This window comes from Vigna umbellata, chromosome 1 (assembly GCF_029865625.1).
Source record: "Vigna umbellata cultivar VRB3 chromosome 1, Vumbellata_1.0, whole genome shotgun sequence".
Classification (NCBI taxonomy): domain Eukaryota; kingdom Viridiplantae; phylum Streptophyta; class Magnoliopsida; order Fabales; family Fabaceae; genus Vigna; species Vigna umbellata.
The window spans coordinates 108,050,626-108,172,521 of NC_142165.1; the positions used below are offsets into that span (position 1 = coordinate 108,050,626).

Here is a 121,896-nt window from a genome sequence, read left to right on the forward strand (position 1 = left end):
GAGAGAGAAAGATGGAAAACTAAATGTGGACAGAACTCTTTATTAACGAGTCTTCTAAGATAAACCGATCGGTCATCAACTGATTCTTCCCAAAGGAAGGATCCAGTCCAAACCGAACGCTCAAAGGGAACCGATCGGTCAATGATGACCTTCAGTGACAAACATCAATTTTTACAGAGAACTACAGACCTCAAATTTATCCTTAAATCAATCCATTCCTCAGCATTTCTTTTCATACATTCATACAGTAAAAAACGTGTAGTAAACATACTTCATAATCATCCAATAAGCAACCAAACATGCCAGTATCCAAAGCAAGAAAAAAATCAAATTATATAAGCTTCCCTTACCTCTTAACGTGACCGAACGCTCAACAATGCAGGATACTGGTTCACCGGTTCACCACTACACTTTCGTCTACCCTTAGAGTTTACTGATCACAAATTCTAGACAAAATAAAAGACCAGAACACTATAAAAAATCACATATAGAAAGGTGATCAACCTTGCAACAAGAACTTGGTTTGCATGCTCCAGAAACCACACGACTGAGGGAGAGAAGAACTTACCAGCTCAGAATCAAAAACTGATCGGTTCAAACGGAAGCCGTCGACGCCGGTAGAGTTCAGACGGTGCCTGAGTGGTGATCGGAAGAAGGAAAAATGAGAATTTCTTAGAGAGAAGATGAAAGAGATTTAGAGATAAGGAGGACAGAATGGAAGCTTCAGAAATATGGGAAGAAGGGTGCATGCAGAAAATGGCGCAGAGTTTGAAATTTGGCATTAAATACTACCGTCACTACAACCGAACGACCACTCTCCTGCAGCCACCTGTTTTCCACTATCTGAAACTCTGACTCTCTCTCCTTGACACTTGACTTCCACTACTTGGGGTTTTTAGTGGATTTTTAATGGTTCTGACAAATTTTACTTTGTAAAAACTATATTTCATTAATGTTTTGTTCACATTAGATGATTTGTGGGAGATGATTTGGGGAGAGTGATTGAATGGATTTGAGGGTAAAATTTTTGTTGTTTTTTTGAGTGGATTTGGAGGTAATTGAGAGTTGTGATAATTAGTGTAGGATTTGGTTGATGTGATATATTTAAAAAATTTGTTTAATTAGTAGAAATTAAAGATTATCAAAATGTCCCTAGTTATTAAAGTAATATAAAATAATATTTGTTAATGTTATATTTAATTGTAAAAATGTTTATAAGGAGTAAAAAATTTAAAATAATTATTAAAATAAATTTTTAAAAAGTAAAAAAATTATATATATACTGTAATTATTAAATAAAAAGTAAAAAAAAATATGTACTGTAATTATATATTAAAATAATTATTAAAATAAATTTTTAAAAAGTAAAAAGAAAACCACAAATGGCCTTCTCTTCCTGTCTCTCGTCCTCGCCCTCTTTCTCAGCCGCCGCAACCCTTACTCTCTACTCTCTCCCCCACCCACCCACCTTCTCATGGCCTGAAGCTGAAGCCCTTGCAGAACCCAACCCGAATGATGCTCTCACCCTTAACCTGCACCACTTAGATGCACTCTCCTCTGATAAAACCCCAGAGCAGCTCTTCCACAGTGAAGTGCAAAATGGCAGAGTTAAAATCATTCCACCATCAGAAGCCACTACCCACCCTGCTCCGAAGCATGCTGGAACTGAATAAAGCAGCGCTTGGAACCGAATACACGCGTTGAACCAACGCTTGGAACCGAATACACGCGTTGAACCAACGCTTGGAACCGAATACATTCAAGCGGAATTGAATACAACACCCACCTTTTCTTTCATTCTGCAACGTATCCGAATACGCACACCCCATAACCAAATACACCTTCCACATCTCAACTTCTGGAACGGAGTACGCAACCCTTCATGATTTGCTTCTCTATCTTTAACACTTCACGCAAATAGATTCTCCATTAATATTTATTAATCATTTCAAGAATCGATTATCCAATTACGAAATCGAATTGGTTGCATGCTGTCATCTGGTATTATCATATGTGTTAAGTATAAAAAACCATTTACCTTCAATCCATCGCAAATCTTCTCGGTACAAGTGATAAAAAAAAAGGTATATTGCAAATCTCCACAATTTCATGGTCGCAGATATGCAAACACTGTGATTTAGATTCATCTTTGGGAAACCCGCATAAACATTAAAATATGCGAACACTGCGTAATGTATAAGTGCAAAATTTATAAAAGAGTGTACTAGGTCATATAAAATTGTACTAGGTCATATAAAATTCTGAAATAAAAAATTAAAATAATATGGTATGATAGTATATCCTTATATTCGAGATTAACCAAAGAGTAAAACCAGATAAAAAAATGTTTTACTGACTGAGTCTAAACCTTTTTGTCTGCAACTGGTCTTAATACTGCCAATGTCGTACACTGCACTTTTTACTCTCTCTCTTATTTATTTATTTTTCCAATTTTGCTTTGATGGGATATGTAGTTGTTGGACCAAGTCTTCACAGCATAGAGCCAAGTAGACTCACCCATATTGGGATATTTACAAATAAATTTGACATTATATATATCATATCTTTATGATAATTCATTTAAATGTTTTAACATGTGTGGTTACTTTTAGTATTATGATTATTTTAATTTAAATAAAATAATATAATATTAACATATACTATAATAAATCCCGTACTGCACGAATAAAAAAAATAGCATAAAGACAAAATTAGAGTTGGTGGCTTTGTTTAACGCATGCCGGAAAGTCTATAAGATATAGTTGCTAGTCCAATAAATTTATGACAAATATGAATGTTTTTAAAGAAAAATTTGTATACAAAACATCAATATTTGTATTTTAAAATACTGGAAATTTAAAATATCATACATAACTGAATATAGATTTTGACTTTCTTTCAACCATTAATTTCTATAATAAATATCTCGAGTTTAGATTAATTAACAATTAAATAAATGCTCGAATTAATCAAAACATTAATTAAAGTAATAAGTGGAGAAGCATATTGTGAATAGCGAAACAGTTGAAATAATTTTGTTTAACTGTTACAATAAAGTTTGTTGATTTGAGATTATTGTGAAAATCCGTGTTAAGATTGAAATAATACATGGGTGAGTGAGTAGACTGCACGTAACATGTTTGAATAAAAAAAGGACTATTGAGGTAATGTGACATCGGTCTGAAATTTGAAGGGCTACCTTTTGGTGTGTGCAGTAAAAGTTGAAGTACCAACAAACACGTGGAAGTATAGTTATTTCTCAAATCTGATACTCTCTGTCAAATCCCGTCTCATTTAAACGTGCCAGCTGAGTGTTCATTCCTGAGATATTCAGCTATCTGTTCAGTAACTCCGCTTCTTCAAATTCAAGAATTACAGTTATAGTGTTTGTTTGAAGGATGGTGAGAGTGTGGTTAGCAGTAGCAGTGGTGTTACTGATTGTAGGAAGCTTTGTGGAGGGAAAACCTCGTCGGATTCTGGTGGATACAGATGTAGACACCGACGATTTCTTTGCTCTTCTCTACCTTTTGAAACTCAACACATCACAGTTTAAATTGGAGGTAAGTCTTCTGTCAAATCAATGCAACACATCTCTTTCTTCTTCTGATTTTCTTCTTCTTCGTCACTCATTTTGGAGATCATTCATCTGTTACTTCCTAACCTAAATTCTTCTGTACCAAATCATTGAAGAGCTTTTTCTTACTGATGAGTTTATTTATTTATTTAATTTTAAATAAAAGAGGCATGCCTTCCCTGTTGTCAACAGCCGTATGCTGCTCGAATGTCTCCACTGTAATTTGGAATTTTAATTTATTCTTAGAAGAGAATTCAGATTTTTGGATATTAATTTTTTTCCACGTCACATCGTATGACTTTTCCGCCTTTCTTATTTGTCTGTCACTTTCCGGGATTCACATTACTCCTTTGAAAAACATGGAGGATTGATTTGTAATAGTTTGAAGAAAAAGCGTACGGGAAATTAGGTTTTTTATTTAATGAAAAAGATAATGAATTTGAGTAGGAAGTTTATAGGTACTTGTGATTAATTTAATTGAATTAATCAATGTTAGCACGTTATTTTTAGTATAGGGTTAACGTTAGCATTAGGTGAACTTTTTTAATTATAAATGTTTTTCTGTTTATAAAAAGATAGTTGAGAAAATTGTTTTAAAAAAATTAAAGAAAAACCTAACAAATATAATTATTTTATAAAATAAATATTGAATTAGAATAGTAATTTACTAAATAATTCTCACGATTTTTTCCCATATCTTTCAAAACTTTTATTATAAATAATTATGAATCATTTAGGTCAAATACAAATAAGAAAAATTATACTCCGACACATTTCGAAATACTCACTTGAGAATTTTATTTGATAATATGATAATATATATTAGAATTTATATTAAATATAAAATAAATATAATTGTCAGCATATCACACTCTAGGAATTTTAAATATAATTGTCAGCATATATATTAGAATTTTAAATTATTATATGAATATTTTTTGTTTTTATTGGTGTCAGCATATCACACTCTAGGAATAATTGTCACATGTGATCTCAAAATAATGTCCACGTATCCTCGGAAATTGTAAACCACTCCTAACAAAGAGAACCCGTACCTCGTGAATTCCTTTCCAAACAAAGTAGCGTTTGATCACTCAAACTAATTGACATTTTGGTAAAACTATATTAGCTATTTTGAATATATTGTGAACCTAGTTCATACAAATTCGTATTTATTGCTTGAAAATTATTAAAGAAGTGATATATACTCAAATGTAAAAATTTATAAACTGAAAAGTAAAAGAAATAAAGATTATATCATACCCTCTTGAAGGAAGTATGAAGGTAAAATATGGTTTAATATCGTAATTTGTTTATGAAGGTATTTATTTTTTGTGTGTGTGTGGTGGAAACAATTTTAGGGCATCACCATCAGCGCAAATGCTTGGACGAATGCTGGACATGCTGTTAATCAAATTTACGATCTGCTTTACATGATGGGACGAGATGATGTTGCAGTTGGAGTTGGCGGCGAGGGTGGAATACTATCAGATGGTACCATACTCCCCAACGTTGGTGGATATCTTCCAATCATAGAACAGGTTTCTTACCTTTTCCAAACCTTACTTTTCCCTAAATACGAGGAATATTGTTCACAAGGATAACATAGATAAGTCAGAATCTGCTCAACTCTGTAGTCAGATGATAAATTACTATAGAAAAAGAGAAAAACTGTGTATATAATAGTATTACTATATTTATACTTGTGTATTGTACGGGATATTTGTATCGTGATTGAATTTATGTTTCTATTATATTTAATAATCTTATATTATTTAGAGGGAAGATAAAAACAATTTATATATTTTTTATTTATTTATTGAAGTATTTTTTAAAGATAAAACTGCGATAGAGTTTTACTTTTCAAAATAAATAATATCAGAACTGAGAGATTCATGTCAGTTTTGCTTTTAAAAGGTTAATGAATAAGGTATTAAATAAATTATTTGAGTCTTAAGAAATGTGATTACTGGAGATAGAGGTATATATAAATAATTTTACCTTTTTTTTTAATTAAAAATGGTTAAATTATATTACATTGAAAAAAAAAACATTTAAATGCATGTGTTTTAAGGATGATTGTTGTCTTGAAACAGGGAATGACAACGGCGGGAGATTGCAGGTACAGGCGCGCCATTCCTGTTGGTCTTGGAGGGCGTTTGGACATTGATGCCAATTATGGTATCAGGAAAGCATTCCTACCACAGGTGTGTAAAATTGAAATTGTACTTATTTAAGGATTAATTATGTTTAGAACATGATTAATTGTGTTTAGAGATTGTGGTAAACTAGGGAAGAAGGAAATACAGTCCAATGCAACAAGCAAGCGCACAGGAAGTGTTGATTGAAAAAATATCTTCTGGTCCCATAACAGTGCTTGTGATCGGAGCACACACGAACATTGGAATCTTCCTAATGAATAATCCACAGCTGAAAAAGAACGTGGAGCGTATCTATATAATGGGTGGGGGCGTAAGGTCAAGCAATCCAACAGGTTGTTGCCCTAAGAATGCTTCATCTTCCTGCGTGCCTCGCCAGTGCGGTGATCGAGGGAACATGTTCACAGACTATAATACTAACCCTTTTGCAGAATTCAATATATTTGGAGATCCTTTTGCAGCATACCAGGTCTGATACACATTTCCATATTCATAAAACCACTTCTTCATTCAAACTGCTTAACATTAACACAAATCTTTTTTAGTAATTAATGCATTCTTCAAATTGCCTATATATAAATATACAAACGTTATATAAATTAACATAAAACTTGCTAATTTTGTTTTTAATTTATAAGGACAAATCAAATATGGAGTAGAATAAAATAGGATATAAGCTGGTTCGGTGTTATTTCTAACTTGAGACAGTTGATTAGTGAATTCGAGACGAAAACACAAAAAATAATGACCACGTTATCTCATTGATTTAAAACTTAAAAATCAAATCGCGGGATGCTTAAAATAAAAATATTTTATATACTTTACAGGTTTTTTAATAGAAAATTAAGAAAAAGAAATATTTTATATAGTTCACGTGAGAAATCATTTTTACTATTTGCATAGTTTATTTTCTTTTTTTAATTTTAAAATATAAGTAAAGGAAAAATATAAATATAAAATATGAAAAAAAACTTCTTACATTTATCAAAACAATTAAATTTAGCATATCAGTATATCCTCAATATAATTATATATATTATCAGTTTTTTCATGTTGTTTACTATCCATATATATCAAATCACTGGACGCTCTTTCTTGGATAAAATGATTTTAAATAGGCCTGTTCATTTGTGTATTTCTAAGGATCTGTTTTTCATAATTTAGTACATCTCTTAGAAATTTATAATGTCTTAAAAAGTAAAAATTCAAAAAACTATTTCGACATTTTTTATAAAGAAGTTAGAAGTGGTATCTTTTTGGGGATGTAACCTTTGTTTAGTTGATTGAAGTCATATAAAAAATATGTTGATGACCAGAAAATATGTGGATATTTAGGTGATTCATTCTGGAATTCCTGTCACTCTTGTTCCTCTGGATGCAACAAACACAATCCCTATCACTAAGGAATTCTTTGACGAATTTGAAAAGAGCCAAGACACATACGAGGCACAGTACTGTTTCAAATCCGTGAAAATGTCTCGTGATACTTGGTTTGACGACCAATTCTATTCGGTAATTTCTTAATGAAGCCATGCGTGCCAATTATTAAAGTAAAGTAACTACTCTTCGTCTAATACGAATTCATTGTTGGCAGAGTTATTTCATGTGGGACTCTTTCGCAGCTGGTATAGCAGTCTCAACCATGAGTAAACCCAATAACCATAATGGAGAAAATGAATTTTCTGAAATGAAGTATATGAACATAACTGTTATAACTTCAAACAAACCTTATGGGACATCTGATGGCTCGAACCCTTTCTTTGATGGCCGAAGAGTTCCTAAGTTCAATCTAGAGAAAGCTGGGGTGCATAGTGGTCATGTTCAACAAGGGCTTAGAGATCCACTTTGCTTTGTGAAAAATGGGAAAGGTAGATGTCAGGTAATTCTTGCTTTCCCTTTTGGCTTGCAACTTCAATTTGTTACGTCCAATTTCACACCTACATATAGTAAATCTTAACGTGTTATGTACCAAAACATGTTCTATACACAGGATGGTTACACAAAAGAGGTAAGTGGTCCAGACTCAGTGAGGGTACTTGTTGCCACAAAAGCAAAGCCTAACAAGGACGTTGGGAGCAAACTTGACAGAGAATATATCATAAGCTTCTTGAATGTATAGTACATTTCTTACTATATTGTTCAAACTTCTTTCATGATTTATGAATCACACTGTTTTATCATTCCGTGTTAGGAAAAGTGAATGTTAATTTGTGATCTGACTATATGAACGGATTCTAAAAATGGAAAGTGTATATGAATCTGAATTTTTGTATTCTGTCTAATGAAAGGCTCTGAAGGATCCACAAAATTCAGGGAGGTTTAACTTCACCACACAGTTTCCTTATTACAAAGAAGTAACTTACAAGCCAAATTTTCAAAATAAAACACTGGGGAAACCTGTTGTGTTTGACATGGACATGAGTGCAGGAGATTTTCTTGCTCTATTTTACCTCCTAAAAGTGCCTGTTCAAGTAATCGACCTTAAGGTATTCTTGTTTTTTCATTCTTAATTGTTTATTCGATTTGCACTTAAGTTCTTAAGAATTTCAATATTATGTTGAAGTTTATACACAATTGCACTCAGGCAATCATCGTGAGTCCTACTGGATGGACTAATGCAGCAACAATAGATTCCATCTATGACTTACTGCACATGATGGGTCGTGACGATATCCCAGTTGGTCTTGGAGATGTTTTTGCAATGGATCAATCAGATCCAATATTTGCAGCTGTTGGAGAATGCAAGTATATAAAAGCCATTCCCCATGGAAATGGGGGGTTACTGGACTCTGATACTCTTTTTGGTCTTGCTCGTGATCTGCCACGCAGCCCACGAAGGTGATTTTCAATTACTTTTATGGCTTGGAATGTATTGTTTATCAGCATTAGAATGCATCAGAGGTTAGTGAAATCATCTAGGCCAAGTGGAATGGAAGCTGCTATTGAAAGTAGAGAAATAACGAAATATGTGTCATGCAGAAATGAACCGTGTTATTTGGGTTACACTATGTTGAAAGAATTACTTTTCTTGAATAGAGTATTATTATTATATTTCATTCAATTGTTGCGTAACCTTTCTTAAGTGTGTCGTGCATTTTGTAACTTGGATACCTTGTAACAAGGTTATATATTAGTTTGCTCGCACTTAAATATTTCCAGTTTTTGTTTCGAGCAACTGGCTAACACACGTACCATTTCAGGTATACAGCTGAGAATTCTGTGAAATTTGGAGCTCCCCGGGATACAGATCACCCTGAACTCAGACAACCACTGGCCATGGAAGTTTGGGAGTCTATATTACAAAAAACTAATCCAGGGTCTAAGATTACAGTGCTGACGAATGGACCCTTGACTAACCTGGCAAAGGTTGTATCGATGAAAAACATAAGCTCAAGAATTCAGGCGAGTTATAGTATGTATTAGTTATCATCTATTTGAAATAGCTGCATATATCAACAAGAACAATTACCTACTGTAGAAGTGCCTTGAGAGTAACCCCTAGAAAAAAAGTTCTAGTCATTTTGGTAATATTAGCTAAAAGGAAGCATTTGATTCTGCATTTAACAGTTTTCCTCGAATGATTAAGATATCTGTATTGTACTGATAGCATCATAAAAAGGAATAACAATTCTAAAATGTCGCAGGATGTATATGTCGTTGGTGGACACATTAGCAGCACTGTTAAAGACAAAGGAAATATATTTTCAGTTCCTTCCAACCAATATGCTGAGTTCAACATGTTCTTGGATCCTTTAGCAGCCAGGATAGTGTTTGAATCAGAAGTTAATGTCACACTCATTCCACTCAATACCCAGCGCAAATCAAGTTCGTTTTCAGCCTTTATAGGCGAGTTGCGTAGGACACCAAGAACACCAGAGGCTGTGTTTTCCGAACGTCTGCTGTCACGGCTATACCATTTAAAGCAATCTCATAGCATGTATCAGCATATGGTATAACTTTCAGCCCACAGTTTTTTTCTTTCTAGTTTTTCACATCTTAATCTCAGAATTTATGGTTAACCTCTCTAAATGTGTGACACAAAAAGGAGAATAATCAACTTTAGATTCGTTTTAACAATGCCCCTTAAGAAACAAGATGATTCCCGCTTAGTTCTTATAGGAATATTTGTTTATTCTTGTTTTTATTGCAAGACCGCTAAATACAAGAACTAAACATAAAAAAAAAATTAGTATATAAGACTAAAATATTGAGGATTTAGGTATAAGGATTAAGAAAAATGTTGGTGCTGATGTAGGAACCAAACGATTGATAAAACGTTAAGAAATTGCATTAGAAAAAGTAGATTAGATAGGATTAGTTGTTGTTTCCACTGTTTAAGTCCTTTGTGTTTGCAGGGCACGTTCTTGGGAGAAATTCTAGGCGCAGTTGTCTTGGGTGATAGCTATTCAGGTCTTGATCCAAAATTTGAGGAGAAGCTCATTAAAGTCTTGGCTGATGGTAATGAATGGAGTGATGGAAAAGTTGTGGTGGATGAAAAAGATGGAAAATTAGTGAGAATTTTAACGACTGTGGATGCCAAAGCTTACTATAAATTGTATGCAAACAAGCTTGGCCATGAGGAACAGTCAGCTAAGATAGGGAGTTTTGAGGAACAACGGAGAAGATGGAGTCATCCTCAGTTTAAATTAGAGATCATTACTTCACTGTTTACTAAGTGAAATTTAAACATAACTTCATCTCAATAATTAACGTGAAAACTTAAACAAATTTCAATCTAGTTTTTACATCAATTGTTTCTTGATTGCTACCCTTCAACTTTGAGTAATGAAGAAAAAAGAAAGAAAGGCGTCTTCAAAGAGTAATTTGTCTCTTAATGCTCTAACTCATAAAATATGAATTATAAGATAAATTAATTTTATTTAGTAAAATAACTATATATCCCTTAAGAAAACATGATTTGTTGAAATTTAACTTGTTCATTAATAGCGACTGTCAAACTATGAAGATGAGGCATGCTCATAAATGGTGTGTCTCATGTCTAAGACGTATCAGACACCAACATGCCCATACTAGTAGTAAGACACACATTGAAGAAGTGTCTAATTTGAGAAAAAAAAATTTCTAATATAATTTTGATAATTTTTTCTAACTAGAAATGCAATTATTTCTCAAAAATCTTGTAAACTTGCAAATTTATTACATAAGTTTTTATTATGATTATAAAAATAAAAAATAAATTTTATTATTTTTTAATATTAAACAAATTGATTATATTTATTTTTGTGTTAATGAATAATGTGTTTAGATTATTATATTTGACTAATTTTGTTCGTAGATAATTTTAAGGATTTAAAGACATAATAATCTAATATATAAATCCATGTTCTCGTGATCTGCATTTTGTAGACTACATGGCTCAAAGTATATGTGTCGTGTATAGTGTTTGTCTGTATTCGTGTTACATAACTACCAAATCTTCGTCCTTCAATTTCAGATTAATAAGAATTTAGTAACCTTTAACCTTTGATTTCTGAACAGGTATACCAATTGTGGGATCCTCAGTTTAAATTAGAGATCATTACTTCACTGTTTACTAAGTGAATTTTAAACATAACTTCATCTCAATAATTAACGTGAAAACTTAAACAAATTTCAATCTAGTTTTTACATCAATTGTTTCTTGATTGCTACCGTTCAACTTTGAGTAATGAAGAAAAAAAAGAAAGAGAGGCGTCTTCAAAGAGTAATTTGTCACTCTTAAATCCACCTATAAAAACAAACAAAACATAAGTTTCTTTCTCTCCAAAATATTATCTCTTAAAACATTAATAGTACGATGATAAAATAAATTATTTTCCATGTTAAAAATGTAAGTTTATTGGTAAATTGTTTGTTTAATACAATGACTTAAGATATTTTGTTATTAATACAATAAAAAGAAAATACAGTATTAATATAATAACTTTAATTACCTTAGTTTTATTTGAAGTTTATTAATTAGTAGATTTAGTATATATTTAGTCTTTAATAGTTGTCATATATATTTATTTAAAAAAAATCAAATTTAAGAATTAAAAAAAACAAAATTAATTAAATATTAATATTAACTTTTTCTTTAATAATCAAACACAAATTATTAAATACTAAAATACATATTTAATCCCAACTATTAACACATTAAATAAAAATAATCAAATTAGTTTTTATCTTAAAGTTATAATATTTTATCATTATCTTAACAATAAAATATATTAATACTTATTTTACTTAAAAAGAATTATTTATGATATAATCTTTTACATATAAATAAAGAAGTTTTGTTTTGGTGTTAACATTTATTTTTCAATTTTATAAAAAGTAATTAATTATTTTATTAAATTTTCTCTTTAAGTGACTTATTTTAAATTTAACTTTTCTCTATTTTATCATTTTTTAAACTTAATTATATTTTAATTAAAAAATTGAGTACAAATAAATAAAAACTATTTATAATAAAATCATAAAAAGATGTATATTTAATTTTATAATAATAATAATAATTTTATTATCTTTTATTATAAAAAAAAAATGGACTCACGTCACTTAATGTAACACATGCATTTTTACTAGTAATTATAAATTTAATGATCCTATTATTCTTTTAATTCAACTATTTTAAAGTTTAATAATTTTATTTATGTGATTAAACATTATTTTTCACAATCATAATATTTGGGCCAATTCTGCTGTTAGTTTAAATACAAAACGGTCAATCCAAATTTATAGAGAAGGAGGACCCATAAATGATAGACTTAAATTGGTAGGGTGTGCCAACAATAGTGCAAGACTTGAGCAACACTTGTATCAGATATTAAACTGATAAGAACAGATAGTACACTTGATCTTAGCCAAAAGGCCGAGAAAGGTATAAGAGTTAAAGAGAAGGAAAATTCTTTTTATAATAAGCTTAAGAGGGACTCTTCTATGATCCAGGCGGTATGGGACTTATAAATGCAGTTCAACACTATGCATCAGCCCTATTTAAAGACAAATATGTAAGTTTAATAATTAACATTGTATTCTCTTAATTCAACTATATTAAGTTTAATAATTTTATTTATATGGTTAAACATTATTTTTTACATCTATAATTTTTTAGTCAAGTTCTTATGGATTGTTTTTAGTATCATTCTAAAAACTCTTTATCAATGTATGTTATAATAAATGTAAGTTATGTATACATAAATTTATAATTATCTCTTCTTTTATTTAATGTTGGATTTTGTATTCTAACAAAAATTATATTTCATCATTATTCACTAGTACGGAATTGGCCTTTAACGTCACCTAGTAGACGTCGGACCACAAAATAATCAATGTAAATTATTGACCGGTGGCATGTTCGTAAATAAGTTGGACACATCGACGTCGGTTAGGAGGGGCACCGACGTCCTCTGACAAGTAGATGAAAAGTTCTTTTTTTCTGCCATATAGACATCCGATCCAGCCACCCCGACGTCTATATACGATTATAGACGTCGGTGAACCTCCTAACACACATGTATATGTTTGACAAGTAGATGAAAAGTTCTTTTTTTACGCCATATAGACGTTTGATTCTGTCATCCGACGTCTAAATGGCCTGACAAGGTAGGTGAAAAGTTGTTTTGGACGTCATATTAGTTAGGGCTCCGACGTCTAGGCGAGAATGGATGTCGGTGCCCTCTGTGTCTGATGTCTTGTTTGTTGTTAAATCAGAAATCGAACTTGTGGTTACACGCACTTCATCGTTTTCCTTCTCGCCTTTTCTCTCTTTGACATTGCATTTCCAGTGCGTTTTTGTCTCTTTTGAACTGTTTAAACTTACTTTTACTCCAATTAAATTAGTCTTTGATGGATTATCTTCCATTTGAACCGATTAAAATGAGTTTTCATTGTGTTTTGATGCAGTTTTTCTCGTGTCTTTGGGTAGCGTAGTAGCACATTCTCCCTTTGCTAGTTTCCTCGTAAGAAAAACTTGCGTCTTTTGGATGTCTTATAGCGTTTCAACCCAAAACCGAACCTGGGTCTTTGCCTAACTCTCATGTCACCGTATTTGTTTTCATTGCCGGTTGGAATGGAACCAGGCAAGGACCCAGATCCGGTTTTCGGTTGAAATGTCATAAGATGTCCAAAAGACGCAACCTTTTCTATGAGGAAACTAGCAAAGGAAGAAGGTGCTACTACGCTACCCAAAGACACGAGCTGCAGTAGACGTCGGTTAATGCTAGTGTTTGACGTCTATAGTGTCCTTAGACGTCAGTTAATGCATGTCCGACGTCTATAAAGACATCGGACCTGTGGAGTCCGACATCCCATTAACGTCACCCATAAAGACGTCGGATCGAGATATGACGTTAAAAACCTAAAATAACATACATCTAAAGCTCTTTCTGCACTAGTGGTTCTCGATATAATAGATACATCCAAATTTATGTATATGATTTCTTACTATTTCAATATTAATTAATTTTTATAAAAATTATAAAAATATAATATTATCAAATATTTAATATTAAAATAATATATTTAATGTCAAAATTTAGAAAAAAATTTATAATTGTTTAAAGTTTAAATCAAGGTGCCAAATAAGAATTATGTTGTTATATTGCGGTGGTAAAATTATATTTATATTAAAAACAATTAAAACAATATTTAAAAGAAAACAAAATAAATAAGAATATTAAAAAGAAGTAAAAATGATTATATATGTATCTTATAAATTATTTAAAGATATAATAAAATATAATGAATCTTAAAAATTTCAAAATCATTTTCAAATATCAAACTCGTTAAACTGATAAGATAATTAAAATTGTTTGAGTGAAACAAAAGTTTTTTAAATAAAAAAAGTTGAATAAAAAAAGTAAAGTAAATAATTTTTTATATTATATAGCAAACGAAGGGTTGAAGATTGAGAATTTGAAATTCAGATAAACATATATCCTCGTGTGAAAAAAATAATAAACAAAAGTAAAAAAAAATTAGTAGAAATAATCATATATATAAAATTTAAAAACTATTTCATTAAGAAAATTAATTGAACATAAAAATGTAATTAACACTGAAGAAAATACATGAAATATTCGAATTCTGTGAATAATAAATAAATGAAACAATTATAAGATTTCAAATTCAAAGAGTAAATAAAGTAAATTTTGTGACATCCAAAAAATACAGTACAAAACCATATAATAGAATAATCACGCATTCATAATATTACAGATCAGTTTCACATATAAAAGAGGTACGATTATTGCCGAACGACCTTACATAGTCACCGAACGGTTTTACAATACAAATAAAATAGAAACTACAGTAATAACCGAACGGTTCTCTTATACCGATCGGTCATATACAAGATTCAGTAAACAGATGAGCGAACGATCTAAAGTTCAGTCTTAACTTCTACTTCTAACGATGTTTCTTTCAGCAGCACTCCTCCTTCTGCTCACATCCACACGGATGATCATTGCAACAGGAACAAAGACAGACAAAACAACGAAATAGACAAGACGGAAAAAGGGTAAGCTTATGTAATTTATTTCAATAATCATACATATTCAGATCACATAAGTTCTATACCAATCAATTTCACCAAATGAATCATTCCTTATTACATGCAATAAACCAACATTTGACTCTAACCGTCCGGACTGTATGAATTCTATGTAGCTACGACGTCTATGCACCCGGGTGATGTAGTAACTGGGATACCCTCAACAGCTGTCACCCGAGGTTAGTCTGTTCCGTCCAATTTAACCTTATGGACTAGGACCTCCTGTCATTCTCACACATGAATTACTCCTCTCTACTTGAGAATGAGTAATCACAGAATATCAGGATAAACGCCAGCTAAGCCTTGTCTACATTCATACTTTACCATTCAAATACCAATTCATGAGATATTCCTCCCTGGAATACTTTTACATAACCATACTCATTTTATCCATATCACATTCCATCATATTTCATTATCCAAACATCAAACTGAACCCATTGGAACAAAGATCCTATATGTCACCAAATACTGAAAAATAACCTTCCACATAGAAACGAGACCGAACACTAGGAGTGAGACCGAGAGGTCTTCAGCTCACAAACAGATCAGAACCAAAGGAGTTATTATCAGAGTTATGAAAGAAACCGAAAGGAATAACATTCCATAGTAATTAACCGAACTGAACGTTATTTAATAGGTGAGCCATTTCATTGAACTGGCCCTTGAGAGTTTAAACCGAACGCTACGAAGCCTAAACCGAGTACTAAGACTCTAGGCCGAAAACCATTTAGAGACCGATACTGTTTGACACCAAATACTAGTGACGGACGGGGTACGATGAAGAAACTGAACGCTATTTATACTTAGCTTTTAATATGATACTAACATTAAAGAGGTCGAGTGCTAGTCTAAGACCGAGCACTGTAGAGACCGAACACTCTTATTCCAAACAATTGATAAGAGATTATGTAACACCCAAATATTTTAAAGGGTATTGCTGATAGTAGAGATTAAATTAATTTGATATCTCATATAAACAATCAAACTTTATTTCAATTACTCCAAAGTACAATACCAAACTTACAAACTTTAAACAATATAGTCTTCACCACTGAAATTTCAACTTATAAGTTTTACACAACATAATCTTCCCTAATACAAATTTATTCTTTTTACAAAAATCCCTGAAAGTTTTTCCCCGCATCTCTCTCATCTCTCAGCTTTTTCAACCGCATCTGCAACATTATCTAATCACATATAACATGAGTTATATGATCATAGTACAAACAAATAAGGGTAAGCCAACCTTATCATAAAATCATTAAACTTGTAATAAAATATTATAATCATGTATTTCTGCAATTGATAAAATATCATTATTCCGATGTCCTTAATTCATCATTATCAAAATCATCTTTCTCATTTCCATAAATCTTACAAGTGTACCATGCTTACTCATGAAGCCTTATGGTCAGACCGCTCTCTGCCTGCTTCCTTAAGCCTCACTTATATACTATGTCTTACTTTCTGAAGCCTTATGGTCAGACCCCTCTCTGCCTGCTTCTATAAAACTTACGAATCATATGTTTATGTCAAAGCCTTATGGTCAGACCACTTTCTGCCTGCTTTCATAAACCTCAGGTGTTACTTTGCTCATACCAAACTCTCATGGTATAACTCGAACATACTACTCCCGGTAGTAAACATCATTCCATAAGTAATGATTTCTCATATCCACTCCAACATTTCATAAAACCAACAATTCATACCCTCTTATCCACCTAACTCAATCATATTCATTCTTTAATCATGAATTCATAATAACTCGTTTTGGTATCAATAAATTAAACATATTGTCAGATATCATGCTTCATATTATAAACTCATTTTGCCCACAACGAGTATAACTCAACATATTTTCACCAAACAAAGATCATGGATCAACCAAAATATATCAACATATCTTAAGAACTACATATTAAAGTCTGGGCTCAATGTAATGATAAATAAAATATATATGAAATTTTTACCATGATGATATTATGCATCTACAATCAACTTGTTTTATTTTATTTTCATCCTAGTAGAGATTTTTCTTTACCCCAATTGGTCACCGGAGAGGACCCAGATGTCTGAACGCATCAAACTCACCTTCGACGCCAGCACATATGACTAGTCACAACTGACTGGACCAGGCCAGGGCTGCTCTATGATCAGGGATGTGCCAACTCAGGTTTTTAAGGTTCCTCTATCCTACCAACAACGAAAGGCCCTCAATAATTAACAATTGATTTATTTAATTTATCTACCATGTTCTCTTATGCTCTAAATTTGAAATGCCAAATTTTAATGTGTTCACTTCCTCTCATAGCAACCTCAACAATATCTGTACATCTATTTAATATCCATATATAAACTATTTCAGAACCCTTACTTCAGACCTTCCAACAAGATCAATTTCAGCCAACAAACTCATTCAAAACAGATTAAATTCATCACATCACAACCTGTACAATTTCACAGTTTCAGTTATCATAAAAGTCATAAAATAGTTTCACAAGAGCACACCAGTTCAACATTCATATGCAAATATTTTATAAAATAAATTCATACAAAAATAATTAGCTCCCATTACCATCAAAATAATATTAATATAAAAATTTAGGGGAATCAAGAAGTTGAATCTGGCAGAGCCGATTAGACAACTTCTCATCCTTCCAGAAATACAATATAATTAAATAACAAGAACAATAACATGTCTGGGGAAACAAGAAGTTGAATCTGGCAGAGCCGGTTAGACAACTTCTAATCCTTCCAAAAATGCAATAAAATAAATAAGTAAAGCAATAAATAGTTTGGGGAAACAAGAAGTTGAATCTGGCAGAGCCGGTTAGACAACTTCTAATCCTTCCAAAATACAATAAAAATAAATAAGGAAAGCAATAAAATGTTTGGGGAAACAAGAAATTGAATCTGGCAGAGCCGGTTAGACAATTTCTAATCCTTCCAAAAATAAAAAAATATAGACAAGAAAAAGCAATAAAATGTTTGGGGAAACAAGAAATTGAATCTGGCAGAGCCGGTTAGACAATTTCTAATCCTTCCAAAAATAAAAAAATATAGACAAGAAAAAGCAATAAAATGTTTGGGGAAACAAGAAATTGAATCTGGCAGAGCCGATTAGACAATTTCTAATCCTTCCAAAATACAAAAAAATAAACAACTAATAACATACAAATGGCATAACATAATCAACATCACATTTTACAACTATCACACTTGGATATCATCATAGAAGCATACTCTTATTTAATTTTCAATATCATACAGAAACAAAATACTCCATATTCAGGATTTAAGATCAGACAAAAGCAAAATATAGCATATTCCAGACTCAAGATAATACAAAAGGAAATACTCAAAGTTAGCTCCCCTTACCTCTATTCCAGACTTAGTTTCCTCTTCTCAAACCGTTCTCCGGAACTTCCAGAATTTCCCCTCTTCACTTAGAATTTCCTCCAACTCTCTTCTCTCACAATTTCTCTAGAATTTTGGTGCAAATTTTCAGCCTCCCCCCCTTGGCTATTTATAGCCAAAAAATTTTACTATTCATTTTTACTATTCATTTTTACTATTCACTTTTACTATTCATTTTTACTATTCAAAAATTATTTTTTATTCACCATTCTTATCTCTGAATGATTAATTCTACGTGGAGTATTCTCTTCCACAATTTATTTTAATATATTTTTATATTTTTTTTTTTATTTTTTATTTTTTTTTTTTTTTAACTATTCACTATTCACTATTCACTATTTACTATTCACTATTCACTATTCACTATTAAAAAATCCTAAATAAGTTATCAAAAATTTGAAGCTCTCCCTCTAGAATTACTATAATTTTATATCCAAGAATTTACATTTTTCTATCCATTAAAATTATTATTACTAATAAAATGCTAAAATTTACTATTATAAATATATATATATATATATATATATATATATATATATATATGTGTATATTTTTTTTCATGGGTCTTACATTCTCCCCAACAACAATTATTTTCGCCCTCGAAAATTATCTATTTAACAAAAGACTTTTTAATAAAAGACTACTTACAAAAGAGATATGGATATTCCTTTATCATAAATTCTTCCAATTCCCAAGTCATTTCCTGTGTGTCTTCATCCCAAAGTACCTTTACCGTGCAAATATCCTTTCCTCTTAGCTTTTTCATTTGAACATCTAGTATACGCACTGGTCCAACGTCCATTGTTAAATTTTCCTTAACCTGGATTTCATCAACTTCTAACACATGCTTTGGATCTAGAATATACTTCCTCAGTTGGGATACATGAAAAACGTTATGCAATTTTGCCAATCGAGGTGGTAATGCTATCTCATAAGCCACTGGCCCAATCTTTTTGAGAATTTGATACGGTCCGAGAAATTTTGGTGTCAGTTTCCTCATCTTGATAGCTCTCCCGACTCCTGTAGTTGGTGTTACACGTAAGAATACGTGATCTCCTTCTTCAAATTCTAACGGTCTTCTTCTTTTGTCGGCATATGACCTTTGTCTACTTTGAGTTGCTTTCATCCGATCTTGGATTAATTTTATTTTTTCTGTGGTTCGCTGTAGTAGCTCAGGTCCCACTGTCAGTGCTTCCCCATCTTGAAACCAACACAACGGGGTTCTACATCTTCTTCCATATAAAGCTTCATATGGTGGCATACCAATACTGGAATGATAACTGTTGTTGTAAGTAAATTCTACTAATGGTAGTACCTCATTCCAACTTCCAAGATGATCTAATACACAAGTTCTTAGCAAATCCTCCAAAGACTGAATAGTCCTTTCTGTTTGACCATCAGTCTGAGGGTGATAAGCCGAACTCGTCCTCAACTGTGTTCCTAGAGCCTTCTGTAGCATCTGCCAAAACCTTGAAGTAAACCTTGGATCTCTGTCTGACACAATGCTTGTAGGTATGCCATGCAACCTCACTACTTCCCCGATGTATAACTCCGTCAGCTTTTCTAGTGACATACATTGATTAATGGGCAAAAAGTGAGCGCTCTTGGTTAGTCTATCAACGATAACCCAGATAGAATCGTGACCTTTTGATGATTTTGGTAAATGTGTTACAAAGTCCATCGAGATACTGTCCCACTTCCATTGAGGAATGTCTAACTGTCGTAACATCCCTCCCGGTTTTTTATGCTCCACTTTTGCCTTTTGACACACCAAGCAGGCTACTACAAACTCGGCCACGTCCCTCTTCATTCCATTCCACCAAAATGACTCTTTCAGGTCCTTATACATCTTAGTCATACCGGGATGTATGCTAAGACGACTTTTATGGCCTTCATCCAAAATTAAATGTTTCAATTTACTCTTTGCAGGTATACACACTCTGTTCTTAAATCGAAGAATGCCATCTTTACTTAGAACGAACTCCTTGGCTTGATCGGTGTCCAACAAACTGATCTTTTGCTGAAACTCTTGATCCATTGACTGCTCAACCTTCACTTGTTCTAAGAAGTCACTAGTGATTACTAAATGACCACACCATATATGATCTCGGTTTAACTGCAACCCCAAGTTCATATCACGTAACTTTTCTAACAGTTCTAATTCCTTCACCATCAGTGTTGTTATCTGAGCTTGTCTCCTACTCAATGCATCTGCCACCACATTGGCTTTTCCTGGGTGATATAAAAGTTCGAAGTCATAGTCCTTCATATATTCCATCCATCTTCTTTGTCGCATGTTCAGCTCCTTTTGATCGAACAAATACTTTAGACTCTTATGGTCACTAAAAACTTGGAAACTTGCCCCATAGAGGTAGTGTCTCCATGTCTTTAATGCAAATACTACTGCTGCAAGTTCTATGTCATGCGTTGGGTAGTTCTTCTCATGCACCTTTAGCTGCCTAGATGCATAAGCTACAGGTCTCCTACCTTGCATTAGGACGCACCCCAAACCTTGATATAACGCATCACAGTACACCTCAAAAGATTTGTTGGAGTCTGGAATGATTAATACTGGTGCTGACGTTAGCCGTTGCTTCATATCTTCAAAACTGGCTTCGCACTTGTCAGTCCACAGGAATGGTTGATATTTACGAGTTAACTGAGTTAGAGGGCCTACAATCTTGGAAAACCCTTCGACAAAACGTCGGTAATAACCGGTTAATCCTACAAGACTTCGTACTTCAGTTACAGTTTTCGGCCGCTCCCACTTTAGCACAGCTTCCACTTTTGCTGGATCCACTGAGATTCCTTGAGCAGAAATCACATGACCCAAAAAATTTACTTTCTCTATCCAGAACTCACACTTTGACAGTTTCCCATACAGTTGATGTTTTCTCAAAATTTCCAACGCCATCCTCAAGTGTTCTGCATGCTTTTCCTTATTCTCTGAATAGATAAGAATATCGTCTATAAATACTACCACGAACTTATCTAAACATGACCGAAATATCCTGTTCATGTAGTCCATAAAAATCGCTGGAGCATTCGTCACGCCAAACGGCATTACTACGTACTCAAAGTGTCCGTAGCGAGATCCGAAAGCCGTCTTTTGTACATCTTCCGTCTTGACAAGAATTTGATGGTACCCAGATCTGAGATCGATTTTCGAAAACACCTCTGCTCCCCTCAACTGATCTAATAGATCATCGATTCTTGGCAAAGGATATTTGTTCTTTATTGTAACCTTGTTCAACTGTCGATAATCCACGCACAACCTTGAACTTCCATCCTTCTTCTTCACCAGCAATACAGGAGCTCCCCATGGAGACACACTTGGACGGATAAACTTCTTCTCCAACAGATCTTCGATTTGCTTTTTCAACTCTGCTAGTTCGGCAGGAGCCATTCTGTATGGAGCCATAGAAACCGGGCCAACTCCGGGCACTAGATCTATTGTGAAATCGATCTCTCGACTAGGTGGTAAACCTGGTACTTCTTCTGGAAAAACATCAACATATTCTTCTACCACAGGTATTCCGATGATTTGTTCTTCAGTATTCTCTCTTTTCTCCTGAGCTAACACCACATAGCAGGTAGCTCCATCTTTGATATCTTTCGCAACGACTCGAGTTGAGCTTAGTTCTAAATCGTTCAAATTTAGAAACTCTATCTTTTGTTTCCCGCAGTCAATAAGAACGTGATTGGCAGTCAACCAATCCATTCCCAAAATAATGTCTAGATTTTGAAGGGGTAAGCAGATCAAGTTCACTTTGAACTTGCGTCCTGCAATTTGGATCGGGCATCCGACACAGACTGAACTGGTCGCAACTGGTCCCGATGCTGGTGTAGAGACTACTAATTCACACCCTAGATCGTGCATCGATAATCCGAGTCTTTCTAAACATGCTAGGGATATAAAGGAGTGTGTGGCTCCAGAGTCAAACAAAACATATACGGATTCTCCTAACAACATACAGGTGTGTAAGATTAATGTACCTGGCTTAGTAGCCTCTTCTACAGACATTGCAAATACTCTTCCTGTTGCCCGGGGCTTTACTTCAGCAGAATCTTGTTGTTGTGGTTCACCCACTTTCTTTTTCTTTGGACAGACATTAGCAAAGTGTCCCGGATCATTGCAGATGAAGCATCTCTTCCCTTCAACTCTTTCCCCAATGAGTTTAGGGCAGTCACGTCTGAAATGTGCCCCTCCACACTCAAAACACTTCACTGTTCCTCGATATGATAGTTGTGGTTTTTCATAAGGTTTTTTTGTTGAATTTCATTGAAGATTCTCCCTTTGCAAGTCTGGAAACTCTACTTGGATCAAACTCCAACAATTCTATCATTCTGGCCTTCTCTACCAATGCTGGAAACTCTTGTATTTCCAATGGCATAAGTACCTTCTTCAGTTCATGCCTTAGTCCTCCCTCGAATTTTCGACATCTCCATTCTTCTGTGATATTTTGAGTATAAAACCTCGAGAGATAATTAAATTTTACTACGTACTCTTGTACTAATAACCTTCTTTGTTGTAAGGTCAGAAACTCCGCCTCCCTTGCAAATTTTGCACTGTTTGGAAAATATTTTTCCAAGAACCTTATCTTAAAGTTCTCCCAATTCACAGCCTCACCACGAACCGTCATCAACTGTTGCATACTTTCCCACCAATATTCAGCCTCACCCACCAAAAGAAATGATGCATAAGTTAATTTTTGTTCTTCTGAGCAAGTTATTACCCGAAAAATCTTCTCGTTCTGCCTTAGCCAAGAGTCAGCCTCATCAGGAGTAGCCTCCCCATTAAATTTAGTTGGATCATGCCTTAAGAAGTCATTCAAGCTAGAATGATTTTGAGGTACTTGATCAACTTGTTGTTGCTGCATCTTTGTCGAGTTTAAATGATTTCTTCAAAAAGATAACAATACAATTTAGCATATGATGTCAATTTCCTCCAATAGTCATTTTCATCATAACCATTAATAGTTTTACTAAGAATAATAATTTCACTCCCCATAGTCCCAAAATGCTTTCGAAAACCATTGCTCTGATACCATAATGTAACACCCAAATATTTTAAAGGGTATTGCTGATAGTAGAGATTAAATTAATTTGATATCTCATATAAACAATCAAACTTTATTTCAATTACTCCAAAGTACAATACCAAACTTACAAACTTTAAACAATATAGTCTTCACCACTGAAATTTCAACTTATAAGTTTTACACAACATAATCTTCCCTAATACAAATTTATTCTTTTTACAAAAATCCCTGAAAGTTTTTCCCCGCATCTCTCTCATCTCTCAGCTTTTTCAACCGCATCTGCAACATTATCTAATCACATATAACATGAGTTATATGATCATAGTACAAACAAATAAGGGTAAGCCAACCTTATCATAAAATCATTAAACTTGTAATAAAATATTATAATCATGTATTTCTGCAATTGATAAAATATCATTATTCCGATGTCCTTAATTCATCATTATCAAAATCATCTTTCTCATTTCCATAAATCTTACAAGTGTACCATGCTTACTCATGAAGCCTTATGGTCAGACCGCTCTCTGCCTGCTTCCTTAAGCCTCACTTATATACTATGTCTTACTTTCTGAAGCCTTATGGTCAGACCCCTCTCTGCCTGCTTCTATAAAACTTACGAATCATATGTTTATGTCAAAGCCTTATGGTCAGACCACTTTCTGCCTGCTTTCATAAACCTCAGGTGTTACTTTGCTCATACCAAACTCTCATGGTATAACTCGAACATACTACTCCCGGTAGTAAACATCATTCCATAAGTAATGATTTCTCATATCCACTCCAACATTTCATAAAACCAACAATTCATACCCTCTTATCCACCTAACTCAATCATATTCATTCTTTAATCATGAATTCATAATAACTCGTTTTGGTATCAATAAATTAAACATATTGTCAGATATCATGCTTCATATTATAAACTCATTTTGCCCACAACGAGTATAACTCAACATATTTTCACCAAACAAAGATCATGGATCAACCAAAATATATCAACATATCTTAAGAACTACATATTAAAGTCTGGGCTCAATGTAATGATAAATAAAATATATATGAAATTTTTACCATGATGATATTATGCATCTACAATCAACTTGTTTTATTTTATTTTCATCCTAGTAGAGATTTTTCTTTACCCCAATTGGTCACCGGAGAGGACCCAGATGTCTGAACGCATCAAACTCACCTTCGACGCCAGCACATATGACTAGTCACAACTGACTGGACCAGGCCAGGGCTGCTCTATGATCAGGGATGTGCCAACTCAGGTTTTTAAGGTTCCTCTATCCTACCAACAACGAAAGGCCCTCAATAATTAACAATTGATTTATTTAATTTATCTACCATGTTCTCTTATGCTCTAAATTTGAAATGCCAAATTTTAATGTGTTCACTTCCTCTCATAGCAACCTCAACAATATCTGTACATCTATTTAATATCCATATATAAACTATTTCAGAACCCTTACTTCAGACCTTCCAACAAGATCAATTTCAGCCAACAAACTCATTCAAAACAGATTAAATTCATCACATCACAACCTGTACAATTTCACAGTTTCAGTTATCATAAAAGTCATAAAATAGTTTCACAAGAGCACACCAGTTCAACATTCATATGCAAATATTTTATAAAATAAATTCATACAAAAATAATTAGCTCCCATTACCATCAAAATAATATTAATATAAAAATTTAGGGGAATCAAGAAGTTGAATCTGGCAGAGCCGATTAGACAACTTCTCATCCTTCCAGAAATACAATATAATTAAATAACAAGAACAATAACATGTCTGGGGAAACAAGAAGTTGAATCTGGCAGAGCCGGTTAGACAACTTCTAATCCTTCCAAAAATGCAATAAAATAAATAAGTAAAGCAATAAATAGTTTGGGGAAACAAGAAGTTGAATCTGGCAGAGCCGGTTAGACAACTTCTAATCCTTCCAAAATACAATAAAAATAAATAAGGAAAGCAATAAAATGTTTGGGGAAACAAGAAATTGAATCTGGCAGAGCCGGTTAGACAATTTCTAATCCTTCCAAAAATAAAAAAATATAGACAAGAAAAAGCAATAAAATGTTTGGGGAAACAAGAAATTGAATCTGGCAGAGCCGGTTAGACAATTTCTAATCCTTCCAAAAATAAAAAAATATAGACAAGAAAAAGCAATAAAATGTTTGGGGAAACAAGAAATTGAATCTGGCAGAGCCGATTAGACAATTTCTAATCCTTCCAAAATACAAAAAAATAAACAACTAATAACATACAAATGGCATAACATAATCAACATCACATTTTACAACTATCACACTTGGATATCATCATAGAAGCATACTCTTATTTAATTTTCAATATCATACAGAAACAAAATACTCCATATTCAGGATTTAAGATCAGACAAAAGCAAAATATAGCATATTCCAGACTCAAGATAATACAAAAGGAAATACTCAAAGTTAGCTCCCCTTACCTCTATTCCAGACTTAGTTTCCTCTTCTCAAACCGTTCTCCGGAACTTCCAGAATTTCCCCTCTTCACTTAGAATTTCCTCCAACTCTCTTCTCTCACAATTTCTCTAGAATTTTGGTGCAAATTTTCAGCCTCCCCCCCTTGGCTATTTATAGCCAAAAAATTTTACTATTCATTTTTACTATTCATTTTTACTATTCACTTTTACTATTCATTTTTACTATTCAAAAATTATTTTTTATTCACCATTCTTATCTCTGAATGATTAATTCTACGTGGAGTATTCTCTTCCACAATTTATTTTAATATATTTTTATATTTTTTTTTTTATTTTTTTTTTATTTTTTTTTTTTTAACTATTCACTATTCACTATTCACTATTTACTATTCACTATTCACTATTCACTATTAAAAAATCCTAAATAAGTTATCAAAAATTTGAAGCTCTCCCTCTAGAATTACTATAATTTTATATCCAAGAATTTACATTTTTCTATCCATTAAAATTATTATTACTAATAAAATGCTAAAATTTACTATTATAAATATATATATATATATATATATATATATATATATATATATATATGTGTATATTTTTTTTCATGGGTCTTACAGATTACTGGGATGAGACCGAGCGCTTGGTTTAAGACCGAGCACTGCTGATACAAAGAACCCGGTTTATGACCGAGCACTACTGAGTTTATACAATAGTTAAATATATTCAGAATACAATATCTTATAACTTATTTTCATCAAAGAATGAGTAGATGATTTTAGCATTTTAAGTAGTTATTGACTAACGTAGCCAAACTGATTTGAGAGAGAAAGATGGAAAACTAAACGTGGACAGAACTCTTTATTAACGAGTCTTCTAAGATAAACCGATCGGTCATCAACTGATTCTTCTCAAAGGAAGGATCTAGTCCAAACCGAACGCTCAAAGGGAACCGATCGGTCAATGATGACCTTCAGTGGCAAACATCAATTTTTACAGAGAACTACAGACCTCAAATTTATCCTTAAATCAATCCACTCCTCAGCATTTCTTTTCATACATTCATACAGTAAAAAACGTGTAGTAAACATACTTCATAATCATCCAATAAGCAACCAAACATGCCAGTATTCAAAGCAAGAAAAAAATCAAATTATATAAGCTTCCTTTACCTCTTAACGTGACCGAACGCTCAACAATGCAGGATACTGGTTCACCACTACACTTTCGTCTACCCTTAGGGTTTACTGATCACAAATTCTAGACAAAACAAAAGACCAGAACACTATCAAAAATCATATATAGAAAGGTGATCAACCTATGCAACCAGAACTTGGTTTGCATGCTCCAGAAATCACACGGCTGAGGGAGAGAAGAACTTACCAGCTCAAAATCAAAAACTGATCGATTCAAACGGAAGCCCTCGACGCCGGTAGAGTTCAGACGGTGCCTGAGTGGTGATCGGAAGAAGGAAAAATGAGAATTTCTTAAAGAGAAGATGAAAGAGATTTAGAGAGAAGGAGGAGAGAATGGAAGCTTCAGAAATCTGGAAAGAAGGGTGCATGCAGAAAATGACACAGAGTTTGAAATTTGGCATTAAATACTGTCGTCACTACAACCAAACGACCACTCTCTTGCAGCCACCTGTTTTTCACTATTTGAAACTCTGATTCTCTCTCTTTGACACTTGACTTCCACTACTTGGGGTTTTTAGTGGGTTTTTAATGGTTCTGACAAATTTTACTTTGTAAAAACTATATTTCATTAATGTTTTGTTCACATTAGATGATTTGTGGGAGATGATTTTGGGGAGAGTGATTGAATGAATTTGAGGAGATTTGAGGGTAAAATTTTTGTTGTTTTTTTTAGTGGATTTGGAGGTAATTGAGAGTTGTGATGATTAGTGTAGGATTTGGTTGATGTGATATATTTAAAAAATTTGTTTAATTAGTAGAAATTAAAGATTATCAAAATGCCCATAGTTATTAAAGTAATATAAAATAATATTTGTTAATGTTATATTTAATTGTAAAAATGTTTATAAGGAGTAAAAAATTTAAAATAATTATTAAAATAAATTTTTAAAAAGTAAAAAAATTATATATGTACTGTAATTATTAAAATAAAAAGAAAAAAAAATTAAATATGTACTGTAATTATATATTAAAATAATTATTAAAATAAATTTTTAAAAAGTAAAAAGAAAACCACAAATGGCCTTCTCTTCCTGTCTCTCATCCTCATCCTCTTTCTCACCCGCCGCAACCCTTACTCTTCACTCTCTCCCCCATCCACCCTCTCATGGCCTGAAGCCGAAGCCCTTGCAGAACCCGACCCGGATGATGCTCTCTCCCTTAACCTGCACCACTTAGATGCACTCTCCTCTGATAAAATCCCAGAGCAGCTCTTCCACAGTGAAGTACAAAATGGCAGAGTTGAAATCATTCCACCATCAGAAACCACCACCCACCCTGCTCCGAAGCGTGCTGGAACCGAATAAAGCAGCGCTTGAAACCGAATACACGCGCTGAACCAACGCCTGGAATCGAATACATGCAAGCGGAATTGAATACAGCACCCAACTTTCCTTTCATTCTGCAACGTATCCGAATACGCACACCCCATAACCGAATACACCTTCCACATCTCAACTTCTGGAACCGAATACGCAACCCTTCATGCTTTGCTTCTCTATCTTCAACACTTCACGCAAATAACTTCTTCATTAATATTTATTAACCATTTCTGGAATCGATTATCCAGTTACGGAATCAAATTGATTGCATGTTCTCAACTGATATTATCATATGTGTTAAGGATAAAAAAATCATTTGCCTTTAATTCATCGCAAATTTTCTCAGTACAACAATTGATACAAAAAAGAGATATCTTGCAAATCTCCTCGATTTCATTATCACAAATCTGCAAGCACTGTGATTTAGATTCATCGTTCACAAACCCCGCATATTTGTTTATGCAAACACGGTGTAATGTATAAGTGCAAAATTTATAAAAGTGTACTCGGTCATATAAAATTCTGAAATAAAAAATTAAAATAATATGGTATGATAGTATATCCTTATATTCGAGATTAACCAAAGAGTACAAAAAATGTTTTACTGACTGAGTCTAAACCTTTTTGTCTGCAACTGGTCTTAATACTGCCAATGTCGTACACTGCACTTTTTTCTCTTTCTCTTATTTATTTATTTTTCCAATTTTGCTTTGATGGGATATGTAGTTGTTGGACCAAGTCTTCACATCATAGAGCAAAGTAGACTCACCCATATTACGATGTTAACAAATAAATTTGTCATTATATATATCATACCTTTATGATAATTCATTTAAATGTTTTAATATGTGTGGTTATTTTTAGTATTATGATTATTTTAATTTAAATAAAATAACATAATATTAACATATACTATAATAAATCCCGTACTGCACGAATGAAAAAAAAAATAGCATAAAGACAAACATTAGAGTTGGTGGCTTTGTTTAACGCATGCCGGAAAGTCTATAAGATATAGTTGCTAGTCCAATAAATTTATGACAACTATGAATGTTTTTAAAGAAAAATTGTATACAAAACATCAATATTTGTATTTTAAAATGCTGGAAATTTAAAATATCATACATAACTGAATATAGATTTTGACTTTCTTTCAACCATTAATTGCTATAATAAATATCTCGAGTTTAGATTAATTAACAATTAAATAAATGCTCGAATTAATCAAAACATTAATTAAAGTAATAAGTGGAGAAGCATATTGTGAATAGCGAAACAGTTGAAATAATTTTGTTTAACTGTTACAATAAAGTTTGTTGATTTGAGATTATTGTGAAAATCCGTGTTAAGATTGAAATAATACATGGGTGAGTGAGTAGACTGCACGTAACATGTTTGAATAAAAAAAGGACTATTGAGGTAATGTGACATCGGTCTGAAATTTGAAGGGCTACCTTTTGGTGTGTGCAGTAAAAGTTGAAGTACCAACAAACACGTGGAAGTATAGTTATTTCTCAAATCTGATACTCTCTGTCAAATCCCGTCTCATTTAAACGTGCCAGCTGAGTGTTCATTCCTGAGATATTCAGCTATCTGTTCAGTAACTCCGCTTCTTCAAATTCAAGAATTACAGTTATAGTGTTTGTTTGAAGGATGGTGAGAGTGTGGTTAGCAGTAGCAGTGGTGTTACTGATTGTAGGAAGCTTTGTGGAGGGAAAACCTCGTCGGATTCTGGTGGATACAGATGTAGACACCGACGATTTCTTTGCTCTTCTCTACCTTTTGAAACTCAACACATCACAGTTTAAATTGGAGGTAAGTCTTCTGTCAAATCAATGCAACACATCTCTTTCTTCTTCTGATTTTCTTCTTCTTCGTCACTCATTTTGGAGATCATTCATCTGTTACTTCCTAACCTAAATTCTTCTGTACCAAATCCTTGAAGAGCTTTTTCTTACTGATGAGTTTATTTATTTATTTAATTTTAAATAAAAGAGGCATGCCTTCCCTGTTGTCAACAGCCGTATGCTGCTCGAATGTCTCCACTGTAATTTGGAATTTTCATTTATTCTTAGACGAGAATTCAGATTTTTGGATATTATAATTTTTTTCCACGTCACATCGTATGACTTTTCCGCTTTTCTTATTTGTCTATCACTTTCCGGGATTCATATCACTCCTTTGAAAAACATGGAGGATTGATTTGTAATAGTTTGAAGAAAAAGTGTACGAGAAATGAGGTTTTTTATTTAATGAAAAAGATAATGAATTTGAGTAGGAAGTTTATAGGTACTTGTGATTAATTTAATTGAATTAATCAATGTTAGCACGTTATTTTTAGTATAGGGTTAACGTTAGCATTAGGTGAACTTTTTTAATTATAAATGTTTTTCTGTTTATAAAAAGATAGTTGAGAAAATAAAACAAATTATTTTTTAAATAGATTAATCATTTAAAAAAAATTGTTTACTATTTTTCAATAATATTTTAAAAAAATTAAAGAAAAACCTAACAAATATAATTATTATAAAATATATATTGAATTAGAATGGTAATTTACTAAATAATTCTCACGATTTTTTCCCATATCTTTCAAAACTTTTATTATAAATAATTATGAATCATTTAGGTCAAATACAAATAAGAAAAATTATACTCCGACACATTTCGAAATATTCACTTGAGAATTTTATTTGATAATATGATAATATATATTAGAATTTATATTAAATATAAAATAAATATAATTAAAATATTATAATTTTAAATTATTATATGAATATTTTTTGTTTTTATTGGTGTCAGCATATCACACTCTAGGAATAATTGTCACATGTGATCTCAAAATAATGTCCACGTATCCTCGGAAATTGTAAACCACTCCTAACAAAGAGAACCCGTACCTCGTGAATTCCTTTCCAAACAAATAGCGTTTGATCACTCAAACTAATTGACATTTTGGTAAAACTATATTAGCTATTTTGAATATATTGTGAACCTAGTTCATACAAATTCGTATTTATTGCTTGAAAATTATTAAAGAAGTGATATATATTCAAATGTAAAAATTTATAAACTGAAAAGTAAAAGAAATAAAGATTATATCATACCCTCTTGAAGGAAGTATGAAGGTAAAATATGGTTGGGGAATAATATCGTAATTTGTTTATGAAGGTATTTATTTTTTGTGTGTGTGTGGTGGAAACAATTTTAGGGCATCACCATCAGCGCAAATGCTTGGACGAATGCTGGACATGCTGTTAATCAAATTTACGATCTGCTTTACATGATGGGACGAGATGATGTTGCAGTTGGAGTTGGCGGTGAGGGCGGAATACTAACAGATGGTACCATACTCCCCAACGTTGGTGGATATCTTCCAATCATAGAACAGGTTTCTTACCTTTTGCAAACCTTACTTTTCCCTAAATACGAGGAATATTGTTCACAAGGATAACATAGATAAGTCCGAATCTGCACAACTATCTAGTCGGATGATAAATTACTATAGAAAAAGAGAAAAACTGTGTATATAATAGTATTACTATATTTATATTTGTGTGGTATTGTACGAGATACTTGTATCTTGATTGAGTTTATGTTTCTATTATATTTAATAATCTTATATTATTTAGAGGGGAGATAAAAACAATTTATATATTTTTTATTTATTTATTGAAGTATTTTTTAAAGATAAAACTGCGATAGAGTTTTACTTTTCAAAATAAATAATATCAGAACTGAGAGATTCATGTCAGTTTTGCTTTTAAAAGGTTAATGAATAAGGTATTAAATAAATGATTTGAGTCTTAAGAAATGTGATTACTGGAGATAGAGGTATATATAAATAATTTTAACCTTTTTTTTTAATTTAAAATGGTTAAATTTACATTGAAAAAAAAAACATTTAAATGCATGTGTTTTAAGGATGATTGTTGTCTTGAAACAGGGAATGACAACGGCGGGAGATTGCAGGTACAGGCGCGCCATTCCTGTTGGTCTTGGAGGGCGTTTGGACATTGATGCCAATTATGGTATCAGGAAAGCATTCCTACCACAGGTGTGTAAAATTGAAATTGTACTTATTTAAGGATTAATTATGTTTAGAACATGATTAATTGTGTTTAGAGATTGTGGTAAACTAGGGAAGAAGGAAATACAGTCCAATGCAACAAGCAAGCGCACAGGAAGTGTTGATTGAAAAAATATCTTCTGGTCCCATAACAGTGCTTGTGATCGGAGCACACACGAACATTGGAATCTTCCTAATGAATAATCCACAGCTGAAAAAGAACGTGGAGCGTATCTATATAATGGGTGGGGGCGTAAGGTCAAGCAATCCAACAGGTTGTTGCCCTAAGAATGCTTCATCTTCCTGCGTGCCTCGCCAGTGCGGTGATCGAGGGAACATGTTCACAGACTATAATACTAACCCTTTTGCAGAATTCAATATATTTGGAGATCCTTTTGCAGCATACCAGGTCTGATACACATTTCCATATTCATAAAACCACTTCTTCATTCAAACTGCTTAACATTAACACAAATCTTTTTTAGTAATTAATGCATTCTTCAAATTGCCTATATATAAATATACAAACGTTATATAAATTAACATAAAACTTGCTAATTTTGTTTTTAATTTATAAGGACAAATCAAATATGGAGTAGAATAAAATAGGATATAAGCTGGTTCGGTGTTATTTCTAACTTGAGACAGTTGATTAGTGAATTCGAGACGAAAACACAAAAAATAATGACCACGTTATCTCATTGATTTAAAACTTAAAAATCAAATCGCGGGATGCTTAAAATAAAAATATTTTATATACTTTACAGGTTTTTTAATAGAAAATTAAGAAAAAGAAATATTTTATATAGTTCACGTGAGAAATCATTTTTACTATTTGCATAGTTTATTTTCATTTTTTAATTTTAAAATATAAGTAAAGGAAAAATATAAATATAAAATATGAAAAAAAACTTCTTGCATTTATCAAAACAATTAAATTTAGCATATCAGTATATCCTCAATATAATTATATATATTATCAGTTTTTTCATGTTGTTTACTATCCATATATATCAAATCACTGGACACTCTTTCTTGGATAAAATGATTTTAAATAGGCCTGTTCATTTGTGTATTTCTAAGGATCTGTTTTTCATAATTTAGTACATCTCTTAGAAATTTATAATGTCTTAAAAAGTAAAAATTCAAAAAACTATTTCGACATTTTTTTATAAAGAAGTTAGAAGTGGTATCTTTTTGGGGAGCATTATGTAACCTTTGTTTAGTTGATTGAAGTCATATAAAAAATATGTTGATGACCAGAAAATATGTGGATATTTAGGTGATTCATTCTGGAATTCCTGTCACTCTTGTTCCTCTGGATGCAACAAACACAATCCCTATCACTAAGGAATTCTTTGACGAATTTGAAAAGAGCCAAGACACATACGAGGCACAGTACTGTTTCAAATCCGTGAAAATGTCTCGTGATACTTGGTTTGACGACCAATTCTATTCGGTAATTTCTTAATGAAGCCATGCGTGCCAATTATTAAAGTAAAGTAACTACTCTTCGTCTAATACGAATTCATTGTTGGCAGAGTTATTTCATGTGGGACTCTTTCGCAGCTGGTATAGCAGTCTCAACCATGAGTAAACCCAATAACCATAATGGAGAAAATGAATTTTCTGAAATGAAGTATATGAACATAACTGTTATAACTTCAAACAAACCTTATGGGACATCTGATGGCTCTAACCCTTTCTTTGATGGCCGAAGAGTTCCTAAGTTCAATCTAGAGAAAGCTGGGGTGCATAGTGGCCATGTTCAACAAGGACTTAGAGATCCACTTTGCTTTGTGAAAAATGGGAAAGGTAGATGTCAGGTAATTCTTGCTTTCCCTTTTGGCTTGCAACTTCAATTTGTTACGTCCAATTTCACACGTACATATAGTAAATCTTAACGTGTTATGTACCAAAACATGTTCTATACACAGGATGGTTACACCAAAGAGGTAAGTGGTCCAGACTCAGTGAGGGTACTTGTTGCCACAAAAGCAAAGCCTAACAAGGACGTTGGGAGCAAACTTGACAGAGAATATTTCATAAGCTTCTTGAATGTATAGTACATTTCTTACTATATTGTTCAAACTTCTTTCATGATTTATGAATCACACTGTTTTATCATTCCGTGTTAGGAAAAGTGAATGTTAATTTGTGATCTGACTATATGAACGGATTCTAAAAATGGAAAGTGTATATGAATCTGAATTTTGGTATTCTGTCTAATGAAAGGCTCTGAAGGATCCACAAAATTCAGGGAGGTTTAACTTCACCACACAGTTTCCTTATTACAAAGAAGTAACTTACAAGCCAAATTTTAAAAATAAAACACTGGGGAAACCTGTTGTGTTTGACATGGACATGAGTGCAGGAGATTTTCTTGCTCTATTTTACCTCCTAAAAGTGCCTGTTCAAGTAATCGACCTTAAGGTATTCTTGTTTTTTCATTCTTAATTGTTTATTCGATTTGCACTTAAGTTCTTAAGAATTTCAATATTATGTTGAAATATATACGCAATTGCACTCAGGCAATCATTGTGAGTCCTACTGGATGGACTAATGCAGCAACAATAGATTCCGTCTATGACTTACTGCACATGATGGGTCGTGACGATATCCCAGTTGGTCTTGGAGATGTTTTTGCAATGAATCAATCAGATCCAATATTCGGAGCTGTTGGAGAATGCAAGTATATAAAAGCCATTCCCCATGGAAGTGGGGGGTTACTGGACTCTGACACTCTTTATGGTCTTGCTCGTGATCTACCACGCAGCCCAAGAAGGTGATTTTATGTTACTTTTATGGCTTTGAATGTATTCTATAAACATTAGGCAGAGTGGAATGGACGCTGCTGAAAGTAGAGAAATGATGGAATCTATGTCATGCAAAAATGAACAGTGTTATAATATTTTACTCGAATAGTGTAATATTATGATATTTCATTAAATTCTTGCGTAACCTTTGTTAAGTGTTTCATGCATTTTGTGCCTTTGATAGCTCGTAACAAGGTTATACACTGGCTTGTTCGCACTTAAATATTTTCAGTGTTTGTTACCAGCAACTGGCTAACGCACGAACCATTTCAGGTATACAGCAGAGAACTCGGTGAAGTTTGGAGCTCCTCGAGACACAGATCACCCTGAACTCAGACAACCACTGGCCATGGAAGTTTGGGAGTCTATATTACAAAAAACTAAACCAAAGTCTAAGATTACAGTATTGACTAATGGACCCTTGACTAATCTGGCAAGGGTTGTATCGGTGAAAAACATAAGCTCAAAAATTCAGGTGAGTTATATTATATGTATTTGTTACCATCTATTTGAAATAGTTACGTATATCAGCAAGAACAATTAGCTGCTATGAAAGTGGCTCGAGAGTAACCCCAGAAAAACAAAATTCTAATCATTTTGGAAAAATTACCCAAAAGGAAACATTTGATTCTGCATTTGACATGTTTCCAACGAATGATTAAAATATGCGTATTGTACTAATAGAAGCGGAGCAAGGAATAACAATTCAAAAACGTTGCAGGATGTATATGTAGTTGGGGGACACATTAGCAGCACTGTCAATGGCAAAGGAAATATCTTTTCAGTTCCTTCCAACCAATATGCTGAGTTCAATATGTTCTTGGATCCTTTAGCAGCCAAGACAGTGTTTGAATCAGAAGTTAACATCACACTCATTCCACTCGATACCCAGCGCATAGCAAGTTCGTTTTCAGCCATTATAGGCGAATTGCGTAGAACACCAAGAACACCAGAGGCCGTGTTTTCCGAGCGTCTGCTGTCAAGGCTATACCGTTTAAAGCAATCTCATAGCATATATCGTCATATGGTACAACTTCCTGTCCACAGTCTTTTTCTTTCTAGCTTTGCGCATCTTAACCTCAGAGTTTATGCTTAAACTTGTTTGCAGGGTACGTTCTTGGGAGAAATTCTAGGTGCAGTTGTCTTGGGTGATAGCTATTCAGGTCTTGATCCAAAATTCGAGGAGAAGCCCATTAAAGTCTTGGCTGATGGCAATGAATCAAGTGATGGAAAAGTTGTGGTGAATGAAAGAGGTGGAAAATTAGTGAGAATTTTAAGGAGTGTGGACGCCAAGGCTTACCATAGTTTGTATGCAAACAAGCTTGGTCATAAGGAACAGTCAGCTAAGATAAGTAGCTTTGAGGAACAGCAGAGAAGGTGGAGTCATCCTCACAATTAAAATTAGAGATCATCACTTCACTTTGTTTAGTAAGTGAATTTATTTCTAATTCAATGAGACAATGTATATCATATTCTTAGGCAAATTTCAATCTACTTTTTACTTCTTAATTGCTACTGCGTCCAACTTTGAGCAATGAAGAAAAAAAGAAAGGTGTCTTCGAGGACTACTTTGCATACTTTAAATTATCATACAATATGTATCCCTTAAAGAAAAATGGTTTATTGAAACTTAACTACCTTATCAGAAATAACTATATATATATATATATATATATATATATATATATATATATATATATATATATATTACAGAATACTATTTATTAATTGTCACGTTATAATACTAGGAGTGATTTGAAAGCATCATATCTTTTCAGGATTCCCATTATATTGAATACCAATTTAAGAAAAATTTCAGCTTTTCTTCCCACTTTCATATTCCAAAATAAAGTAACTTTATATCTGCAATAAAGAATGTAACTTTGCTACATTTACCACATAATGATAGCATTGTCACTAATCTAGGATCTTGCCCCACCCAAATACTCCAAACACTTTACCTGGTTTACTTGCATAGAATCAACCTGAGGAAGTCTAACAAAATACAATGTAATGAATACTAACCACCCTTGAAACTGATTTAACTTCTCTGTATCAATTTAAAAGGGGTTTGATAAGGTTTATATTCCATTCCCTTAAAAGAGAAAAAGATATTTGTCACTTACCTTTTTAAATGTTTTTTTTTTCATCAGGTTATGTTAAATATAGATTTACAACCCGTTTTTGAATAGAAATAATTTTAGTTCTCTTAATATCAAAGGGGATTGAAGAATTTAAACATCTAATAATAATATATCGATTGTACAATTTGATGCACAAAATTTGTCTCCCAAGGTAGACAAGAAAAAGTTAAAGAGAAGGTCTTGTTATGAACTAGATAAAAAGGAACATATATCTGTTTATGAAAATCCATACTCCACCAAATAAAAAGAATGCATAGATTACAAATCAGAATTAAACAAAATGTTTTTCAGTTAAAGTTTTTGTTATCATTCCCTTATCAGTGTTTCGAGCTTATTCTTGACACGGCACTACTTTTCTTTTACCTAGTGAGTAGAGAACAACAAAGATAATTTTTTATAATAATAAATATTATTCGTTTTAAGTAAGTCTTTTACAGATTTGCTTTTATATTATTTTAAAAAACTTTTTACTATTGAAAATATTATATATATATATATATATATATATATATATATATATATATATATATATAAATTTATATTTATTTTTTATTTTGTTTAATGTGAAATTCTGTTTGTATTTTAACATTATAAAGATAAATAAGTTTCTGACAGAAATTGAAGAAAGCAATGCAACAATTAGTTATTTGATAAAGTAAAAAAAGAAAATGAGATTGTATAAATTAAAGAAAAGATGGTAAAAAATAAAGAAATTATTTTAAAAAAATTATAGGTTTAATTAATTAAAAAATATTTTAATCATCAAAGTAAAATAATTATCATTTTATCTTATTGATAAAAATAAGTTAAAATAAATATTAATAAATAAAAGTTACATTAAAATGAAATATGAATTATTATTTAAAATAAAAATAATTAAAGTTATAAAATTATATTAAAATAAGGGGGGAAAAGTTGTAAAAGAAAAAAAGCAAACACAAATTTAGTGGGTATGAGGATATTTAAAAAGTTTATTAGGGGAGAGAGAACACTGAGGAAGGTATGATTGTGATCCCTTCTCTCTAATTCTTTCCTCTGCAGTCTTTGACGTTTCCTTTGTAGTTTTCTTTGTGCATCTGGTCTCTGTAATTTTTGCTACCTTGTCAGTAGCCATCACTCCCACTGTAAGAAACTCTTGAGAAACAATGCATATTACAGAGCATACCGTTTATTTATTCTATTTCTGATCTCCCCTGTTTTGAATCCACACCCATTACAGTTGCAAACTCGCATAGCAAAGGTAAGGTCATTGAAAAGCCTCTCGGAATCTTCAAAGAAAAAAAGACACAACTTCAAACACAAAGTTCGGGTTGTTGTCATCTTTTAGCTGCTGTAGTTGTAGAAAACAAGACCCACAAAACAACCCAAGATTTAATCGCCAATTTACTGCATAAGGATTTGGTGTGCAAGCGGTGCTATTTCTTTCCTCAAATTCAACTATCTGTTTGGTAATGGTACTCTGCTTCTTCAAATTGAAAAAATTGCAGGTATAGTGTTTGTTTGAAGGATGGTGAGAATGTTGGTAGCAGTAGCAGTGGTGTTGTTGATTGTAGGAGGCTGTGTGGAGGGAAAGCCTCATCGGATTCTGGTGGATACAGATGTTGGCACTGATGATTTATTTGCTCTTCTCTATCTTATGAAACTCAACACATCACAGTTTAAATTGGAGGTAAGTCTTCTATCAAATTAATATAACACATCTCTTTCTTCTTCTGATTTTTTCCCTCCTTTGTGAATCATTTCATTCATTTTTTCTCAACCTAAATACTAATACTTCTTTTGTACCAAATTATTCAAGAGTCTTTTATTACCAAAATAAAAGCTTATTGATGAGTTTTTGTTTTTTTAATTTAATTTTAGATAGAACAGGCATGCCTTCCCAGTTATCGATAGTCTTAGACGTGGCGTGCGAGAATTTTTATCTATTCTGACCCAATGATTCAGATTGTTGGATATTTAAATATATATTTTTTTTCAGGTCACGTTATATACTATTTTTTACTTTCTTATTTGTCTATATCTTTCCAATGGTTTACTTTACTCCTTTGTTTGGCAGGGAGTATAAAATATGAATGATTGATTTGTAATAATTTGAATAAAAGAGGATGGAAGTATTTTGACGGATTGGTTTTATACCTTTTTTTTTTTGTTATAAAAGTAGTTGAGAAAATAAAAATAAATTATTTCTTAAATATATTAATATTTAAAAATATGATTTAATAACTCTAATAATATTTATAAGAAAAATAAAACTAACAAATATAAATATTTTTTTAAAAATAAATATTGAATATGAGAGTAAATTATTGCACAAAATCACTATTTTCTTCCCACCTTATTGTGCGTGCTCTCTTTCAAAATTTCCTATAAATCAGCACAAATCCTCCCAAAAAACCTAAATCCAATACACACACAACCCTCACAAATAATATGAAATCAATTCCCGGAAAGCCCTCCTATATTGTAAACTAGTACCAAACAGATGATACATTTCTTGAATTCCTTTCCAAATAAAGTAGTATTTTGTCAAGTACTACTTTATTGATCACTGAAATTAATTGACATTTTGGTGATTTATATTTAAGTATAAGTAATAAACTAAAAAGTAAAAGAAAGAAAGATTATATTATATCCTCTTGAAGGAAGTATTAGGGTGAAATATGGTTTGAAAATAATTTCCTAATTTGTTTATGAACTAGTTATGAAGGTATTTTTTGTGTCATTTTCAGGCAATTACCATTAGTGCAAATGCTTGGACCAGTGCTGGACATGGTGTTAATCAAATTTATGATTTGCTATACATGATGGATCGAGATGATGTTGCAGTTGGAGTTGGCGGTGAGGGTGGAATACTCCCAAATGGTACCATACTCCCTAACGTTGGTGGATATCTTCCCATCATAGAACAGGTTTCTTACCTAATATTATATCATTTCTTTACCGTTTGCAAAGCTTAAGTTTTCTTAAATACCTGGAATATTGTTGATAAGGAAAACATAGTTAAGTCAGAATTTTCTCAACTGTCACAGTTATATTTAAGATGACAAATCATATAAAAAAGAAAAATGTGTTTGTAAATCTAATGGCTACACTTCATCTCGGTTGATACAGTAAAATTATATTTGCAGTATTATCTACTTGGAGTTGAGAGTTTCAAGATAGTATATATGAGACTACTAGGTGTAGTTAGAAAAACTTTTGGATTATTTAAAATGGTTCAAATTATATATTATATGGAAAAAGTGAATTTATGTGCATGTGTTTTAAGGATTATTATTCTCTTGAATCAGGGAATGACAACAGTTGGAGATTGCAGGTACAGGCGAGCCATTCCTATTGCTGTTGGAGGGCGTTTGGACAATGATGCCAATTATGGTATCAGGAAAGCTTTCCTACCACAGGTGTGTAAAATTCAAATCGTACTTATTTAAGGATTTATTATGTTTAGAACATGATTAATTGTGTTTAGAGATTTGGTTGATAATTGTATGACGAAATAAGGGAAGAAGGAAATACAGTCCAATGCAACAAGCAAGCGCACAGGAAGTGTTGATTGAAAAAATATCTTCTGGTCCGATAACAGTGCTTGTGATTGGAGCACACACGAACATTGGAATCTTTCTAATGAATAACCCACATCTGAAGAAAAATGTGGAGCGTATCTATATAATGGGTGGGGGCGTAAGGTCAAGCAATCCAACAGGTTGTTGCCCTAAGAATGCTTCATCTTCCTGCGTGCCTCGCCAGTGCGGTGATCGGGGGAACATATTCACAGACTATAATACTAACCCTTTTGCAGAATTCAATATATTTGGAGATCCTTTTGCAGCATACCAGGTCAGATACACATTTCCATATGCATAAAACCACTTCTTCATTCAAACTGTTTAACATTAACACAAACTTTTTTAGTAATTAATGCATTCTTCAAAGTTGCCTATATATAAATATGCAAACATTATATATGCTACTTTTTCTTTTAACTCTTTATACTCATTTTTATTTATTTTTTATAAAAATCAGAATTCTTCATTATTTATATTAAATAGTAATGTAAATAATATTTCATTATTTTTTAAGTTTTTATTGTAATTTTTATTCTTAAAAAGTGTATTTCAAACCTAACTTAATTTTACAATTACAAAATCGACTTTTATAACGAAGTTTACACATATTTACATACAGTATGAAATCATATATGGTGTTTAACTTTGTTTATTATACCTACTTAAGAACATAAACTCACATTAGAAATTTATAACTGTAAAATTTTTTTTATAGATAAGTCTGAAGTGGTATCATTTATGGAGGAGCATTATATAAACTTTATTTAGTTGATTATAAAAAAATATGTGGATATTTAGGTGATTCATTCTGGAATTCCTGTCACTCTTGTTCCTCTGGATGCAACAAACACAATCCCTATCACTAAGGAATTCTTTGACGAATTTGAAAAGAGCCAAGACACATACGAGGCACAGTACTGTTTCAAATCCTTGAAAATGGCTCGTGATACTTGGTTTGACGACCAATTCTATTCGGTAATTTCTTAATGAAGCCATGCGTGCCAATTATTAAAGTAAAGTAACTACTCTTCGTCTAATACGAATTCATTGTTGGCAGAGTTATTTCATGTGGGACTCTTTCGCAGCTGGTATAGCAGTCTCGACCATGAGTAAACCCAATAACCATAATGGAGAAAATGAATTTGCTGAAATGAAGTATATGAACATAACTGTTATAACTTCAAACAAACCTTATGGGGCATCTGATGGCTCTAACCCTTTCTTTGATGGCCGAAGAGTTCCTAAGTTCAATCTAGAGAAAGGTGGGGTGCATAGTGGTCATGTTCAACAAGGGCTTAGAGATCCACTTTGCTTTGTGAAAAATGTGAAAGGTAGATGTCAGGTGATTGTTACTTTCCCTTTTGGATTGCATCTTCAATTTGTTACGTACACTTTCACACGTACATATAGTAAATGTTAACTTGTTATGTACCGAAACATGTTCTATACACAGGATGGTTACACAAAAGAGGTAAGTGGTCCAGACTCAGTGAGGGTACTTGTTGCCACAAAAGCAAAGCCTAACAAGGACGTAAAGAGCAAACTTGACAGAGAATATTTCATAAACTTCTTGAATGTATGGTAAATTTTTTATTATATTCTTCAATCTTCTTTCAAAATTTATGAATCACACTGTTTTATCATGGCGTGTAAGGAAAACTGAATATTAATCATTTGTGCTCTGACCATATGAACGGATTCTTAAAATGGACAAGTGTATATGAATCTGACTTTTGTATTGTGTCGAATGAAAGGTTATGAAGGATCCACAAAATTCAGGGAGGTTCAACTTCACCACACAGTTTCCTTATTACAATGAAGTAACTTACAAGCCAAATTTTCAAAATAAAACACTGGGGAAAACTGTTGTGTTTGACATGGACATGAGTGCAGGAGATTTTCTTGCTCTATTTTACCTCCTAAAAGTGCCTGTTCAAGTAATCGACCTTAAGGTATCCTTATGTTTTCATTGTTAGTTGTTTATCTGATCTACACTTAAATTCTTAAGAAGTTTAATATTATGTTGAAATTTATACACAATTGCACTCAGGCAATCATCGTGAGTCCTACTGGATGGACTAATGCAGCAACAATAGATTCCATCTATGACTTACTGCACATGATGGGTCGTGACGATATCCCAGTTGGTCTTGGAGATGTTTTTGCAATAGATCAACCAGATCCAGTATTTGAAGCTGTTGGAGAATGCAAGTATATAAAAGCCATTCCCCATGGAAATGGGGGATTACTGGACTCTGATACTCTTTATGGTCTTGCTCGTGATCTGCCACGCAGCCCACGAAGGTGATTTTCAATTACTTTTATGGCTTGGAATGTATTGTTTATCAGCATTAGAATGCATCAGAGGTTAGTGAAATCATCTAGGCCAAGTGGAATGGAAGCTGCTATTGAAAGTAGAGAAATAACGAAATATGTGTCATGCAGAAATGAACCGTGTTATTTGGGTTACACTATGTTGAAAGAATTACTTTTCTTGAATAGAGTATTATTATTATATTTCATTCAATTGTTGCGTAACCTTTCTTAAGTGTGTCGTGCATTTTGTAACTTGGATACCTTGTAACAAGGTTATATATTAGTTTGCTCGCACTTAAATATTTCCAGTTTTTGTTTCGAGCAACTGGCTAACACACGTACCATTTCAGGTATACAGCTGAGAATTCTGTGAAATTTGGAGCTCCCCGGGATACAGATCACCCTGAACTCAGACAACCACTGGCCATGGAAGTTTGGGAGTCTATATTACAAAAAACTAATCCAGGGTCTAAGATTACAGTGCTGACGAATGGACCCTTGACTAACCTGGCAAAGGTTGTATCGATGAAAAACATAAGCTCAAGAATTCAGGCGAGTTATAGTATGTATTAGTTATCATCTATTTGAAATAGCTGCATATATCAACAAGAACAATTACCTACTGTAGAAGTGCCTTGAGAGTAACCCCTAGAAAAAAAGTTCTAGTCATTTTGGTAATATTAGCTAAAAGGAAGCATTTGATTCTGCATTTAACAGTTTTCCTCGAATGATTAAGATATCTGTATTGTACTGATAGCATCATAAAAAGGAATAACAATTCTAAAATGTCGCAGGATGTATATGTCGTTGGTGGACACATTAGCAGCACTGTTAAAGACAAAGGAAATATATTTTCAGTTCCTTCCAACCAATATGCTGAGTTCAACATGTTCTTGGATCCTTTAGCAGCCAGGATAGTGTTTGAATCAGAAGTTAATGTCACACTCATTCCACTCAATACCCAGCGCAAATCAAGTTCGTTTTCAGCCTTTATAGGCGAGTTGCGTAGGACACCAAGAACACCAGAGGCTGTGTTTTCCGAACGTCTGCTGTCACGGCTATACCATTTAAAGCAATCTCATAGCATGTATCAGCATATGGTATAACTTTCAGCCCACAGTTTTTTTCTTTCTAGTTTTTCACATCTTAATCTCAGAATTTATGGTTAACCTCTCTAAATGTGTGACACAAAAAGGAGAATAATCAACTTTAGATTCGTTTTAACAATGCCCCTTAAGAAACAAGATGATTCCCGCTTAGTTCTTATAGGAATATTTGTTTATTCTTGTTTTTATTGCAAGACCGCTAAATACAAGAACTAAACATAAAAAAAAAATTAGTATATAAGACTAAAATATTGAGGATTTAGGTATAAGGATTAAGAAAAATGTTGGTGCTGATGTAGGAACCAAACGATTGATAAAACGTTAAGAAATTGCATTAGAAAAAGTAGATTAGATAGGATTAGTTGTTGTTTCCACTGTTTAAGTCCTTTGTGTTTGCAGGGCACGTTCTTGGGAGAAATTCTAGGCGCAGTTGTCTTGGGTGATAGCTATTCAGGTCTTGATCCAAAATTTGAGGAGAAGCTCATTAAAGTCTTGGCTGATGGTAATGAATGGAGTGATGGAAAAGTTGTGGTGGATGAAAAAGATGGAAAATTAGTGAGAATTTTAACGACTGTGGATGCCAAAGCTTACTATAAATTGTATGCAAACAAGCTTGGCCATGAGGAACAGTCAGCTAAGATAGGGAGTTTTGAGGAACAACGGAGAAGATGGAGTCATCCTCAGTTTAAATTAGAGATCATTACTTCACTGTTTACTAAGTGAAATTTAAACATAACTTCATCTCAATAATTAACGTGAAAACTTAAACAAATTTCAATCTAGTTTTTACATCAATTGTTTCTTGATTGCTACCCTTCAACTTTGAGTAATGAAGAAAAAAGAAAGAAAGGCGTCTTCAAAGAGTAATTTGTCTCTTAATGCTCTAACTCATAAAATATGAATTATAAGATAAATTAATTTTATTTAGTAAAATAACTATATATCCCTTAAGAAAACATGATTTGTTGAAATTTAACTTGTTCATTAATAGCGACTGTCAAACTATGAAGATGAGGCATGCTCATAAATGGTGTGTCTCATGTCTAAGACGTATCAGACACCAACATGCCCATACTAGTAGTAAGACACACATTGAAGAAGTGTCTAATTTGAGAAAAAAAAATTTCTAATATAATTTTGATAATTTTTTCTAACTAGAAATGCAATTATTTCTCAAAAATCTTGTAAACTTGCAAATTTATTACATAAGTTTTTATTATGATTATAAAAATAAAAAATAAATTTTATTATTTTTTAATATTAAACAAATTGATTATATTTATTTTTGTGTTAATGAATAATGTGTTTAGATTATTATATTTGACTAATTTTGTTCGTAGATAATTTTAAGGATTTAAAGACATAATAATCTAATATATAAATCCATGTTCTCGTGATCTGCATTTTGTAGACTACATGGCTCAAAGTATATGTGTCGTGTATAGTGTTTGTCTGTATTCGTGTTACATAACTACCAAATCTTCGTCCTTCAATTTCAGATTAATAAGAATTTAGTAACCTTTAACCTTTGATTTCTGAACAGGTATACCAATTGTGGGATAACTTGTAGTATAACTTCAGTAGTTGAAGCAAATGCAGTCTAAAATAGAGATCTAAGTGCAATCAGAAAAGTATACGAAGGATTACAGAACCATCATACTCTATAGTTATATTACTAAAATCATTAAATTTTTCATTTGCTAAAACGTCTGAGATGGGATGTTTTCAATAAACAGTTCTATAACCAAATACACTTCTATAAACCAAAAAGTATACAGTTTTATCCAGTAAAGTTTAATACCTATTCATGCACTATTTTAATTTTTATCCTCAAAGTTCTAATAAAATTATTTATTCTTAATATAAATTATGTATTCCCACATTAGGTTTGAGACACGGATAATACCATATCATTGATCTGACCAGTGAAGCATCATATCTTTTTAGGATTCCCCTTATCTTGAACACCAATTTAAAAGAATTTTCAGCTGTCCCTCCCAAGTTTCATATTCCAAAATAAAGTAACTTTATATCTGCACAATCTTCAACCACTATATTTTTTAACTCACAAGTGAATGTGCCAACTAATAACTTATGCTACATTTTCCAAATAATGACAACATTGTCACTAATCTAGGATCTTGCCCCACCCAAATATTCCAAACACTTTACCTGGTCTTACTTTCATAAAATCAATCAAAGGAAATCTAACAAAAGTCGATGTAACCAATAATTACCACAAAACCACTTGCTACTCCAAAAAAAACCCCACCTTACCTCATTTCCACTCTTGAAACTGGTTTAACTTGTCTATATCAATTCAAGGTGTTTGATAAGGTTTGTATTCTATTCCATTAAAAGAGAAAAGATATCTTTCACTTACATTTTTTAATGCGTTACTTTTTTCATCAGACTAAGTTAAATATAGATTTATAATCCATTTTTTAATAGAAATAATTTTTGTTTTCTTAATACCAATATGGATTCAAGAATTTAAACATCTAATAGCACAATTTGATGCACAAAATGTCTCCCTAGGTAGACAAGAAAAAAAGAAAGAGAAGATCTTATTGTGGAAACAGTCAAACTAGATAGAAAGGAACTTATATCTGTTTATGAAAACCCATACATTCATCAGACACACAACATTAAAGAGAATTTTCACCAAAACAAGTGGATCACAAAATACTCTCCTTTCCCTTCTCTACAATTTCACACATCCTTAGAAACTAAATTCCATCACTGGAATTGATCCACCAGCTGCCACTATCTGTTGCTCAAGCTGCAAAAGAAAAAGAACACAAATTACAAATCTGAATTAGACAGAATGTTCTTCAGCTAGAGTTTTTGTTACCGTTACCCTGATCAATGTTTCAAGCTTATTCTTGACATGACAGTACTCTTGCTTTACTTGTTGCAGACAACTGAGGCACCTGCAGCAATTATAATATATAAAATTGTGACAAGAGATAGAAATTTTGCTTTCTTGATGTTTACTCTTCACGAGTCTAAAAATTTCAGAAATGAAAAAGTTGTACAAAGATAAATAACTTACGCGTCTATGTTCTGTTCCTCACAGAAGTTGCGGAAAGCAATGCAACAATTCTTTACCCTCTGAGCGCCTATGCTGTGGCCAGACAGAAAATTTGTCTCAGCCAAAGTTTATAACAGAAACGAATTGTCACCACCTCTTTTTTCTACTAAGGCTAATATCTAAAATCCATAGTCTGTTAGTATGTTACTCGAATTCTTCATGAATCAACAAGAACACTGATATTGCAAAACAAAGAAGACAATTTAATTGCTCAAACAGTTTTCTTTTTGTTCAGATTCTTACGGTTGGGTCCATGGAAAAGTGATAATACCTTGAGCTGCTACCCTTCAGCTGGTGAACATGAGCATCAACTTTTTTGAAGTCAATAGTTTTCTGTTCTCTGCAAAAGAAGGTGGATGATCATTCAGTTTTCCTAAGGCACTAAGGGGAGGGTTAGAAGGTAGCAAACTTACAGAGAAAAGGTAAGGTCATTGAGAAGCCTCTCAGAATCTTCAAAGAAAAGAGACACAACTTCAACTACAAAGTCCGGGTTGTTCTCATCTTGTAGCTGCTGAAGTTGTAGAAATTGACCATCCAAGAAGCCCTTCTCTCACCACATGTAAGAAAACAAGAGCCACAAAATCAGCTACTGAAAACAACCACAGAATTAATTGTGAATTTATTGCACACACTGTTTATCTGCCTTACCTCCAAGAATAAGGATTTGGTGTAGTCCAAGTACTGCCTCTGCATCTGATCCACCTCCATGTTTTGCCTTTGGCCCTCGCACAACACAAGCTACTACTTTTTGTTATGTTATAAGATACTACTTATTGTTACTGCTCAATATAAGAGAAGTGTACACGAATAAATAATGCAGAAATTGAAAGAGATTTTTGAGAAATAGTGGTGCAAATCTAAGGTCTAGTTGCTGTTAGTGCACGTCTACCATCTCTTTCTGCTTGGCCCGTATAGTCTTTTATTCCTTCCAAGTCTTTTGCTTTCTTGCAGAATCAACGACCCCACCACCTTTTATCTCTGTATATCATTTCTATCCGTAATCTTTCATAGTTCTGATTTCATCATATTCGTATTTTACAATAATTAATAAATCAGACAATTTGGATTTTGATGATTTATCAGAATTAAGACAAATTTCAAGACTTGACAAACACATACAAGGATATAAAGTTCTAACTTCTTGATGGAATAAGTTCATCCAAACTTTATGACTCAAGAAAGATGAAGACTTCCAGATGGATTGGTGGTTAGGGAAGCTTCACGGTGATAAGAATATTGTGCACATAGTGGGTTTGATTTGGTGAGATGGTGGTGTTGAGAATTCAAGTATAAGTATAAGTTTCATATTGGATAAAAATGTGAAAATAGAACCGTGTATAAAGATGAAAACACATTAATATTTTATCTTAAGGTTTTGGAGGAAGAACGGTCTCGATCCTTATGTGATTGGAGTCCATCCTTAACCCAATCTAACCAAAACTTATGCTACTAGATATGGGTTTGGGCTTGGGCCCACCTTTCATATCATAGTCAGTTACTCATGTCTTGGAGGGGCATCTCAAGGTAATGTATCTTTAAAGCGGGAAAGAGTAACTGGTACATTTTTTGCAAACTGTTTATAATTCAGAAATTTGTACAAACTTCATGTTCCTAATTGTGAATTTATAGCAAACTATTTACTCTAAAATACATGAAGTTTTTCTAAAAGTCTTCATTAAAGTAATGGTAAGTTATGCATTAATGCACACAAAAGTACATGGAAATGATTGCCTTCTCATGTAGCTTACACTAAATTGAACATCACCATTATCGGTAACATTGTATCTATGAACTGCGTCAACAATCAACTTATTGTCGGCATTCAAAGCTTGGCCACATATCGTGCCAGCAAAACAAAATAACAGCATGATGAAAAGCTGTTTCACCATTCAGCCTTTTACCTTTTCATGCTTTATTACAGCAGAAGAATTTTGTTCACCATGCACAGAAGAATTTGATTACAGTAGAGACTCTATATACACAGCCACCTGCAATCTATATGGACTGAAACAGGATCGCCTCTGTGACAAGAGTGTAACTAGATTCTCTTTGTAGACAGCCACCTCGGATGTATATGAACTGCTCCAATATCTCTGCTCTTGCACCTTTCCCTTGTCACTACATTTTGCCAATCCAGTACTCCCATCTATCCCAACAATATCATTACATTTTGTAGAGCAAATTGGAGAGAAGTATTTAGTGGGAATGTCATCAACAGACACAACAATAGTCTTAGTCCAAGATGAGTGATCTTTGTATTCTTCCATCACCCATAATTCTGCTGGAGAGCAACACCCTACAACACATAGACTGGGAATTTTTCCAAGTACCACCAAATCAAAAGTGTTATAGTCCCACTCAAAGTCACGTGGAAGAGATATCTCTGAAAAACTCCTTTTTCTTAAATCAAAGACAACAATAACATTCTTTCCTAAATCATAACGATCAACCAGCCAATGAAGAGCACCGTTGAAGAGCAACCCAACTTTGATATCATTAAAGCAGTTCAAATACGAGAAATTAATGCCCTCAATCTCTTTCCACGCATTAGCTCTTACAGAGAAAATTTCGACACGGTTAGCACTAACACATGAGAATGCCATGCGCAACACTTTCACCACCAAGTAGTCATCTGTTGACGGATCATACCCAAAACCGAAGAGAAATGTCAGAAGCATAGGATCCTTGGGCATAATAGGTGAGGAAGATAGTTGTTTGTGGACCCCAGTGGACGGATTCCACATCCAGAGACTTTGACAACACTCCAAAAGTACGAAACCCCTGCAGGAACCTCGGATTCGGACATCATAAGGTTTTGGGGGCAAAAAGTTGAGGTTTAATACAGCAGAAGCAGAGTCATCATAAAGGGGTGCATTGAAGTCTATGGATCGGACTTCCATAGCTGAAGGCTCGAAGAACACAAGTCTCTCTGTTCGTGTGGCAGTTTGTTCAAAATGTGACAGAGAAAAGTGTGAATCAGAGATAAGGGAGAGCCATGACTTACACACACACTTGAAACGAACAAGAGACTTGACCGGCAACCTTAACAAGATTTGAATGATCAATTCTTGTGGCAAATGTCGGGTATTCTTTGTTCTACGACTATGACAGTATGTCTTCATTTTAGGACACTTGATTAGCACAACTCAGCAGATACACACACACACACATATATATATATATAGAGAGAGAGAGAGAGAGAGATGATCATAGTTGTATTCCTTCTCTTGTACTCTTTCTATGCTTCTGCATTCATTGTTGAGTACTCTTTCTGTCTCACCCCTTCATCCTTTGACTTTTGACAGATGCTCTCAACTAAAAACCTTTTTTTTTTCAAAGTCCTGCATCCACTAACGGTTTAATTAATAATTATTGCATTATAAATTTGTTTATTTGTTAATAATTGAATAAGAATATTTTTAAAAATCTTCTTAATTATATTTCAAACACTGATGACTTCTCTTAATCCAACCATATAAGGGATTGACATTACTTTTTACCCAAAATGTGAATGGGTCTTTCACCTTTATACAGTACTCTGCTTTTTCATTTATATTCAATGTAAAACTTGGACTCACACTTATATTCCTAATAAGTATAAGTGACTATCAAGTATTTATTAAAAAATACTAGTTATATTTATAGAAATAACGTGAAAAAATTGACTTATTATTTTATAATACTCACCTAAAATATATAATAATAAAATATTTAATAATAACATGATATCACATCATGAATAATAACCATTTATTGAGATTAGCTAAAACATAATGATACATGAGTATTGTTACAGTAAAAGTAGATTTGAGGTGTTTCAAAATCTAAGAGGCTTAAATATGTCTATTGGATCAAATATAAACAATGTTAAATGCGCATGATAATTTTCTTATGTTGAATGTTTACTTATTCTAGTTTGTGATATTTCATTTCTTGATACATTACATTAAAATTGCTTATTGAAATTTTGTTGCTATTGTTCCTTATTTCCTTCTCTAGTTAAGTTTCCACGCTGCTTCATTGTCAACTACTGTTTAGTGGGAGCATCTCGAACAAATAGATGTTGAAAGATCAACTAAGCAGGCATATTTATGATTTAGTATTTTTTTTTTAAGAAAATTCTCCACTAGTTGTATTTTTAGTTACATTTTTTTATGAGTTTAATAGACATGTAGTATTAAAATCAATTTTTTTACATTATCAATTAATTAAAATAATATAATGTTTACAGTAAATATTATAAAAAGATTAAAAAAATACGGATATAATACAATAATTCTACTATTTTATTATAAATGTGAGTGTTATTTAGTTAAATATCTTTTATGGAAATTTCATTGTGGGAAATCTTTTTATTGTCTTTCTATCTTGTTAAGAAATATGGTTTTTAAGAGACTCGTTCTGGAGTCTGGTTCTAAATCCTCTCTTTTTAGCCTCATTTAGAAGAGATGTCATTCCTCTCACCCTAGCTTGTTTTAATCTTGTGTCTCAAGATGTTTGGTAATGAAAAGTACTGCCCTCATTAGTTTCACAATGTGTAAAGTGATTTACACGTTCTAATTTTATTTTACAAATATTAAAATAGTCATTGCAAAACAATTCTAATTATAAAATCAAGATAATAATAAATTAATTTGAATTTGTCATATCTTCTTATACATACAAAATAAGAAGTGAATTCTTCCATTTGAAGTGAGGAGATTGAGATGGTAGAACAGCATTACGATGATGCAGAAGTAGTTGAAATCTGAAAGCCGTGGTAGGACCCTGGAAAAGCATTGAGTAAAATTTCTAACATGCCTTGCAGCTCTTCCTACAATAGCCAAGAAGGTCTGAAGATCCAATCATATACTCGGGATTGTTAGTGCATTCTCCAAGGGAAGCCCATCTCTCACAGCTTACATGTCGATCAGAACAGTCCCCTCCATCTCCCACCGTCTTGTCAAACGAGTCTACGTGAATCCACTTTGTTGCCGACCATTTTTCACCTTCGATCACAGGGCATCCAGCGTGGAGACTGCTAGTGTCTGGGGTAGCATTTGTGTGGAGACTGAAGAAAAGAAGTGCATCCCCTCTACGCGGTTTCACTAATGCATTGCCAGGTCAGAAGAAAAGAACAACTACTTAGCACAAATTGAACGGCATAAAACGTGACAGAAAGTATGATACAAAGGAAAACCCGTGAGAGTGATCACTAATCCAATTGCCCACCTGCTATTCCTTTTTTGGCACATTCAGAGAGATCGATACTTGTTTCAGAGCTTCTGCGATGTGGAGATTCCTGTAAGCAAAAACAGAATTCCAGAGCATAATTACATATTGGTAATTAACACCAGAAACCGAACGAACTAAGAAAGGATTTTGAGAATATCATCATATGGACAAATCGATGGCAATGTGATCCTTAAAACAATCATTCAAGGTATAAAAAGAGCAACAATTACTGTTAACAATTATAAAACTATTTTGTCATTAAGACGTTTAAAGGATCAAATTGAGACTAAATTGTAATTTTTAGGACTAATTGGTCATTAGGTTGAAAAGTTCAGATACCAATATGTACTTGTTCGCATTCAATGATCAAATCAATTTTTTTCGTCCTCTTGTCATTTGTCATTAGGTTGAAAAGATATTCAGGAACCAAATTGGTCATTTCCATGTTTTATCTCCAAATTCTCTGCTCACTTTCTAAGTCTTTCACTATTTGGTGACAGAAATGGCATAATATGTCAGCTGAAGTCTTAATGTGAGATATTATGATCTCAATTAAGATGAAACTTTGGCACATTCAACTCACAACTGACACAATATAACGGTACTGAAGGAACCCAGCTGGACATAATGCAAAGAAAAATAACTTTTGACAAACTATTTCAAAGATGCTCTTTATTTTTCGAGGAAAGGCATATATCAATTACTTATGTGTTATACAAACCTCAGCAGAAGGGAACACTGTCTCACCGCCTTTGGTTACATTAGTGAGATACATGAGAACAGTCACGACGCGGTGTCCACCCCGAACAATGTTAACCTTATCAGTGAAGTAATCATAATGCGGGTCGTATTTCTGTCCATGCTCATATCTCAATACTTGTATATCTTCCCCATTTTCTGGAATTCAACATAAATATAACCAGGAAACTGATTGGTGCTTGTTCATAAATAGGTGTGCTTGCATGTACATACAAGAATTTAGACCATTTTCATCATTTAACTTGCACGTTCATTCTATTCTGCAGTCCCAAGCTTTCCAGGCGATAAGTGACACAATAATTTAATATATAATACATACACATATATAGAAAGATAATTTGCAGGTACATACTATTCATTCAGAAATCAAGGGTAAATACTTTCTGATCCTGAAATAATGCATCACTTTTAATGTGGGTCATCTGTTTTAATTAAATCGTACCATATTTAATTAATAACTTTCTCATAAGATTACTTGATTATCATAAAGCAATCTACTCTTCATCCTATTACTTCCCTTTTATTGACGAACTTCCTTTTAAAGCCAAGGAAGGCAAATAAAAAAACATCAAAGGATACACAGAAATAGTGAATTGTATTTATGTATATCATAGCGTCCCACTTATGATGGCGAGAAATCAAACATGCAAATATAATAATTTTATGCATACCCACCCACAAGCAAATTTTCAAACCTTCAGCATTGAAAAAAAAAACACATGCGGAGTAGGGGATGGAAAAAAACTTAAGTCCACACAAACTTCAGAAGAATAGCTTGCAGATTTTCGTGAAGATTTTCTTTATAAGGAGTAGTACCTTTTGGAAGAAAGGTCAATGACGAAATCTTGTCTTCAATTCCACTAACAATAGGATCCTACAGACATTGTAAAAGAAAGTCAAAACAATAATGAAAGTTGAAAAAACTATTCTTTACATCAAACCTACAGATGGCGAGGAAAATACCTTATTCTTGGAAATGAACATGCCAGAGCTTGTTCGAACATCACTCAACGTGCTCTCTCCAGAGAGATTATCAGCCACGGCAGATCTCTTAAGCTCTGATTTGGCCTAAACCGACAACCGAAAATAGCTTAACGGAATAATTAAAGCATCATCAGAGTCCTAGTCTTTGCTTAGATTGGATATGAATACTCACTATAGAGATCAAGTGGTCGCACTCCAAATCCGTGAGGAAACCTTCATACACGAAAGCTCTGCACGCATGGATTCGAATTTCATGAAGTTAAAACATGGAATCGACGCAGAAAGCGAAAAGAGCGAAACAGAGAGCTCACCTTGGCTTCCAGGAAACATGTTTGACCTTGGAAGGGTTGATGATGGAGCTGGCGGAACCCGCATAGGAGCTCCACACTTCATCGCATTTCGATATCAGAAGAAGGAATAGCAAAAACCAAACCCTACTCATTTCCGATTCCGATCAGCACTGGAATTTTCCCGGAAAAATTATCTTTCCTCTTTCTTTCTCTTTCTATCGTTTCACTCCGAGCGGGATGGTGGCTTTGTTTTGTTACCTTTGTGACCTTGCTTAACTGTTTTTTATTTATCATATACAAATTAATTCCTGTATTATTATTTTTAATAAAAACTCTGTCTTAAAATATTTGATATTATTAACTATTAAAGAAAATGTGATCCCAGATCTAACCCACCCTACCTGCTATTAACTATTGACAAATGATTGAAGTTAATATTCTGCATATGAGATGAAGATAATAACAAGCGCTACTATTATTTTAAGTTGAATAACATGATGTTGACTTGTTAGGTTTTGGTGTTGAAAAATCTTTATTATTTTGTGTTGAACTTTCTATTACAATTTTACTGTAGTGCTATAAAAATAGGTTCTAATTCGTGAGGTAACTTGATTTATTACGGATTTGATACGAGTTGAGTTTGAAAAAAATATAATTTTTTTATTTAAATTAGTTTTCAATCTCACTTAAAATCTGACTCACAGATTGAATTCGTGGTAAGTCAGAGTTGGCTTACTAACCCACATAATTTAATTTAATTATTTATTATTTTGTATTTCCATATTATTAGTTAGTATTTTTTATTATATTGTAGATGGGATAAAAAAAATATGTTTCAAGAAAGATATTATAAATTTATCTATTCAAGTCTCTAATATTATAAATGGACAAGTGATACAAAAATTATCAATATTAAAAGCTTATTTGTTCGTGCTTGTTTTTGGATTACGTTTAAATTGTATGATTTTTTTTATTTGAAATTGTCTTTAGAGTTTAACATCATTTTAGAATAAAATTTATTTAGATTTGAATTAAAAAATTATAACTTTTTTATTTTAAAAAATCTATAGTTAAGTGAGTTAGTGAGTCATCCCGTTTAACCCACTAACGGACGAGAGCCTCATTCAAATTTTTTTTATTTTCAAATGATATCAATTTTTTTACTGAATATTAGTCATTATTTTCTCAGTCAATGTTAGAGAAGTAATTTTTTTTATAGACGTGAACTAAATTTTTTCAAATGATATCATAATTATTTTTTGTCAAAGACACTAACATTTTTTTAAAAATAATTTATTAGAATTTGTGTCATTGACTTTCAAAATATTAGTCAAGAGCAAAGATAATTTCTTGCCAATGTCAACTAAGATAATTTTTCAACTGATATATCAATCAAAAAATCGACAAAAAAACTCTGCAACAAAATTATAAAAGTAAAATAAAATTGATCCATGTTAACCTAACGAAATGCTGTGTTATTAATTTATGTAATTAAGAGATTTTTAGAAAAGATATTATTTTATTAAAAAGTATTTTATGATTACGTATCAAAATATAAAGGACTAAAATGATATCTTAATTTAAAAATAAAATTATGTTGATAATAAAAAACAATTAACAAATATATGAATAGTTTTTCAACTGTGCTATTGCTTAATTTTAATTTATTTATACTTTTGAAGGTGATAACTTTAAGTAAATTTTATAGTACATCTTTCCACTCTATTTCATCTTTCTTTCTTTTTCTTTTCTCTCACTGTTATTTTTATTTTTTTTTGTCAACATCCTAAGGACTTAAAAGAAATAATTGTTGTTGAATGACTTCATGAAAACTAATGAGAAAATTGGAATGAGTCGAGAAATGAAATATACTGGTTTTCATATACAAAAATTATTGCGTTACATAATAATTAACGAGATAATTTGATATACAGGGGAAAAGGAGATGCTATAAGGATATGATAGTATCCATTATTACAAACTGGGAATAAAACTTCCCCTAAGCACAACATCAATGGACATTGCGATTAATCAATCCTTCAAATACATTGTACAGATCATTGTTTTCAGGCCCAAAAATTTCATCAGCTTTCCGTAGTGTCTCCTATAGTTTTTTACACAGATATGTATCAATACACTGAAAGTTGAGAAAGGAGACAAGGCAGGAGGGCATACCTCTTTTGTTTGTCTATGGGAGTTTAATTCTTTAACATTTGCCAAGAATGCACCAAATTGTTCGTAAGACAAACGGTTCCTAACAATAACAAACACCAGATCAAATACAAGACAACTACTTATCACAAAAAGGTGACACCTTTCCATAATTTTCAATGCATCTAAGATCTCTCACCTGACTTGGCGAAAGAACTCTTTTCCATCCACCCGCGTTCGTCCTATAACAGCCAGTAAGAAAAAATAAAAGTCAGCTGAAAAGCTATGATCATTCAAACAACAAAAAAGTAAGCATCTACTTCTTGGTGTATGCATCCTAGGTCCAAGAAAATCGACACTGCGACCAAATGAAAACATTCTTAAATACAATGTATTTGCATGAGTGCTACAGTCTTACCGGTTTGTGATCCTGTTCCTGCATCAGAGGTTGAAATTGAGCCCTGAGTTAAGGAAGAGGAGGAAAACACAGAAGACCTATCATCAAACATGCCTCTTGTGGTTGAAAAGGAAACCGAATGTCGCCTTGGAGATACAGGTTTGGATGTTCTCGTAGGTGATACTGATGCAGACAGATTAGGAGGGGAACCAGGGGGAGTAATCCGAGGGGTGGAACCTTGAGATGCTAAGAGGAGATTCTGTGGTACTCTAGGTCTTGGGGCTGCTATAGTGGAATGGAAAAGAATACAAGGAAGGTCAGGGTAGACATGCAAAACAGAACTATCAAAACAGACGCCATATTTTATGGTCTTCGACTCTCTGTTAATGCAGAATTAAATGAATGCCTATCAATCCATTGCTTCATAAATGACTACTCACCATCAGATTCGGGTTCTTCGACCAAAGAATTTCCTGTTGAAGAAGATATAGAAGGTGCCAATGAAGCGTCATTATCTGCAATAAAATGAGAATTTCTCAAAACTGATGCAGCTTAAGGACCTTGACCATGAGGATCTCTTTGAAAAAGCAGGAGAACAAAGAGGTTTACTTCCATTAATCTCCTTATGACACTATAGGTCTCTCTCTCCCTTCTCCCAAATAGAAGCCAAATTGTTTTCATCAGTGTTCTGTCCGACAAATTTTAGACGTTCATTCAAGTCAAATTGGTTTACTTACCTCTCAGAATTGGATTGTCAGCAAACGTCGAGAATAGAACAAGACTAACAACACAGTCAGCTATTTTATTCTTGACCGTGTCTTTTTATTTAGCAGCACAACACAACTGATTGTCTAAACAGAAAAAGACAAGCAACTCCTATGCAAGATTTATGACCATGTGCTTAGGAAATGGTGGATCGCCCAGGGAAACGTGTAACATTTTCTCTCAAGACATGGAACTGCCATGGTCACCATAGAAATGGACAGGATCAAAATCCTAACAGTTTATGGATAACCATTACCATTATTAAGAGATTAAACCACTGGAAACACTATATCTGTCAGTGTACACATCGAAGTGATAAGATACCGACTTCATATTTGAAAGGGTTAAGCAATTTTCTGAAGTGCACGGCAATTTCTTTATATGGTCGTTACGAAAAAGGAAATGAGTTTGTATGTAAGAATTTGAAGTTGCTAGATTGCCAATAAGTCTATACTACCACATAGAAGTAAGACCCAACACGCTAAAACTCATTACATGAGTAAAATAAATGAAGGTTTAATTCCATTAGGGAACTACATCTTTTCGTCCTTACAATTACAAATACATATTTTAATCTCTCCCGACCAACATTGTACAAACGAGTAATCAAACAAATGAGTAATCAAACAAACGGCCTAAATGAAAATGTAATTTACAAAGGGCACCAAGAATGAGCAAAAATGCAAATTTATACAGGTGGATATCATACGAGTTGAAAATACCTCCAAACTGTGACGTGGAAGTAAAATTTGATTGGTTCTGTATTTTAGCAACAATGTCTGGAGCTCCTCCCTGTGCCAAAAACCAGTAAATGCCAAGTGTTCCGTAAGTACCATTATAACATAAACAACTCATACATTATAATTATAACGAGTACAATTGAGAAAAACATGATGAATGAATTAAATAGGCCAAATTAGTGCATGAAACAGAACACCAAACTCTCCTCATCAAATTGAGACTAAAAAACTAACCAACACAACTTACAGAATTATCATCCTCTTCCTGAAGTGATTGCATAAGCGTCTTTCTGAAAACCTCTAACTGCATACACACATTAATACAACAATTCAAAAAGCCATCCAACTTAACGAGACTAAAATTCTGCCCAGCTAAAAATACGTTATAATCGAAATTGAGTATGTATAGGAACTAAATCCATTAAAATGCACCTTGGAGACATCTCGATTGAGCTTTTTGACAGTGTTGGAAAGCGAAGCATTCTCCTTCAGCAAGCTCTCCTGTAACCTCAACCATCAAAACCAGTTATTAAGCGTGCTTGCGCGCGTGAACGAGAGAGAGAGAGAGAGACGGTTGGAACCTTATCTTGTTCGGCGAGGAGTAGTTTGTCGGCGGTTTCGGAGAGGGAGGCGTCGAGGGAGTCGATTTGAGACTGAAGGTCGGCGATGAGGTTGTCTTTGTCGGCGATCTGAGTGCGAAGTGTGGACAGCTCTGATTCGAGGGAGTTGACACGTGTCGATAAGGCAATGGAAGTGATTTTGCGAGCCACATCGAGCTGCTGGAAGGGATCGGACGGTAGTACTTGCATCATCTCCTCGGGAAGATCGAAGTTTGCAGTACCACCCGATTCCGCCGCCATAGCGGGTGTTACCTTACCCTCTTGTTTCTGTTTTTAATATAAATATTACTATTGTATGTTTTTTGTTTTTAGTCTGGGTTCCTTTTGTTTATTTTATGTTTGGTGTGTCTGATATCATATTGTGCGTGCTATGAGAACACAGAGGAGACGCATCGATGGAGCGTTCTAAATACTTGTTTATTTTATTTAATAATTAATCATTTAATATTGTTTTATTACAAAATATGTGGTTTTACATGGTTGGAGGATGGATAGGATTGGGATAAGAGACAAAGGACACAAAATGCCAAATCCTTATTTCATTCATTAACGTCCATGTGGAGTGGGATTTGGTTATGAAAAAAATAAAAAGTATATATTATTAGTTAGATTGAATATTTAATTAAAGTATCTTGTAAATAATATTTAGTTTTTATAAACAATAGGAGTATTTGTTTTTTCCTATCATTATTTTTTCATTAAGTGGTATTTAAATGGAGGTGGGAATTTTTTATCTACGTTTTAATTCTTGATGGCAAAAGTTGGTAAGATAAATATATTTTATTAGTTAAACTATTAATTTATTTAGTAATATAAAATATTATATAATCATAATTTTATTAATTTAGTGTTGATTAATAAATATAAAATGTTATAAGAATAAAATATTTATATACAAAAAAATTATTAGTGAAAGTCACAATAGAAAAAAAAAAATTGAAAACCATTAATACAGAGAAGAAGAGAAAAAGTTGGACACAACATAGGATACAGGAGAAAAATTCTGATTCATTCGTCACCTTAGGACAGAGTTAACGCATTGTTGCCAACTCAATCGATACGACTTCATTCATATAATTTTTACAATTTTAAGACCCAATTTATACACTTTTAAAATTGGATACCAAACTAAAAAAACATTTCAACATAGGATCAATAAGCATTTAAACCTTCAAAATATCTAATTTGAAAACAATTATTTAATACATTATATTGATAACTGAATTGATAATGATTATTTAATTTAAGTAAAAATCTATTAGTTAGATTGAATATTTAATTAAAGTATCTTGTAAATAATATTTATTTTTTTTAAATAATAGGAGTATTTTTTTCCTATCATTTTTTTTTCATGTGGTATTTAAATGTAGGTGGGAATTTTTTATCTACGTTTTAATTCTTGATAGCAAAAATTGGTAAGATAAACATATTTTATAAATTAAACCATTAATTTATTTAGTAATATAAAATATTATATAATCATAATTTTATTAATTTAGTGTTGATTAATAAATATAAAATTTTATAAGAATAAAATATTTATATACAAAAAATTATAAATGAAAGTCACGGAACGAATTAAAAAAGTCATTCTTCTTTTTCAAGAAATACTAAAAATTGTAAAGGATAATCCTAACGAGAAAGATGAAGCTACAATTAAGAAAGAAAATAAGGTTTATTTTCATCTTGATCAATACGTGGATTTTGTTATTTTTTAGAGATCTCCAACACCAATTAAACCTAAGAGGCTTGAAATATTATGCATAAAATATATTGTTTTTCTAACATATATAACATTATAAAATATTATATAATTATAATTTTATTAATTTAGTGTTGATTAGTAATAGTAAAATGCTATAAGAGTGTAAAATATTTATGTACAGTAATTTATAAATGAAAGTCATACAATAAAATATATTTTTCAATTAAAATTATGACCACTAGATTATAAGAAAACAAGACATTTTTTTTATTTTCAAAAAGTACTAAAAACTGCGAAGAATAGTGATAAATATGAGGCTACAATCAAGAAAGAAAATAAGGTTTATTTTCATCTTCATCAATGTATGGATCTTGTTAAATTTTCAGAGGATCTCTAACCCCAATTAAATTTAAGAGGCTTAAAATATACAATACATAAAGCATATGAAGATGCTTAGAAGACCAATAAAATAAGTTGTACTATGCATATGAATTTGTTGCCCGAAATTAAATAAAATTTAACTTTAAATTACCTTATTAAGTTTTAGTTGTTAATGAATTTAACAAGAGCTCATGAAAAATCATATAGATCAAGATTCGAAATAGGTTTTAAAAACATTTCCTTTCAAATTTGATTACATCATATGGTTGAAATTAAAAAAATTAAGGACATACAAAAAATATAAGATTGAGAAACTAAAAAATTCTTCACATATTCATAGAGTAAATAAGCATAATTTGGACCCCCAAAATTTGAATCTTATTACACAACTATTTAAAATTATATTAGAAAAGACACAACAAATATATACGTGTTAAAGTCTGTTGTACATTTTAGTCAATAATCATGTTAGGGTCTAGTGAGATGAGATGATGACAAAATTGTAGCAATATCACCTTATGTGTTACTTATAAAAAAATTATTATTATTATTATTGCAATTTTTAAAATACTTATTTTTTTAATTGAAATTATAGAATTAGGAAGTTAAGAACTTGCTTAGTTTAGGATTTCTTTTAATTTTTTTAGTTGTGAAAGTTAAACAATATTTTGTAAAATTTTCAACTTTGAATAAATTATTCGAAACATAGAGAAAATAACGATTTCTTTAGTTGAAAATAGAGAGTGGAAAAAATGTTATTTTTAAGATTTATATAAATCTTAGGAAATAAACAGTACTCTGAATTAAAATAAAAGATAAAAACATATTTTTTAACTAATAGTACTCTTAAAATAAATAGTACATGGAAATCAAAATAAGTAGTTACGCGCACGAATGATAGTTTTTATTTTTATTTTTTGAAAGCAAGAAGAATGACAATTTTTTTTTTATTTAAGGAATAATACCTCCAATAAGTACATATGCTATTTAATTTGAACAATATAGTTAAAATTCAAGTATACATATGGCCATTATTTATTTGTTTTGACGATAATTTGTTTTATTCGCAACTAGCCATTAGACATCAAAGTTAGTTTTCCCAATTCAAATGATTGGTTTAGACGAAGTCATAATGTTAGTCTGACCAGCATTTTCATAGTTGTAAAACGAATATCCCAGTATTTTTAATCCGTTCTTTGATTTAAAGTTTTATTTAAAACATTGGAAACTATACTTTTTAAAGGATAAATAATTAAAATAATATTTAGTAATTAATAATAATTAATTAATTTATAGTTTTTTAAAAAAACAGTTTTTTAATGTCGGGTCAACGGGTCAACCGGGTGTGAAGTTTAAAGTTAGACATAAAACAATAAAACAAAACGTCAAGAAAGGCAACCCAGACGAGTCTCCTTTTTTTTTTTCTTAGTCTTCTTTACCGAAGTATAGATGTACGCAACTTCCCTCCTTCTTCAACTACACTCTCATTCTTTTATTTTATTAACATTTTAAAATCGTGTTTTTTTTATTCCTTCCCAAATAGTTTTTTCTTTTGTAGGAATATAAACAAAAAGTATGAGCTATATTGAGGATGCCTATGAATTCTTTAGTAAAAAGGAGACAAAAGCATACTGGATTTGTTCCCACTGTTTCCTTTTTCTTTTGAGTTACTTTTCTAGTGCCAAATTATTGAAAGGAATCGGTCCACGGAATTAGGTATACGCATGTACCTTACAATAAAGAAACAACTCATAAGATTTACAGATTTATCTATGGTGGTATTAACAATGATTGATTTGATCATGTATTTGCTTTGACTCCACCTCATTTGAAGATGCTTGAATTAATGAAAAGTTTATAGGTCCGTTTCCATTATACAAACATGCGTGTATATGTAGATAGTAATCAGCCTTGTTGTTCAATAATCTTAAATTAATGAGCTCAAATAACCAAATAGTCATCAAGACACGTAGAAACTCAGTCAAATGCGCGCCAGCCACCAATAAAATAGTTAATTTTACTTTGTTATGTTATTGGAAGGGAACAAACATTCTATTGAGCACAATAGTGTTACGATTCATCTCAATATTTGCTGAAATATGATATGAAGGAGGGGCAACTTCATATGATATATGGTCTACATACCAAACGTTAGAGTTTTGGTATTTGGGAAGAACAATACCACGTGATGTACTTAATTATTGCCTATATTATTGTTACTCATACACAATTTCGTTGGATGTGAACTATATTTGGTAGATTATACGCTTTCAATTATTACAGGGTTAAAGAATAATTAATTAGGTTAATAAAGCATTTGGGGTGTGGCAGGAACCATGCAAGTTGCAACTTTCGATATTTATCCTTGGAGATGATGGATGTTGAATAAACTTAAATCTGGAATATGTTTTAAATCTTATTTTGTTTTTTTCCGTATATGTCGTGGTGATTTTATTCTTAATTATTAATTCGGATTCAATAATATTGTTATTAATTTAATTTTGATAGAGATAAGATAAATATTGGTAATTTTTATTTTTTATTATTAGATTGAGGTACAGTATTATTGGTATATAGACAGATTAAGTAATATTGTTTGGATTAAGTAGTTTATACATTATTATTTTTTTTTTTATTCTTTGTATTTAGTTTAAGTTTTTATGTACATCTATTTAAAAGATGTTATGGTTCAATAAAAAATTACTACAATGTGTTTTAGCACATTTATTTACTGTATTTGTTACGAATATTTATTTTATGAAGTTGTATCAAAGTTTCTATGTTTCGAGTGCTAAGTAAAGAGAGGAAACAAATAAGAGAATGAAACAGTCTGAGAAAAGAAAGAGCGAAGAACCTTTTTGAGCCTGTTGGATGTTGGAAAAAATTCTAAGATCATTAACATGAGTTCAAAAGCATACATTGTGATATTAAAAAGTTAAAAGACATGTTTAATGTTCTATTGGGTCTTTCGAGGAGGATGTTCGATGTGAGTTACACAAACACCAATAACACTCTCATCCAAAACCTTAAGACAATGCGTTAATGAATCTTTCATCTTTATATATTGCTCTACTTTGTTAGGTTGCTTAAGGTACATAAATCGTGGAGAATAAATAACTATCAATCATTTGATCAAATGTTACAAACACAACTTGACTTGAAAGGAATTTGGAATACTCACAATCAAGATCGTAGAGGATGTGATAAAGGTTATTTTGACAATTTTAGAGATCTACAAAGGTGACATAGAACATATAGAGGTTGACAAAGTTGGTGAAAAGTATGAGTAGCTTGATAAAGTGCAAGGACAACTTGACCATAATGTAGATCTCGACAAAAATGGTTGAGATGTTGTTAAACTCGATGAAGATGATTGAAGCCGTGATAATTAACAAACTTAGAGGTAAAAATTACAAAAATAAAACATGATAAAATATTGGAATTTGAAGAATGACAAGTGAGACCATCGAAGATTTTGATGAAAATGATATAAGAAACTGTGAAAAAAAATATGAAGAGATATTGTATTTAGAGAAGTTTAATTGAATACTTCGAGAAAAAGTGAAAAATATTAACGTAAAAAAGTTAAATATTAAAGGAATTGACATAAAACTATATAAAATAAGAACTTAGCAAATGTTAAGAATGAAAACCTCCATCACAATGAAGTAGCTGTTGACAAGTTAAATTTTAGAAACAATGATATTATAAATAAAATGATGAATGATTAGTGTAAGAATCACAAGAGTTATGAAAATAAAGTTGATAAAAATTATAATTATAAAAAAATGACAAAATCTAAATTTGATTAAAAAAAATAAGCTTAATGTGAGATGATGTATATGAAAATTATAATGCATTTTAATAAATAAACTTAAATTAAAATTATATATTAAATATATATTTATTATATGTATGATTTTTATTACAGGGTTAAGAAATAATTAATTAAATAGGTTAATGAAGCATTTTGGGTGTGGGAGGGACCATGCAAGTTGCAACTTTGGATGTTTATCTTTGGAAGTGAGGGACAACTGGAAGTGAAAAGTAAGGTGACGGCGTGAGTATTGGTGAGGAAAGAGTAACGGAGAACGTTAAAGATCTGGTCATAGAAGAACAGCTGTGGGTAATTTGGTGACGCGTCATATTGGTTTATTGGAAGGTCGGTGGGAAGCTAACCCTCTCAGGCCCACCCTGGTCTCCTTCTACACCTGCTATATATTAACCCTTCCACCATGCCATTTTCTAAAACCATCTCTCCTCTCACACACGCACGCTTCACCCGTGTTTCTTCTCGTCTCTCTCCTCAACACACAAACCAACCTCCTTCCTTTTCATTTATTTGCTTCTCAGGAGTACTTTTCCTTTCATTTTTTAACTTTTCTTTCAATTTTTTGTCATGGCAACCCAAATTTTGCGGCCTCAAGACTGTCTGGTGGAACGAATAACCGCTCCGCCGCCGAACTTTTCCCACCGAAGGAGTTCCGCTAATCGCTGTAATTATTATTACTACAACAACCATGTCGCTGCTTCCAGGTCTTCCCGGAAGCCGTTTACCCGACCCGACCAGAGGAAACGGCCTGCTCTCGCTTCTGCCCTACCAGTGGTTGTGGACTCCACCGCCGCCGCGTACAGGAGATCTAGCGGTGACGATTCGCGGTTGGCCAGGAGCCACGGCTTGGAGAAGGTTACGATTCTCCGCAGGGGCCAGTCGCTTGATTCGGCCGTGAAGTGCGACGTGTACGCCGGATCGGCGTTTGCGATGTCTCCGTCACCGAACGCGCTTCCTCTGCCTTCGTTTCCGACGAAGAAGAACTCCTCGGCGGCGTTTGATGACTCCGCCACGCGAGATCTGAGGCGTCTGCTCCGTCTCGAATGAAAAATATCCGGGTTCCAGTTCCGGGTTTTCGAATCGGGTTGGATCCGACAAAATATCCATGTTCCTCTTCCTCTCTCGTCTCTCCTCTTTTCATCACCTAGAATCTTCCCTCCCTTACCGCTACCGTTACGCATCTCCCGTTTTAGTTCTGTCCTGACTGTGATTTTTTTAAACGGATGGATGGATCTGAAGTTGGGGGTGAAATGGTTAAAAAGTTTGGAGTAGTTGAAGGAGTCCCGAAACTGTGATTGAAGTTGTAGCATACTTTGGGTTGTTTATTAGAACATTAAAATATGTAAACATGTAACACTAATGTCAGTCTTAGAGGGAAATTAGAAACGAAGAAGTGGAAAGGGTAAGAAGGTAGTTGTGTAAAATCCCCTAAGAGTTAGGGATCTGCTTTATGTTGGATTCGGTCTATGATCAGTGTGAAGTGATTAGTTTATGATTCTGTGAAATACAGTGAATAGTAACGAATTGAACGAGTGATTCTGTGTGTTGGGAAAAACGTAACCCATACAAATAATATGACTCACCTACTCACCTTGGTAAAAAAAGTAAGGTGTTGGGTCAAGTAAAACTAACAAAAATATTAATAATAAAAATTAACGAATTAACTGTCTTAAAATAAAATATTTCTATTTTATATTAATAAAATAAAATAATATTTTTTTAAATAAAAAGAAAATCAAAATTATTTATATCTATTTTATTTTTATTAATATCAAATCAAATATTACTAAATCTAAAATTAATAAAATAAATTTTAATAAATTTTTAAATTTAAGTTTATTCCAATAAACTTTTTCATAAATTTAACTTTTTTAGATTTTAATGAATTTTTAAAATTTAAGTTTATTTCAATAAACTTTTTCATAAATTAATTTTTTTTTTTCTTCTTTCGGATCGGATTTTTTCTTTCAATTAGATTTTACTTCTTACTTTTCTTTATGGCTTTCTTTTTTTTTTTTTATCTTGGTTGATCTAAATATTTTGATTGACTTTGTTATGTGCTGTGCGACTTTTTAATAAGTTTGACCAATTTCTGATCTTAGACAATTTCTAATAATTTTGGTCGATATCTTCATTGGGTTCTTCTTAACATTTTCATTTTTCTCTTCGTCTGATTCAAGAACACTAGATATTTCCTTTTTCTTTTTAAGAGTCGTCTTCTATAGTTCCTCAAGCTCAATCTTCTGTTAATTCATAATTTCATTAGCTTCACCTAGAAGTCTTCCTATTCGCTAAATCTCTTCATCTTTTTGTTTAAATTATTTTTTCATGTTTTTCTTCTCTACAATTGTTGCATCCTTAACTAAGATAATTTCATCCATTATTGTGATTCGGCTCTTTATGTCCATTGCATCCGAGTTCTTTGTCATCAACAAAATTCTACACTCTTCTTCCACGTCTTCAGTAAGGAGATTCGTCTCGCTCTTTGTTTCGGTCTTGCAATGCTTTGTAATATGGCCTGTCTTATTAAAATTGTAGTACTTGTTTTATCTACACTCAATTGTATAATGGTCATACTTGCCACACTTAAAACACTCAACACTCATTAAAACGCCAATTCTTCTGATCGATTTTCTCTTCATCATCATTCTCAAAATTACCTCAGTCACGTCCACCTCGTCCCCGACCTCCTCGTCCTCTATCGCCAGGACCTTGGTTTTGAGTAATCCGAGTTTTATTCGAGTGAAACTGTACCTGTAGTGCTTGATTGTCGGGTTCCCTCTTTTTCTTTTTCTTCCTCAATTCGTGGGCTTTTAATGACCTAGCTAACTCCTCCACAGTGATAGTTGACAAATCTTTTGTCTCTTCAATAGTGACCACGATACTTTCAAAATCATCTGTCAGATTTCTCAAGATCTTTTCCGCAACCCGGTTAAGAGGAACCTCTTCTCCATTCATTCCGAGTTGGTTGGCCATCTTCTGCACTTGAGTTATGAACTCAACAACTCCCTCATTTTAATCCATCTCCATATGTTCAAACTCTCTTTTGAGAGCTTGTACTCGAACCTACTTCACGCGAGTATCTCCTTTGTATGCTACCTTCAGAATTTCCCATGCTTCTTTTGCTGACTTTGCATTAGCTATTTTCTCGAATCCAGATTCATCCACTGCATTATACAAAAAGTACATATGTCGTTCACTTGTGTCTTTTTCAATGCAGCAATATGTTGGTTTACTATCTGATGCTCATTATCCACTATGTCCCATGCGTCTTGGGATCCAAGAAGAACCTTCATCTGCAAAGACCAATTATCGTAATTGGTATTTTCTGACAATATTGGCACACTCATCCTATTGACTACCTTTGTCATCTCTCACAAAAAAAATCAAGCACTCACTTTTTTTCTCTCTCGGTACTCATAGCTCACTGTTGGAAAAAACGTGACCCACATAAATAATATAACTCTTCAATTCACTGATGTTACTTTTCATTAAACCTTGACAACTTTAAGTAGGTGCAAATAGGACCTTGGGTCAAGTACAAATAATAAAAACTAACAATAGAATATTAACCAACTTAAAATAAAATCTACTTAATTTATCTCTATCTTATATAAATAAAAGGGTTAAATATGTTTTTAGTCCATAAACTATTGGTCGTTTGTGGTTTTCGTCCCTCAAAGTAAGGTACAATTTGGTCCTCATTCTTTTCGAAACGTTCGTTTTAGTCCTCGGAATTTTGGTTTTAGTCCTCATTTGTTGCTAAATGAGGACCAAATTTTTAAACAGTGTTTAGTTTTCGAGGACTAAAACGAACGTTTCGAAAAGAATGAGGCTAAATTGTACCTTACTTTGAAAGAGGGACGAAAACCAGAAACGGCCAATAGTTTAGGGACTAAAAACATATTTAACCCTAAATAAAATAAAATAATACTCTCCTAAATACAAGGAAAATCAAAACTACCTATATATCTATTTTTTCTGTATCAAAATCAAACCAAATATTACTAAACCCAAAACTAATAAAATAAAATTTTAATGAATCCCTAAAATTTAAGTTTATCACAACATTTTTTGTTCCGTCAGAAATTACTTCTTCCTAAATTTTAAATTTACATAAACTAATTATACATTATAGATTTCATTTTGGTATTATAGCAAATCAAAATTTCAAATTCTACATTTAAACTACAGATTAAATTATTTATTAAATCAATTTTGAAGATTGCAATGTAAAATTGTTCAAAAGCTTAATCTTATGTCACCGGTTTTCCAAAAGACTAAAGCTTTGTTCTTTTGTAGTGATTTGGGGAGATGATTTGAATGGATTTGAGTAGATTTGAGGATAATTTTGTTGTTGTTTTTTTGAGTGAATTTGTAAGTAATTGAGTGTGGATTTGAAAGTAAAGTTTGTGAGAATTAATGTAGGATTTGATTGATGTGACAGATAAAAAAATTTGTTTAATTGATAGAAATTGAAGATTATCAAAATGTCCATAGTTTTTAATGTAATATAAAATGATAATTGCTAATGGTATATTTAATTGTAAAAAGATTTATAAAAAGTAAAAAATTAACATTAATTTTTAAAATTAATTTTAATATTATAAAAAAATTATTTTAATAAAATAATAATAATAATATATTATTATTATTATTATAATTATTATTAATTCATCCCTTCTAAATATTACATTCCAACATTTTTATATAAGGATAAAACTGACAATTAGAATAAGTCTGTATAAATCTTCGCATATGAGAGAGAATTGAAAAACTTGTTCATCCTGCAAATCAGCTTCTATCGCTTGCAAATCCTTTAAAACAAACATGCATTAATTTCAAATCCATCTACCCTGATCAATGATAAGATCAAAACGAATGCACGGTAAAGAATGTCATTGTTCACTCAGGTTAAAATAGTAATTGCACTACTTCTTTTTCCAAGTACAGCAGCATGAGTATTATTCGAGTCATTATTTTGATGTCTTTTATATACCAACTTTTACTTTATATATTTGGAAATTTTTTAATAACGATTTTTATAGAAGTATGAAAGAATAACTTATTTATAACTGAATATCAACTTATTCATAAAGGAAAGTTATTTTTGCTATAATTTATCTTTTTTTTTTTAATTTCTACATATATTACAGTTTTAGTTTCTGAAAAGGATAGTTTTAATTTATTATATATTTCTGCTATATAGTATTATGCAATAATTCATTTAATGACATGCATTTATTGTACATTTATTTGTAGATATTAGTTGCTATTTAGTAAAAAAATTATGAAACGTGTCCTATTTTTGTTATTACCTTTCTTCTCAAAGCAACTTATCAAAAAGTCCAACAGGGAAAACTTTTGTTTCTTTCCTCTGTAGTGGTTTATAATACAGACATAATTCAGAAGTTATTTCACAACACTCTTTTTTTTAATTACCTTTTCAAACATTTTAATTGTTAAGAATTCCTGCATATGTAATTCATAACATATATTTGTATATTTATTTATAATTTTATTATACAGTGAGAAATATATTTTTTTATATATTTCATTTTTTACTTAAAGAAAAATAAAATAAATAAAACATGAAGACAATGATACTGAAATAACGAGAAAAAGAAGAATAAATACCTTACATAAATTTGATATTAGAAAAGAAAACCAATAGATAGTTGTGTTACCTCTGTGGTGTGGTGCTTCCTTATGTCAAAACCGTTTGTGCCTCTTTCTAAATTTGTTGTTTTTCTCTCTAAAATAGGTTTAGAATCTTTTTTCCCCTCTTTTACATGACATGCTTAATAAATATATAATCCTAAAGGAATTGATCTTCCTCACCATATGTTACAAAAATTAAATCTAATTATTATCAAGAATATTATCTCTGATTATTAAATTCTATATTTTTCCAACTTAGAAATATTGATGCAACACATTACAAAAAATCAAATTATAACATAATATCATATATAATAATTTTAATTATTATAAAAAATATTACTTTTAATTTATTAGAATAGTATCTTTATCGTATGGTGAGAGATATAAATACCACAAACCAGAGATGAAGATATATATAAAACCCATAATTCATGAAAAGAGACGTGATAATTAAAAGCAAATTAAATTCTTCTTTTTTTTTTATGCTAAAATTAGAGTTTGAAAGTCTAAAAGGAACTTATTTTACCTTTTTTTTCTCACCTGCCATTAATTAAAACCATATCTAAAAATAAAATCTATATCTATATCTATATCCTGACAAAATTGAAAGTTGACATGTTTCATATAACTTAATATGATTTAATTATTTTTAGTATAACATAATTTATATGTATTTCATATAATTATTTTAATTTATTAGAATAGTATTTTTCTCTACTTGGGAAATATTTTTAAAATATTTTCTGATAGCTTCGTATCATAGAGATTTTTAAGGATATAAATAGTAAAAAGTGGAAGTAAAGATAAATTGGACTCTTCCATTTTTTTTATACTAATATTAAAGTTTGAAAGTAAAAAAAAAAACTTATTTAACTTTTTTTCACCTACCATTGATTAAAACTTTATTTTTTATTTTTAAAAACAGATTCCTTTTATCCTGACAAAATTAGAAGTTGACATATTTCATATAGTTTCATATTTTAATATTATTTAATTACTTTTGATATAGAATAACTAAAATGTACTTCACATATGAAATACAATATTTTAATAAATTTCATCTTATTAATTAAAATAATTATATAATTTCAATTTGTTTGATAAAAATATATTTTTATCAAATTGCACGGATGTGGAAATTAGTTTGTCTAAAAATACTTGTTCAACTCGGAAGGACTTGACATGTCCACTACTGTCTCGTCTGAAAATGTTCAATATATTATGTCACAATCAGAAACGAAAAAAACAAATATATATTACATGATTTACATTCATAAGAAAAACAAAATCTTGATTACATAATTCCGTACTCTACATCTAAGGTTTTTTTCTTTTTTGTTGCTCTTTTAATTGATTTATTAAATGTGTAATAAAGTTCGTTGCAAACTTGGTGGTGTTAGGATGGTCAGCATAAGGTGTTGGGTCTATTTCAAACTCTAACTAACCACCGAGAGAGTCTAAGAGTGAAAATTTGAAGAAACAGAAGAAATAATAATAAAAAAAAAGAGTGGAAAACCTGTTATTACCAACCAATTCTGGAAGAAAGATTAAGATATATATATATTTTACTTGACTTAAGTGAATTTTTTTTTTATTTACTGTGAAACTTGTAACATCATGGAACTAATTGTATGAATGTTTTGGTTGTTCTTTGTATACTTAAAATATTATTTGTCTCTCTTAATAATTTTCATTATATATAAACAGTCATAAATGGAAAATTCACAACATATTTAACAAGCATGAGAAAAAAGTCGTAAAATAATGAAAAAAAATGTTAATTTTTGGACACCATTTCCTTAATAGGAATAATTAAAGTTAAATTGAAATCACTTCAATATTAGGTATTTTTCATTGAGTTCCTAATAAATTATTTTAATTAAAGTATTTAAAATATATATTTTAATTAATTTAAAAATATTTTGATCTCAATCACAAGAGAAGATTTAATTATTTTTTTTAATAAGACAAATATTAGTGATTAATATTTTGTCAGTGGAAGAGTTAATAATGCATAATTTCTATCACTTTCATTTAACTTTAATATTAAGCTAACTTTACAACTCCTTATTTAATTAGGATATTTTTTAAAGTTTAATTTGCTGTGAAAACATATTTTCGTTAATTTTTTTATTCAAATAGTTATATTTATATACTCAATAACTTTTTCTTGGCTATATATAGTGTTATATTTAGTTACCTCCGTCTTTCAATTTAACAAGGTAATGTATATGACAATTAAATCCCTAAAACAACTTCCGTTTCAATTTTGTCTCTTCACTTTCACACCTTAACCATCCTTTTTCCCCGTTTTCTTGGATTTCTCATTCACCACTTTCTTAATTGTTATTCGTCGTCTAAGGTTTAGGTTATTTGAAAGTCATTAAATAGTTCGTTGAGTTAGTCTAAGTTATTAGTCAGATTTAATACACCCGTCAATAAAAATACTAAAGAAATTGACAAATTTGGAAGAAAAAGGAATATTTGTTATATAAAAAAATAATCTTATATGCTCCCAAAATCTCAAATAAATACGTTTTCAGTTCTTTAATCGGAAAAAACAATAATTTTTAAGAACTAAAATCATAAGTAATTAAGAGACTAGTATTGTTGGTGCTTGTGATTTTTGTATGGCACTTATTCTGTGTGGTGTGTTCTTTCCTTGTGTTTTCGTTGTAGAAATTTTGGGACCCTTTCAACGCGCATGGCATTGAAAATAATTAATGCAGTATACTGTAGTGCAAGCCTTGGTCTTTGCTAAGCTAACGAAGAGATTTCAAAGCTCATAAATGTCTTAACCATTCTAAATACAATCATAAACGAACTTCCTATATTTCTGCTTCCACATTCAATCAACGCTACAATCTCATCAGATAGAGAAGAAGAAAACCTGAAAATGGTTGAAGAGAGTTCGTCGGAAAAAACGAACAGCAGCCGTACCAGGCGTGCGACAAACACCACAATCTCAGCAGCCGGTAACTTGGTAAAGCTTCTCCCAACAGGCACAGTGTTCGTGTTCCAGTTCTTGAACCCCGTCGTCACCAACAGTGGTCAATGCAACACCGCCAACAAGTGGCTCAGCGCCATTCTCCTTCTGCTCTGTGGCTTCAGTTGCGCCTTTTCCTCTTTCACTGATAGCTACACAGGCAGTGATAATCAGAGGCACTATGGCTTCGTAACACGCAAGGGACTCTGGCCTTCTCCGGCTTCCGAGTCCGTTGATTTGTCAGGATACAGACTCGGGGTTTCGGACTTCGTCCATGCTGGTTTATCTTTGTTAGTGTTTGCGGTGTTGGGGCTGTTGGACACCAACACCGTGCACTGTTTCTACGGTGGTTTTGAGTCAACTCAGAAGACTCTGCTTCAGGTGCTGCCCACAGTTATTGGGGTGTTAGCTGGTTGGGTGTTCATGATTTTCCCCAATACTCGCCATGGAATTGGGTACCCTTTAACTTCTGATTCTAACGAAACCACCCCAAAGTCCACTGATACTATTACCGACCCTCAGAAAAACCCGACTGACAATGTTTAGCATTAATAACACTTCGTTGCCATGAAAATATGGCGCTCGCTGCTGCAGACTACGCGCATTTCTGCATGCATGGCAGGAAATTTTACTGTTCTGGGCTTTTCTGTTGCCTCTAACGATAATTTTCTTTTGCTTTTCTGCGACTTGTACTGTGATGAGTAGTGTTTGATGGTCGAAACTTGGGTTAGCGTTGTGTATTTGACCAGATTGCTTTTCAGCGACTTGGGTGTACTGTGACGTTCTATTGTCTATCTCATACCATATTTGTTTCGGATTTAAGAACATTTCATAGACACTGCGTACGTAGTTTCTACTTACGCCCTTTTATTCTTTACAAAAAAACTAAATAATATCTTTTATTTTAATTAATAATATCTTTTATCTTTAAAAATTATACAACTTAGGTTTTTTTTTCATATAAACAGTAGTATAAAATTATATTTAACTTAATCTCATAAAATTATATTACAAAAGATGAAGTTTTGTATAATCTCGATGATTAAAATTTATCGATAATATTTAATATTTGTGGATAAAAAAAATTATTAACAGATAAAAATTCTTTAATAAAATCCATTTTATTAAATTTTATCATCGAACAATAATTTCGTTGATAATTATTAATAAAAAATTTATTTACAATTTTTTTAGTAATTATTGACAAAAATTTTGTTAGTTGAATTTGTTGGAAATTATCGAATTTGATTCCTCTCCTTCTTTATAATGTTTTTTTTCCTTGTCAATTTTTGTGTTTGTAACATTTCTTCTTCAATTTCTTTTTATTCTTCAAACATGGAATTTGGGTAAAATATTTACAATTATATTTATTGATAAATTTGTTTGTCGATAAATCTAATAAATTATATAATTATAAATGAATATTTTGAACGAAAAAATTTGCATTTTTTTATTAGCAAATTTTTTTATCAATAAATCATTTAATTATTGACAACTTTTTAGTTAGTAATTACAATTTATATTACTAATGAATTTTTTTCAATAATTGAAATTTGAATTATTAATAGATTTATAGATAAATTTTACAGATAAAAATAAATTTGTTATTAATTAAAATATTAAAATTTATCTGAAAAATTTATTCAATAATTTAAATTTATCGAGGAAAATAAAATTGTCAATTGCAGCCAATAATTAAAAGAAAAATTATAGTGAAAAGAAGATTTGTTATGAACTCAAATAGCAAGGTGTGTCTGTTAGCACGTTCCCTTTCTCCTTAAACTTTGGATTCAACTATCGAAGTTACATAACAGTAAAGTTGAATATATAATTAGATTTTTTTTTTCTTTTTGTAAAAAGTAGTTACAAACTTAGCACTCAACCCCTTACGATTGTGAAACTAATCCAAGTAACTTTTGTTTTAGTTTAATTTTTTTAGTTTAATTTTTTTAATTTTATGGACTATAAAATTGGTATATTATATTGATTTTTTATTTTCAAATTCCGGTGTTGAAATCTTTTTTTTTCAAGACTTTTTTATATGGCATTATACTACGTATGTTACTATTATTATTAATAATTTTAAATATAACAGTTCATATTGTCAATTTGGTGTAATTTACATGGATCAGAGTACGAAAAAAATGCATAGGATCAAAAGATTCCACAACAAAAATTTCACAAACTCAAAAGGCCCACAAAATATTGTGGGTTAATTTTATAAACCAAAACAAGTTGCTCTAATTTTTTTACAACATTTGACTTTAAAGAAGTAAAAGAAAGTGAAAAAAGTAAATTGAAAAAAAGAAGAGAGAGAAGAGCACAAATTACCGATTACTTATATGTTCTCCCCCATTTTCCTTTAAAGCCATTTTTCCTCCTTTCTTTTCATCTCAAATTGTTTTTTCAATCCACTTCTATCCCAAAATATAATTGCATCAAATAAAATTGAGGAGCTAAGAAACCTTTTGGATTGACGGATTTTAAATAGTACAAGTTTTCATCTGTTCTATAAAACTTTTAATCTCTTAGTTTTGTAATATTCTAATAATCAAATCTTAGTTGAGACAATTGAGAGAAATGATAATCTCAACTTATTTTACCATATATTGAAATTATGGCTTATTTGAATAAGATTGATCTAGGTCTCTAGTTATGAGTAATGTTCTTAAGTTGTGAGAGCTTAGTTTTGAGGAAGAAGCATATAAGATAAGGGAAATTAATAAACGTTAAAAATACTATTGTTTCATGTTTATGATGTTGATGATTGTGTTGTGATATTTGGATGAGGTTTTGAACTTTGTTGTGGAGTATGTTTTCATGTTTATGATGTTGATGATAATGTTGTGATAACTGGATGAGGTTTTGAATTATGTCGTGGATGTTTAATTTTTCAACTTTACTTCATTGTTTATTCCATTGAGTATGACTTATTGATTTTAGTGTGTGTTGATCTCATGTTGAATATGTGCATACGTGATTGAGAGGTTTTTATTACAAATGAGATCAGATAAAATATTATTTATGGTTGGTGTGCTTTTAAATTGGTACATTGGTATGTTGAAACATTTTTAAAAGAAAATGAACCTATATGATATAAGAAAATCTTAAAATAACTTAAATATATTGAATAAACTAGTTTAAAATATAAAAAAAAATCTTATATATCTATTATAGTATTGGACGGTACCATATAACCGTTAGACATTAAATGAAGAACTTAAATTGGTGAACTCTAAAGGTCCAGAGCGTTGGAGTGGACGTTCATAAGTTAGTGGTTCTAGCGGTCTAGACGTATGGTGGTACTCTAGGACTGTTGGGCGCTCACTTGGCAATGAATTTTAAAGGTTTGGGGCTGAGTACCAAGTTTTGGGTGTTGAGAGCAACATTTTAAACATTAAACACCACCTTGATTTTATTACTAAGCTATATTTTAGTAAAATCATGTATCTTGTTTTGTCTACGGTTGGATCAAATTGAAATTTTGATATCTAATTCAAGATATATTATTATTCACATATGAGGTTTCTGGTTAAAATAATGTTTGTTGTAATTTTAATATAATTTGTGGTGATTGAACTCACTGCATCATACTAAAAAAACTATGATTCGAAATTTATGTAAAATATATCACAACTCATTTTTAATAGTAGCAGATTTAACTAATTTGGCACCTAATCAGCAGAAAAGGAAGATTTATTTTTTATTTTCAAAAAAAGGTTGACGAGCGTTTGCGATAACGACGTTTAACGTAACCTCTCTCTCTCTCTCTCTCTCTCTCTCTCTCTCTCTCTATATATATATATATATATATATATATATATATATATTTTAAAATAACGTTCAAAGTAGGGGAGCATCTGGTTTTCGTAATTTACATTTTTAATGACTATTAATTGACTTATAAAACAATTTTACTTAAAGAAATTAAATTTATTTATGTTACGTCTCTCAGTTGTAAGAGTGGAAATAAATCATTAATCTTGGCTTATCTCCTACAATATTTTAGTGAGAATCTTATCTTGCTTACTGTGTCTGGACTGGATCTTCCTTCAATATTGACTGCAGGTTGATTGAGGTGTAAGATCTCTTAGCACTAAGTTGTTAAAAAATCTACAACCACCCAATAAATTACTTTTATTTATATAGTTTTTAGCTGCTTAATTCGTGAATTTATATGAAATTATTGTACTCTAATTAGTGATTTTGAGTTTATTCTAAATATACACATACATTAAATATTTGGTGGAATAATCCATAACATTTTAGACTAATATCTCTACCAACATTTATTCAAAAAGTAAGTTGTGTTTATGTAATGAGATAAATTCAACTTATATATTTAACTTTTACCATATATTTATTTAATTTATTCATCCGTTGAGGTGTATAAATTAATGAATAATGGATGTATTATTATTCTTAGTATTTTATTCATTTTTGCTTGTCTTTCAATTTAACAAGGTATACTAAAATATATGAGCTCATTATTGACAGCTTAGGATAACTTGGTGACTTATTTCTTGGTTTCTTGATAAGTACTAAGAGAGAGAAAAAAAACTCCTTTTATATAATAAAGCTAATTTACGTGTAGATTAATTTATAATTTTTTTCAATAACTATTTTAGAAAGTAACTTATTTATAAAATACATCTTTAAATCAATATTGTACGTGAAATTAAATATTAAATATTCGTAATTAGTCAAACACGAAATTTAGACACAATATTAAATTTATACCTAAGTCAATTTGTGTAAAATGAAATTTATATCTTATATTATAATTCAACAACACTTGTGAAATGAAAATACAGCCACCTGTAAGTAGCTTACTATAATATTGCTCTTATTTTGTCTGACTTTATGTTCGTGAGTATTTTTTTGTTTTCTTGCCTGACTTTTTCCTGAAAATGATTCGAATAATTCAATTTGCATGAGATTGAAAAATGCAAATGGGTATATGGTCATGGTCTTTCAAGATGAATCCAAGTCATTTTACGTAGAAGCCGCCGCCGCCGCCAGCTAGTTCCGGTGCTATAAGATAAAGAACACAACCATGGAGTGGGAAAAAGTTTGAGGTGGAACTGCAAGAAGCAGAGAAAAAGAACAGAAAATGATTGCAGACAGTTCATCTTTGAACACTCCATCACCGTCGGCAAGGCCCCCAAAAAGCAGTGGTGTGACAAGCAGCACGCTCTCATCAGTTGGCAGCCTCATAAAGCTTCTCCCAACAGGCACAGTCTTCGTCTTCCAATTCCTCAACCCTGTTTTGACCAACAGCGGTGAATGCAACGCCGGCAACAAGTCCCTCTGCGCCATTTTCCTTGTGCTCTGTGGCTTCAGCTGTGCCTTTTCTTCCTTCACAGACAGTTACACAGGCACTGACAAGCGTAGGCACTATGGCATCGTAAGCCCCAAGGGACTCTGGCCTTCTCCGGCTTCCGACTCCGTTGACCTGTCAAGCTACAAACTCAAGTTTGGAGACTTGGTGCATGCTGTGTTGTCGTTTTCAGTGTTTGCAGTGTTGGGGCTTTTGGACACCAATACTGTGAACTGCTTCTACCCTGATTTTCAGTCAACTCAGAAGCGTCTTCTTCAAGTTCTTCCCACAGCTATTGGGGTAGTAGCGGGTGGCTTGTTCATGATCTTTCCCAATGATCGCCATGGAATTGGATACCCTTTGACCTCGGATTCCAACGACACCACTCCTCCCAACAATCCGAGTGGCAATGCCTAAACTTGGGGCTCTGAAAATATACGCAAACTCTGCATGTACTTGCATGGTATGAAATGTTTTTGCAGTATACTTTTCTATCTCCTGTGACTGTAAAGTGAAGACTTTATTCTTTAATGTACTATTGAGTTTTGTGTGTCATATTTTGGCTCTTTTAATTGCGTTTTTATATATACATAATATTATTAATGTTAATTTTAAATATACTAGTTTATTCACCCGTGCAATGCTTATGTCCAGAAATGATAAAAATGTTTTTTGAATTTAAAATGGATTTTTATAGGTAGATCTTAACCTTAAAAAAATTCTCATAACATGTACAACAGCTCTTATTCTTTATAATTTTGATTTGGATTTTCCATTGATTTTTTCCAGTGGCAAACAAAGGAGATGAAGGGATCATAATATCCCAAAAACATTATTACAACAATTATTAATTAAGTTAATAATGAATCATGTTGATATAACATATTAAGAGTGATTCCTATTTCGATTTCTGCTTCAACTTCTGTTTATATTTCTGCGTTGGAAAGATTCTCTTCTCTGCTCGGTTTTAAAATCACGTTTACGACATTGTTTAAGATTTTTTCGATTTGGTTCATCTTCTTTCTTCTTTCTCCTTTTTTATTTTTCAAGATTTCTCTTCATCTTCTTCCTTCTCCCTCTTTTCTTTTATCTTTTTCCAATTCATCCTCTTACTTTGTTATAGTTGCATCTCTAACATCTTCTCTTTCTCTTTCTCTTTAATTTGACACTTTTTTTTACATATCAATTTGTTTGTTAGTAAATTCATTAGAAATATGTTATGTAATTATCGACAAATTTTTTAGAGAAAAAATTTACTATTTTTTATACCAACGGATTTAAGTTATATAATTATCGATAAATATATTAGTTTTAAGTTATGTAATTATTAAAGATTTTTATATCAATAATTGAAATTTATCTTAGTTGCAAATTTTATTTATGAAAAAATTCATCAATTATTGCGATTTGTATTATGGATTGATTTTCAAACCAATTTTACTGATAAAAATAAATCTATGAGCAAAATTCCGTTAATAATTCGAAAACAATTTATAGTAAAAAAAACATTTGCCATTGACTCATAGCTAGGTGTGCCTGCCACCACCAGTTTTCAAGGTTCCCTTTCTCCTTAAAATTTGTATTCAACTATTTCGAAGTTATAGAACAGTACAGTTGAATCTAGAATTAAACTTTTTTTTAGTAAAAAGTAGTTAAAATAGTGAAACTAATCCAAATAAGATTTGTTTTAGTTTAATTGTTTGTAATTTTATGGAGTTGGTAAAATTGGTGTATTGTATTGATTTTTTATATTCAAACTCTTGTGTTTGGGACTTTTTTTCCCCAATATAAATATAACAGTTTTTATTGTTAATGTACTTTACATGGATGAAAGTAAAAAAAATCAATAAGATCGTAACAAAAATTTCACATGTTTAAAATACACACAAATTTCATCGGCTCAATAATCCATAATATTTTAAATTAATATCTCTATCAACAATTATTCAAAAATAAGTTGAGTTTATCTTATGTGGTAAAGTCTACTTATATATTTAATTTTTAACATAAATTCATTTACTTTATTCAGTTGAGGTGTACAAATTAATGAATAGTGGGTGTATTATTATTGTTAGTATTTTATTAATTTTTGCTGGTCTCATAACTAAAAGAAGTATACACTTTATCAGATATTAATTTTTGCTGGTCTCATAATAAGGCTTGTTCTTTTGAGTAGATTTGAGGGAGTGGATTTGAGGGGATTTAAAAAGATATGAAAATAATTTTTTTTGTCGTTTATTTGAGTAAATTTGGAGGTAAATGAAAGTAAATTTAGAAATAAAATTTGTGAGAATTAGTATAGAATTGTATGGACGTGACAAATTAAAAAAAATTATTTCCAAATTCACTCTCATTTATCTCCAAATTCACTCAAATAAACGACAATAAAATTTATCTTCAAATTCTCTCAAATCCCCTCAAATTCACTCAAAATAACAAAGCCTAAAAGATTAAATCAGTAGTCATGCATGTTAAAAAAATAACCATAACAACTCACGAGAAACTAATTGAGCATTCCAATACAAGATCCTCGGCTATGTTAATCTAAAAAGGTGATAAATATTATCTAGCCCTTAACTTAATAATGATTCTTTAACAAACTTAAATATTTTACACTCATTTGACACTATCCTTATTTACTTTTTTCTTTCTTGAAAAAATACAAAAGTTTACACTTTTATAACCATTTTATCCTTATACTCTAAGTCAAATGAATGTAAAAGTGTCTAATTGTATCATTACTCTTAACTTAATTAAGAGTAATGATATCATGACTGTAACATCCCAATATCTCACATTGGATAATTCATATTATTACATTTACGGTAACATCCCGTAATCTCACACTTAAAAATTCACAGTTGATATACATATTTTAAACTCAGATTTCAACTATAAACTCCTAAGTATAACTTGAATCCTTCTAACTTATCTTCGATCTCTTTCTTCATTCGTATTGCTTCAGACGACATTTCTTCATCTGCTCCCGTATAATATCACGCATTATACGATCATCGCATTCACATGCACACACATGTGAGGGTGAGCTAACAATTCAATACAATAAACATACCTCGATATCAAACCATACTATGCTCACTATACCAGATCAAATTACATAAACAAATATGAGTTACACACTAAACCACATTGCATGCATCAATATATATCAAACACCAAATCAGAATGCATACACCAATATGCATCATGCATACACCAATATGCATCATGCATACACCAATATGCATCATGCATACACCAATATGCATCATGCATACACCTATATGCATCATGCATACACCAATATGCATCAAACACCAAATCAGAATGCATACACCAATATGCATCACGTCCATCCATCCCAAAAGTCATACAAATTGACTATATCGCATACATTCACATACTCTCCACATAAATCACATCATTATAATTCACAATCATATTCAGATGCATAAATTCAAATCTAATAAAGTCCAATTATTTCAGAAATCATACAAACTGAATATATTCCAACAACATATATTGCATAATAATTTAACAGTACAAAATCTATTCAATAGGATTTAAGTTAAAAACTTGTCGAGTAGACTTCCAGGAAAGAGAGGTGCGTCACAATGGACAACTTAAGTACCAAATCTTTCCTTAGCCAAAGCGTTCCTCAACTAGTTTTTAACAAATTTCTTATTTACAGATTTAAAACAACAGCATATAATATTAACACCGAAATTTAATATAGATATCAAAAAATAGAAATTAAGCAATATTAAGATCCCTGAGAAGATACGAAATTAATATCTCTAAATCTGTAACTCCGATTTCAAATCTGATTGGTCACAATAATTCACTATTTGTTATAAACTACATATTAAAATTTCAGGTTGATCCAACGGTTAACTAGATAGATATTGAGGTTTTACCGAGGTAACTCAAGTGCAGAATTTTAAGTGGTTTTCGGTTATACTCAAAATGCGAAACTAATTTCCCTAATCACAGACATTTAATTACAAATCTGAACGGTCAAAATGACTTAATATGTCTTATGAATTACACACTAAATTTTGGGCTCAATCTAACGGTAGATGAAATATATATGAAATTTGTACCATGATAGCTTAAGAACAACAATACAGTGTTCATCCGATTGTTTCACCCTTTCGAAATTTCTTTCTCTAAACATAGACCTTCAATTACAAATCCGATCGGTCAAATTGTATTAATATGTCCTAAGAATCATATATCAAATTTTGAGGTTGATCTAACGGTTAAATAGGTCAAAATCTATATTTTTACCGAGACAACTTAGTAACAGAACTATAGGGTGACTAATTTACTCAAACTTGCAGTATTTATTTCTCCAAGTACAGACTTCTATTTTCAAATCCGAACGGTCAAAGTTTAGTAATAGGTCTTAGGATTCACATACTAAAATTTTAGCTAAATCCAACGGTGAAAACAATTAATAGAAAATTTTCACAACAGTAACTCGAAAATAAGAAATTATAATAATGAAAACTAAATTTATATAAGTGAATAGATAACTACCATTACCAAAATTTTAACATACTCATAACTCATATTCATTATCATAACATGGATAAAAAAATCATAAACAAGAAGGATTAGCTCCCCTACCTCTATTCCAGACTTAATCTCCTGCTCCGAATTTGTTTCCCCGAAACCCTTCAGAACCTCTACTCTTCTTGCAACTAAAAATTTCTCCCTAACTCTTTCTTCTCTATTTCTCAAGCTCTCACTTGATTCCTCTTTTCTTGGTGCAAAATACCCTTCCCTCCCATGGCTATTTATAGTAAAAAAAAAATTTACTATTCATTAATATTTTAATATTATTTATTATTTTAATATTATTTAAAAATAATATTTCAATCATTTTCTCACCAAATCTGATCCTAATTTCTACCTACTACTTTCTTCCATGCTAAGGAATCTTAATGCTGAAAATTTATTTTTACTATTTACTTTTTACTATTTACTATTTACTTTTTACTATTCCATTTAAAAAATTTTACTAAATAAGTTACCAAAAATTTGAACCTCTCCTTCTAAAATTACTATAATTTTATATCCAAAATTTACATTTTTCTATCCATTAAAATTATTATTACTAATAAAATACTAAAATTTACTACTATAAATATATATATATATATAGATTTTTTTTTTATGGGTCTTACAATGACACACTTTTAGATTCATTTGATACAAAATATAAGGATAAAATAATCATAAAAATATAAACTTTTATATTTTTTCAATAAAAAAAGAAAAAAAGTAAGTAAAGACTGTGTGAAATGAATGTAAAAGTTTTAGGTGTGTCAAAAAATCATTATTCCTTAATTAACCGTATAAAGTGGTACCATTCAGATCTACAACTAACTAACCACCTCTAGACTGGACCCATTAGCTTTAGTTCAAGCCATCTATCTCTATATTTATAGTTTTTAATGTCCTACACTGATTCGTCCTAATGGTATTTTGTCTAATTGTTGACATGGTATTTGATTAAGGCCATGCTCAATTTGCTGCATTTATTATTCTCTGTTTGTACCATAAATTTTTGTTGTATTCACAAAAACTTCTATTATGAGTGTTATTGTTGGTGAATTGAAAACAACTATAGTTTTTTTTTACTTTCACGAATAAATTAATTCTTTCATAACTTTTATTTTGTTTTATGCCTAAATTTAACGTGTGACCTTCCTGCATCACCAAAACAGAAAGTAGCGGAATTTTTAGTGTTCGAAAGGTGGGAGAAATAAAAGTATGTATTGTTGGGCTGTAAAAATATGATGAGGTTAATAAATTTTTTTAACAACATACTATCTATTATTAATTTATTAATTCATATATTTAAAATGAACCAATCACGTACTATTAGATACGTGGTAAAAAAATTATCAACAAAAGTTGCTATTACCGTGAAAATACTGTAACGGGGTCGTGGACTATGGCTTCGGGGTAAAGGTGTTGGTGGGGTTGAGGGGAGCTTCGACTCGGTGAGAAGGAGGTGATGTTTCATTGTGGCAAACTTTCGAAATTCACTTTTCGGTAAGTTTTTTTATATGGTTAAAACTTTAAACAATTTATTTTCTTCTGGGATATAAAAAATAAATACTTTTTTTACATTTTATTTCTATATGAGTTTTAAAATTAATATAAAAAACCTTTTTAAGTAAATATAGAATGATTTTCTGTGTTTCAATAAGTCTAATACAGTATTTAGAAAATAAATTTATTCCTAGCTCAATTTGTGTAAAGTGAAATTTATATCTTATATTATAATTTGATAAAGAGTTAAATATGTTTTTAGTCCCTAAACTATTGGTCGTTTCTGATTTTCGTCCCTCTTTCAAAGTAAGGTACAATATGGTTCTCATTCTTTTCCAAACGTTCGTTTTAGTCCTCGGAATTTTGGTTTTAGTCCTCATTTTGTTGTTAAATGAGGACCAAATTTTTAAACGGTGTTAGTTTTCGAGGACTAAAACGAACGTTTTCAGAAAGAATGAGGACCAAATTGTATTTTACTTTGAAAGAGGGACAAAAACCAGAAACGACCAATAGTTTAGGGACTAAAAACATATTTAACCATTTGATAAATGAAAGTGTACAGCCACCTGTAAGTAGCTTACTACAATATTGCTCTTTTTTTGTGTGACTTTTGTTAGTGAGTATTTTATTATTTTTGTCTTACTTTTTCTATATAACTATTCTAGAATGTAAAATACATATTTAAATCAATATTATACGTGAAATTAGATATTAAATATTCCTAATTAGTCAAACAAGAAACTTAGCCTTAGGTCAGGATATATTTTCAATAATTTTAATACAGTGTTTAGAAAATAAATTTATACCAAACTCAATTTGTGTAAAATGAAATTTTTATCTTATTATAATTTGATACTAGTGGATCTGTATGCGACGAGTCACACTTGTGATATGAAAATACAGCGAAGGTTACTGCAATTATTGTTCCTTTTTTTGTCTGACTTTTGTTTGTGAGTATTTTTGTCTAACTGTTTTCTGAAAATGATTGGAATGATTAAATTTGCATGGCATTGAGAAATGCAATTGGGTAGATGGTGATGGTCTTTCAAGATGGTCCTATAAGATGAAAACCATGGAGTGGTGTGCAACTGCAAGAAGCAGAGAAAAAGGAAAAAGAAAAAATGACAAGCAGGACGCTCTTATCAGTTGGCAGCCTCATAAAGCTTCTCCCAACAGGCACATTCTTCGTCTTCCAATTCCTCAACCCTGCTTTGACCAACAATGGTAAATGCAACGGCAACAACAAGTCCCTCTGCGCCATTCTCCTTGGCCTCTGTGGCATCAGCTGCTTCTTTTCTTCCTTCACAGACAGTTACACAGGCAATGACGGGAATAGGCACTATGGCTTGGTAACCCCATATGGAATCTTTCCTTCACCGGCTTCCGACAACATTGACCTGTCAAGGTACAAACTCAAGTTCGGAGACGTGGTGCATGCTTTCTTCTCAGTTATAGTGTTCGCAGTGTTGGGGTTGTTGGACACCAATACTGTGAATTGCTTCTACCCTGGTTTTCATTCATCTCATCGTATGCTTCAACTGCTTCCCATAGCTATTGGGTTAGTGGCCGGTGGGTTGTTCACGATCTTTCCCAATGATCGCCATGGATATGGATACCCTTTGACCCCGGATTTCAACGACAACGCTCCTCCCAATAATCCGGTGGCAATGCCTAATCCCTAAAACTTGTTGCTGTGAAAATGTATGCAAACTCTGCATGTACTTGCATGAAATGTTCTTGCACTATATTTTGTGTGTATCAAATAAAAGATTTGTGTGTCAAATATAATTTACTTTTCTATCTCCTGTGACTGTAAAGTGAAGACTTTAATCTTTAATGTATTATTGAATTTTGTGTGTCATATTTTGGCCTCTTTTAATTGCTTTTTTACATATACATAATATTATTAATGTTAATTTAAAATATACTAGTTTATTCGCCGTGCAATGCTTATGTATAGAAATGATAGAAATGCTTTTTAAATTTAAAATGGATTTTTATAGGTAGAACGTAACCTTAAAAAAACATCGCATAACATTACGGCAATAACAAATAGCTCTTATTCTTTATAATTTTTGTTTGGATTTTCCATTGATTTTTCCCTGTGGCAAACAAAGCAGATGAAGGATTGAATGTCAAAACGAAATGGAACCTATATAAATTTAAAAGTTTTCTACCATAACTCCTCCCAATGGCGATATTTTCTTATATATAACCTTTTCTTTTCTGTTACACCTTTCATCTCTCACTTTTTTTCTTTAATATAACTGTGCTGAAATTGTTGTATAAAAAATGTTTAACAAATTAACATTCACAGAACCCCTTAACCCACATATTCTTTAATATAATTAGTTTTTTTTTAAATATAAATTTTTATTTGAAAAAAAAAATACAAACAATATTTAAAATTATAGAAATATAAAAAATTTGTTTAAAAATGTTTTATTTAGAAAAAAAATAAAAATAGAAAATTAAAAATATAACAAAATATCAAATTTTTAATTGAAATTTATAAAATAAAAAAATATTAAAACTTATTAGATATTTAGAAAAATTAAAAAGATATTTTAAAATATAGCAAAATATAGAATTTTAATTGAAATTCATAAAATTTTGAAAATGGAAAAGGTATAAAAATTTATTTATGAAATTTAATGGTATGATAAGAATAATAATTTTATGGTACAAATTGAGGAGAAATTAGAGGCATGGCAATTTTCGTGTTCCAGTTCCTTAACCCTGTTGTGACCAGCAGCGGTCATTGCAATGCCACCAACACTGTGCACTGCTTCTACCTGACTCTGCTTCAGGTGCTTTCCACAGTTATTGGAACAGTAGCGGGTGGTTTGTTCATGATCTTCCCCGACAAACGCCATGGAATTGGATACCCTATAACTTCTCATTCCAACGACACCCCAATCCGAAGGACAATGCCCAGTCAGTGTATTAGAACAATACTACTTTTCATCTTTACTTTATATAGTACGAGAGAACCTAGACAAACGATGAATACCATTCATTATATAACTGTTGAGTTTGACAAATTATTTGGAAGAGGTCTTAGGATAATGCACATTCCATAAATTTTATGTTACCCCTCCCTTTCCCTTGCCTCTCACAAATGCTAAGTTTTCACAAAGGGGACTGAATACATCGCGACGTTCTTTGTTTCACAGCATGTTTACAAGTAACATATTCAGTAGTCAATCTTATTTATTGACCAAACCAACTACTGCAGGACCCCACCAGAGAGTCACCCACGATTTGAACCTTGAACTTGGATGCAGGTGTTCTCTTCTTTACTATCTCAAATATAATAAGTAACAGTTGAAAAGGGACAAATACAAAAAACGGTAAAAGGGGTCAACGATGTGTCTCATCCTGAAAGCAAATGTCAGTATCATGTTACAAAAACAATATAGGCTGGCTTTAACTTCATGTCCTGTAACTGGCGGCAGTTGCAGCAAACTCATCATAAATTACTATATACACACCTAATCTCAGTAGCTGCCTTCCCCCAGAAAATGATTTCGTTTGAAATGCTACATATATAACACAAGCTATGTAATAGTCCGCTTTCTCCAAGATGTTGGTTCTCCTCTATTGCAACTGATGCCTTAAAGCCCTCGACCTTCGATCCCAAAGATCAATTAATCATGACAGTCAAGGAATCACATTTTCCATCAGCCATCAACAAATAATGCATCAAGGAGGTTCGAAGATGAATTGCCACTCTCAGCCTCATCAAAGAAACCATTGGCAGCACTTTCTCTTCTAGCTTTACGCTCTTGAATGATAGAATCATCTGTTTCAGTGCAGTAATTACGTCGTCCCTGTTTTACGGGTCTCTCAGCCACAACAAATTTATTTCCATCACGAGATCTCTCTTCAAAACCAGCCCAGACTGTAAAAAACAAATGCTTCAGAAACTACATCCAGTTCCATATGGAATATATCAAAAGCAGTTGGAACTAATATCTTAACGAAGATTAAATTTGTAACAAAATGCGATCTCCATAGTTTAGTACAAAATTGCCTGGTCTATTTGAAAAGGGTGAAGAAACAGAGGGAGCGATTGGGTAAGTGAAGAAACAGAAAAAAATAATGAACATAGGTGTCTGGCTAAAGATAAATATAAACTCGAAAGAAAATAAGAATAAAAGTTAGTAATAATTTATTATTAGAAAAATACATATATACAATCGAGTATATAGATGTATTTTGTAGACAAATTTTGTTGCCGAGTAAAAAGATAATCAATCATTTATTGACAATTTTGCAAATAGATAAAACGGTTGTAGGACTCGTAATTTTTTTGTTCACCCTTTGACTTCTGCAATCCATTGTACCACTGAAACAGTAATTTCGTGAGAACTATAAGATGTGCATAAGAACAGTTAAAATAGTCACTAGGTTTCTATAGATGTTTTCAACTTCAATTTTAGTTCCTCAAAAATTGTAAGGTTTACCCACAAGTTTTCGTAGCAAGTTTATATTACTGGAAAGTTTTGGTATTAGCGAGATTGACTAAACCATAGACAAACATGTAAGCGCAGACACTAAATCTTACAGTTTTGTCGTGTAGAGAGGCTAACGTTTACAATGGAAAGAACAACAGAAATAAAATAAAATAAACAATTTAATCATAATTTCGAACTTCCAAGAAGTAGACGCACTGGAAATAAGGTTGGCATAAGCAGCAAAAGAGGGAGAAATTTTAAGTAAAATAAGATAATAAAAGAAACCTGCGAAATGATGGAGTACAATGGAAGCAGCTACAGTGACATTCAAGGAAGCAGTGCCGGCACCATACTGAGGAATATAGACGAAAAAGTCGCATATCTGAATTTCCTTAGGAGAAAGACCTTGGCCCTGCAGATAGATTAAAAGAAAAATTGAAGAGTAAAGGTAGAAATTGAAATTGATGGAAAAGCGAAAGAGAGGTAACAACCTCGTTGCCGAGTAGGAATGCGGTGCTCTTCTTGAAAGGGTGGTGGTTGACAGGGAGAGCGTCGTTTGTGATCTCAACGCCGCAAATATCGCAGCCTTTGTCTTTGAGGAAGTTGCGAGCGTCGTGGAGTGAGTGGAAGTGTCGAAATCGGAGGTGGGAGGAGGAACCATGGCTGCCGAAACAGTTGAAATCTCTACGGCCAACGAGGATGAGTTCTGAGACGCCAAACGCGGTGGCACTGCGAGCCAGCGTTCCCACGTTGTGCCTCTTCGCTATGTTGTGCACCACCACGTAGCTCTCCCACCCCATTTTTCTCGATTCAGCTTTTCCTTCCATCTCCGAACGCCGTTTCCCTTGCCCAGGGTTCCTCCCTTTCGCTTTACAAATTCAAATTACAACATCCCATCTTCTTCAGGGCCTCCACTTCGGCCCAATCATAATAGACTCAACCCAACCCAGTCTCCGATTATTACCAAGTTTCTTATCTTTTCTTAAATGTAGACAAATGGAGAATAATTTTTCAGAGAATTTTTATTATGATGGAATCGAATAGAACATGTACAAGAATTTTACAGATTCAGTCTTATTATATGACAGGACGGTATAAGAATAAGAGAAACATTTGCATGAATATTTGTACACAACGTTTTCTCTTTTATTATTATCAACATTATTTATTTGCAAAGATTTGCTTATTGATTTTGCTTTGCTTTCACTTCTATAAGTATACGTTAGAAGCCCTCATCATTTGTAACGTCCTCGTATAAACCTCCATTTGTGATGTCTACGGGCTTATGAAGAACAACAGTTATTTACAACCTCTCGTATGCTTGTGATACAGGCAACTGTTTCTTAAGCTGCAACCTGAGCTGCCGCAAGCCTAGCAATTGGAACCCTGCAAAGGTGTCCTGATAGTGTCAGTTTGACATTGGAAAATACAAAATTTTCATTTTCTGATATTGTTGAAGTAAAAATCTGACCTAAACGGAGAACATGAAACATAGTCAAGTCCAATTTCTGCAAAGAAGGCAACAGAAGAAGGCTCCCCACCGTGCTCTCCACATATTCCAACCTGATAATCAATTTAGTGTTTTATCTCCATTTGTTATTAAATTGTAAGAATTAGATGTCTAATAAAAAAAATTAATTTAAATTTCTATTCACCTTTAGATTTGGTCTAGCGGCACGACCCTTTTCTGTGCAAATCTTGATGAGTTGACCCACACCTTTCTGGTCAAGTACCTGCAATTATTCTCAACAAATTTAATTCAGTAACCGTCCTTCATTATGTGTAAATGGCCAAACTAACATCAAGCAACCAACCTCGAATGGATCATGCTGCAGAATCCCTTTGGATAGGTAGATGGGAAGAAATTTTCCAACATCGTCTCTACTATATCCAAATGTCATTTGAGTAAGGTCATTGGTCCCGAATGAAAAGAACTCTGCTTCCTTTGCAATCTAGATGAATCGATTATAAGATGAGAAAGTTTAAATAACAAAAAAGGAAAAATGTTCCTTTTAACTCCTGCACTGCAATTATAAATCTATAAAAGGGTTCGTCATTACAATCTACAGGTGAACCCGAGTAAATGCGAAATAAAGACCGTTTTCTTCAATCTTTATTCAATATTTTATTGAGTCCAGGTTGAATCTTGAAGACTTCAGGATATAAATGTTACCTCTTCTGCAACTAGTGCAGCTCTTGGAACTTCAATCATAGTCCCAACCTTATAGCTTAAAGAAGAACCCATCTCAGACAAAACATTCTCAGCAACATTCCTTATTAAACTCACTTGATGCCTTAATTCCTGCCAATTAAAAATTTGGGGGAATCATATCGTGTAATCATTACACCAAAGGGGTTTCATTAAGATCAAAACCAACTGATTCATCGTATTTCAAAGATGATTATAGTTAAGGAGAAAGGGATGCAAGACAATGTTTGGAAGTATAACATGAACTGAGATTTTTCTCATAAATTATTAGTACGCATGATTAGATGCGTGTTAAGTAAACTAAAGGAGAACCAACAAGCGAATAAATATGTAAGAAAAAGGACCATGCCTGAGGTGTACCGATAAGTGGAACCATTATCTCTGGAAGAACTGCAATACCATGGTTTTTCACTGAAACAGCAGCCTGAAAGATTGCACGTGCCTGCATCTCAGTCAGTTCTGGGTATGATATTCCCAGCCTGTTCACAGAATTTCAATTCAATTGTCAAACATGAGGAATTGCAAGTCAAACATGAAGTCCCTGATCTCAACACTCATCATCAGTCATATAACAAACGAACAGACTGCAGTTTTCTGTAACACAACACGAGCATTATGAGATGAGAAGGACAAACCTGCAGCCACGAAAACCGAGCATGGGGTTCACTTCTGATAGCTTTTCTATCCTGGAGAATATTTCCTCTTCTTTCATTCCTGTCTCGGAAGTTAGTTCACTGACAATGTGTTCCAGGTCGCCCTCTGGAAGAAATTCATGAAGTGGAGGATCTAACAATCGGATTGTTACTGGTAGACCATCCATTGCACGAAATATCCCCTCGAAATCTGATCTTTGATAAGGTAGCAACAGGTCCAGTGCAGCTTTCCGCTGCTCTGGTGTAACCGCCATAATCATCATTCTCACAGCCTTTATCCTCTCGTCCGAAGCAAAAAACTACAACACACCAAAACATGTAAAAAGTAATACTATAATTTGTAACTACCGTATGTTGATAAGTAAAAAAGAATATAAAAGTTCCTTCCACTTTGGATTCAAAGGGAAAAGGCTAAAATAGCCCATTAATTCAATCTTTGGCTTATAAAGAGGATATTAGATATAATTATACCGGGTATTCACACTTTTGATTCACATATAGTAAGAAGTTGAATGTTTGCTGTACCATATGCTCTGTCCTGCAAAGTCCAATCCCTTGAGCACCATTTTTTCTAGCTGTTACTGCATCTTCAGGAGAGTCAGCATTTGCCATAACCTGATAATAGACAACAGCATATTAGAGAATTCATAGAAACAAGTGTTTTTCTGTTCAATTCAACTTCTGCAGCAGATAAGGAACATGCAGCACCTTCAGATGCCTTATTTCATCTGCCCAAGACATGAAAGTTCCTAAATCATCGCTTAGAGCCGGAGGAGAAAGTGATTGCTTTCCCAGTATCACCTCACCTGTTGATCCATTCAGTGAAAGCCATTCTCCTTCTGCTATCACCTTATCCCCAACTACGAAGACCTACATTATGAAGAAAGATTATTCATTATCCAACATGGAGATCTTTTATTAGTATATATATTACATAAATGGAAAATCCAAGTTTACCTTTTCAGCATCATTTACAAGGATATCAGAGCAACCAGACACACAACACTTTCCCCATCCACGGGCTACAACAGCAGCATGAGATGTCATACCACCTCTAGCCGTCAAGATTCCAGTAGCTGCGTGCATGCCTCCAACATCCTCTGGACTTGTCTCATTCCTCACCTTCAACGGTTCAAGATTGCAATAGCATTTAATGATTGTTAATGGATGCCTCGTTTAACACAACCATAAATGTTACTAAATCAACGACAGCATTTACATCCCAACCATAAAATGTACAATCTTCTGTGAAAAATATTTGGCCAAGTCAACTCTGGATTTTTCTAGCTACAACTAGACAAGTATATCAAGAAAGGTAACAAAAAGATTAATAGCAAAAAAAGTTATGAAGTGAAAAAAGGATTACCAAGATAACACTCTTTCCTTGTGCATGCCATTCTTCAGCATCGTCAGCAGTGAACACCACCTGCCCTACTGCGGCTCCAGGGGATGCAGGCAAACCAATGGCAATCACTTGGTCCTTGTAAGTAGATGGATCCTCAAACTAACCAAATAAATTTAGAGCAGTTCCGACACATTAAGTATTAATTAAGTTTAAAAAAAGTTTTGATTATATATGCTTAAAATCAACGTCAACATCAACATTTTCCTTTATGTATAGAAGGAAATCAGAGCCACATGTATATACCTGTGGGTGGAGAAGTTGATCAAGATGCTGTGGCTCTACCATTTTGATTGCAGAACGAATGTCAACAAGCCCCTCATTGACCATATCGACGGCTATTTTTACTGCTCCTTTACCAGTACGTTTTCCGCTTCGACATTGCAACATCCACAACCTATTGTCTTGGACAGTGAACTCAATATCCTACAATGTAATTGCAATTTCAGAAGGTTTGTCTATCAGTCTATTTATAGAATTAGTATGAATTATAAAAGTAGAACTAATATATACAAAGATTAAATTTTACCATCATATCCTTGTAATGTTTCTCTAGAAATTCACAATTCTCCTCAAGTTCCTTATAAGCTTCTGGCATGCAAGATTTCATGACCTCCAAATCTTCAGGTGTCCTGATTCCAGCAACTACATCCTCTCCCTAACAAAAACAATTCAGCATTTATTTGCTGAAACATCAACATCTAGAGTAATTGTTACCATCCACACGTTAACGAATATGATAATGACAAGAAAGAAAGGATAAGTAAATCACATATAACCTGAGCATTAATTAGAAATTCGCCATAAAGTTTGTTTTCACCAGTGCTTGGATTTCTAGTGAAAAGGACGCCAGTTCCTGAAGTATTCCCCATGTTACCAAACACCATGGACTGAATGTTCACAGCAGTTCCCTTTAGACCAGTTATTTGATTAATGTTCCGATACTTAATTGCCCTTGGGCTATCCCAAGAATTAAAAACAGCTTTAACAGCTAATTCTAACTGCTTCTTCGGATCTGCATTGGTAAATGAATAAGAAAGATGAGTGGATATTTTTTCTCTTATAAACAATTTGGTGAAGATAACGGACATTGGTCAATGGCTAGGACGAAGAGAATATATCACAACAAAAAGTGAAGAAGTTGTGTGTCAGCACCTGAGGGGAACTTTTCTCCCCTGGCTTCAAGATACACATTCTTGTACTGCTCAACAAGATCTTTGAGATCATGGGCCACTAGTTCAGTGTCGAGTTTAACACCTCTTACACTTTTTAGCTTTTCTAACTTCTCCTCAAATAACGAGTGTGGAATATCCATTACCTAAATGAAACATAAATCAACGGTTAGAAAGAAAAGCAATGGAAAACAACTAATTTAGTTTTCTATTTTTAGAGAAAGATACTGACATACAACATTGACTGAGGGATTCTAGTTTTCAAAGAAAGGTTGACAATCTACAAAAGTAAGCCAACACAAAGTAATGCAGAGGGTGTAAAAGAACCACTCACAACGTCTCCAAACATGTCTAAGAAACGTCTATAAGAATCATAAGCAAACCGCTCTCCACTTTTTGCTGCCAACCCGACAACCACTTCATCATTCAATCCTAGGTTGAGAACTGTGTCCATCATCCCAGGCATGGATATCTAGTAAATGCAAGGAAAACAAGTTTAGGCTATAAACAAGGCACACACTCCATAAAAGAATCAAATTTAAATAAAATTCGAATACACTTATAAATAGAAGTGGATGTTTCAAGAATTATAGAGAGTGAATTTCCTATCTACAACATAAATTTACACACTATGATTGAAGATTAAAAGAAAAGATTGCTATTTACTTTATTTAAAAACTTTACAGCTCTAGTTTAATCAATGCTAGTGACAATCAAGTTCATTTTCTTGGATGGTGTTCCATCATTTGGGAACCAATGTCAATGTCAAAATATAGCTTCTGCTTATTAGTGGTTTTAATTATTTCTTTAGGCCTTTTACATATAAAGGCGACTCCAAATTCGAAAAGTGATCCTAGGTTGAGGCACTTAACAAGAACACAGAAAAAACCAAAACCCAGTGCTCCTACCGCAGCACCAGAGCGAACTGAGAGTAGAAGAGGTTTTGCAGGATTTCCAAGATTGGCTCCCATTTCATTCTCCACGAAAAGCAAGCCTTGAAGCACCTCCTCCCACAAGCCATCTGGTAGCTTCTTTCCAATCTGTTGATATTCTTGGCAAGCTTCTGTTGATATAGTGAATCCAGGAGGCACAGATAAACCAATGCTTGCCATTTCTGCCAGGTTGGCTCCCTTTCCTCCCAACTGTAATTAACAAAAATGCATCTGTTAATCAATTTAAAGGAAAAATGCCAATCGACAACCTTATTTTGCTTAACATGTGTAGAGGTTTTATCATGATGGAACACCGATAAAATCACAATTAATTTAAGAATATAAGAACAACAATCTAATATCAATTTCCATGTTTTTCTTCTTTTTTTTAAGGCTTAAATCCACTTTTAATCCTTATAATTTTGGTCATTCTTCAATTTCAATCTTTGTAAATTTTACATATTATTCTTTTGTATGATAATAAATGTTCAAGCTTCTTTTAAAATTTAATTATTAATATAGTAATATCTTGCATGAATAAATAAGTAAAAGGTCTGAGTGACAAGCGAATAAGGAGGAACAAAAATGAATTTAAGCATTTATTCTATTCACAATGTGACAGATCATGTGTACTTACCAAGGACTTCATGGCCTTGTTTCCTTCACTTGTCCCTTTGCCAAAAGTGAACACCCTCTGTTTAAAACAAACTAAAAAACGTTAGCTGCACATCACTCTACAATTTTCATACTTGTTATCATAAATTGACAAGTTTACTTTTAAAAATTGTGTGATAATATGACATTTTCACGTAGTAATGGGGGAGGAGGACAATTCATATTTTAGTATGATATCACTGTTTAATTCTCTCCGTGCATATAAGTATATAGCTTGACTAATCACTTATTTATTTTGTTATTGAGAAAAATTATTTAAATTTAAAACAAGTAATTTTTAAAAATTTATTGATTACTTATAAATGTTAGCATTTACAAGAGTTGCCACAAATTTGATTTTAAACAAGTTGAAATTAAATAATTTATCAGTTGTTTAATTTCTATTGTTTGGTCCATTTCTATTTAATTTCTATTCAATAAAAAATAAAAATATGAAGTTGAAAAACTTCCTATGAATAGTAAGTTAGTTCACTTGGAGTTTTATATTGACGTGGACGGACTTTTTAGCCTTATTAATATTTTTGAGGTCTGAGACTTTTTGTGTTAAAAGAAACAATCAAACTTGGGTCTCTCATTGGTGTGTCTTGTCATCGACTCAGTTGTTTCTTTCTGCACCTCAAAAAATTTTGGAACACCTTCTTCATTTTTGAAACAGACCTTTTAGAATACAAAAAAAAAATATTCTAGAAAACTCACTGTGAAAGGAGTGGAAGGCACCGGAAATTGTTTTTCTTTCTCTTTTCACGAGTGTCTTCCACAAATATCTGGAATATTTGTATATTTTTTTCAAATATCTACCCCTTTACTTTAATAATTTATTATTACATCTAATTATAACTCATTTTCTCTCTACAAAGCAAGATTAATCTTGCTTTCTTTCTTAATATCCGCATTCTCTCAACTGAGTTATGTTCTACTATGTAAATGAAAATATATTCATATCTAGATTTTCTGTTATGTATTTATATGTTATAAGCAGAAACAAAATATTAAATTAAAGTTTAAAGCATCTTCATTTATATTCATTTGCACACTTTATGAGTAGCAAAATGATCAATCTGATCGAATCGAACTAAAAAATAAGAAAATAACGGTGCTATGAATATACGGTTACACGTACCTTTTTGGTGGTGGGTGCGGTTGCTGGGGTAAGAATTGCTTGGCCACGTATTGGAGTCTGATATGATCTTCTACCTCTCTTCCATGCCCTGAAGCTGTTTGATTTTGTGTTTCTTCTCCCACCAACAACAACAAAATCACTGTGCTCCACATATTTCTTCTTCGCATTCCAAACCATATTACTAATATCATCCCCTCCGCTCCTAACGAATATGCCCTTCACTATGGAAGACATCTTTCATCTATCTCCTGCTCTTCACTCAAACCATAGCACCAATTAATCCATTTCTGTTGTTGTGTGGAACAATTTTCATACAGATAACAAAATTCTCCCTCACAAAACATGTATAATAAGCATAACACACATATACCAGATCAGATATTCATATATGCACTTGATCACAGACATGTCCCACCCCAGAAGAAGAAAAAATAAACAAGAGAAAGACATGTCTTTCTTCATTCATCACAGTACAAAAAAGCTGAAGATTGTTAGCGATCATGCAATCAACGTACCTGAAGATAGAAAATAAGGAGGAGGAAGGGCTTTGTTTATAGTTAATACACAGAGCAGCTTCTCAAAATGGAAATGGAAGTTGTAATTTTCCCTCCTTCTTTTCTCTCTGTTTTCTTTTTTGTTATATTCCAATGTTTTAATAGCCAAATATGATGAGAAATGAGTGGACCAAAATATGGTTAGGAACAAATTCTTCCTCATAGTTCAACTTTTCATTAAATTATGCTAATAAGTTTCTTAAATTTATATAACTATGTTTACGTTTTTATTTTCTGTTCAGGAAGAGTTCGTTCTTGTGTGAATTATCGAGTTTGTCCTTTGTCTCGTCCAGGATAAGGATACGTGGCACAATAATTGAAGCAAAGGATGATAGTCCTAAATGAATAAAACTCGTTTTTTGTCCTTCTAATCATTTTTCTCAGAAAATAAATGAGAAATTTAAAACTAAAGAATTATCAAATATATTTTATATTTAACATTATATGTAATATATTATTTCTTAAAACAATTAATAAGATGTGGCTTAAAACATTTCGTTGTTTTTCCGCAATAAGGAGTCTTCTAGATAGTTATCGAACCTATCTTCGATCCTCCTCCAAAAAATAGAATTCACTCGCATCTACTTTTCTATATTAATAAATACTAAAAATTAATTTAGATTAAAATGTTTTTAACCACACTCTTCAGCTTTAACTGCTGTATAATTTTTCACAAATACATAAATATTTTGCTGTCCCGTCTTAAATGTTCTAGCAGGGTTGTTATATTTTATTTATTATTAGAATTTATTTGAATATTTATTCACAAATATTTTTAGTAAAAAATTATTTTTCTCTAAAAGTGATTATGGATTAAAATATTCTTATTGCATTAAATCTCTTTTGATTTAAATACGTTAAATGATTTGTATTTGTTTGTTTAAAGCATCTGTTGGTGTAGATTAAGATATTTTTCAATTAGATAAGTATTACTCTATCCAATACTTACACTTATTGAAAAGACATATATTTCACATAATTAAATAATAACATCTTGTATTTTTTGTTTAACTTGTCTAACTAAAAAATTGAACTCCAAAGATGTTGTGATCCGAACATAAAAAATTTACAACCGCTGTTTTAGTTATTGCATTGGATAGAAAATAATATTTAAATTAAATTAATTAAAACACATTATTTGAATAATGAATTATGCCCAAATTCGGGGACGTCATAAAGATAAATTTCCCAAATATTTTTTTACACATAATTTCCAAAATATCATATTAGTATTTTTCTTGTCTACAATGTCAAGGAAGGTGACTGAAAAGTGTTGTGGGACCAACGAAGGTCAAGTGGAATATACTTTAGATCCAAGTAAAGGACGACACGTGGCTACGGCTCAAGACATTAAAAATAATTATTAATCTCTATACCATCCATTATTCTCTGAATCTTATCATCCACAGTTTTATTTATCATTTTAATTTATATACATATTAACTTGAAATATTTTTATATAAATATCTAATAAAATTCGCTTTATTGTCTCAAAATTTTAAAGATAAAATAGTCAAAAAATTTGATCTTCGTGTATCTGATAGTGTGAATATTTTTATATAGTAAAAAAATATAAAAAATCATATATATACACATTTATATAACTTTAAAATTAATAATTATTATAAATTTTTAAAAGTTATTGAGAATCCCTATTTATTATCATATGCATCTTAAGAAAATATAATTCAACAATTTTATTATATTTGATAATATATCTTACGTTACTTACGAATTACAAGTTATTCACATAATAAACTATTTGGATTTTGCGTTTTTATTATCAAAGAATATACTTTCTTTCTACAATATTCATTCTAAAAACAACAACGGAGCAAAGCTAGTTTGAGAAAAATATAACTAGTTGAATTGATGTTGGTTATTAGCCTTTATTGATGGATTACATTTATAAACTCTTATCAAATTAGTTTTCTTCCAAGGTAATTTATCAATATTCAAAGGATTTATCATAATACAATTAAAAATACATTTATCATAATATTTAAAATACATAAACCTATACAGGAAACGATATAAAGAAAATAAAACTAAAATTTAGCATATTAATAAAAATATATATTTGACATAAATTTCTCAATCAATTTAAGAAATTTATTCTTTATTACTGTACTATATCAAATATACCTATCGGAGTTAATGATCATTTATGGGTAGTTAGCAGGTATTAATGAGTCTGACTTACGCTTTACAAATATAGTATATTAATAATTGATTATTGGGTTTGATTGCCAAGAAATATATTAATTAATCAACTTTTTGTCGGTCACAAATCCTATAAATATACGATTAATTTTCACGTAAAATAAATTTGATCTATTCTAATAATATGAAACATATATAACTTGAACATCAGAGTATTTTCTGCAGGTCAACAACCCATTAGAGAGAGGATTGGACGATCAATCTACAAACAAATTCAATTGAAATAATCACATTATATATAGGGGTTTGCTAACGCGTGCCTGTTTTTCAGTTGGTACATTTTAGCAATGTTTATCCGATTTTAGTAGACAAAAATACCTTTATATATCATGGATTCTAAATTTCAAGGTTAAGGGTATTTGAATAATTTTATTCTCAAAACTAAAAAAAAAAAAAGAAACCCCCAAACCCTTACTTACCTCCCTCATTTCTCTCGACCCTTTCTCTTTTATCTCTCTCACTCTAACATTTTCTCTGTCACCCTACTGTAGCCCCAAGTGAAACAATCAGAAACATTCGTCGTTAAACAATTTGTCTTTGTAAAGAGTTAAGTCATTGGCATATTCGACTTCAGGCAAAGGTTCATTCAAGATCTTTTCAATTTCATCATCTTCACTAATCTCTCTAATTTCATCATGTTGAATCATCATCTCTTAAAAAAAAAACCCTCTAGGCCAATTATCAATTCTTTCATATGTCATTATGCTTGTGAAAATTAGATAAGACAAAAATTATAAAATGAAAACTCATTATAAAATCATTTATTTAAGAAATTGTTTAACCGCGAGTGTTTCTGATTTTTTTCAAGCCAATTACCAATTTCTTTGGATGTCGTTATGCTTGTGAAAATTAGATAAAATTATATAAGACAAAAATTATAAAATGAAAACTCATTATAAATCATTTTTTTTAAGAAATTGTTTAACAACGAGTGTTTCTGATTTTTTTCAAGCCAAATACCAATTCCTTCATATGTCATTATGCTTCTGAAAATTAGATAAAATTAGATAAGACAAAAATTATAAAATGAAAACTCATTATAAAATCATTTTTTTGTAAGAAATTGTTTAACAGCGAGTATTTCTGATTTTTTTCCAGTTGGGGTTATCAGAGAGAAAATGTTGGAATGAGAGAGATGAAAGAGAAAGAGTTGAGAGGAATGAGAGAGATGAGTAAGGGTTTACTGGTTTTTTTTTAGTTTTGAAAATAAAAATTATTCAAATATCCTTAACCTTAACTTAGAATGCATGATATATAAGGGTATTTTTGTCTACTAAAATTCGGTACATATTGCTAAAATGTACCAACTGAAAAACAGGCATACGCGCGTTAACAAACCCCATATATATATATATATATATATATATATATATATATATATATATATATATATATATATATATATATATATATATTATTTCTTCATCTTCTATCCCATTATGAAATTTAATATTTCTCTATGCAATGTTCTTGCCAAAAGCCAGTTTCACACTGATTTTTAGTTTTCCTTATTGTATCCATTTCATATAATATGATTTGAACATTTAATATTAATTTAAGGTACCATAAAATGAAAACACTTACAATAATGTAATTAAATTTATCCATTTATAATATATTATTTTTCTTTTTAATATATAAAATAGTTTAAACAATAACAATCGTTCAACTATTCAACTGTGCATTAACATATAGGTCACAAAATATCAAACAATTGGACAAGCACACACCAAACGTAGCCACCAACAAAACAGCTCAAACAACATATATTGAGCTCAGCCAAAATCACCAATAACCCTACGACTAACACCAACAACTCAGTCAAGATAAAAAATTCAGGACAACCTCTAAAACATATAGGTCGAGATTTAGAATCTTAACCTGACAATTCAGCATGGCACATACAAGCCCAGTCCGACACAAATAAGCACAGCTCGACGCATGCAAACTCAACTCAACACTAAGCATTTCAGTTCAGCACCAAGCAAGAAAAAAAGGGTTGAACCCGACGGGCCAGCCTAGTAGCCTAACCAAAAAAAACGAGTTGGACTGACCTCTTCAACTTGACAACTCAACATAACCCAACCAAGCTCTGAAACGACTAAACCAAATTTTACAATAGTTCGATCAGGCTTTGAAACAGTTCATATGAAGTCTCAAACATCTTGACCAAGCTTTAGAACAGTTTGGACGAGATCTAAAACAGCTCAAACGAAATCTAAAACAGCTGGATCGAGCTTTGAAATAGTTCGGACGAGATCTAAAACCTCTCGGGCGAGATCTGAAATATCTTTGTCGAGCTATGATATTTTAAGGTTTTTAGACTATTTTAACTTGACGCTAGAGAGTGATTATTAACATTTTCTCCATGATTTTGTCGCTAAAACCATTTAAAGAAGAATATTATTAGATGGCACGTGTTCACAATAATTGATGTCGAGGTTGATCTTGAAGATAAGTTACGTATTTGGGTTCTACCGTGTCTAATCACTGACAAAAGACGACAAAAAGATTGAAAAAAAAAACACTGTATACTTCAGAAATAAGCGTTTACATCTTCTCCATTTTATTCACACACTTCAACTGTTTGAAACGGATTAGAGCAATTATAAAGCTCTTACAAGGAAAAAAAAAACTTGTCATGGGTGAAGAAGATCATCATAAGAAGTTGACCCTTTTATACTATCAAACAAAGATGATAAGTACAACTTCAACAAGAAAAACAAAATTGTGAAAACCTCTAATCATCATAAGAAAATGACAGCACCAACTTTCCCACTTAGTAAATTAATGTATCCCATCTAGAGAAGCATGCTGCGAATGCATGATTCTCATAGGGTTGTTATTATTATTATAAAATGTTTAACTGAGTCGAGCAAATAAATCAAGTACGAGGAAAGCGCACAGCAATTCGCTGCTGAATGAGGCTCCTGCACGAAGGACAATCTTGCATACCCTGCTTCTCATGGAGTTCATTACAAGTTGTGCAAACAACTTGATGAGCACATGGGAGAAACACCACTGACATCTCCTCCGAAAGGCACATCACACATTCCCGTTCTCGTTTCACGCCACCTCTTGTGGGGTGGTCAATGACTAGTTCAGAGATAAAAGAAGCCTGAGATTCCTTCGGAGTAGTGCCATTTTTCATGTACAAACACTTGCTGGCATAGCTTCCATCAATGCCCATTCTCAGTGCAGCAATTTTTGAAGAGTCTGTCTTCAGTCTTAGTTGGGAAATTTCCTTTTCCAGTTTTTGGATGTCATCTTTGTGTCTTTGTAGATTCCTTTCTGCTTTTAATTTGATCATATTCTCCTTGGAATTTCCTGATTCCTCGATTTGTTCTATTTCCTTTCTTATAGAACTAGCCTGTTGGAGAAGCTCCCTTTTTGCCTTTTCTTCCTGCTGCCATCTACCCTGTGATATTTTTCCCTTCAAATGAGAACAGGTTCACTAATACATCTCATTTAGCACCTAAATAGATTCAAGGTTTTTGGAATCTCACAAGTGGCGCATGAGGCGTTATGTATACCAAATTCATATGCATAGAAATGGACAACAGATACTGGTGTCAAGAGCATACCAATTACTTTTTTTTTTAATTCTGAGAATAATATGGGAGTGAAGACCAACAATCGCCCCAGTCAAAAGAGTTTATCAGACTGCTTGGCCCAGAAAAACTCTAAATTGAAATCAATAGAAGTTTTGTTTGTTTTTATTGTAGCACTAAAATGAGGGTGGAAGAGCTTGGAAACTTTACATAACTAATCATAACTTCTTATTTGACAAGATTATAGAATACACACCATGAGATCAAACTACTTCCGGAGCCATATTATATTCGTATAGATATAAAGCGAATGGTTACAAAATATAAAGAGGCATATGAAAGAAGTTCGAACAAGATTAAAATAACAAACCTCAACTTGCTCATGTTGCATTCGCGCTTGTTCCAATTCCTGCAACAACTGTGCTAATTTCCGTTTTTCAATCATTAGCTCTTCTTGAAACAAGGATTTCTGCTTTTCCCATGACTGAAACTTCAGTTGTGTCTTCTTTTCTCTCCTTGATACCTCTTGACAGCTTGCAGCAGTTTCTATAGCACGTAGCTTAGCAGACTCCATCTCTTTCCTCAATGCAACCTTCTCCATCTCAAGCTTCTGGACAGTGGCATTAGCTCGCTCTACCTGCCCACTAACTTTACACAAGGCATTTTCCATCTCAGAAAGCTTCTTTAAGGTATTTTCCTCTAGAGATTGCTTCTCTTTCTTAAGACGTTCAACCTCCTCTTTCTCTTGCCTTAGTGTCTGAAGTTCAGCCTTTTCTTTACTCAGACGGCGAGTAGCTTGCATAACCTTCTGATTTACCCACTCTGTCCATTCTTGAAGCTGATTTTGCAGCTCCCGAACCCTTGGAACCAACTTCAAAATCATTTCATTCTTTCCATCATGAGGCATCCACTGGTTTGGGAACTGGTAGCATGGCATTCCCTTAAAACTACTAGGTGCTGCATTATTGCTGCCATCGGGTTCTGTAGAAGGCTTGATTTTTGAAGACAAAGAGAGAGAAAGATCTGTATTGGTAGTTGATAATGAAACTGGATAACAGAATGCGGGTGTGGTATTTGCTGCATGAATTGCATATGAATTATCGGTCAATCCAGAAACTCCATCCGAAGAATCTATGTTGAATGCAGTGGGCGTAGGAGTTCCAGCATTACTTAAGAAATTAGCATTAATATTGTCTTGAGTCATATTCATTTCCATTGCCTTACTTATCTGTAATGGTGCACCCCTGAAATTTATGGCAGATGATTCTGACACAGGTTTAAGTTTTTTATCGAAGATTAAACCACCTAAGCCATTCGCCTTCCCTCCTCTTGAAGACCCTTTTGACCCACAAGAACGATGACCTTTTTCTCCATGAAATTTCTTGTGTCGAAGTATGTAGTCTCTCCTGCTGCTACTAGAATGGACCTTTCTAGCTGTTCCATACTTCTCTTCCATCAGAGCAGACTGAGATGTTCCAGAAGCGCTGAATGTTTTAGTAGTGCAATCAGATTCCCAACTGGCACCTTCATTCTTTGAGGTTCCACCAATAATTTGAGAATTCATGTTGCTCAAACTACGAAATGCAGTCACAAAGGGTTTCTTTGGATGAGAACCTGCAGGAACTGATTTACTAGGACCTAGAAGACTCAATTCAGGGACTTTAGTTTCTGGTTTTGATTGTGATTCTGCTTGGCTAGATGAAACGTCATTAGCAGCATTATCGCTACCTAAACTACATAAAGGGTCACAATCCATTGCACAAGCATGTGACACATTCATGTCACAGATTAACAAACGCCACATTGCATCCCCAATACTGAAGGATGGCCTAACCTCTCGAAGAACACAAACCAATTCAGCCAAGACATACTTCCCAAGCTGTACTAAATCTTCAAAATAGAGCTCTCGCGATATATCAATCTCTTGGCCATTTCTAATAAAGGCTAGAGTATTATCAACAATATTAGACACAGTATCTTTACATCCATAACAGATGCCGGGTCTTAATACGGCCTTCGTCGCCACTTCTTCAGTGTAGCCACATGCTACAATTTTTTTTATGGAACTCTTGAAAATGGTGTCCAAATTACTCAACACAAGTTCTTCCAGCTGGGCTTCTGTGAGATCGCTCCAATCTGCATCACTAATTTCATTTGTCTGAGGTTCTTCTTTAGATTGACTGGGCCCGACCTCAGATGTTCCAGGGCTGTATAATCCAAGGCCGAGCTTCAGTCTATCTGAATGATCTTGGCTGGCACCACACACGTCACAAGCAGTGGCTTGCCCATGACTAGGGGTTATTTTAAACTTCTCAGCAGAGAATTCATAGCTGCGGCACTCGAGTTGAGGTGGTGCAAGAATGATCTTATTTGGCTCCCCTAAAGGTGGATCAGCCCTGAATTTCCTTTTGTTCCTACTTCCTTTCTCTTGGCAAGAAACTGAAGGAGACATTTAATTGCTACAACTGGCAACCAATGAGATATTTTAGTCGCAATCTAAAACAAAAAGAAAACGAGAAGAAGAAAACACTCGTTAAGTTTCATTTAGCGTCTATGATTTACTTATTCCAAATTCAAGTTCCATGAATTAGAAAAGAAAAATGCGCATATGAGAATAACAACCAACGAGGAAAAATTATTGAAGAGTACAAACATTGTTCTCCTAAATGAATGAAACTTGCAATGACAAACACATTATTACATGACATTGTATATTAACCCGCATTTAACACTGACAATCAATCACCTCTGAATCTTAGTATAGAAAAATGCCACATTAAACTTCCTAATTGATCCATATAAAGGAGGCAAATCAATGAATAAATTAATCAACTACCCACAAACATATATCAGTAATCTCAGCAAATGGAGCACCTCCGGTTGACAAAATATGAAATTGAAAACACCCAAATGAATTGCAATCCTTATCTATACTCAAAAAACACATCCATGAATAACAAAGTAATGAAAACAAAACATTCTAAAATATTGTAACAATAGCAAACGGAGCCACTGATGCGAAAAGATCCGCAATGAGACTCGTGATGAGTATTAGATGATCAATACGTACCGGATTAGAGCAATTTTTCAAAAAAAAAAACAAGGTCGATCGTTCAAAAGTATAGAATCAGAGAGGAGAAAATTCACACCTTTTTTATCGTTGCTTTTTCTCTCCTTAATTAATTTGTTTGTTTATTCTTGTGCAGAGGCTTGAAGCATTGTATTGAACGTCTCTCCCCTGCATACAAATAATAAATAAATAATACAAAATAAAAATAAATAATAAATAATAATATAATTTTGGACTGGACCTATTTCCGTTTCTCATGTACCCATCAACCATAAACCTATCTTACTTTTATGCATTATTGTTATTATTGCTAAACCTTCAAAAGTTTATATTTCTTTTATTCGACCTTCTCAGATATGACTACAATTGTGCTTGTATTATGGAAGTTACTAATGATATTTCACAAATGAAAATTCAAATACAATTAAAAATTAAAGATGTTTTCTTTACACTTTTATCTAAAGTTTTCAATTAAAATAAAACTCATATATATAACATACTTGATAGAAAGTAACCATAATCTTGATTTTGATTACATTGTTGAATTTTTAAAAACCGAATTATTATCTTATCTAACACGTTTCCTTAAAAATCGATTGACACTCTTATCTTGAAGATAACAAATATAGAAACCAAACCAATTGCTTAAAGCACAAAAGATTAGTTGCTAAATTAGCCAAATAAAAAAATAGATTTTGTGGAGAGGTTAGTTGCTACATTACAGAGTTTTTTTTTTTCTTTGTAACAAAATATATTATTATTAAGTAACATTTTTTGTCATCTATTATTGTTATTTTAAATGCTATAAATAATTATATTTATAAAGTTATTAGCAATCTTTTTATATTTATTCGATTATAATTTAATGATAAAATTATAACACGTGAAATTGGTGATGTAATACTTTTATTCCAAATAAAATAAATTTTTCAGTGTTTTATTAATATAATTATTAATTAAAGATATATTAATTATTTCCTACCATTGATGCATATAATTCTATCTTAAAGGCTGCTCCGTCCAATTGTAAGCTGATTTGAGAGTGTAAGTACCTATATAATCATATAATATGTTCTCTTATGTAGGAATAATAACTGCAATCGTTATTTTAAGATTATTTACCTTTAATAAATACATCTACTTCAAATTTGAATACCTTTTATGTAAAAAGAGAAAAAGAAAAAGATAAACAGTTTATAAATTAACCTACCAGATAAAATAAAGAATCAGCTATAGGTGCATAAGGTAAATTACAGATAATAAATCAATATTTGTAGATAAAATAAATTTTTTTATAAAAATCATTTTGCCCTATTTTTCTTGTCACTATACACCATAAAGATTGTTTGCCACTATCTAGAATAAAATAAATTAAAATAAAAATCCAATTTATTTTGGTCTAAAACGAAATGAATTGAAGTGAATTTAAAATAAATAAAAAATGATTAGCTAGAAAACGAAATTTTCTCAAACAATCCAATCCAAAGCCTATAATTTCATGGAGGAAAATTTGCTTGCCATTTAATTTGACATTTTTCATCTCATTTAACAAAGTCATAACAGATGAAACTAAGTTTTATCAGGCATGAATTCAAACGTGTTTTTGTCATCTCATTTAAACGTAATTAATTCGGGTTTTTTGTCGTTAATATGAAATTAATTTGTAAAGGTATCAACCAATAATTCAGACATGTTGGTAATACACACAAATTGGATACAACATCTACAGGATAATGAAGAAAATGCACTAAAATGGCAAGTGGTATCTGTCTGCGTCCCAGGTTGACCAGTGAGCATAGAGTTTCTTCCATGATTCAATGCAAATGATAGCCATGACTCAAAATCCAATCTCCTTTCATTTCAGTTCGTTATTGATTCCCTTCAAAAGATCATATCTGTAGAGCATCACAGGAAGGTGAGCAGAAGTGTTCTTTCTCCTGAGGTGTTTCTGATTTGTTATACCAACATGAAATTTGGACTAACTGATTTTACATTCTGAACAAATTCCTTAGAGCCACCTCAAGCCTGGTATGGTATTAGCCTTGAGCAGTCTAATGTAGTGACCAGTAAATGTACAAGAGTAATGTAAAATGTTCAGGAAGTTGGAACATGGAAATGTACCACTCGGGAGAAACTGCAAAGAGACATGATGTCTCTCTCTTCGATCACTATATAGATCATCATGATCATATAAACGATTGACATGATACTCATTCAATTGGTCTTGGACATTCTGCAGAATGAACTGGGCCCACCACTGAAGCCGCAGGCTGATCAGAGTGCAACTCTGAGAAACTGGTTCTGACAGCATCAGATTCATGCGCAGCGGGTATCTCAGGAGTTCCTGTCCTGGAATTCAGCACAGCGCCAACATTTATGTCATCTGATCCAACTCTGAATGTACCTGACTACAATATTGGACTAATAGTTAGATAAACAAGTTGTTCAATAACTTTATTCATTGAACCATCGGTAGCAAAATAAATCTTACATTCTATAAGAAGAGCGATGCCTGATTTTACAAAAAAATTTAAGAAAATGTTTTTGTATTGTATTATGGTATGGTGTCAATTAATCTATTTAAAACTAACCCCACCATTTGTATTGAAAATTTGTTATTATTGTCACGGGATAAGACAATCGTATAATACTACAAATTTAAAACCTCTAAAAGCAAATGAAACTAAAGGAATGTATAGAATCCATACATTAGAGAAACCTTTGATCTGAACAATGATAATTGTTATATCATCTGTTCTGTTCTCAAGTTCCAACCATAGTTTATATGACTTTTCTGCAATAGCCGCACATGCATCGCGAGGATCCATATAGCTTGCTGCCTACACCATAAATAAATCACAGATTTTTCAGGACGGGGAACGTAGGAAAGTCACAATTTTACCTATGGAATTGCACATGGGAGTTAACATTGAAATCATAGTCTATGGTGCTGCGGCAGATCAGGGAAAATCAGCATGAAGCAGCGGAAAAAAATGGAAATTCCTCTGCAGAACGACTAACTTATTACAAGGACTGTGTAAACTCAAGGGATGCAAAAGAACTATTCCCAAATAGCATTTTTTAACACTGAACAGTCTAAAGTTCCCATAATTATAGCAGGTAATACCTGGTGGGTACTGTTGCTGTTGCTGTAATATAATTATGACAGCTAATACATATGATAAGGGGACAGACCTACCTAAAACATGCCAAGTAGAGAAGCTTAAGAAATATACGTACACCACTCCCATAAGATCAGCAACTTATGATGTTACGGCCAGTAATCTTTTTTATGCTTTCTATTCCAATTATATTAACATCACCAGTACCCCATACACAAACAGACCTTACACACACAAAAAACATAAATTGTTTCCATATTTCAAGTCAAAATCTTTAATTGCAAGTGCACAAACTTTAAAAGCTAACATGAGTATTTTCCAATGACAGAAGTAGATGCTTGATTTGACAATCATTAGACCAAGTTAAATTAAATCATTCGATCAATTTGCTCAACCTGTGAAAACTTTTTCACACATTATGAAAGCAAGACGGAGAAAGGTTGCAAGTCATACCATATCAATGACAGTTTGGCTTGTCAGGAATTCAAATATGCCATCACTTGCCACCACAAAGAAAAGATGATCAGGTGTAAGCTGAAAAGTTTTCACCTCAGGAAGAGCAGTGACACCAATTGTCTCTGCTAAACTATCCCCTATACTCCTCGTAAAAGCAGTTCCAGGATACATCCCATTAGGAACCCACAATCTGGGCGGATCACCACCCCGACTCTCTTCATCACCCCAACTCTGGATATCTGGATCCTTGAGCCCTTCCACCTGATCAACACTCAAAACCCTTGCACCACAAAGCTTCACTCTCTCATATTCATCTTTCCGAAACGGCGTCTGATCAGAAGACAAATCCTCCGCGACAATGCGGTTCCCATCCTTAACAGCCAGCACCGCTCTCGAATCACCAACATTAGCAACATAAAGGGTGTCACCAATAACAAGCACCGTTATCGCGGTGGTGCCACTCATAGAATCATCAATCTCACTACTACTACGTAATTCTTGGTTCGTTGCCAAAAATGCATAATTGTAAGCTTGGACAGGATCCTCCAAGAATGCAGGGTCATTTACCAACTTCTCTACCAGCCTATCCTTAACGAAATTTGAACACTGACTACCAAATTGACCATGCCCATCATAGACGCCAAAGAAATGAACATTGGGGTTACCTTGGAGATTTGTACTAATGCAAAAACTATCTTGGTTTGCTTTATCAGGTGAGTCGGGGTAGTATCCCCGCTGAGTGAGAAAAGTGTATTCCAAAATGAAGTTGTGAGAAGGAACAGGAGCACGCTTCAGTGATCTCTGTGCGATTATGTTTTTCCTGTGGCTACGAACGAAGCCAGTTTCTCGGTAATCCCTGGAACCATCCTCTGATGAAGTATGTTCGCCACAGCAACACTTGCCATGGACACAACCCATGTTTCGGAGAGAGGCTATGCTGTTGGAAAAACCAACACCTGAAACAAAAAACACTCCCTGAAGCAGTTCACAAATAGAATGTTTAGGAAGGAAGTACAGTGCTAAATGCTTCAGGAACTCCTCCACATTGTGATAAACAGGTTTAGAGAATGGTCAAAGAACCCTAGAGACACAGTTTAGGAGTATGAGCAGGGAATTGTGTGGTGCGATTGGAGTGGCGAAAAGGGGTTATGTGGGTGGATTTGAAGTGAAAAGGGTGAAAAAAGGAGAACCCTAGAAGAGACCCAGGAAGAAAGAAACAACATAGAGGAATTATTTCGGCGTTTTAGAGGCAGAATGCGTGATGGGGTTGCCGAAAAGGAGAGAAAGAATTGTGCTTTTCCTTTGATTGGATGCAGAGAAGGAAGAAACCCTGAGGCAAAAGGAAGAGTCCAAAGAGAAGTTCAGAAAAAGAGATTTGGAATGAGGGGGACAGAAGAGAAGTGGGGAAGAGGAATTGAATTGAGATTCTGTTCTTATTCTGATTCTAATTCCAATCCAAAATGTATACATAATCTATATCTATTGATTTCCTTATCTGCTGCCCCCATCGTCTTCTCTCTCTCTCTCTGCATACAAACCCTTCTCTTCCAGCAATCTCTTCAAACAATTCTTTTAAGGTTTAATGTCTCGGTAGGTCCCTATTTTCGGCGTGAATCTCAAATAGGTCCTTTTCTTTTCGGCGTCTCAATTGGGTCTCCATTTTTGTAAAATTGTAACAATTAGGGGTCTGCCGTCAAATTGGACAAACGGCCGTTTAATTGTTTCTTACGTGTCAGATGGGAATCATGCCACGTGTCATTACTGAAAACACTGTTCATGCCACGTAAGAAACAATTAAACGGCCGTTTGTCCAATTTGACGGCAGACCCCTAATTGTTACAATTTTACAAAAATGGGGACCCAATTGAGACGCCGAAAAGAAAAGGGACCTATTTGAGATTCACGCCGAAAATAGGGACCTACCGAGACATTAAACCTTCTTTTAATTATTAACAAAATCACGTCCCTAATTCTCCATAATAGCATTTATTTTTTGTTAACCATATTTTCTTCTCAAAATCTATGTTACTTTTATAAATACATTAAATTAGATATTAGTAAATGTAAAAATTATAAAATAGTAAAAACTTAATAGTTAATGATTAAAATAATAAAATCTTCGCATTTGAAAATAATTTTTCATTAATTTATTAATCAAACTAGTATTAATGTATCAAAAAGTTATTATAGTAAATCAGAAAAACAATAAAAAAATAATAATAAATAACTATTAACAGTCAAAATTACAAATAAAGAAAAAAAAAACTCGTAACAATTATATATAAAATATTTCAAAATAATATTTATTCTTGAACAAACTTCTATTATTGCTTTTATTCAAATTCTATACCTAATATTGTTTATCATCTTCAAAATAATTCTAAATGTAATTTTTTTTTTTGTAATTTTGTATTAGAAGATTTTCATGTTATCAATACTGAAGATGGAGAATGGGAGTGGTGGGATTATTCATTAGACTGAATCTCTTTCATTGTTAGGACATTGTATCTAAGATGTTATGGATGTGGAAATAATCAACATTCTTTTTTTTTTTTTCAATCTGTTAGTGTTGTTTCTATAACAAAGTTATTTACACTTATTTATTTTATAACTTTTAGCTGCACAGGTGTAGGTACTTCTTATTTTAAGCCTATGTTACAAAGTTATCTTCAATTTTTCATTTTCAAAGAGTTAAAGCAAGTATCTCTCAAACACTCACCTCAAATCAATTATATGTGTGAAATTGTTTATCACATTAAAATTTTAAATTCGCACTCATTTCTTTACTTTATATTTATATGTTTCAGAATAATTTTTAATCAGAAATTAAGTTCAACAACCAATAAACATGTTAGGTTTGTATTGTTGGTGCTTAACCCTACTCACATTGACAAGTTTACAAAAAAAAATAATCCAGTTTACCTAAATTTGGGATTATAAATGTTGACCGTTTAATCAACGAAAAACCGATCAATCACACGATATACATGTTTAAATAATTATATTTTAATTAAATCTAAATATTTTTTAATTTTATAGATTTAAATCAATTTTAAAATAATTTTTTTAAGAGGAAAGTTATTATAATGTTTATAATTCGATTTTATATCTATTTTAAAACTGGTATGTACTTCGAAACCAATTTTAAATTTAAAATCTAACAGATTAAAAACACATACGATAAATAAACAATAAAGATATTGCACAAATTAAAGTCAAATATAATAAATAAACATCAAGAGTATTACACAATGTGAAAACGAGTGAAAACGAGACAACGTTAGGTAGACTCAAAATTTTATTCTAACATAATAATATGCAATAATAACATGATAACAAAATTAATAATAATAATAATATTTATATTTAGTATGAAATCAAATACGTGTGAATAAAATATAACCCTTTAAGTTAATACATAAAATGTGATATTTTTGTCTGATTATACTTTTCATGTATAGTTCGCGTGAGTCAGTTTCATAACTATCAACACTTCAAAGAAAAAAATAAATACTAATATACAAGAACGATACCATCTTATAAATAATACATGAAAAAGTGCATAAAATTTGAAAAAACAATATTATAAAGTGTGGTACGAAAATAAAAATATGACTATAAAAGTGTAGATGGAAAATATTTTTTTAAAATATCAAGAATAAAATAGTAAAAAATATACAATTAAATTTTTCTTTAATAACAAACTCCGGTTTGAAAAAAAAAAGGTAAATAATTGAATTTATACTCAATATGCTTTGTTTAATAATAATGAAGAAAAGTTTGTTTTTATTTGAATGTCAAAATTGTTGTATATATTTAATGTTGATGGCAAGACATTTTTGTGAATTTGTAGATATGTAACTTATGATGTAATTTTTATGTGAAGTATATGAAAATTGGTATAAGTTTGTAATTCTAAAATCCTTATATATAATCAATAGATCGAAGAGAAATACTTTCCTAAATATTTATTAGATTAAGAAAAATACTAATTTAATTAGTAGAAGTTTTGATCTTATTATTTTTATTTCAAGATAATATAAGTGAATATATTGATAATTTATTTTTTTAGACATGTTGAAATTATGAGTTATTCATGAATATTCTATTTACATTGAACAAGATGAAATATTAGTTAGATTAAAAAAAATTCTATTTAATTTGATGTTCAATTTTTTCTTTTGGCAAACATTTTTTTATTATTTTTTACTTCAACCCAAATAATACTTATTTTAAATAATTAGTCTAAAAAATCATCCGCTAATTAAATTGCTAACCAAACCGATTTTAAATTTGAATATTATATTTCATTTTTATGAAAAAATAATAATGAGATAACGTCTATAAATATTACCTGACCATACTAAATTAAACTGATAAAGAATATTAAACAAAATAAATACCAGAAACCTTTGACAATTTTAATCACGTGCTTGTGTTTTATTAAATAAAACCAAGAGTGAACACAAATACTGTAGGCAATTATTAAATTCAAATTACATCAATCACTATATTTTTTTTTTTGGAATAAAAGTGAATAACCCAAACCCAACCGAACCAGTTTGACCCAAACCCTTTAGAACATGGGTTTTATACCAGACTACAAATGCCCACATTTAACGTATGCTTAAAATTTAGAATCCAAACTCTATATTCATTCATGTTCAGCCAATTTTACTAGCTCTACATATTCACATAGCAATCCAAACATGTTCAAATAATAATAATAATAATAATTAAATAAGAAAAATTAGTAAAAAGTAAATAAACAAATCCTATACTTATGTTAGAAAAAGTGTAGACGAAGAGATTAAGAAAGGCGAAACAGGTCTTTGATGAGATGATTGTGAATTGGTGTGTTTGTTTATGTGATTGAATTGTATGGTATGTGTGGTTTTGAGGGTTTGAGGGTTTGATGGTGTAACTTAAAACGTGTATTATACCCAACAGCTATACTTATGAAACTTTTTTGAAAGATCTCCTAAGTAGTTTACAAAAGGGGAACCATGAATTTTATAGTGCTTTCTGTACTTGTCTCCTACTTTAATAATAATCTCTTTGCCTTCTACATCGCATGCAATTATGCCCTCATGCACTTTAACGCTCACCACCATTCTTACTACTTCCTACCATATTTTCTACGCCTTCTTTAATATATAATACGACGAAAGCCATAATAAAAGATGTGAGAAAACAAACTTTATTACGTATGATTCTTGTAATGCCTCATGCACCTATGCTCTTTTTGATTGCTGATCTCCCAGAACATAGTGTAGCAGAAGAGAGATGATAAATATACACACCTAATGAAGGAAAAATGTAGGAAAAAAAAAGTGTGATTTTGTTCTTTAATACTCTACAAACAAAGCATAAAAGACAAGAGAGGGAAGGAGAGAAGAGAAAAGAAAAGAAAAGAAAAAAAAAAGAAAAAAAAAAGGGAAAGAAGAAGAAGAAAGAAAGTTGAATATAACCTCAAACAAGAGCACTTTTACACCCACTACACATCTTCAAAAATCTTAGGCGTGACAAGCCTAAGTGGGGTGCATTATCATGATCAACCCAGTATCCCAACCTTACATTGCTTCCTTCGTTTCTTCTTCTCCTTTTTCATAATATTCCAAACACCAATGAATCTCCATTTCTCCACCCTCTTCTACTTCTGCATCACTTACCACCCACTTCTCCACAACCAATCACATTCTGCCACCTCACCTCCCCCCTAAAATTTTCAACTAACTCTAACTTCCTACCTATTATGTTTCTCTCCGCCGCCACTTTCTTTTACTTTCTCCGCCTTTAGACACTTTTCCGGCGCCCGCTGAACGTTTGAAAAACCACGGTGCCGGCGGCGGGGAACTGGTCCATTGCAAAGCTCCGATATTTCATGCCCAGAGGCTCCACCGCACTCGCCATCTGCGTCCACATGTCGTTGCCGAAGCCATTGCACGTCGTGGATATGGACATCGTCCCGGGACGGAAAATCTTCACCACCTTCCTCAACACGTGTGCCATGTTGTCGTTGACGGAGCCGACGCACTCGAAGCTGGCGTAACTGAAACCGTCCTCCGGAGTGACGTGGATGGTGGAGTACCAATCCCCGTCCATGCCATTCATGGAATACCCACACGGGTCGAACGCGAAGTCGCAGATAAGGGCGTCCGGGTTGATTTCGTTTATCCCGGTGAGCTCCGTCATCTCCTTCCCGGCAGAGTCGCCGGATTTTCCGTCCTCCGGTGGCCGGAAAAACTTGCGTGCGAGGATGGGGTCCAGCTCGGTCATACAGATCTCCATGGTGAATAGTAACTCGTTGTCGTGATCATAGGGCAGGTGGGGGAGAGCGTGTGTGCTGTCGTTGGCGGTGAAGACGTGCCAAGAGTGTGAAGAAGATTTTGAGGGCATGATGGAGGCTTTTCTGAAGCAGAGGTTTGAAGGGATTGTGTCTTGCAAGTAGGTAACCTCGTCCTTGAAGCTGGTGTGAGGGAAAGGTTGTGACTTGGGGAAGATGAAGCTTCCTCTGGTGTAGCGGCAAGAGGAGAGGGTGAGGCCTAAGTGGTGAGCGTATTGGATCAAGGGAAGAATGGATTTCAGAAGCTGGGTTGTGCCACATGTTTTGATGATGATCTTGGTCGGGTAAACAAAGAGGCTTGATTCTGACAGCACGTAGGCATCGAAGTAGGAGTTTCCTACTGCTGAAACGACGGTGCATTGGACAGCTTCGAGGACCTGTTCCAGTGATTGAAACTCAAGCTTCCTTAGCCCAAGTGGGAAGATGGCCGGATCATCGCCGAAGAAATGAAGCTCCAATCTTTTCTCGAAGCCTTCGAAACCCGAGACGGCCATTTGGTTGAGTGTGTGTGTGTGTGAGTGTTAGGAAGAGGGAATGTAAATGTAACAGAGGGAAGAAGGGTAGTTGCAGAGAAAGGTTGAGAGAAGGTGAGATGAAATGTTTGATTGGAAGGATGAGGTGAGAGAAAGGATTGGGGGGTAAATGAGATTTATAGGTGTGTGCGAATCAGAACGAGAGTGTGTAGGATGCAGTAGTGAAGGTGTTTGGAAGAAAGCATGCGGGTGATGGAACCAAGAATCATGATTGTAGGCATAATGAAGTGAATAGGATGATGATGTGCTACAATTTGTTGCTAAGTTTTTTTAGTGCAATCTTCTCTTCCATCAGGGAAAGCAACAGGCAACGGAATTTAAGCCCACGCTTACCATTTTTTTGCTCTTTTGTCACTTACTATTCTATCTCTCTATTCTCCACTAACCTCTGTCACTGTTATGGATTTCTAGTTCTCCCTCTAGCGACTTACCAACACCACCACATACCAACAGTGCTTTTTCTGTTTTCTCTTTCTCCCAAATAGATTTAGGATTCAATTAAATAATTTAAAGATGCTCAATCATCACTTTCAACAGTTCTCCAACTTACTTGCTCATGATATATTAGTCTAGCATTATTATCAATTAACTGGCTTTTTAGTGGTTCAAGAAAAAATATTAGTATTTGGAAGCTTTGTTTTTAATACATTTTGGGCTTTCTGGTATGTAAAGTTAGTTCTCTTTCTTGTTTTGAAGTATTTCATCTAGGGGAAAACTTAATTAGATTTGAAGGTTAAGGGCCCTGTTTTGACCATAATAATTGGTTGAAGTGATGCAGGGAAATGTCAAGCATAACTCCACATGATAAAGTTCTTTTTCAAAATGACAAGGCGAAATTTAGTGAGTGTTGTAGATCATGTTCACTCAAAGGAATTTGGATTTTTGAGTCAAAATTCAGCATTCAAACATAACTATTTGAATGATAGTTCCAATAAAATAGAAACATAATGATAAACCATGGCTAGATGTTGTATTGTTGTTCCGAAGGACAATAATTATTAGCTCTGTAGAGGTGATAGACGATTCAAATTAGAACTACATTACTACTAGTAGAGGTTAAAAACACAGCATAACCCTGTTAAATTGCTACCAAAAAGTGAAATTGGAAATAAAAGTACCAATCACTTGGGACTTTGTTTGATATGAGCACACTCTAGCTAGTACTGATAATGGCTACTGCATAATGGAAAGGTGCAAACACCTCAGATGATGGAGACAACATTGTCTATTCCTAGGAGAGCAGGCGTTAATTAACAAAAAAACTTGACGTGCCCAAAATGTCATCCATATTTGGGGTTAGAATTATAATTATTATTATGCAGAAGATAAAAAAAGGAAAGGGAAATAAAAAGAAGGAAAAAACAAAAGGAATCAGGCGTGGCATGCAAATAATGAGAATATCCTTGAATGAGGGAGGCCCGTACGTGAAATGAAAAGGCACTCACATCATATTATTCTTCATGCAATTTCATGTAGCTAAGTGGCATTATCATTATTTTATCTATTTTACCAACTTGTTATCTGTATTTATCAAGAATGCATGCAACCATATCAGCTTCGAAATTAAAAAAGAGGATTCTCTGTATCCTCCAAGCGATCGCTTCTAAAAAGCTCCGGGGCATACACAACAATTACTCTTGTTTAAATTTTTAAATATATTCGGTGACTTATGTTACTATACCATGAGATACATACACCTGAGTCCAACAACCCTTGTTTTAATTTTTTTTATTCTTTTCTGAGAGAGACAGCTTACAGATGCTGTTCAGCAAGCACTTTTTTTTTTCTTTTTTTTCTGACCAACCAGAATTCAATTATAGTAACTCTTTAAGTTGATTTGGATCATAATGTTTAAGTAGTCTGATTAGAGAGGAACAGTAATTACAAAGTAAAAGGGAGTAATTAGTACTATATGGTCTTTTAGAGGAAGTTTTGGTGATCTATACGTAAAACTGTCTTCCTCATGATGTAAGTGGTCTCCTTAACTTCCAATTTAAGAGAATTGTGAAGATTTAATGAATTATTCAACATGATAACTACTGCAGAAGGTTCCCCTGAGTTAGTATAAAGAGATATTTTTGTTTAGAAAGAAAAGAAAAACAGAGAAAAAGGTTGTAGAGGAAACGGTGAGAGGGTAAAAAGTAGGAGAGAAAGGTGGGGGGAAGGGAAGGTAATGATGAAAATTTGTGAGTTCAGAATCAAAATTCAGTTTTGAGAGGTAGAAATGATGCAGAATGTATGGCCTCATGAATAAAATTTATGGGTGTGGCTGGCAGCCTCCATTATGACCACAATCCACCTCTTCTTAATGCACGCGCACCACCAAACTCAAACACTATCTCCTAAGCCCACACTTTCACACTCTCTCACTCTCACACGCAAGGTAGCCAACCCCAACATACCAACACACACTAACACAACACACTCGCTTTACAATTTTGCATATACAGTCACCCCTCGCAACACCCCACAGCACACAAAAGAAAAAGGAAACAAAATGGTCAACCAAATCTTACTTAAAAAAGTCACCAACAAATTCCAACTAAAAATCCACCTTTTTAGATAAAAAAGTTTGAGGCAGAAAATCCTAGACCTCAGAATTAATAGTTGGCGAGGAGGAAGACTAAATAAAGGGTATGTCAAAAACAAAAAAAGAGATAAAAGTTGAGAGTTGAAACTGGAAAGAAAGCTCCTTAATCCGAAATTTGACCCCACTAAAAGTAGTCACACATTTCTAAACTAAACAAGCTTGAATGGCACATCCTTCTTCTCCTCTTCCACGTCACCCCATCCTACTACTACAACTTCTCATTCCTTAGCCCAAATCATGATAATAATAGAAACCCCAAACCCATGATTGGTCCCACTAATTGCCCCCCGACAGGCACCATGGATGGTCCCATGGGACTACACATCATCTAGTATGTGTCCAAGTTCACGGAACACCGGGGTCCATGTTTGTTTGTAGTGTTAATTAGATTTGGGAGACACGTGGTCCCCACCATGCCCTCAGCTCCGAGACAGTGGCATTAGTTGGTAAGGAGCAAGCGGGCTTAAGCCGCCATAGATGCTAGCACGCGCAGGATTTGGCACACATGCGGCGAATTGGCTACCCAACACACACAAATGGGTTAGTATACGGTACGAGTTTGAGAATTTTTTTCTGTGCAAAAGCGCAAAACAACTAATGAATGAGCATCACAGAAGTGGTACTGTATCATGCGCACAAATATTGGCAAAAATGCTTGCCAGGGTGCCCACCATGCTTCGACCCAAATTTCGGAAAGGGTTCCCTTATCATGTTTTTAATATCACTTAGTGCAGACCCAAGTTGTTTGCCGCTTCATTCATTCATTCCTGTTTATCTTTGTATCTAGGCTCATTCTACTCGAGCTTTCCAGGAGTCAAGATCATTGGATGGAGCTTCATTTGTGTTATGTGGGTCTCTCTCATAGGTCTCATTCCTTTCCATTGACTTGCTTAAAAAGAAAAAGAAAAAAAAAAAAACATCATGTGCAGTGCAGGATAAACAGGACTTTAATCCCGTGCACTTAGTGGTACAACCTATTCCACGAAAATCAACAAATTAAATCCTGTGTCCCCAACATTACCGATAGATATTAGATATTATTTTACTCTTTTCCTTGTGACCCAGGTGTCAGTTATGACTTGTGACAATTGTTATCCAAGTCGCCTTTTGATC

General features: G+C 32.4%; 13 protein-coding genes, 1 non-coding gene and 3 pseudogenes across 20 annotated transcripts; 7 read left to right on the forward strand and 10 right to left on the reverse strand.

Annotated features, from left to right (window-relative positions):
- Nucleotides 1-3,195: 3,195 nt before the first annotated feature.
- Nucleotides 3,196-10,495, forward strand: LOC124840548 (nucleoside hydrolase 3-like). Its single transcript, XM_088105499.1, has 12 exons — nucleotides 3,196-3,560; nucleotides 4,936-5,115; nucleotides 5,671-5,781; nucleotides 5,867-6,202; nucleotides 7,069-7,245; nucleotides 7,328-7,612; nucleotides 7,724-7,846; nucleotides 8,022-8,219; nucleotides 8,318-8,571; nucleotides 8,934-9,135; nucleotides 9,378-9,683; nucleotides 10,089-10,495. Exons 1-12 carry the CDS (start codon nucleotides 3,399-3,401, stop codon nucleotides 10,410-10,412), a joined length of 2,658 nt encoding a protein of 885 aa, XP_087961625.1. The 5' UTR covers nucleotides 3,196-3,398; the 3' UTR covers nucleotides 10,413-10,495.
- Nucleotides 10,496-12,400: 1,905 nt separating this feature from the next.
- Nucleotides 12,401-12,602, reverse strand: LOC124834766 (U2 spliceosomal RNA). Its single transcript, XR_007028518.1, has one exon. It is a non-coding gene; the product is annotated as a U2 spliceosomal RNA (small nuclear RNA).
- Nucleotides 12,603-30,147: 17,545 nt separating this feature from the next.
- Nucleotides 30,148-37,130, forward strand: NSH3 (inosine-uridine preferring nucleoside hydrolase family protein). Its single transcript, XM_088105504.1, has 12 exons — nucleotides 30,148-30,542; nucleotides 31,942-32,121; nucleotides 32,677-32,787; nucleotides 32,873-33,208; nucleotides 34,082-34,258; nucleotides 34,341-34,625; nucleotides 34,737-34,859; nucleotides 35,035-35,232; nucleotides 35,331-35,584; nucleotides 35,889-36,090; nucleotides 36,337-36,642; nucleotides 36,724-37,130. Exons 1-12 carry the CDS (start codon nucleotides 30,381-30,383, stop codon nucleotides 37,012-37,014), a joined length of 2,625 nt encoding a protein of 874 aa, XP_087961630.1. The 5' UTR covers nucleotides 30,148-30,380; the 3' UTR covers nucleotides 37,015-37,130.
- Nucleotides 37,131-38,752: 1,622 nt separating this feature from the next.
- Nucleotides 38,753-45,553, forward strand: LOC124847438 (nucleoside hydrolase 3). 4 transcript variants are annotated; one of them, XM_088105500.1, is made up of 14 exons: nucleotides 38,753-38,883; nucleotides 38,979-38,999; nucleotides 39,247-39,428; nucleotides 40,489-40,668; nucleotides 41,050-41,160; nucleotides 41,261-41,596; nucleotides 42,124-42,300; nucleotides 42,383-42,667; nucleotides 42,779-42,901; nucleotides 43,080-43,277; nucleotides 43,376-43,629; nucleotides 43,992-44,193; nucleotides 44,436-44,741; nucleotides 45,147-45,553. In XM_088105500.1, the coding sequence occupies exons 3-14, from the start codon at nucleotides 39,267-39,269 to the stop codon at nucleotides 45,468-45,470; spliced, it is 2,658 nt and encodes an 885-aa protein (XP_087961626.1). In that variant the 5' UTR covers nucleotides 38,753-38,883; nucleotides 38,979-38,999; nucleotides 39,247-39,266; the 3' UTR covers nucleotides 45,471-45,553. The 4 variants fall into 4 exon arrangements, with proteins under 4 accessions (XP_087961626.1, XP_087961627.1, XP_087961628.1 ...); XM_088105501.1 differs by lacking the exon at nucleotides 38,979-38,999 and having other exon boundaries at nucleotides 38,774-38,883; XM_088105502.1 differs by lacking the exons at nucleotides 38,753-38,883; nucleotides 38,979-38,999; nucleotides 39,247-39,428 and having other exon boundaries at nucleotides 40,528-40,668; nucleotides 41,266-41,596.
- A 1,744-nt stretch (nucleotides 45,554-47,297) lies between these two features.
- On the reverse strand, nucleotides 47,298-48,683 carry LOC124847435 (histidine-containing phosphotransfer protein 1-like). The gene is made up of 6 exons (XM_047324925.2): nucleotides 48,490-48,683; nucleotides 48,255-48,385; nucleotides 48,113-48,181; nucleotides 47,803-47,874; nucleotides 47,608-47,680; nucleotides 47,298-47,529 (listed from the first exon to the last, which is right to left on the reverse strand). The coding sequence occupies exons 1-6, from the start codon at nucleotides 48,547-48,549 to the stop codon at nucleotides 47,470-47,472; spliced, it is 465 nt and encodes a 154-aa protein (XP_047180881.1). The 5' UTR covers nucleotides 48,550-48,683; the 3' UTR covers nucleotides 47,298-47,469.
- Nucleotides 48,684-48,718: 35 nt separating this feature from the next.
- LOC124843020 (F-box/kelch-repeat protein At3g06240-like) lies at nucleotides 48,719-51,072 on the reverse strand. Its single transcript, XM_047319641.2, has 2 exons — nucleotides 48,961-51,072; nucleotides 48,719-48,854 (listed from the first exon to the last, which is right to left on the reverse strand). Exon 1 carries the CDS (start codon nucleotides 50,961-50,963, stop codon nucleotides 49,800-49,802), a length of 1,164 nt encoding a protein of 387 aa, XP_047175597.1. The 5' UTR covers nucleotides 50,964-51,072; the 3' UTR covers nucleotides 48,719-48,854; nucleotides 48,961-49,799.
- A 1,374-nt stretch (nucleotides 51,073-52,446) lies between these two features.
- LOC124843018 (putative prolyl 4-hydroxylase 4) lies at nucleotides 52,447-55,366 on the reverse strand. Its single transcript, XM_047319639.2, has 7 exons — nucleotides 55,110-55,366; nucleotides 54,971-55,028; nucleotides 54,778-54,882; nucleotides 54,631-54,688; nucleotides 53,777-53,952; nucleotides 53,053-53,122; nucleotides 52,447-52,928 (listed from the first exon to the last, which is right to left on the reverse strand). Exons 1-7 carry the CDS (start codon nucleotides 55,238-55,240, stop codon nucleotides 52,633-52,635), a joined length of 894 nt encoding a protein of 297 aa, XP_047175595.1. The 5' UTR covers nucleotides 55,241-55,366; the 3' UTR covers nucleotides 52,447-52,632.
- Nucleotides 55,367-56,938: 1,572 nt separating this feature from the next.
- Nucleotides 56,939-60,139, reverse strand: LOC124843017 (PH-response transcription factor). Of its 2 annotated transcripts, none has more exons than XM_047319638.2 (9): nucleotides 59,723-60,139; nucleotides 59,574-59,642; nucleotides 59,389-59,445; nucleotides 59,124-59,193; nucleotides 58,077-58,151; nucleotides 57,658-57,918; nucleotides 57,439-57,481; nucleotides 57,264-57,342; nucleotides 56,939-57,192 (listed from the first exon to the last, which is right to left on the reverse strand). In XM_047319638.2, the coding sequence occupies exons 1-9, from the start codon at nucleotides 59,999-60,001 to the stop codon at nucleotides 57,100-57,102; spliced, it is 1,026 nt and encodes a 341-aa protein (XP_047175594.1). In that variant the 5' UTR covers nucleotides 60,002-60,139; the 3' UTR covers nucleotides 56,939-57,099. The 2 variants fall into 2 exon arrangements, with proteins under 2 accessions (XP_047175594.1, XP_047175593.1); XM_047319637.2 differs by having other exon boundaries at nucleotides 57,658-57,921; nucleotides 59,723-60,138.
- Nucleotides 60,140-66,083: 5,944 nt separating this feature from the next.
- Nucleotides 66,084-67,213, forward strand: LOC124843019 (uncharacterized). Its single transcript, XM_047319640.2, has one exon. The coding sequence runs from the start codon at nucleotides 66,247-66,249 to the stop codon at nucleotides 66,724-66,726; it is 480 nt and encodes a 159-aa protein (XP_047175596.1). The 5' UTR covers nucleotides 66,084-66,246; the 3' UTR covers nucleotides 66,727-67,213.
- Nucleotides 67,214-74,183: 6,970 nt separating this feature from the next.
- On the forward strand, nucleotides 74,184-75,192 carry LOC124843024 (protein DMP2 pseudogene; annotated as a pseudogene).
- A 3,973-nt stretch (nucleotides 75,193-79,165) lies between these two features.
- On the forward strand, nucleotides 79,166-80,278 carry LOC124843021 (protein DMP2 pseudogene; annotated as a pseudogene).
- Nucleotides 80,279-86,760: 6,482 nt separating this feature from the next.
- On the forward strand, nucleotides 86,761-87,511 carry LOC124827172 (protein DMP2 pseudogene; annotated as a pseudogene).
- A 1,199-nt stretch (nucleotides 87,512-88,710) lies between these two features.
- On the reverse strand, nucleotides 88,711-91,034 carry LOC124827178 (tRNA/rRNA methyltransferase (SpoU) family protein). The gene is made up of 3 exons (XM_047300180.2): nucleotides 90,667-91,034; nucleotides 90,461-90,587; nucleotides 88,711-89,619 (listed from the first exon to the last, which is right to left on the reverse strand). The coding sequence occupies exons 1-3, from the start codon at nucleotides 91,000-91,002 to the stop codon at nucleotides 89,399-89,401; spliced, it is 684 nt and encodes a 227-aa protein (XP_047156136.1). The 5' UTR covers nucleotides 91,003-91,034; the 3' UTR covers nucleotides 88,711-89,398.
- Nucleotides 91,035-91,174: 140 nt separating this feature from the next.
- PPDK (pyruvate orthophosphate dikinase) lies at nucleotides 91,175-99,010 on the reverse strand. 2 transcript variants are annotated; one of them, XM_047300178.2, is made up of 20 exons: nucleotides 98,854-99,010; nucleotides 98,339-98,586; nucleotides 97,181-97,237; nucleotides 96,520-96,753; nucleotides 95,946-96,083; nucleotides 95,595-95,757; nucleotides 95,219-95,454; nucleotides 94,969-95,097; nucleotides 94,686-94,865; nucleotides 94,404-94,541; nucleotides 93,995-94,159; nucleotides 93,746-93,907; nucleotides 93,563-93,652; nucleotides 93,020-93,336; nucleotides 92,734-92,863; nucleotides 92,349-92,477; nucleotides 91,990-92,127; nucleotides 91,831-91,908; nucleotides 91,647-91,738; nucleotides 91,175-91,561 (listed from the first exon to the last, which is right to left on the reverse strand). In XM_047300178.2, exons 2-20 carry the CDS (start codon nucleotides 98,570-98,572, stop codon nucleotides 91,519-91,521), a joined length of 2,853 nt encoding a protein of 950 aa, XP_047156134.2. In that variant the 5' UTR covers nucleotides 98,573-98,586; nucleotides 98,854-99,010; the 3' UTR covers nucleotides 91,175-91,518. The 2 variants fall into 2 exon arrangements, with proteins under 2 accessions (XP_047156134.2, XP_047156135.2); XM_047300179.2 differs by having other exon boundaries at nucleotides 98,339-98,591; nucleotides 98,854-99,009.
- Nucleotides 99,011-103,656: 4,646 nt separating this feature from the next.
- On the reverse strand, nucleotides 103,657-107,940 carry LOC124827174 (putative E3 ubiquitin-protein ligase RF298). The gene is made up of 3 exons (XM_047300175.2): nucleotides 107,816-107,940; nucleotides 105,037-107,131; nucleotides 103,657-104,533 (listed from the first exon to the last, which is right to left on the reverse strand). Exons 2-3 carry the CDS (start codon nucleotides 107,116-107,118, stop codon nucleotides 104,000-104,002), a joined length of 2,616 nt encoding a protein of 871 aa, XP_047156131.2. The 5' UTR covers nucleotides 107,119-107,131; nucleotides 107,816-107,940; the 3' UTR covers nucleotides 103,657-103,999.
- Nucleotides 107,941-109,350: 1,410 nt separating this feature from the next.
- On the reverse strand, nucleotides 109,351-112,864 carry LOC124827175 (putative protein phosphatase 2C 35). 2 transcript variants are annotated; one of them, XM_047300176.2, is made up of 3 exons: nucleotides 111,312-112,860; nucleotides 110,445-110,576; nucleotides 109,351-110,144 (listed from the first exon to the last, which is right to left on the reverse strand). In XM_047300176.2, exons 1-3 carry the CDS (start codon nucleotides 112,230-112,232, stop codon nucleotides 109,947-109,949), a joined length of 1,251 nt encoding a protein of 416 aa, XP_047156132.1. In that variant the 5' UTR covers nucleotides 112,233-112,860; the 3' UTR covers nucleotides 109,351-109,946. The 2 variants fall into 2 exon arrangements, with proteins under 2 accessions (XP_047156132.1, XP_047156133.1); XM_047300177.2 differs by having other exon boundaries at nucleotides 109,973-110,140; nucleotides 111,312-112,864.
- A 3,770-nt stretch (nucleotides 112,865-116,634) lies between these two features.
- Nucleotides 116,635-118,673, reverse strand: LOC124827173 (S-adenosylmethionine decarboxylase proenzyme 4-like). The gene has a single exon (XM_047300174.2). It carries the CDS (start codon nucleotides 118,152-118,154, stop codon nucleotides 117,111-117,113), a length of 1,044 nt encoding a protein of 347 aa, XP_047156130.2. The 5' UTR covers nucleotides 118,155-118,673; the 3' UTR covers nucleotides 116,635-117,110.
- Between the last annotated feature and the right edge of the window lie 3,223 nt (nucleotides 118,674-121,896).

Excerpts from the sequence above, each read along its gene's own strand:
- LOC124843017 (XM_047319637.2), bottom strand. The coding sequence starts at position 60,001 with ATGGCGGCGGAATCGGGTGGTACTGCAAACTTCGATCTTCCCGAGGAG. Across the intron at positions 59,643-59,722 it reads TCCTCGCCGAACAAGATAAG|GAGAGCTTGCTGAAGGAGAA; the intron begins GTTCCAACCGTC and ends TTGAGGTTACAG. Across the intron at positions 57,343-57,438 it reads GAGTTCTTTCGCCAAGTCAG|GAACCGTTTGTCTTACGAAC; the intron begins GTGAGAGATCTT and ends TGTTATTGTTAG.
- LOC124843020 (XM_047319641.2), bottom strand. The coding sequence starts at position 50,963 with ATGAAGACATACTGTCATAGTCGTAGAACAAAGAATACCCGACATTTG.
- LOC124843019 (XM_047319640.2), top strand. The coding sequence starts at position 66,247 with ATGGCAACCCAAATTTTGCGGCCTCAAGACTGTCTGGTGGAACGAATA.
- PPDK (XM_047300178.2), bottom strand. The coding sequence starts at position 98,572 with ATGTCTTCCATAGTGAAGGGCATATTCGTTAGGAGCGGAGGGGATGAT. Across the intron at positions 96,084-96,519 it reads CAGTTCGCTCTGGTGCTGCG|ATATCCATGCCTGGGATGAT; the intron begins GTAGGAGCACTG and ends TGCATTTACTAG. Across the intron at positions 92,128-92,348 it reads CTGCACTAGTTGCAGAAGAG|ATTGCAAAGGAAGCAGAGTT; the intron begins GTAACATTTATA and ends CGATTCATCTAG.
- LOC124827178 (XM_047300180.2), bottom strand. The coding sequence starts at position 91,002 with ATGGAAGGAAAAGCTGAATCGAGAAAAATGGGGTGGGAGAGCTACGTG. Across the intron at positions 90,588-90,666 it reads CATTCCTACTCGGCAACGAG|GGCCAAGGTCTTTCTCCTAA; the intron begins GTTGTTACCTCT and ends ATCTATCTGCAG. Across the intron at positions 89,620-90,460 it reads TGTACTCCATCATTTCGCAG|TCTGGGCTGGTTTTGAAGAG; the intron begins GTTTCTTTTATT and ends TGTTTTTTACAG.
- LOC124827175 (XM_047300176.2), bottom strand. The coding sequence starts at position 112,232 with ATGGGTTGTGTCCATGGCAAGTGTTGCTGTGGCGAACATACTTCATCA. Across the intron at positions 110,577-111,311 it reads GCCAAACTGTCATTGATATG|GCAGCAAGCTATATGGATCC; the intron begins GTATGACTTGCA and ends TTTATGGTGTAG. Across the intron at positions 110,145-110,444 it reads AGATCAAAGGTTTCTCTAAT|TCAGGTACATTCAGAGTTGG; the intron begins GTATGGATTCTA and ends CCAATATTGTAG.
- LOC124827174 (XM_047300175.2), bottom strand. The coding sequence starts at position 107,118 with ATGTCTCCTTCAGTTTCTTGCCAAGAGAAAGGAAGTAGGAACAAAAGG. Across the intron at positions 104,534-105,036 it reads TGCAACATGAGCAAGTTGAG|GGTAGATGGCAGCAGGAAGA; the intron begins GTTTGTTATTTT and ends AAAATATCACAG.
- LOC124847438 (XM_088105500.1), top strand. The coding sequence starts at position 39,267 with ATGGTGAGAATGTTGGTAGCAGTAGCAGTGGTGTTGTTGATTGTAGGA. Across the intron at positions 39,429-40,488 it reads CATCACAGTTTAAATTGGAG|GCAATTACCATTAGTGCAAA; the intron begins GTAAGTCTTCTA and ends TGTCATTTTCAG. Across the intron at positions 43,278-43,375 it reads TTCAAGTAATCGACCTTAAG|GCAATCATCGTGAGTCCTAC; the intron begins GTATCCTTATGT and ends AATTGCACTCAG.
- LOC124840548 (XM_088105499.1), top strand. The coding sequence starts at position 3,399 with ATGGTGAGAGTGTGGTTAGCAGTAGCAGTGGTGTTACTGATTGTAGGA. Across the intron at positions 7,847-8,021 it reads ATATCATAAGCTTCTTGAAT|GCTCTGAAGGATCCACAAAA; the intron begins GTATAGTACATT and ends GTCTAATGAAAG. Across the intron at positions 9,684-10,088 it reads ATAGCATGTATCAGCATATG|GGCACGTTCTTGGGAGAAAT; the intron begins GTATAACTTTCA and ends TTGTGTTTGCAG.
- LOC124843018 (XM_047319639.2), bottom strand. The coding sequence starts at position 55,240 with ATGAGTAGGGTTTGGTTTTTGCTATTCCTTCTTCTGATATCGAAATGC. Across the intron at positions 53,953-54,630 it reads ATTGACCTTTCTTCCAAAAG|AAAATGGGGAAGATATACAA; the intron begins GTACTACTCCTT and ends GTTGAATTCCAG. Across the intron at positions 53,123-53,776 it reads CAGTGTTCCCTTCTGCTGAG|GAATCTCCACATCGCAGAAG; the intron begins GTTTGTATAACA and ends TTTTGCTTACAG.
- NSH3 (XM_088105504.1), top strand. The coding sequence starts at position 30,381 with ATGGTGAGAGTGTGGTTAGCAGTAGCAGTGGTGTTACTGATTGTAGGA. Across the intron at positions 30,543-31,941 it reads CATCACAGTTTAAATTGGAG|GGCATCACCATCAGCGCAAA; the intron begins GTAAGTCTTCTG and ends AAACAATTTTAG. Across the intron at positions 36,091-36,336 it reads ACATAAGCTCAAAAATTCAG|GATGTATATGTAGTTGGGGG; the intron begins GTGAGTTATATT and ends AAAACGTTGCAG.
- LOC124847435 (XM_047324925.2), bottom strand. The coding sequence starts at position 48,549 with ATGGAGGTGGATCAGATGCAGAGGCAGTACTTGGACTACACCAAATCC. Across the intron at positions 48,386-48,489 it reads CCAAATCCTTATTCTTGGAG|GGCTTCTTGGATGGTCAATT; the intron begins GTAAGGCAGATA and ends TGGTGAGAGAAG. Across the intron at positions 47,875-48,112 it reads CTGAAGGGTAGCAGCTCAAG|CATAGGCGCTCAGAGGGTAA; the intron begins GTATTATCACTT and ends GTCTGGCCACAG.
- LOC124827173 (XM_047300174.2), bottom strand. The coding sequence starts at position 118,154 with ATGGCCGTCTCGGGTTTCGAAGGCTTCGAGAAAAGATTGGAGCTTCAT.